The sequence below is a fragment of the Sorex fumeus genome, unplaced genomic scaffold (genome assembly GCF_029834395.1).
Source record: "Sorex fumeus unplaced genomic scaffold, SorFum_2.1 ptg000024l, whole genome shotgun sequence".
In the NCBI taxonomy this organism is placed as follows: domain Eukaryota; kingdom Metazoa; phylum Chordata; class Mammalia; order Eulipotyphla; family Soricidae; genus Sorex; species Sorex fumeus.
Window position 1 is genome coordinate 21,620,151 of NW_026606081.1, and position 137,223 is coordinate 21,757,373.

Genomic DNA, 137,223 nt, shown 5'->3' on the forward strand with positions numbered 1-137,223 from the left:
AATCGGAGCAACGCAGGGCTGGCGGCTTCCGGAGTCCCTGCACCTTCCTCTGTGTCGTCAGCCCTGGGTGCTGGCCCGACGCCAGGGTCACAGGGAGGCTGGCAGGGTGACGAATGTGCTGGTGTCTCCGAGGCTGCTGAAGGAGCCTGGTGCTGGAAGTGGGTTTGTCCAGCAGCGAGAAATGTTGCTTTGGGTTGTAACAAAAACGACAAGTCCCAAGGCTGGAGCCATAGCACAGCGGGTAGGGCATTTGCCTTGCACACGGCCAACCCAGGTTCGATTCCCAGCATCCCATATGGTCCCCGGAGCACTGAGTGCAGAGTGCAGAGCCAGGAGTAACCCCTAAGCATTGCCAGGTGTGACCCAAAAAGCAAAACAAAACAAACAAAAAAAAACGACAAGTCCCGTTTAAGAGCATCACATCACATCCCGCCAGCCACAGGTCAGCCTTGTCCAGGGGGCAGGCAGGGGCGAGGCTGGACAGCCCAGTGGGATGCGATTCTGCTTCTCAGGGCGCAGGGAGGCTGCAAGGTGCTCTTGGGGCTGATTCAGCAGGGGCTTCTGAGACTGGGCAGGTGCCACCCGCTTCCAGGCCTCTGCCTTCACCAGGGAAGTGACAGAACCCCAGTCGGGTTGGGAGGCCGCCCTTCTCGGGCCTGGGCCCCACACAGGGCCACCAGGAGTGAGCCTGAGCACAGAGCCCAGGTGTCAACCCTGAGCACAGAGCCGGTAGTCAGCCCTCAGCACAGAGCCAGGAGTCAGCCCTGAGTGCTACTGGGGTTGGCCCAAAATTTAAAAAACTCAAAAACTGAAAAAATAACAAAACCCAAGAAGATAGTTTCAGGACTGGCTGAACCCAGGCACCCACTACCAACTTCGCCTCCCTGGTCTCTCCTGTCCTCTGAGCTTTCTGGGGGCAGATGGGCAGGTGTGGCCAGGGACAGTCCCCACCTGTCAGCCAAACTTTAGACCTTGCACTGTCTTTCTTACAGAGGGGAGGTGGGTTGGGTTGGGTTTTGGGGGGTTAAGGGATACCACACCTCACGCTCAGGGTTTGCCCTGTCTCTGCTCCAGGCTCGGGACTCACCCCATCTGTATTCCCGGACTCACCCAGGCTCGCCCCGTCTGTGCTCCCGGGCTCACCCAGGCTTGCCCCGTCTGTGCTCCTGGGCTCGGGACTCACTCTCCAGGGGCCCTGAGGAGTCTCTAGTGGCCAAATCAAGCCTGAGTTGGCCGCGGGCAAGGCCAGCGCCCTCCCTGTCCATCTGTGAGTCAGGGGCATGGGCCGGCTCATCCATGTGGCCAGGCCTGGGGAGGCAGTGAGGGGGTCTGCGGGGGCCAGTGTGCCTTGGGGCCTCCGCACAGCACTGCAGGGGGCTGAACGCAGGCCCCATGGGGTCCCCATCCCTATGACTCCAGCCCCGCACAGACACATGTGGCTCCAGAAGAACCCGGGGCAGAGGGCGCGGGGTGAGCACTGTCCAGCCGAGCACTGAGAGGTACTCTGGCCTGCTCTGCTCAGGGGAGGGGGAGGGGCGCCCCCCCTTTGTCCCACCAGGCCTCTACCAGACCCCAGGCGGGTCTCGGCTCCCACACTTTCTCTGGCCAGAGGACAAAGCTGATGCTTCCATGGAGTGTCCGGTCCCCTCCAGGGCCACTCCACATTCCACAGGGTGCTGAGGGCCTGACCCAGAGCCCAGCAGGTGACCCGCTGGGGGCGGCAGGAAAGCTTGGCAGGGAAGGGCCCCCCCAAGTCCAGAGTGTGGCCCCCGAAGGAAATACTTTGCAAAGCGACAATAGTCAAGGGAGTGGGGTGGGGGGTTAGGACAGAGGGCGGTGACAGCAGGAGCTGGAAGGGGTCACCCTGGACCGGAACCGAGCGCTTCCAGCATCTGCATCGCCAACCAAACCTGCCCACAGGGAGGAGAGGGTCTGCCTGCCTGAGGCAGACGGGACTCGGTGCGGGTATAAACTGGAGGGGAGGGGGGTGCTGGACATCGTATGAAGTCCAACCATGAGCAGCTTTGTAAATAAGTCATTTAAAATAAAAAATAAAATGGGGGAAAAAAGTGACAATATTTATAGGTGCTAACCAAACGTTCCGCCAAACTGCATGGCTGGGGGGAGGGGGTGGGGGCGGGGCGGGGCAGGAAACCTAAGAAAGTCAGAGCAGATTCTGAAGCTTTGAAACGGGAGAGGGGGAGGCCATTCCCAGCACCCGGAAAATCCCGGTTTCCACGCTGCTCAGAGTCCCCGTTCTGTGCCGCCTCCTTCACCACCAGCTGCTTCTTCTTAACCAGAAGACAAATGGTCAGGTTTTCCCACATAACAGTAATAGAAGGGGGGAAAACGCATTTGGAGAACCGCATGTCGGCGTCTGTTTCGTTTATTGAATCTTTACAGAACACGTACAGGATGCTTGATGCGCCCAAAATAAATATTTTCAAAATCCACACTCTTTTCACACAAAAAGGTTTTCTCCTGAAGCATTTTTCTGAGGGTCACCTGCTGTGCTTGGGGGCCCTCCTGCAAAGCCAGGCCTCGCACATGCTTTCAGTGCATGAAACAGCGATCCCCCCACCCCAAGGAGGGCTGGGCTGCTGGTGCTGGTTGGGGGATGGGGGTCGGCAGTGCTCAGGGTGACTCCTGGCTCTGTGCTCACAGATCTGTCTGGGTGGAGCTGGGAGCAGGCTTTGGGTGGTTCATTTTGGGCCCACGCCCGGCGATGCTCAGGGTGACTCCTGGCAGTACTCGGGGGCCATGTGGGATGCCGGATGCCGAGTGCAAATCCAATGCTCTCCCCACAGTGCTCCTACTCTTCTCTGACCACAGACTTTGCAACCAGGAGGCTCAGGTTTGATCCCTGGTACCGTCCTGAGCACTGCATGACGAATAGCCCTGGGAGGGGAGGGCGGGGAATGAACAAAACTGGACAGAACGACCCCTGAGCAGGTGGAAGGGCGCCTTCAGGGCTGTGGGTTCTGGGGGGCAGTGCTGGCCTCACCCCGGCTCCATCGGACACAGAAAGGCAGGTGGGCGTCTGGGCAGGCTGGCAGTGTTCCCGGCATCCCGCCAGGCCGGCCTGGGCCCTCCTGCCTCAGTCTTTCCGGGGAAATGGTCCTCGGCGGAGCAGCTGCCAGAGCCTCTGCGCCCAGGACGAGCCCTGGGCCCATGCCTGCTGCCAGGAGCCGCGGATTCGCTGCAGGCGGCCACCCTGAGCCTCGGGCTCAGCCCACAGCCCCACGCCGGCACGCACGGCGGCCAGCTCGGCACGAAGCAGACGCCGGTGTACACTCCAGTAGGCCGCGTCCTCATGGCTCAGCCCGTCCACCGGTACCGCCTTGCCCAGCCCGCACCGCAGGACCTCTTCGTTCAGGTTCACACTGAAGAACCTTCCCTGCAAGCAGATGCCCGTGAGGAGCGGGCAGAGGCCCCGGGACCCCCAAGGCAGGCCCCAAGCCCTCCCCCAAGCATCGGAGTAAGCAAACGGAGCCTCCTCCTTTTCCTCAAGTTCCCTGTCCTAGCTTCGGTGCAGGGAAGGCTTCGCCCAACTCTTAACCGTCCTACCTCTGCTGTCTTGGGTCAGAGCTGGCGGTGCTCGGGGCCCCTGTGGCAGCCCGGGATGCAGTTCCCAACCATCAATCCCACCTCCTCCTCCTCCTTACTTGCACCTACCCGCCGCCCCAGTGCAGGGTGGAGCCGGCGTGGCTGTCAGGGTCCAGGGCCAACCCCAACCCTGCTTCCAGGAGCACCGCAGAGGGACCCCGCCCTGCCCCCCAAGGACAAACGCGGGGGCAGGGCTGGCACCCACCTTTCTCACCAGCAGGAAGCATAGGAGTGCCGGCCCCTGCGTGCCCAGCGGCTGGAACCACAGCGCCTGTGCTGGCAGCAGCTCCTGCTGCAGCCACTCGTGCCCGGCCGCCGTGAGCTCCACCCCGGCCAGCCGCACCTGCAGGGTCCCAGCCGGCTCCCCTGGACCGTGAGACAGTGCTCGTGATGCCTGCGGGCTCTGTGGGTGAGGATGCCCAGGCAGGGAACCCCCCTGCTGCCACACCCAGGTGTTCTCACACACAGTGCTCATGCCCGGCACACTTCGGCCGCACACAAGCCTATGGCCCCCACAGAGCTCGGCTGGGCGCTGCGGGCCGGGGACGCGGCTCGGGGCCTCAGGAGTGAGGCAGTCACGGAGCAGCTGAGCCACACCTGCCCGGGGACAGGCTTCGAGCAGTGGCGTCTGTGTGACCCTGGGGCCCAGCACCTGCCCAGCTAGCGGCCCTGGGGAGCCCTGACATGTCAAGGTCCTCCCCACCGGCACCCCTCGACCGCCAGAGCAAAGCGGGTCTCTCCCGGCCCGGCACCACCCACTCCCCCGTGGAAACGGCGTTTCACCAGCACGAGGTCAGGGCTCTCCCGAGGGCCAGCGGGGCTGCTGTGGCGGGGGTCTCAGGGTTGCCCCAAGGTAGCACCCCTGGCCGGGTGCGGGTGGGCAGCCGGCTCACCTCTCCTCCAGCGAGCCAGGAGCGGCAGGATCACGGGAATGTGCTCAATCTCCAGTCCGTCGGCCGTCACGCGCCTCACGCGCCCGCGGAGCTTCACCTGCTTCCTGAGGAACTCCACAGGGATGTCCGAGGCGCGGGTGAACCTGGACGTCTGCGGGAGACACCGCGGGGATGGCACGGGCCTGGCACGCCGCCCATTGGTCTCTGGGCTACACAGGGTCCCCGAGCCCCAGCAGGAGTGACCCTGAGCACGGAGCTGGGAGTCAGCCCTGAGCACAGAGCTGGGAGTGAGCCCAAGCACTGAGCCAGGAGTGACCTTGAGCACAGAGCCAGGAGTCAGCCCTGAAGACAAAGCTAGGAGTGATCCCTGAGCATAGAGCCAGGAGTGACCCTGAGCACAGAGCCGGGAGTCAGCACTGAGCAATGAGCCAGGAGTGACCCTGAGCACAGAGCCGGGAGTAACCCTGAGCCCTGAGCCCTCCAAGACAAACCAAAGGTGACGCTCACAACCTCCCGCAATCAGGACTCTGAGAACTGCGGTCAGCGCTGACCCGGGAACCCGGGGAGGGGGGGGACACACACATGACACCTGTGGCCCGGCCCTGCACGGGCCGGGGCTGCCCCTGTCCCAGCCCCCTGGGCCTCAGCTCAGTGCCTGAACCCGGCTGTCCCAGCTCCTCCCAGGGTCGGCCCAGGGTCCAGGCCCACCTGCGGCCCTCCCTCGGGGCAGCAACTGCCGGACACGGGCCAGAGCCGAGACCCCGCCCCCCACTGTGCCCCGCCCCCGCCGTCTCCCAGTGTCCACCCTGTCCCCCGTGTCCCCCCGTGACCACGTGCCCCCTCTGGCTCCCCCGCGTCCCCCGTGCCCCCCGCCGTCTCCCCGTGTCCACCCTGTCCCCCGTGTCCCCCCGTGACCACGTGCCCCCTCTGGCCCCCCCGCGTCCCCGGTGCCCCCCCGCCGTCTCTCCGTGTCCACCTGTCCCCCGTGTCCCCCCTCTGCCCCCCCCGCCCCTGCGTGTCCCCGCCCCCGCGCCCCCGGCCCGCGCGCACTCACCAGCCGCAGGCTCCGGCCCAGCAGCAGCAGCCCGGCCAGGCCCAGGACGGCGCCGGCGGCCTGCGGGAGGGTCGGTCAGTGCCGGGCCCCGCGCGCCCCCGCCCGCCGCCCCCCGCCCCGCGCACCCGCACGAGGCGCAGGTGGTCGTCTGCCCATTGCGACAGCCGCGCCACCGCGTTGGGCTCGTCCCGCCCGCGCCGCGCCGCCATTTCCGGCCGCGCCGCCGCCAGGGGCCGCCAGGGGGCGCCGCCGCTGCTCCCGTCGCCGCAGCGCCTCCCCCAGCCGCCGCCGCGCCTCCCGCCCTTCCCGCCGCCGCCGCCGGGGGCCGCCGATCCCGCCGAGCCGCGGCCGCGCGCGCACGGGGACGGCCCGGAGCCAACGCTCCTGAGCAGCGGCCGCGCGGACCCTGCACTGACCCTCCTGCCCCAGGCGGGCTCGGGGGACGCGGCCCAGGCCCGGAGTCCGGCGTCCCCCCGCGGACCCTCGAGCAGGAACGGGATTGGCCGTGGGCGCGGGCGGACGCCGGCCCCAGCCCGGACTGGCCCGTGGTCAGCACCTGCCCCGCGCTCGGTCGCTGGCACCGGCCCCCCAGCACCACCTGGGTGACTGACGAGGAGACTTGGTCCGACGCCCCCCACCCCCGGGCTTCTGGGGAGGGTGGCTGCGGGCAGCACCGGTCAGCGCGCGCCCGGGCCCCGGCCCTGGGGGCCACCCGGCCTCGCTGTGCTCAGGAGGCATGGGGTGCAGGGAAGGCCGCTGGGAGGCCCCGGGCTGCTCCGTGCAGGACCCCGAGCGCAGGGGCTGTGCTGCTCCTGGCATACGACACACAGGGCGGCACCCTGGGCTTGCCACAAGCGACCCAGTCAGGATAAATGTCTGCAGGGCTAGGGCATCTGCGCACATTCTGCTGGGCAGGCTTCAACTGTTCCTTGGTTTGGAGCCACACCTGGTGGTGCTCGGTAACCCCAATTAAAAAAAATCCTGGCTCTGCACTCGGCAATTACTCCTGGAGGTGCTCCGGGAACCTATGAAATGCCAGGGATCAAACCCGGGTTGGCTGTGTGCAAGGCAAACGCCCTCCCCGCTATAATACCACTCTGGCCCCAATCCGAGTTTCTTCATTCAAAAATTAAAAAAAAAAATAAATCCCTTGTACAGCGGGTAGGGCGTTTGCCTTACACGCGGCCAACCCGGGTTCGATCCCCAGCATCCCATATGGCCTCCTGAGCACTGCCAGGAGTAATTCCTGTGCATCACCAGGTGTGACCCAAAAAGCACAAAAAAATAATAAGATAAAAATCCAGTTCACACAAGCACAAAGTGAGTTTTCTCTTTATTCAAGTCAACATCCTGACTCCCATGACAGCGGCCACTCTTGCTGGGGTCCTGCGGCTACAGGGCAGCGCCCCCTTTCCTCCAACCTAGGTCAGAGTAGCAGCGTCCCCCAGGGAGATGCTCTGAGGCACAACTCGTGTCGTCCAGTCGGCCTTAGGGAAGACAATCTCTTCCCCAATTCTGGAGGGTTTACAGCAACGTTGGAGGCGGCGGGCACACAGAATTCGCAGTCCCGTCAGCAGGTTTGCGGATGTGCTGAGGTGCCCTGCACGGCGCTCCCCAGAGGGCAGCTGGTCCACAGCTGTCCTGGGAGAGGGAACTTGGCACAGAGGAGCAGCAAGGCCTTTCTCACCCGTAAAGTGCTACACCAGGAAACACCCACCACACCCGGCACCCCCTAAAGGCACGGCCTTCTCTGTAAAAGCGCTGGTTTTCAAATCAAAGTAGTTTGCACTTGAATCGCTGCACCTGAGACTGGGAAGCGCTGAGGTGGTTTCATCTCAGGAATATAAAAAGAAACAGTACATGAAGAAAACAAGTCTTTATTTCCCCCGGCCTGGTCATGAGGGTGTGCCTGGCACACCTGGAATACAAGTGGGCCGCGGGGAAGCACATTACCAAGGACTCACAAGGACTCACGACAACCTCGGAGACGCAGGGGGCAGGGCCTCAATATTTAACTTAAAATCATAGCTTCATTTTATAAAAAATAGTTTAAATTATCTTCTTATAAATCTTCAATGCTTAAAAAAAGCAGGAATACATTGAAAATAGTATTTTAACACAGATTCAAAAGGGCAATGTGGCCATGTCAGAAAAATAACACCCAGAATGGCATCCCAGTGGTTTCCAGCCTCTTCCCCACAAATTCCATATGGACTAGAGCCACTTTGCAACTTGAAAGAACAAACCACAGGCCAGGCGGACCACGCCGCTGCTCCGTGGACATCCAGCTCTGACCAGCGGACGCAGGCAGCTGCAGCAACCTCCCTGGTCTCAGAGCCCACTAAAACCCACCACGCAGCACCGCCCTGCATCTCAGGACATGCTGTTGTCTGGAGATGCGAGTCCCCGAGAGATGGAAGGCCAGGCCAGCTGCTGGGAGGTGCAAGACCACACTGGAATGCCAGGCCAGGAAGCAGCTGTCCGGCCCTCGTGAGCTCAGAGTACAGGGACCAGGATGTGGTGGCGGGGATGCAGAGGGTCTATTGCAACCACTGGGCATTTCGTAGAAATCATTTCCTTGCTTGAGTGTTTTATGCGCCTATGTGCTGATTATCGTAGCTCTCTGAATTAAAATGAAACTACAGTTACCTTTCTAGAATGTCCAGTAGTGAGAGAATTAATTGCTCCTTCTGCACTTCCATGAAGATGGTCCCTCATCCTGTAACCTTTTAAATTTGGGCCCCAAAAAGAACCACCAAGCAAATCCAATCAAAACACAAATAATGGACTCCACATAGTAGCCATCCAGGGCCGTCACACAAGTACCACCAAGCTTCTTGCAAAACTGTAAAACACAGAAGCATAAAAAAGAGTCAGCAAGTTCAGAATGGAAGCGCTCAACAGTTAACATCTCCCCACCCCTGAGACTGAAGGAAACACCCACCATTTTACACGAGGCCAGGACGAAGCTTCGCTCCCTCCTGCGCCACAGGACGCCTGCACGCCCCAACCCTCCCGCTACGTCAGCGTTAGAGCAGCCCGAGGCGCGGACTGCAGCAGCACAGGAGCCCAAGCGAGTCACTCATGAACTGCTTCCTCGAGAATCCCAGGGTGACTTGCAGGATCACACCACAGATGGGAACATCCCTGCACTAAAGCCAGGGGTCACACTTCAGGCCACCAGAAGCTGAAGGTGGCCAGGGCACCCGACACTCCTGCTCACCTCTGCCGCCTCTGGCGTCCGGCAGTTCTGGGTGGAGGCGCCCGCACACTCCTTCACCGTGAGGGGGTCCACCAGCCACAGAGCGACCGTGGATGGCCAGTTCCCTCCCAGGTTGGATACGGTGTTGAGGAGAGTCATGTACGTGCCTCCGATGAGCGGGTCACTGACTTTGGCGTTGAACGCCATGATGGACACGTACATGCTGTAGAGCGTGACCTGCGGGAGGGACAGACCCTCTTCACTGGCCGCCACCAGGTGCTCAGACATGGCCCCACTGTGCTGGGAAGATGGGAGTGACAGAGGAGGAGGAGGGGCCAGGGAAAGGACAGCAGCCAGCCCGGGTTCAATCCCTGGCATCCCACGTGGCTCCCAGAGCAACACCAGGAGAATCCCCTGGGCATCACTGGGTGTGACCCCCCCCCCCCCGCCCAATATAACACACACAAAGTGAATTACTCTGTGGCCCATACCTGGCAGTACTCAGAGTTTATCCGTGGCTCTGTGCTCTGGGATCCCTCTTGGCAGGACTTGGGACCAGATGAGGTGCCCAAGATTGACCCTGGGTCAGCAGCATGCAAGGCAGCACCGTACCCACTGCACCAGCTCTCTAGTCCCAACTAAAGCAGAAAATCCCTTTCTTGGGCTTGGGGACTGTCTGTGGTGGTAGTGTGCTCAGGAGACCACAGTGCCGGGCAGATGGACTTAGTCTGCAACTCTGGCCCAGCGGGCCTGGGCTCATCCAGAAACGTCTCCATTTCACACCCAAAAGCTGATGCCCTGGGACACAGCCACTCACCTGGTGCAAGGCGTAGCTCAGCACCACGACGACATAGTAATAGACAGGGAAGCCCCCTTGATGTGCTACTTTTGGGGTCCACCATACCAGCAGAGCGTACTCCAATCCAAGCAGCAACCTGCAGGAGAAAGGGCAGGGGCGGGTCAGGCCAAAGAGGGGTGCGGGCAGCCGGGGGTCCAGAGGTGGTGTGAGAGTGGGACCATACCTGTAGGGCATGGCTTTGTAGAAGATGTTCAGGGGCTGGGGGCCGGCCGTGTACTTGCTGATGATCAGGGGCAGGATGATCTGCAGAGGGACCATGGGGACGGCCAGCAGGGCCAAGTGCTCTTTGGGGACGCCCTCCTCCACGAGCTTCAGGCCTGTCACTGCGTCTGCAGCGGAGAAGCCAATCTGCAACACCCCCCCAGGAAACCAGATGCTCAGACGCTGGCCTGGTATGAGGCGGACCCCAGGCTAGATCCCTGGCACCACTTCTGGTCCCAAGCCCTGCACCAGGAGTGACCCTGAGCACGCCGGTGTGGCCGAACCACTTCAGCCCTCAATAAAAGACTTCCAGCAAGGAGGGTGGCCGAGGAAACATGCCTGGACTGTGAGGCCCGGGTTCCATTCCCAGCACACAATAACCGAATAAGAAGGGGCCAGAGTGCGAGCACAGGCTCCTGGCTTCCATGCGAACAACCTGGGTTCCATCCCAGCCATCCTAGACTGTCCCCAAGCCCTGCCAAGAGTGATCCCTGAGCACAGAGCCACGAGTAAACCCCAAGATGTGGCTCACGCACAAGAGTGACGTGTGCCATAAATCTCTTACCTTCGCAGTCAGAATCAGAAGACAAAACGTCAGAACTGCTGGCATTTTTATGATTGCAAAGAGCAGCTTGTAAGTGTCTGTGATGCCCTGTGTCTCTTCTTTTCCTACTAATACTTCTTTGTTCTCTTTCTTCAGAAGGGCAACTAGTGTTGTTGTTATTAAAAACACAGTTCCCCAGAAGAAAAGGAAATCTGAAAACAAAAAGGTTTTAAATCTGTGATTAAGTTTTGAAATGACATACCTTCACTGGTGCTACTTCTGTCAACAACTTTTCCTCGAGCTGAAAGTGTTTTACTTTACTCCCTCTTAGGCACCGTTTACAATGCTGAGTGGGAGGGTTTCCCCGTCAGGTCCGACCCATCCAGCGCCAGTCTTCCAAGGAGCCCCACTCCCTCACACCACTGACCTGAGGGAAGCTTCCTACTGGAAAGCAAATCTCCTTTCCTCTTGCTCCTGGACATTTCTTCTTCCCCTTTTTAAAAAATTTTTGCTTTCTGGGTCATACCCAGTGATGCTCCTGCCTCTGCACCCAAGAATTACTCCTGGTGCTGCTTGGGGGACCATACAGGATGATGGGCATTGAACCTGGTTCGGCCAAGTGCAAAACAGACAGAAACCCTAACTACTATCCTATCGCTCCAGCCCTGGGAATACAAATGTTTTTTCTACATTTTTTTTTCTTTTTGGGTCACACCCGGTGATACACAGGGGCTACTCTTGGCTCTGCACTCAGAAATTACTCCCGGCGGTGCTCGGGGGACCATACAGGGATGCTGGAGCTTAAACCTGGGTCAGCTGCGTGCAAGGCAAACGCCCTAGCTGCTGTGCTATCGTTCCAGCCCCAAGATTTTTTTTTAAGAAAAAAGGCTGAGTGACACTCAATGATGCTCAGCGACATGGGATGATGGGGATTGAACCCAGGTTGGCCATGTGTAAGGCCCTACCCGCTGTACTATTGCTCCAGCCTCTGAATAATTTTTTTTGGCTCTTGGGGTAGATGTCAAGAAATGGAATTATTGCTGGGCTATTCCTGGTTTTTTTTTTTCCCCCTGAGGAATGTCCATATTGTTTTCCAAAAAATCTGAACCAGTGGACATTCTCCCAGCGGTGGATGACGGTCCTTTCTCCCCACATCTGTTGCTAGGCAGTGCCGCGTTTGTTCGGACACGTTTGGCCATCTGTCTGTCTTTGAGGACGTGGCTGCTCGTCTCTCCTTGCATCCTTGGAGACAAAGCCTCAGCTTATGGAGAGCTGAAAACCACACAGCCCTGTCCAGGTCTAGATGCCCAGAGCCTGGTCACACCATAGCCGTGTCCACCCGTGGAAGGGCACCGAGGGAGGGGTGGGGAGAGGCAGAGTCCCTGGCAGCCCCCAAACACTCCCTTTCTAGACTAAGTTCTGCCGACTTGGACCATTTCCCACAGTGGAGGCAGCACCTGGGGGAAACCAGCACGGAGCGGGCCACTTTGTGTCCACTCGGAGAAGGCAATCCCAGGGGGACACGGGTCAGGGAAATCTGGGAGCCTCTGAGTTAGACATGCCAGCCCCCAAAGCTTCCTCATGCTTGGGTTCGGGGCCACCCCGGGCATGCTCAGGGCTGCTCCTCCCTCTGCACTCAGGGACCACTGCACCATCAAGCTGCCAAACCCAGGTTGGCCGCACGCAGGGCAAGCACCCTCCTGCTGTCCTCTCCAGCCCTGAAGCTTCCTCCTACTTTTAGAGGTTACTGCCTTTGCCTTCAAGTGAGGACACAAGAGAACTGAGCACGTTGGGATGAACGGCAGCCCAGGCCCAGAAGGAAGAGTGCTCAGAGGTTCCTGTGTCACAGATGCGGGTTGTGTCTCACGCACCCAGTGCTCCAGTCAAGTAGCCGTCAGGTTACTCCGTGTCCCTGGCCAAGTGGGGCCCAGACATGCACTTGGACACTCAAGCTCGAGCCCCAGAAGCACATCAAGCTGCAGGGGACAGGGCCTGGCGCACTGGGAAGGACACTGGGCCAGGTCCCCAGGCCCCCACAGCCAGGTCAAGAGCGCACAGGACACACCGCACAGGCTTCTAGACAGAACCACCTGGCCCAGCCTCCTGGGAAGCGTCACGCAAAACCCAGTGTCTACCAAGTCTTCACAAGCTCAGCCCCAAACAAAGCTGCTATTCAAATCTTGTCGATTCAGTAAATGGAACACTTCATACGGATATGGCCATGTGTATTCTGGAAGAATTCTCTTCTCCACCATGGGAACTTTGTGATTTGTAAATTGAGACATCAGCAAAAACATCCTGATTCTGTTTGTGGAGCACCCCCAGTGGTGCTCTGGCTTACTCCTGGCACTGCATCAGGGATCACTCCTGATGGGGTCTGGGGGGACCACATGTGGTGCCGGGGTTGAACCTGAGTCAGCCTTTGTGTAAGGCAAATGCCTGACCTGCTTTGCTATTGCTCCAACTCCACCAATCAGTCTTTTTTATTTGTTGTGTTTTGGGTCACACCCGGCAAAGCTCAGGAGCTACTCGTGGCTCTGCACTCAGAGATTACCCCTGGCAGTGCTTGGGGGACCCATATGGGATGCTGGGGATTGAACACAGGGCCATCATGTACAAGGCAAATGCCTTCCCTGCTGGACTATCACTCAGACCCAGCAATCGAAAGATGAAAGTTTAAGTGCTGTAATAGTTTCTTAAAAGCGTCTTGGCTAAGCCTCATCACAATAACGTGATTTCTGTTCAGGTTTATTCTTCTTTGAGGGGTGGAATGGGCCCACAGCCCACAACATCGGGGACCCGAGCTGAACCCAGGCCTCGCACGGACAAAGATGTGCTCAGCTCACAGCGCTCTCTCTCACCCCTTCACACATCATTTCGATTTTCTCTTTGTCGTTGGTTTCTGGGCCACGGCCGGCAGGGCTCAGGACCACGTGTGGTGCTGGGGATGGAAGCCGGGCGGCCCACACCAAAGCAAGCGCCTTCCCACCGGACTACGGCTCTGGTTCCCCGACCTCTGCACTCAAATTCCATCTGCGAACAAGTGGCCGAAAATCACCTCACAGGCAATCTGTTCATCTCATGGAGAACGATTGTGTTGACTTGCTTAAAAACAAGCAGTTTTCAAATGAAGAGTGGTGGCTGGGGCACCGTCACTGAAATCTCAAGTAATGGCCTTTATGTTCAGTGAAAATTACAAATTTTTCAATGATGCACAGAACATGTAAACATTTGTGCTCCAGTTTGGCTGTATTTAACTGGGCCCCATCTCCCCCTCCCCCCGCCCCGCCCCCTGCTCAGGTCGGCCACATGCCAGGCAAGTACTTTAACCCTTCTACTGTGTCCCCAGAGTTCCAGTTTCGAAGCAAAAACAGGAGAATGCGTAGCAGGGGCTGGGTGTTTGCTTCATAGACCCTCCCAACCTCAAACCCTCCTGCAGAATGAAAGCCCCTTGCTTCCAGGAACAGGAGTGAGAGAGAACTGCAAGCACCGCGGGTTTCTTTGCTCCCAGAGCTGTGTCCTTGACTGCATAAATGGCACAGCAAGGATGAGGGGAGAGGGGTGATGCACCGCAGAGACTGGTTCACAGGATAAGAAGCCCCAGTGACTCTGACCACTGCAAGCTGCAAGACTGTTGGGAGTAAGACGTGACTGGCAGCCACTATCCGGGGGCCATCGGTTCCAGGGAGCTTCCAGTCAGACCAAACAAGATGGCCCCTGAAGTCCCCCAGAAATAAAATTGGTGAGAAATTGCAAAATGTGAACAGCAGTGAGGGCACCTGGCTTGCATGTGTCCGAAATGGGCTTAACTCCTGGCACTCCAAAGGGTCCCCCAGGCCCCACCAGGAGTGATCCCAGTCAGCCCTGAGCATCACAGGGAGTGGCCCCAAAACACAAGAAACAAAAACGTAAAAGCTGCAACTGTTGGAGTAAGAAGCGTCCATCTCAAACAGATGGAACACAAGCCCAGAACAGTCTGGGTTGCTTGAAACTTGTTCTGAGGTCTTAGTTGGCAATCACTGGAAATCCGTAAGGTATGTGCTTAAAAACAAAGGGAGAAAGAATTCTTTAGATGACTGGACAAAGAAAGCCAGCTGGTGGATGGGTGCCAGAGGCTCCGTCCCTGGCAGCTATATAGCCCCCAGCCCGACAGGAGTGATCCCTCAGCAGAGGCAAGGTTATCACCAGAGTTCAAAAACATTCAGTGGGCCATTTCCTTAAAAACATTTTTGTGGGCATATCCACACTGAAATCATTGTGTATGAGTGCAGCCAGGAATGCCCTCTCCCCAGGAAAAGGAAGAGGTCAAATTAGAGTGAACTTAAAATTCCTCATTTTGGGGCCCAGAGATGGAACTCTGGTAAAATTCAAGCCTCACCTGGAGGAGACGGCACCACAGGGGGAAAGCCAATTTTTCTCCTGAGTAAGAGATTCCCTTAGATTAGATAGGTGTGTCTGATTTCTCAAATCCTGTGTGTTCTCAGGAACACTTACTCCTCCACTGACCGATTCACATATAAAGTTCAGTAAAACCTTCAAATTCAGATAAAGATGAATGCCAAGTAGAATGATTTTAGCTTACAGTCTCTTATCAACTTTTCAGACACATACAATGCTTTTTTTTTCTTTTTGGGGTCACACTCGGCGATGCCCAGGGGTTACTTCTGGCTCTGCACTCTGGAGTTACTCTTAGTGATGCTCAGGGGACCATATGGGATGCTGGGAATCGAACCTGGGTCAGCCGGAGCAAGGCAAACGCCCTGCCTGCTGTGCTATCTCTCCAGCCCCACACAGATTTTTGCCGAAAGAAAATAATACATCTCCTTTGCTTTGCTGTCAAAAAAAAAAAAAGTGAAAGCCTTCAAGGCCCTCCCATCAGACCTGGGTTCCAGTTTAATATCTAATTCCTTCTGCTGGCGGCCACATCCTGGAGTGATCCCAGCTGGCAGGGTCACGTGGAGCTGATTCTGCTGCAGTCTCTGACTGCCAGGCAGATGCGAACTACAGGCTGATGGCACTGGAGACAACTCAACTCGGGCCCAACAGTGATTATACAGGGGGACTGAATGGAATCCGTGCAGGATGTGGGCAGGTGGCAAGTGAGAGACGAAGGCTAGATCAACGGTTTGCTGGGGAAGATTGCTGTAAGCAGAAACAAAGCTATTGATTTCGATTCCATCCCTCCTGCCGGTCAGTAATTTGTCCAGATTCCATAGCTGACAACTATGGTCCAAACCTGGCCACCAGTGAATGCCAATCGTCTTTCTCACCGGGAAGTGTCTGTCAGTCCAGGTGGTTTGGGAGCTGTGCCAGCAGGACTCCAATGCTGGAGCTGGGGTCAGCTCTGACCACAGGCCCTGAAGGTCACGTACCAGCCCCCCACCTCCCCCATCCAATGGCCCACCTACTGCCTCCACCTTTTGTCTGCGGCTTCTTCTTTTTTTTTTTTTGCTTTTTGGGTCACACCCGGCAATGCAGAGGGGTCAGGAATGACCCCTGGCGGTGCTCAGGGGACCATATGGGATGCTAGGAATCAAACCCGGGTCAGCCACGTGCAAGGCAAACGCCTTACCCGCTGTGCTATCCCTCCAGCCCTGGTCTGCAGCTTCTTTATAGTCTAGTCCCTGGGAGCAAGACAGCAAAGATGAAGAGAAAGGACAGGGGATGACATGCTTGCCCTGCACGGTGCCAAACCCAGCTCAATCCCTGGCACTGCAAAGGGTCGCCTGAGCCACCCCGAGGTGATCCTGGAGCACAGCCACGAGTAAGCCTTGGCACCACTAGGTATGCCCACCCCCACCCCAAGAGGAAATTCCTCAGAAACAGATGGGGGGGGGGTCACTCATCCAACAGGGGCGGCAAGTCCGGCTGGCCGGCATCGGAGTGCTCACTGCCAAGTCACCAAGGCTACAGGGCCACTGAGAAACAAACAGGGTCAGAGACATGGATCGGGGGGAGTACCGGCCTTGCATGTTGCTGACATGCCCCCCTCCTCGCTTCATCCCACACCGCACCATAGGGTCCCCCAAGCACCACCAGGAGGGACCCCCAAGCAGAGAGCTGGGATTAACCCGAGTACTGCCGGCTATGACCAAAACCCAAAGCGAATAGTTGGTGTGCACGGAGGGCTGGAGCGGGCCCCTTTTGGGGGATTATTTTTTCTCTTGCGGGGGGGGGGGGGGCACATCCAGTGCTGCTCAGTAACCTACAACGCTGGAGAGTGGAAGCAGATCTGTGGGATACAAGGCAAGCGCCTGACCTCCTTTTCGCTCTGGTCCGTGTGTGCTCCCCAGCACCACACAGCTCCCCCAGCCACTCAAAACCGAAACTTGGGGCCAAAGAGATTGTCAAGTGGGTAGGGGCTTGCCTGCATGGGGCCAACCCGGGCAGGATCACGACCACCCCACATGGTCCCCCAAGGCCTACCGGGAGTGATCCCTGAGCACAGAGCCAGGAGTAAGCCCTGAACACCACCCAGTATGGCCCCAAACCGTTTAAAAGTCTATGCATATGGGGGTCGGAGAGACAGAGCGGGGATAAGGCATTTGTCCCGCCCATGGCTGACCCCAGTTCAATTCCCCAGCACCATATTTGGTCTCTGCATTTGGCTCTCCCTTGAGCATAGAGCCAGGAGTAAGACCTGAGTAGTTTCGGGTGTGGACCGAACCCCTGCCCAATGATCACACATGACATGTGCTGTCATGGAAAGAGAAACAGATTTCCAACACTTATTAAATGTTTGATGTATGAGAAAAACCAGCAGTCCTCTACAGACACAAAGGTTAAATTAAAAAGTAAGCTATTTTTACAACTCCCCAAAGAACAAAGTCCACAGAACTATCATCCATAACAGACTGTGAAAGTGAATATCCAAAGGCACCAGCTCTGACTTTCCCACTCGATTCTGGCACCAGGAGGACTGGCTGCCAGTGCTCGGGGCATTCTCTGGCAGGGTGTGTTAAAGAGGCAGATCCAGCGGCCGGAGCGACGGCACTGCAGGGAGGGCATTTGCCTTGCATGCAGCCAACCCAGGTTCGGTCCCCGGCATCCCTTCTGGTCCCCTGATCACCAGGAGTAATTCCTGAGCGCTGAGCGAGGAGTAACCCTTAGCATCGATGGGTGTGATCCAAAGAGCCAAGAAAGAGAAAGATCCAGCTTACACGGCAGGAACCGGTTCCACTGCCACTTCACTGTGTTCGCACTGAAGCTTCCTTCCCGGGGGGGAAGCCAGACCTGATCTCTCCTTGGCGCTTCTAGTTTGACAGCCAGAAAAACCCAACCTCAGACAAGGTGTGTGATGTCAGCAAAGCGGCGCCTGGAGCAACACCTCAGGATCCTCGAGACAAAATGCCCTTGTGTCGCATCCCGGCTGCCATTTGTAGCCTGGCCTGTTGGCTGGGGGCACCTGGACCTCAGGAGCCAAGAGTGCCTGCAGTGGAGGACAGGGGTCCCCACGGGGCACAGGGTGGGCATGAGGGGCAGGTGATTCTACCCCCAGTACTTCAGAGACCAGAGAAGCAGCATGGCGGGGATTTTAGGAGAATCCTGTCGCCATTCTGGGGAAAAAAAAAATAGTCGTGCAACAAAGTGCCCCTGCACCTGATCTTCTACTGCCCCTTGACTGCTGGGGCTCCCCAGGGAGGGACATGACTTCCCCTTCTTTCTGGGAAACGGTGGCTGGTTGGGTTCATCCTCCAGACTCCTCGCCGGGACCATGGAGGAAGTGGGAAAGGCAGCGAGGAGCAGCAGCTTGGGGACCCAGGAGGGGCTGCGTGCCCCGTGAGAAAACTGGCCCATTCGGCAGAGGCCTGGGGTGTCAGCAGGTTCCGATCTGTTCTGACCTGTCCTGGCTGCAGGACAGGCTCAGCCCCCCCCCCCCCCCCGCCGTGTGGGTCTGAGCCCTCCTGTACCCCGTGGCCTGGGTGCGCGCGCTTTGAACCTGATGTTCTTGCATTCGGGAACTGCACCCACCTTCTCCCGATCTCATCCAACAAGGTCAACTGATCCTGCCTCCCCAACTCTCTGAAACGCTGGCCGATCCTCCCGACTCCTCGGAGGGAGAGGCTGCCCCCACCCAGAAGCAGGGAGCACGAAGGGCACCTTGGGGACACTCTGCTTGCGGGGTGAGGCTCCGGGCTCCTCCCGGCTTAAAGGGGCCAGAGGGCTGGGAAGGGGGTGAGCCTGCAAGCTTCCGGCTCTGTCCACTCGCCCACCTTCGCCTGGAGCAACACCTCGGGATCCTCGAGGCAAAACGCCCTTGTGTGGCATCCCGGCTGCCATCTGTAACCTGGCCTGCTGGCCGGGGTCACCTGGACCTCGGGAGCCAAGAGCAGCTGCCTGTCCCCTCCGACCGCCCCTGCCCCCCTGGCGCCGCGGGCGGCCCCGGGCGGGCGGGCTACCTGCGAGGGTGACGAGGCCCCGGGGCTGCGGCTGGAAGCGCAGGTACTTGTTGCAGAAGTCGGGCGACTCGAGCGCCAGGAAGAGCACGTTGCCCAGGAAGTAGCCGGCCGTCTGGCCCACCGAGTTGCAGGTGGACGCGTAGCCCACGTTCTCGCGCGACAGCATGGTCAGGGCCCAGCCGTCCACGGCGATGTCCTGCGTGGCGGCCAGGAACTCGAAGAGGAAGAAGGTGACGGTGAGCGCCGTCACGTCGGGCGCGCCGCCGCCCGCGCCCAGCAGCCGGTCCACCTGCGTGGACAGGTAGAGCATGAAGAGCCCCAGCACGTACTGCGTGGGCACGAGCCACGACTTGCGGCGGCCGAAGCCGCGCACGTACACGGCGTCCACGAGCGGCGCCCAGAGCAGCTTGAGGCTGAAGGGCCAGAAGACCAGGCTGAAGAAGGCCTGGTCGGTGTAGCTGACGCCGCGGCCCTGCAGGATGAGCGGCACGCTGCCCGCCAGCCCCAGCGGGATGCCCTGCAGCACGTACAGCGCCAGCAGCAGCAGCACGCTGCCCAGCTCGGCGCGGCAGCCGCCCGCGCGCGCCGCTTCGCCCGGCGCCCAGGCGGGCGGCTCGGGCCCGGGACCGGCCGGGCCGGGCCGCCGCTGCCGGCTGCGCTCGGGGCCGGGCGCGGCGGGGGGCATGCCGGACGCGAGGCACAGCCCGGCCGGCGCGGCTCCGGGGCTCAGCGTCTTGGAGCGGCCGGACCCCAGCTCCGGGGCGGCGGGAGGCCGGCGGGGGCCCCGCGGGCGGCCGCGCCGGGCTCGGGGCCGGGCGGACGGGCCGTGGCGGCGGCGAACGAGGCGCGGCTGGCGGCGCCGCGAGAGCCCGGCGCGCTTCCGCACGGCCGCCGGAAGCGGTCCGCGCGCCTAACGCGTCCGGCCCGCGCCGCGCCCGCGCCTGGCCGCGCGGTCCCGCCCGCGGGCGCCCCCGGGCCGCGGCGCCGCCCGGAACCCGCGGGCCGCGGGAGCGGGGCGCGGCCGGAGCCCCGAGGCGAGCGCGCGCGCGCGGGGCCGGGGCTCTGCGAGCGCCGGCGGCCGGTGTCGAGGCGTGGGCCGCGCTGATTGGCCGGCGCCGTCACTGCCCCGCGGGGGGCCGGCCGGCTGCGCGGCGTGGGCCGCGCTGATTGGCCGGCACCGTCACGTGCCCCGCGGGGGCTGGCGGGCGAGAGGCGGGGCCGCGCTGATTGGCCGGCGCTGTCGCGTGCCCCGCGCGAGGTACAGAGCCCGGGCAGCGCCGGGCCGCCAGCTTCGGCGGGAGCCGGCGTCTTCCGCAGCGCTTTCCGCGTTTGATCGGGAAGTGGGAAAGCCAGTCTGGGAAACCTGGCTGTGACGTGCCCCCGGGACTCGGGTGCTGCCCGCGCTGCAGGCGCCCTCGCAGCGGCGGGAAGTCACCCCGGTGACGGGCAGCCTAGGGCCCCCGCAGCTGGGCCGATGTCCCCGGGCTCAGTGACTGGGGGCGCCCCCTGCAGCCCCGGGCGCCGCAGGGGTGTCCCCAACCCGGGCAAAAGGAGGTTTTTTTTTTTCCTTAAATTTTTATTAGTGAAACACCATGAGGTACCGTTGTAGACTTACAAATTTTTGTGCTTGGGTTTCAGTTATACAATGATGGAATACCCATCCCTCCACCAGTGCCCATTCTCCACCACCACCAGTCCCAGTATCCCTTCCACCTCCCTTTCCCCCATCCCACCCTACCTCTGTGGCAGAGCATTCCCCTGAATGGAGAGAATGAGAATGTGCTCCAGCCCCTGTATAATCTCTTTAACAACTGAAAATCAGTTTTGACCAATAGTTGTGTAACCACTACAATCAAAATATGGAAATTGCTCCCAAACGTTGCAGTGTTTTTTTTTTGTTGTTGTTGTTGTTGTTGATTTTGCTTTTTGGATCACACCCAGCAACGCTCAGGGGTTACTCCTGGCTCTGCACTCAGGAATTACTCCTGGCGGTGCTTGGGGGACCATATGGGATGCTGGGAATCGAACCCAGGTCGGACACGTGCAAGACAAACGCCCTACCCGCTATGCTATTGCTCCAGCCCTTTCAGTGTGGTTTTGTCTTTGGGGGAGCAGAAGGACACCTGGCAGTGACCAGGGCTAGCCCAGGTCTTGGCTTGAGACACTAGGCAATTTCAAGTTCAAACTCAGGCCTCCCGCACACACAGTTACGCTTCAGCCCAGTGTACCCTGTCTCCTCATGCACTTGCACTGGTTGCTTGTTTTATTTTTGTCTTGTTTGGGGGCTACACTTGGCTGTGCTCAGGGCTCACTCCTGGCTCTGTGCTTAAGGATCACTGCCTGTGATGCTCAGGGAACCATATCTAGCGCTGGGGATTGAAACAGGGCCATCAGTATGCAGGGCAAATGCCTTCGGCCCTGTGACTCCCACCTATGCTTTGGAAGCCACCTTCTGCCCCTAGTCCCACTCCCTGTGTCCCCTGCCTATGGCTGGGGTGGACCCAAGTCATGCTCAGAAGGTCCAGGGTCCCTTCAAGCGATTCTCAACCAGGTCAGTGGGTGAATAGTAAGGGTCCGAGGATGCAGCGCTGCTCAGGCGCTGTGGGGCTGGGGATCCCTGGGCACCCCAGCAGCGTTTGGGGGTCCCCAGGACTGCACCCAGTGATACTCATGGTATGGAACTTGGGTCAGAGACAAGATAGGCATGAGCTCTAACTGGACGATTTCCTGGCCCCGCTCAAAAGAGTTCAGGCAGCACATCCTCTTAATGTCACCTAATTTCCCAGTGGGGTGTTGGAGTGTCTGCTTTCTCAGAAGGTCCAGGGATGTGGCTCAGTGGAAGAGTGTTTGCCCTGCCTGTGTGAGATCCAGACTGAAGTCCCAGCACTGCCAACAGAATAAAACAAAGCCAGAAGATGGGACGTCTATGGAACTGAGGAAATGGCTCCAAGGGCACATGCCTCAGCAGGGAGCCCGGGGCTGTTTGCTGAATGAATCACAGCGACTGCCAGCTCCCATCAATTAGAAACGCTCTCTCCCTCAACTGGTCACTAATGGGAGCTACTGAGCGTAAGCAAAACCTGTCCGTGACTCAGCTCTAACATTCATCTCCGTATTTGCTCGTTTCTTGCCTGAACTCACCGTGACATGGCTGCCAGTGCAGGGTTTTCTAATTCACGGGTTCTGTCCTATCAGATGCTGTTCTGCTAGGACTGTTTTTCCTGCCACATAATCATTCATGTGTCTTCATAGACGGGTGGATTCCTAATTGCTTTGCCATCGTTGTTTTCAATAGACTGTCCTTGGATTTACCCAGTTAAAAAGTCCTTTCAGTCTGCTTTCTGGGGTCCGGGGCAGTGCATTTGCTTTGCATGCAGCCAATCTTTTGAAAAGAGGCACTGCATAGGGTTCCTCAAGTACAGCTGAGGCTCACCCCAGCACAGTTAGGATTAGCCCCTACGTGACACTGGGTGTGGCCCCAAAATCTAAAAAGAAAACCAATCTGACTCATGTGTCCTCTGACTGGCTCCCATGGAGCTCTGTGTAATTCCTTCTTTTGGGGGTTGGAGGGGTTGGCCCACACCTGGCAGTACTCAAGGGTTACTCCTGGCAGTGTCCCCAAGAGACCGTATCAGTACTGGGGATCAGCTTGGGGTTGGCCACTGCTAGGCCAGCACAGTCAGCTGTGCTCTCCTCCAGCCTGTCCCTTATATCTGGGTCCAAACATTGTTCCTACCTGTGAGTTCAAGTATATGATGTCTTCAGTGGCAGGGAACCTCCCTGGCCTCCCCAACGGACAGACGAAGAGATAGGGACCACAAAACTCTGGTCACAACGGCCCATTTAATCCCAGAGCTGAACAGCCTATACAAGTCTGAATTACAGGGGTTCTGAATTACAGGACTGCACATAGGTGTGACTGGTCATGTACAAAGGTAAAGTACTTGGACGGAGATTGTTCTCTTGGGATTAATTCGCGGAGACGCTCTGTCTCAGGGGCTATACTGAGAAATTCGCCCAGGGGAACCTATATTGCTTTTCTCTTCCTTGCTAATAGTACATATTAAACAATTAAAAGTTTACTTCTTATTAATATTTGCAGTTATTTGGATAAACATAGTAAGAGATACAGATTCCAGAACTTAGTTTTCTGGGCTCTGTGAGTAAAAAAGCTGGCTGGGCTTTTATCCTAAATCCCAGACTAAGTCCTCAGGGCTGATTTAGCTTTTCCTACCCCCAAGGGGTCCTGGCTTTAAGGTCATTACTGCTTGTATCAAGACAGTGCTTTATGCTTTAGAGAGTGTCCTACTGAAATCAGGGTAGCCTTGCTGCTCGCCCTGGGTTCATCCAAGTCCCTTGGTGGACCCAGCTTTTTGGGGTGTTAGGAACTATGGCAACTGAACCCTGAGTCAAGTGATGATCATGGATACCCAGAAGTAAATATATTTCAGGTTGAATTAACCCCCAATTAGGAGCATAGCATTAATGGAATTTCTGTGTCTAAGCAAAGAATGTTGCTCCATAGTAAAATATGAAAAGGTTATAGGAGAAAGAGAAAAGCAAGTAATTCACTACAAATGCAAAAGAAAGTTTGACTTTATATGTAACCAAGCCTGACTTGGGGAATTTAGTACTATCAGGAGCGGTGAAGCACAAAGGAAGGTTTCAGATACACTCTGGAGATTAGGAGTGCTCCTAAGAGCATTGCAACTTCTCTGGGGGAGGAAAAGGGGCAATTCCGTGATGAAGCCTCAAACACTGAGGTTAATATCCAACACTACCCACCATGGTTCTCCTTCAGTCCTGAAACCAGTCATGTCTCAGGAAGTCTTGGCTCCTTTTTTTTCCTTAAACGTTTTTGTTCTCTTTCGGAGTCATACCCAGAAGTGGTCAAGATTGCTTCTGATGGTGCTCAGGGATTGCAGCCAGTCCTATCAAGGAAACATGCCAAGTTAGCCCATTGGGCGAGCTCTCCACCTCCCTGCCACTTTTTGCTCTGGGGCCACTCCTGGCGGTGCCAGACTGATCCTGAGGCTCCCACAAGTAGACCGTGCTCCAGTCCCAGAGCTTTGCAGGCTCCACAGCGACTGTTTCCTCCTGCTGAAGGTCGTCACTTAGAACCAGTATCTGGTTTGCGCATCACTACTGTCTGCCCTTGCTTCCAGGCATGCCAAGAACACAGCAGAGTGGACAGGTAAATGCCACCAGAGGCATGTGAGTTCCAAAAAGGGGAAAGACATACAGGAGCACAAGAGGAAGAGCCTGGAGAACTAAGGAGCTAAGGAGCGTGCGCCGAATGCCCTGTGTCTACCGAGGGTGCCATGTATGTCGTGGATTACGAGGACGCCATGTGTGCTGAGTATGCCCTGGCTGCTTCCAGCCCTGGCACCATAAAGCTCCTGCTATCTTCATGCGAGTGGTCCCGAGCACTGCTCCAGGGCCCAGGAAGGCACCTGTTTTCAGGCTCATCAGCCAAAAGTGCCCGAGCCGCCTCCCGACAGGAAGGAGGAGGCATCCAAACGGAGACCAGAGCTGTGGGCTGAGCTTCTGAAGCTGTCAGTGTGCAGAGAGAACGCACGCGTGCCGTTCCAGGGGCCTCGGGTTACAGGTCAGCCTGGGGCGCGGCGGGATCTACACGGACGGAGGCTGCTGCTAGGTAAACCCATCACTTGTCCACGGACCCGAACAAGCCGTGGTCGGGGTTCACCCCGAGAGCAACGGCAGCCACTACAGAACTCTAGGCATTCCCTGCAGGTTTTTGAGCTCTCGCTGCTGGGGAGAGCGAGCACAGGCGCTAATCGCTCGCCGGGCACGGGCGGGCTGGCCTGATCCCGGGCGCCACGGTCGTCACCGGGCACTGCCAGGCTGAGCCCTGTGCAAGTCCGGGGCGAGGCCGGACCGAGCCGACCACCCACTCACAGCCCGCGAGAAAAAGGCACAGGGCGGCGAGCCCGGGAGACCCCGCCACGGCCCCAGTGGGGCTGGGGGCTGGCGCGCTCCGCACCGCGGGGTCCCGCACCGCAGGCGCGATCCAGAGTGCGCGCCCGAAGCTCGGGGGCACGGCCCGGCCCGCACACGCGCCAACCCCGGCACCCCCACCCCGGCTCCTCCCCGGGCCCCGGCCCCGCTCGCTCCTCTCCCCCCGCGCCCGGCCCCCGCTTCCGGCCGCGCGCTCAGCCGCCCGCATTCGCGGCACGCGCGCCGCAGGGACCCGGTCGCCATGGCTTCCGAGAGTCCGAGCGTCCACTTCCCGCTCCCGGGGAAGGTAACGCGGGCCCCGGGGGTGCGCCCCGGGGTCCCCACGTGGGCGAGGCGGCGGGCCCAGGCGGCCAGCCGGAGGCGGCGCCGGCCTCCGCGCGGGGCGAGCCCAGCGGTTGGGCACCGCGCCCGGCCAGGCCACGCCCCCGCTGCCAAAGGGCCGCGCCTCCTGCGGGGGCGGGGCGAGGCGCGCCAGGCCACGCCCCCTACCGCTGGGGGCCGCGCCTCCTTCGGGGACGGGGCGAGGTGTGCCAGGACACGCCCCCCGTCGGCGAGGGGCCGGTTTACCTCACGAGGGCGGGGCGAGGCGCCACTGGCCCCGCCCCACGGAGGCGGCTAGACACCGAAGGCGGGTTTCTTTTCTAAGGGGCGGGACCAGACGGTGCACGCCCCGCCCCACGGCGGCGGGCAGGCGCAGAAGGCAGGTTCCGCCTCCTGGGGGCGGGGCATCCTGCGTCACGCCCCGCCCCCGAGGCGGCGGACCAATGGGCGGGCTCCCCTCCGGGGGCGGGGCGGATCGGGGCGGGGCCGCGGCGGCGCAGTGCGGGGCTGGAGGCGCGGCGGCCCGTCCCGCCGGCGCTGGCCCCGCCCCGCGGCGGCCGGGGCGGAAGCGGGAGGCGGGGCCGCGGCGCGCGCCGAGTCTTCCTCCCGCGCGGCTGCTCTCGGCGTCGCGGCGGCCCGCGGCTCCCGTCTGCCCATGGCGCTGTGCAACGGAGACTCCAAGGTCAGTGTGCGCCGCCGCGGGCCGACGGAGGCCGCGGGCCGGGCCCGGCCCTCGGACGAGAGCGCGCGCGACCGGCCGGGTGGGCCGCGGAGACCCGACCCCGCGCCGCCCGCACGTGGCCGCGGCTGCGAGGCCGTTTGTGGGGGCCCGACCGGCCCCGGCCTCACGTGTGTGTGTGTGTGTGTGTGTGTGTGTGTGTGCGCGTCCGCGCGCGCGCGCGGGACGGGGCGCACCTGTGTGTATGTGTGTGTATGTGTGTGTATGTGTGTGTATGTGTGTGTGTATGTGTGTGCTGGGCCGGGGTGCACCAGTGTGTGTATGTGCGTGTTTGTGAGCGTGTGTGTGTGTGCGGGGACCGGGGAGCACCTGTGTGTGTGTGTGTATGAGTGGGGCAGGGGATGCACCTGTATGTGTGTTTGCGCGGGGCTGGGGGCGCACCTCTGTGTATGTGTACTGGGCCGGGGTGCATCTGTGTGTGTGTGTGTATGTGCGCGGGGCTCCGGGCGCACCTCTGTGTGTGTGTGTGTGCGCGGGGCCGGGGGCGCACCTGTGTATGTGTGTGTTTGCGTGTGTGTTTGCGCGCGGGGCTGGGGGTGCACGTGTGTGTGTGTGTGCTGGGCTGGGGTGCACCTGTGTGTGTGCGCGTGGGGCTGGGGGCGCACCTGTACGTGTGTGTGCGCGGGACTGTGGGCGCACCTGTGTGTGTGTGTGTGTGCGTGCACACGGGCCAGGATGCACCTGTGTGTGTGGGAGCAGGAAGGTGCACGTGTGCGTGGGGGGCGTGGGCGTGGCCCGGGCAGGAAACCGCTGGATCGAGGTGCCTAGACTTAAGGCCGGCCGGAGTCCGGAGGGGATGGTTCCGACCCAGTCTTGCCGGGGTCTGAGCCGGAGGTTCCAGGTTCACTCAGCCAGCGACTGTGGGCTAGAGACACTTTGCTCGCTGGCACTTAGGTTTGGGTTTGGTTTTGTTCCATTTAAACGTTGGAGCTCCTTCCTCCATTTGAAGGACTCACCTGCTTGTCCTTTTTGTTGGTTTTTGGGCCCACTGGGCAGCGCTCAGGGTACCAGTAATGGAACCGGGTCGGCTTCATGTGAGGCAAGTGCATTTCCCACTGTTATTTCTCTGGCCGTAATCAGGCTATCACAGTCCTTTATGTTTTAGAAGAGTTAAGCTTGACTTGGGGGTGTTTTTTGACTTAACAATTGGATGAGAACTGACTCGAAGCATTCTCCACCGGAGCCCCTGGGTAGGGGGAGCAGCTTTGCCCCCTCTCTGCTCCACGCCTGCGCTCTCCCACGGAAGAGGTGGGGGTGTCTCTCCATGATAAGGAGCCCTCCAAAAGGGCCGGGGTGATAGTGCAGCGGGAGGGTGCTGGTCTCTCACTTAGCCGAAGTGGGTGTGATCCCCACATCCTGTATGGCCCTGAGCACTGCTGGGTGTGGCCCCAAACAAGAAAAAGTGGGGGCCTCCAGTTGGGCCGGAGCAGTAGCCCAGCGGGTGGGGGGGCGCTCACCTTGCACGTGGCTGATTATGTTTGATCCATCACTGGCACCTCGGGTGGTCCCCCTAGTTCTCCAGGGTGACCCCGGAGCACAGACAAGAGTGAGCCCTGAGTGCCTGATGTGACCCCAAAACAAGAAGAAAGTTTGTAAGGACTGTGCAGTTGTGCGGCCAGCCAGGCCTGACCCCAGGTCACCCTCGCTGCATCCCCTGTAAGCGTCAGACAGAAGTGCAACACTTTGAGGGGAGGGTTGTTTGTGCGGGGCCATTTCCAGTGAGGAAACGAGGGGTGTCTGGGGGTCCTCGGGACTGACCCGGGGCTGTGCCCAGCGAGGTTGGTGCCAGGATGTGTGGGGTCTGGTTTCAAGTGCTGGCTCCAGGTGGTTCTTTGGGACCACGTGGTGCTGGGGGTTGCTTGGGTGCTCTGGGGTCACAGTGGCTCAGCCGTGTCATGGGAAGCGTGTTCTTTAACCAGTGCCGACTCCGTGCTGAAGGGTTCCTGCAGCACCTTACCTCGACTCTCTCTCACCCTGTTTGCTCATTTCCTTTTGTGTGTTTGTGTATGTTGCAGTCCTGGCACGAAACCCAGGACTTCACACATGGAAGGTTTGTTTTCTGTTGCTGAGCTGCACCCTGGTCCTATGGAGTTAAATAAAATATTGAATTTATTTTGGGGGGGCTTTTTGGGTCACACCTGGTGATGCTCAGGGATTACTCCTGTCTCTGCACTCAGGACTTGCACCTGGCGGTATCGGGGATTCATGTGGGATGCTGGGGATCGAACCTAGGTCAGCTGTATGCAAGGCCAACACCCTTCCCACTGTTCTATCACTCTGGCCCAGACAGCTGTATCAGCTTTATTTTCATAGTTCAATATTCAAGACAGATTCTTTGCTAAGGAGGCAATACCATGTGATTTGGTTAAGCGCTTCCCTAATTTTTTCTTTTCGGTTGCACCCGGTGATGCTCAGGGGTTACTCCTGCCTCTACACTCAGGAACTCCTGGAGGTGTTCAGGGAACCATATGGGACACTAGGGATCGAACCCGGGTTGGCCATATGCAAGGCAAATGACGTCTTTCCCACTGTCCTATAACTCTTGCCTCTGTAATCTGTTCTTATGCTTGTTCACCCACACCTGGTAATGCTCAGGGGTTTCTCCTGACTCTGCACTCAGGAACTACTCTGGGCGGTGCTCAGGGGACCATAACTTAGTGCCAGGGATCAAACCGGGTGTGCCCTGTGCAAGGCAAGTGCCCTCCCCGCTGTGCTCCCACCAAGCCCCGTCCCAGGGAATCTGCCGGCTGGTGCGTTGCCTTTCTAAACCTGCATTTGGAGCAGTGTGGCCGGGGCTAGCGCACACTGCCCCGCAGACAGCCTTCCAGAGGGGCTCCCAGCGTGTCCGGAGACCGCTGTTCCACCTCCACCGTTTGGCCCAAATGGATCGTTTTGGTGCCTGGTATTTTGGGGCTTGGGGGACCAGAGCTGGCCGTGCTCAGCATCATAAGGATGGTTCCTGGTGGGCTCTGGATGGGGGACGGAGGACCCCGCATGGTGCTGGGATTGACCCAGCAGCGCCTGTTTCCAGGGGTCAGTGGGGGGGTCGCTCCCTGCTCTGGCTTCAGGTCTTGTCCATCTGTTCAGACCTTCCCTGGCGTGGACGCGCCTTCCCAGGAGGATGGTTTTCATTATTTCTGCTCTTCTTGGAGGTTTCGAAATCCCTCCCGCAACCTCACATGACCTGGCTCGCCTTTAGTGGGTCAGCTCTGCATCTGCCGCCAAGGAAGAGGCCTCTGGAATACTGTCACTGTTGTTGTTTGGGCCACACCCAGCGGTGCTCAGGGACCCACCCGGGGCGCAGGGGCTGGGTCCCCGGGCGCTGCCTGTCCACTTCGAGGCAGGCGCCGTGACTGCTGTCCTGGCCCTCTACTCCCTCTCAGGGTTCCGAGCCTTGGGTGGTGAGTGGGGCGCCTGCCAGGCCTGGGTCCAGGACCCCAGAGGAGCCGCACATCTCCCCCGCTTGCCCCCCAGAACCAGCAGTGTCTGTGGGGGGATAGTGCCCGCCGGACCCGGGCAGCAGGCCCTGAGCCTCTGGTCAGCGGCCCCTGGGCTGCAGCTAGGGGCCGGATGGTGCTGGGTTCTGCCTCCCCCTGCACAAGGGTGACGGTGGTGCCTGTCCTGCTGGTGCCAGGACTGGGGACCCGCTTGGGGGTCTGTTTGGAGCGGTGATGAGAACCCGCTCATTTCCCAGGGTTCAGGTCCGGCGGTGGGATGGTGTTAAACCATGAAGTAGCCGCTTGCGTCTGCCTTAGGGCTCAGGGTGTTCATTAGGGGTCTGGCCTGCCTGGGCGAGTCGCTGACTGTGTGGGGCCTGGGGCCTGCCTGTGGCTGGAGCAGGCTTTGCCCCAGGCCTGCCCGTGCCCCCCCTCCCCCGGAGCAGCGGTCACTGCGCACTGCTTGGGGCCCCAAACCTGACCACACACAGAACCTTTTATCTGGGCGGATGCTTTGCCTCCACAGTTGGTCTTGTTTTGTGGCCTCACTCAACAGTGCTCAGGGCTGACTCCTGGCTCAGTGCTCAGGGCTGACCTGTTGGGGCTTGGGGAACCAGATGGGATGCCAGCTTGGCTGCGTGCAAGGCAAGTGCCCTACCCACTGTACTTCCTCTCTGGCCCAGAGCTCAGTACTTTAAAAAAAGAAACAAAAAAGAAAGAAACCCTTTCAGCTTTTGAGCCAGAGGGGGGGACCATTGGGTGACACCTAGCACAGAGCCCAGCGTGGCTCAGTCCCTGGCCCCACAAAGTCCCCTGAACAGCAGGAGTGACCCCTGACCACCGCCTGGGGGGCCTGAGAGAGCTGAGAGCCAGGCACTTGCCTTACACACGCCCTGCCGTGGCTTGGTCCTCAGCACCAGAGGGTCCCCTGAGCCTGCCAGCGATGAGCCCTGAGCACAGAGCTAGGAGTAAGCTCCAGTCACTGCTGTGCATGGCCAGGTCCTCACACACTCTCCCCACCCCCAGATGACCCCTGACTTAGAATGGACCCAAGAGCTGGCAGGCTCGGCACAGCGTCACCGGCAGCCCACCAGGGTCCCCAGAGCTCCCGGATCAGAACACAGCAGGGATGTGTGGCCCCGGGGGTTGCCGGTGTCCAGACCTGAGTCTCTCTCTCGGGATGGTCATCTTCCCACAGGCCCTTCCTGCGGCTGCTGGCTCAGACCCCCCGTGCTGGGCTGCGTGTGGTGTGGGCCTACCTGTGTATGAGCGCGTCTACCTGCGTGCCTCTTGTCTGTTCCGTGTGTGTGTGTGTGCGTGTGTGCGCATGTGTGTGTGAGCCCCCCTCGCACCCTGCAGGCCTGGGGCGCCCCCTGCTCTGACAGAACTGAGTGGTGGCGGGCGAGTGGTAGCCCCTTCCCGATGTGTGTGGGACCGCGTGTCACCTTCTGTCCCTGCAGCTGGAGAACGCGGGCGGGGACCTCAAGGATGGCCGGCCACACTACGAGGGCGCCGTGGTCATCCTGGACGCTGGCGCACAGTACGGCAAAGTCATTGACCGCCGGGTGCGGGAGCTGCTGGTGCGGTCAGAGATCTTCCCCCTGGAGACTCCCGCCTTCGCCATCAAGGAGCAGGGCTTCCGGTAGGCCACCGGTTGGGGGGTCACACTTGGGCGGTCTTTTCCTCTAGTGCTGGGGACGGGCCAGCGCTGCACGCCCGGCACGGGCCCCATCAGCTCTGACCCCTCGTCTTGGGTCTGCAGGGGACGAGGGTCTCCCCGGGCAGCTCTGCCTCTGCCGGGTCCCCAGCACTGGCCCTCCTGGTGCTGCTGCTCAGGCCTGCCCGGGCTTCCTCGCTACTCAGCACAGCCACGTGTCTCCTGGCCTGTCGCTCGGTTGGAGCCGCTCTGGGCCTCTGGGTGGCAGTGGGCAGTGGGCAGTGGCTGGCCTCTGACTCTAGGTGGGGCTTCCTGTGCTGGGGGGCTCAGGAGCGGGAGGTGCCACGTGGCTTCTGGCTCTGCCCGGCGCTCACAGAGGCTCCAGAATCAGGCGGCCGGTGGTGCCATGGTCCCACCTCAACCCCCGCCTCACCCTGAGCTGAGGCTGTTCTGGAGGGCTGAGCTGCCTGGTCTCTGCCTGGCACAGCGCCATGGGCCACCTGCCGGCCTGGCCTGTCTCGGTCCGCAGCATGGGGGCCCGGGACCTCTCTTGGGGGTGACTCATTCTTTCCCTCGCGGCCTCAGCCTGGGCATCGGGCACAGGGCTCCATGGAAGGCTGGACGCTGCTCAGCCCTGGGACCTGTTCTGGGAGGCACCAGAGGTGTCCCTGACAGGGCACCAGCTCGGGGGTGTGTGCGTATGTGTGTGTGTGTGTGTGTGCGCGCGTGCGCGCATGTGTGTATGCACGTGTGCTGCGGTGAGTGTGCAGTGTTGTATGTTTGTGTACGCTGGTCTGAGTATGTGTAAGCAGATTTGTGTGTGAATGCTGTGGTGTGTATACGTGTGCACGCACTGCAGTGAATATGTGTGTATTTGTTGAGTGTGTGTATGTGTGTACTGGGCTGAGTGTGTGTGTGTGTGCGCACGCGCGCTGAGCTGTGTATGAGTGTGTGCTAGTCTGTGTGTGAGTGTGCGCTGGGCTGAGTTTGTGAGTGTGCGTTGGGCTGGCTGTGAGTGTGTGCTGGGGGGTGTGTGTGTGTGTATGTGCTGGGCTGACTGTGTGTGCGTGCTGGGGTGAGTGTGTGTATGTGCTGGACTGAGTGTGTGTGTGTGTGCACTGGGCTGAGTGTATGTGTGTGCTGGTTGTGTGAGTGTGCGCTGGGCTGAGTCTGTGTGTGTGCTGGGCTGACTGTGAGTGTGTGCTGAGCTGAGTGTGAGTGTGTGCTGGGCTGAGTATCTGTTTGTGTATGTGCTGGGCTGACTGTGTGAGTGTGTGCACCCTCAGTGTTGCGCACAGCACATGTGGTTTTTCTTTTTCTTTTTGGGGCCGCACCCAGCAGTGCTCAGGGCTTACTCCTGGCTCTCTGCTCAGGAATCACTCCCGGGTGCCCGGGCTGGACCTGGGTCCACCTTGTGGGAGGACGTGTCCAGCTGCTGTGTTGCAGCTGCTCTGGGCCTGATCACTTTCTCCCCGGTGTTACCCAGCCGTATCCAGCTGTGTGTATGTTCCATGGGGCATCTTGGTTTTAGTTGGATTTCAGGGTGGTGAGTGGGAGTGAGAGCACAGCTCCCCAGGGCGGCTGGGGCCAGTGCCCAGCGGGGGTCAGCTCCCCAGTGCTGTGGGCGCTCAGGGCAGAGGTGGCCCCGGGGCGATCAGGGTTCTGGGACAGTGAGGAAACCCTCCCCTCCACCCCCCATGCTGACTCCCCCAGCATCCACCCGTGACCCAGCCCCTCCCCACAGTGCCATCATCATCTCGGGGGGCCCCAACTCCGTGTACGCCGAGGACGCGCCCTGGTTCGACCCAGCCATCTTCACCATCGGGAAGCCTGTGCTGGGCATTTGCTATGGCATGCAGGTACGTGGGCGCCCCAGACCCCCGCATGTCCTCGGTGGGCTCCGTCTAGCCTCGCCCTGTCCGAGCGTGAAGGACGGCGCCTCACAGGCCTGGTCACCGGGCTCTGGGGCTGGGCCGCCCTTCCCGAGCCCTGCCTTGCCCGGGTGTCTGTCCTCTCTGTCACCAGTTGTTTTGGAGCTGGGTGCAGTGCTGAGTCTCGGCTTCCCTGCCGGGTCCCCCCCCCCCCCCCCCGGTCTCAGGGCCTGGATGTTCGTGTCCTGTCCCCATGTGACTTTCCTGCGAGTTTGGGGTCCCGTGTGTCACAGCTGGTGGCTCCGTGGCAGCTGCGGACACAGAGGCTGGCGCTGCAAATGTGTCCTGAGCCGTGTCACTGCACCTCAGCCTCGGCCACCCGTGCTGGGGTCCCGGAGCCATTTCCTACTCGCTGTCGTATTCACAGCTGGCGGCTCTGTCGGTGGCCCTCGGTGCCCCTGCCTGGCCCCCACGTGAACCCTGGGCCTCTGACGCTGAGTCTCTTCTCCCCGAGAGCTGGAGTGGGGTGACCCAGGGCACTGGACCTGGACGGGAGCCGGGACCTCCAGCTTCGGGCCCAGGCCGCTGGCCGGTCACCCTGGAGACAACCGCTGTCCCACTTACTCTGGGGTCCGGGCTCCAGCCTGCACAGGTGCCTCCTGCTGTGTTCCCTCGGGCCCTGGTTCGGGTGTCGTACAAGTCACTACGGGGTCTCGAGGGCTCTGCGTGTCTCAGCGGCTGAGGCTCCCAGACCCGGCTGACGGCGCCCTCACAGAGCTGCAGGCTGCCATGGGCATGGGGGCTCGGCCTGGGGCTGCTGGGGCGCCACTATTATTGCAAATCGGACACCATGAGGTTGGCCAGTCTCCAGGGCTTGAACTGGAGGGGTTGGAAGCGCCCGGTGTGTGCCTCGGCGCCGTGTCCAGGGTGTGGCCTCCGCAAGCTTCCGACCCTTCCCCGGCCAGCTGGGCAGCACCGCCTGCCTCTGACCACAGCCCTGTGTCCCTGTCTCTCGGCTTCCATTGGGGCCTTGCTCTTGACGAGAGTGACGGGTGGGAGTTCGCCCTGAGCGCAGGACAGCCCTGGCCACCCTGGTGGTCAGCGGGGAACCCGCCTCGCTGTGTCACCTGCTTGCTCCCGGCGGACCTGGGGTGGCGCTGCCCTAGGGAGCTCACGGCCTCTCTCTGGACAGATGATGAACAAGGTGTTCGGGGGCACAGTGGACAGGAAGAGCGTGCGAGAGGATGGTGTCTTCAGCATCTCCGTGGACAGCACCTGCTCCCTCTTCAGGTACTGGCCATTCTCTGAAATAGCTGCCTCCAGGCCGGGGCGGCAGACGGATAGGCACCGCCTTGCGTGCAGCCGATCCAGTTCTATGCCTGGCACCCTGGATGGCCCAGTGACCCCTGAGCACAGAGCCAGGGGCCAGCCCTCTGGTGTGGCCCAAACACCAAAAGCACAAGGAAAGGAAACAGCCTGTTGGAGTCACGTGTTTGAGAAACTTGAAGGGGCCACACCCGGGGGTGCTGGGGCCACAGGCCAGCCCCAGGAGTGGGAGCAGAGCCCCAAGGGCTCCCCCGGGGCTGTGTCCCGGGCACGTGCCCTCTGGGTGTCCTTGGCACTCCCAGTTGTTGCTGCTTTGGGGCTCTCCCTGGCGGTGCTAAGGAGTGCTCCCGGTCTGTGCTTGGGCTTGTCCCCAGCAGAGCTAAAGGGACCAGCTGGGTGGGCCTAGGGCTGGCTCCGAGGGTCTTCCATGCTCCTGGGAATTCAACGGTTTTGGTGGGGGCGGGGGGGGCACACCTGGCGGTGCTCAGGGAACCTGGGTCAGCCTTGTGCAGGGAGGCGCCTTCCCCCGCTGTGCTGTGTGTATGTGTGTGTGTGTGCGTGCAAGTGCAAGTGCGTGCTCTCTCCCTTATCCTGCCAACCTTGTTTCAGCACTTAGGGGTTTCCCTTTGAGGTTGATTCATCTAGGCTCCATCACGGCTAGAACCGCGTTGTACTATGTTGTGAGTTTGGTTTCTTGTCTCCACTGCAGCCGGTAGTGTTTCTGCCTCTAGGGGCATTGGTTCTGAGCACCCCAGTCCATCCGTGACAGTGCGAGAGAGCAGAACCCAAGCAGTGCCCAGGGCCCAGTGCATGGGCATGCACCTGCACGCGTGAGACATATGCCTCTATCTGTGCGCGCGTGCGAGCGCGCGCACACACACACACACAGCTGTCTCCTGCTTGGGCCAGCCCAGGCAGCCCCTTTTCCGTGTCCGGGCCTGTGATTGACGTGCGGCTGTCTCTGCCACGCAGGGGCCTGCAGAAGGAGGAGATCGTCCTGCTCACCCATGGGGACAGTGTGGACAAGGTCGCTGACGGGTTCAAGGTCGTCGCCCGGTCTGGGAGCATCGTGGCAGGTGGAGACTCCGCACTGGCGGATTTTATTCATAAGCCCTAAGCTGCCTGGGGAGGGTGCTGCTGTGCTGAGGCTCCCCCGACTTCTGACGGTTTCTCGGGATCAGGAGCCCCCAGCCCCTGCGAAGGAGACCGAGGGGCAGAGCCAGGCCGAGAGGCTCCTCCTGGGAAAGTGTCAACCTGCTCTGACTGTTTCCTTCTCTGCTGTGCGTGGGGGCTGGTTCTCAGGAGCCTCGAGGGCTGGAGGCGAGTGCAGGCACAGGCTCGCGTCTCTGCTGGGGGGGAGGGAAACAGGTGCACATGGGTCACTCCGGAATTGAGTGGCTGACTGGCCAGTAGGGTAGGTGTGGACACGTGTAGGTGCATGTCTCAGATATGTATGCAGAGGCTGTACGTATAGACCTGTGTCGTGCATACAGGTGGTGTGTGTCCTGTGTGTATGTGGAGGCTTGGCTTATGCATGCAGACACGTGTTGTCTATACATTGGAGACATGTGTCTCGTGTGTACAGGTAGAGGCGTGTCTCATGTACAAACGGAGACATGTCTCGTGTGTACAGATGGAGGCGTGTGTTGTGTCTACAGATGGAGGCATGTGTTGTGTGTGCAGATGGAGGCGTGTGTCTCGTGTATAGATGGAGTTGTGTTTCATGTGTACAGGTGCAGATGTGTCTTGTGTGTGCAGATGGAGGCATGTGTCTCGTGTGTGCAGGGGCAGGTGAAACTACATGTCTCCCGTGGCAGCATGTCTCGGCTCCCCGGAACCCCATGTCCAGCGCTGGGCACACGTGTCTGAGCCGGGCTGGCCTGCCATGTTGCTGTGCACAGCGCACGCTGGTGAGCGGGGAAGCGAGTGAGCCTGTGCGGCTCTGAGCCAGAAGTGCCCACGGGTGCCTTGTCACCCCCAGGCATTGCCAGCGAGTCCAAGAAGCTGTTCGGAGTGCAGTTCCACCCCGAGGTGGGCCTCACGGAGAACGGGAAGGCGATCCTCAAGAACTTCCTCTACGACATCGCCGGCTGCAGCGGCACCTTCACCGTGCAGCGCCGCGAGCTCGAGTGCATCCGCGAGATCCAGGAGCAGGCGGGCACCTCCAAAGTGCTGGTGAGCCGAGGGCAGGCACCGCCAGGGTGGGGGAGCCTCGGATGAGCACCGGCAGGGTGCGGGTGAGCCTTGGACAGGCACCGCCAGGGTGCTGGTGGGCCGCGGGGTGGGTTGTGCCCTGTGGAGAGTGGGCTCAGGCTGCCTCTGGCGCAGGTGCTGCTGAGCGGCGGCGTGGACTCGACCGTGTGCACGGCGCTGCTCCACCGCGCCCTGAGCCGTGAGCAGGTGCTGGCCGTGCACATCGACAACGGCTTCATGCGGAAGCGCGAGAGCCAGTCCGTGGAAGAGGCCCTAAGGAAGCTGGGCATCCAGGTCAAAGGTAGCCCGGCTCCCGCCTACCCCACCCCTGCACTCGGGTCCCTCCTCTCTTCCACCCCTGCACTCGGGTCCCTCCCCTCCCACCCCTGCACTCGCCAGGAGTGCAGGGCGGGGGATCCCGCCATCTGAGGGCAGTCCCGACCGAGGTATGGCTCTCGGGGACTCCGAATTCCAAGGGTCTCCGCGTGGCGGGAGGACAGGTCTGGGGCCTGCGGACTCCCGGGGTGGGGGCACGAGGCCCCCCGTCATCTGGCCACTGTGTGACCGCGCCCGACTGCCGTTCCAGTCATCAATGCGGCTCACTCTTTCTACAACGGCACAACCACCTTGCCGATCTCTGACGAGGACAGGACGCCACGGAAGAGGATCAGCAAGACCTTGAACATGACCACGAGCCCCGAGGAGAAACGAAAGATCATCGGGGACACGTTTGTTAAGGTGCCAGGCACCTCCGGTACTGTCTGGGTCCAAGTTTCCTCTCAGTACCCTGGGGTTACCTATTAGGTGTCTCTATACCTCCCATGGATTCCCGTAAGGCCTCCCCACACCTTCCGTGGGCGGATGTAAAGCGCCTCTACCTTCCGTGGCCGCGTAGACCTCCCCCACAGCTTCCGTGGGCGACCCTTGGTCGGTGGCAGGTTGGCGGGTGTTGCTTCTGTTCGTGAGTGACCCTGCCGTGAGCAGGCGCGTTTGCTCTCCTGTACACGTGTGCCCTCTGCCCCTTCTAGATCGCCAACGAGGTCATTGGGGAGATGAACTTAAAGCCCGAGGAGGTATTCCTGGCACAGGGCACCCTGCGGCCAGACCTCATCGAGAGCGCATCCCTCATAGCCAGCGGAAAGGCCGAGCTCATCAAGACACACCACAACGACACAGAGCTGATCCGAAAGCTGCGGGAGGAGGTGAGCACCGACCCCCTGGGCCGGACCCCCAGGTCGGCTCTGCCGCGTGGTGCTGCAGGAGACCCTCTCGCTGTTGGGGTTCTGACGGCAGTGGGGCTGTGGGAACTCGTGTCTGGTTTGGGGGGTCTCGCCATTGCCCGGTCACTATCCCCTGACCGTGCGGGGACACCAGCAACCCCACGCCTGTTCTGCCGAGGTCGGCATCTGGGTTCTTGGGAGCAGGGGCTGCTGGGGGGGTGGGGGGCGTGGCCCCTGACGTGTCCGCTCAGCCCGGGCATGGCGTCTCGAGCTCAGCCTCGTTGGCCTCTTCGCAGCATGCTGGGCTCTTTGCCGGAGCCTGCTGGCCGCTGGCGGACCTTTGGGGAAACAGGTATGGCCATGTACGGTCCGCAGGCCTGAGTTGCGTGTCTGCTCTTGGGGGTTGGTTGTTCAGAGGCCACACCCAGCGATGCTCAGGGCTAACTCCGCCTGTACACCCAGGGATCACTCCTGGTGGGGTCAGAGACCAGATGGGGTGCCAGAAATCGAACCCGGGTCGGCTGCGTTTAAGGCAAGCGCCCTCCCCGTGGTGGTGTTGCTCCAGGCCCCCAAGAACTGCAGTTTCGAGCACCAGCTTTATCTTGATCTTGCCTTTCTCTGTTCTTGTGAGAGCCACGTCCGACAGAGGGCAGGAACGCCCAACGTAGCGCTCATGGCGTGTTTGCTCCAGAGTGAGGGGTCCACGCTCACGGGGGAAGGCCAGTGGCAGTCGGTTTCAAAGCTGGTTGCTAAGTCCGCGGCGAAGCTGTGTGTGTTGCACTTCCAGCTGCTGTATCATCTGAGGTACTAACCTGCGTTTATCGGCCTCTTCCCTCCTCTAGGGGAAAGTGATAGAACCTTTGAAAGATTTCCACAAAGATGAAGTCAGAATTTTAGGCCGAGAGCTCGGCCTCCCAGAGGAGCTGGTTTCCAGACATCCCTTTCCAGGTACGGGTGGGCAGGGGCAGCCCCGGGCTGGGCGCCTCCCAGGACCCCAGAGCTGACTCCTGCGTTGGGAGTAACTGCTGAGTATGGCAGAGTCTGCCGACATGATCAAGGGGTTCTCGGGTCAGCATGCCCCTCTCTTCTGCCCTGGTTGACATGCTCCTGCTTCCCCGGGGCTGGCAGCTTCCCTGGGTGCCCTGGTCCTGGCCAGGACCTTCACTTCATTGGCTGAGGTCAGCCCACAGGCAGCAGACCCTGAGACTCACTGCTGGAGGGAATCCCATCGGGCCCAAGTCCCCTCCAGGGAGCTGGAACAGAAGCACCGTGGGGAGGGCCCTGCCTTGCACACAGCCGACCGGGTTCCCAGTACCCCGTGTGGCCCCCAGCCTGCCAAGAGCGATCTCTGAGCACAGAATCAGCAGTGAGAATGAGCTCCACTGGGTGCGGCCCCCAGACCAAAAAAGTTGACCCCCACCAAAGCCTGCTGCAGACGCCTCGACCTTTCTGGGGGCATCTGGGGAGGTCGAGTCACTCCCGGCAGTGCTCAGGGGCAGGTGCTGGCGGAGTGGGGTCGGGTCAGTGCTGTGGATGACGCAGGGACACGTGCTGCTGCCCGGTCCACGGGGCCTGGCCACTGTGAGGACCGGGAGTGCCCAACACAGCTGACAGGCCGGGAGTCGGTGCCGTGTTTGAGATGAACGGGCTGGGGTCAGCGTCCTGTGGCCAGCGGAGCCCAGGGCGCACGCAGAATCGTGAAGGCCACGGTCCGTCCCATCTCAGCGGGAGAAAACCGCGAGGCAGATAGACCCTGGTTGGGAAGGACTGTGTCCCGGGAGTGGGTTGCCTGCTCTGAGCGGAGTGTGCTCAGGCGCGTGCTCTTTTCTCCTAGGTCCTGGGCTGGCCATCAGAGTGATATGTGCAGAAGAGCCTTATATTTGTAAGGATTTTCCTGAAACCAACAATATTCTGAAAATAGTAGCTGATTTTTCTGCAAGTGTTAAAAAGGTACTGATTTCAGTGAAGTGTATCCACAAAAGGAGTTTCATTTAAAATATTTGGGTGTGGGGCATGCCCGGCAGTACTTTGGGTTCACTCCTGGCTCTGTGCTCAGGGAACCTTAGGGGGGTGCCGGGGATGGGACCCGGTCGTCCTTGTGCAAGACACACACCCTCCTTCCGCCTGTCACTCCAGCTGCTGGCCCGCTCGCGCGGCGCCAGCGTATGACTGTCCCATGCCCTGGTCCGCTCACACGGTGCCAGCGGTATAGCCGTGCCCTGCCCGCTCGCACGCCGCTGGCCTGCGGCCCTGCCGGGCTGACCGCACTCTGCCCACAGCCCCACACGCTGCTGCAGCGGGTGAAGGCCTGCACCAGCGAGGAGGACCAGGAGAAGCTGATGCACATCACCAGCCTGCACACGCTCAGCGCCTTCCTGCTGCCCATCAAGACTGTGGGCGTGCAGGGCGACTGCCGCTCCTACAGCTATGTGTGCGGCATCTCCAGCAGGGACGAACCCGACTGGGAGTCGCTGCTCTTCCTGGCCAGGCTCATCCCACGCATGTGCCACAACATCAACAGGTGTGTGTGTGTGAGAGAGAGAGAGCACAGGGAGTGTGTGGAGTGTGTGTGTATGTGTGTGTAGAGTGAGTCTGAAGTGTGTGAGTGTGTGTGTCCATGTCCATCCCCAGACATCTCCCCAGATCGCCCTCAATTGTGCACTTGCTGCCTGCAGATAGGGGACATGAGGGATGCCCCCCCCACACACCCGTTGGGCCACAGGGGCCCCCGCCATGTCCTTTCAGGAGCGGGAGCAATCTGGTTTTTTTCTTCTCTTTTTCTGGTTTTTGGGTCACACCCTGGGGGTTGGTGCTCAGGACTCACCCCGCGGGGGAGGGGGCGTTGGGGTGCCGGGGACAAACCCGGGTCAGCTGTGTGCAAGGCCAGTGCCCTGCGGCTGTGCTGTCTGCACAGATGGGGGGTCTGACCCTGATCCCCACAACATTTGAGAGCCAGGACAGGCAGGGGTAGGGGCTCACGGGCTGTACACACACCTGCCTGGGGGGTCCTGGCTTGACCCCCCCCCCAGCCCTGCAATGACCCAGAGTTCAGACTCAGAGCAGCCGCTGTCCTTCCCCTGGTGGGTGGGAGGCGAGGGCACCCGTGGGTCCCTCATATGCGCCTCCTCCAGGGTGGTCTACGTCTTCGGGCCCCTGGTGAAGGAGCCCCCGAGCGACGTCACGCCCACCTTCCTGACCACGGGCGTGCTCAGCACCCTGCGCCAGGCCGACTTCGAGGCCCACACCATCCTCCGGGAGTCTGGTACGTCGCTGCTGCCCGTCTCCGCCGGAGACTCCGTCTGCCTCTGAGAGCCTTTCCTGCGGTTTCCTGGGCGGTGTTGACCCCCTGAGCACTGTCCCTCGCAGCACAGCCCCCCCCCCCCCCCCCCGGTGGCGCTGAGGCACTGCAGCCAGTGTGGGCGGGCTGTGGGGCGGGTGGGGGCCACGTGTGGCGGCCGTGGGCCACCCAGCGCCTCCTGTCCCCTCCAGGCTATGCCGGGAAGGTCAGCCAGATGCCGGTGATCCTGACCCCGCTGCACTTTGACCGGGACCCCCTGCAGAAGCAGCCGTCCTGCCAGAGGTCCGTGGTCATCCGGACTTTCATCACCAGCGACTTCATGACCGGCGTCCCTGCCACCCCCGGCAGCGAGATCCCCGTGGAGGCAAGAGACCAGCGTCTGCCCGGGGGGCCGTGGGGGGTCCCCACACCCGGCACTGTTGGGAGGGGGAGCGGGCCCTGTGCCTCATCTTGGCTTGGGCTTGGGCCCAGTGAGGACCACGGGGCCACGCACAGCCCAGAGGCGGCCGGGCTCCAGGTGCCGGGCTCCTCCCTCCTGTGCTCATGCCCGGACGAGGTCGGGCTGGTGCCGGTGATCTGCGTGTCCATTCCTGGGCCTGGTCCGTCGGGTCGGCCTTGCCCTGCTGACGGTCCGTGTCCCACAGGTGGTGCTGAAGATGGTGGCCGAGATCAAGAAGATCCCTGGTATCTCCCGGATCATGTACGACCTCACCTCCAAGCCCCCCGGGACCACCGAGTGGGAGTAATAAAGCCCTGTCTGCCCACGCCTGTGCCTCCATGCCGCCGTCCACGCCGCAGACAGCGCTCGTGTGGGGGACAGACAGATGGACGGACAGTGGACCTGCCCGTCCCCTGCCCCCTGCCCCTCATCCTGGCCATGTCTGAAGGGCCCTCTAGGTCCCGAGCAGAGTGTCCGGACGCGCCTTCTGCCCAGCTGCGCTGCACAGTGCTCGGCCACAGGCCACCAGGCTCAGCCTTAGTCAAGGGCGGGCTGAGTAACCGCTTGTTTCCAGGTCTGGCGTTTGACACCGTCGTGCTTTTACTTGTTCTGCTTTGGGTCCTGTGCTTGGCGGTGAAATTGGTGGTTTGATAAGCACGGCTGCGACCTGCTGGGCTGGGGGCCGCGTAGCCACATCTAGTGGTCAGGGCATGGCTGGGCGGTGGCCGCATGCGCAGTGGTCAGGCACGAGCATCATGCAGTGATCCGGGCTTGGCTCCTGGCTTTCCTGGGCCCAGAGGCCCCCAGCAGCCCCACTTTCTCGGACCTGCAGAACTGAGAAGGTCAAACCCGGCCACCCAGTAGCTGGGTCCCGGCTCCCTGCGCTGTCCACCGGGCTCTGGCCAGGGCAGGCAGCTCCATGTCCATCTGGCGCATGTCCGTACCCGAGTGCTGTGTCCAGGGTGTAAACCTTGACGAAGTGCCTGTGTGTCTGGCTCCCTGTGAAATGGGGCCGTGGTGTGGCCCTCCTGGCTGCCCACCGTGAGGGTCTGTAAAGGACGTTTCCCAGCCAATTGACCGAGCAGCAGAAGAGGTTGCAGGGAGTGACCGGCCTGGACCCGGCAGTGGGTGGGGGGGCAGAGCTCCGGCCCTATGCTGGTTCCCCGCGGGTGGCCTTGGGACGCAGCCACTGAGCATGAGATGAGGCGGGGATGGATTCGGCATTTGGGAAAACAAATCGGAAAGGTCACAAGGTTGTCAGTTCCTGATTTCAGACTGTTGAGCCGCAGTGAGGGCCAGGCCAGTGGGCACCAGTGTCTACCCCTGCCTCCCCAGCAGAGGCTGCCCTTAATGTATGCCACTCACACACCCGAGCCAGAAGTAGGAGCCAGTCTTCACATCAGCCAAAGCAGAGGTTTGGGTTGGCTGGTTTAGGGTGATGCCTGGCCGTGCTCAGGAACTGCACGGGGAGCCGTGGGTTGGAGGTGGGCCGCAGGGTGTCCTGCACTGCAGTGAGGGGTGATGCTTCCTGGCTCAGAGGGTCCTGCTCCACCCCCTCCCCTGCAGCTAGTGCCGGCAGGCTGCCCTCCAGGGCCCTGGAGCCAAGCAGGCCTGGGCAGGAGCCGCTGGGACAGATGGACACACATGGAGGGTGCAGCTCGCCTGCCCATGGGATGGGCCGGTGGCCACTGAGGGCCCTTGGGCGAGGCCAGAGTGGAGACCGGTTCCGCTTGGGAAGTACAGGATCATGCTCAGAGTGGAGCGGCCGGGGGCACCCGCCCTGAGATGGCCACACAGCCCCACGCCTCTGCGGAAGGAAACCCACCTGTGTATTCAAGCCCAGGTCGCCTGCCTCCAGCTGCCCCCCGGAGTGCTCAGGCTGCATGGGAGGGTTCGCTTGAGGGGTTCTTGATCACTTATCAGTCACCTCCCCCAGCCGGCGCAACCTTGGGAGCCAGAGGGAGGATCCTGTTTCACTTGGAACTCGGGAATGGCACCCAGCCCCCCAGAGCGGGGCCTCACCTTCCCCCGCAGGCCATCCAGGACTGGGAAACATCGATATCTAAAGCGGTGGTGGAGATGGGGGCCAGGTGGTACCCTTCTGCCCACCTGTGGCCACACCTGGTGATGCTCATGGCTCACAGCAGACTCGGGGGACCGTATGGCAGGGACTCGAACCCCCAGCCTGGTGCAGGGCCAGCACCTGCCACGCTGTGCTGTCGCGCCCGTGGTGTTCTGGAGTCTGTCCCAGTGGGACGCTCTGCATTACGTCTCCAAGAGCTGCAAGAGCTGAGGTCGTGATTCGAGTTTCACCACCAGTTTCCTGTGTTTACTAGTTGTTTGGAAATTGGGCTTTAATTGCATAAGTGGTGACGCATTCTTGGTGGAGGAAAGGTGCTGTGCCCGGGTCCCTTCTCGAGGCTGCTTGGGCCAGCTCCGGGCCCTCCACCGCTCTCTGCAGCCAGCCTGGCCTGTCAGCACCCTCCCGGTCCAAAGCCCTGCCTGTGGGGCAGGAGAGGCTCCAGGCTGTGCCTGCCCAGGGCCGGGTTCTCCTGCGATCCAGGCTGCTGTCCCCTGGGACTGGCCAGGTGGGCCTGACTCCTCGCCTGGCTCTTCCGTTTTTTGTTTCAGGCTTTTAATTTTTTTTTTTTCATTTTGGCTTTTGGGGTCACACCCAGAGATGCCCAGGGTTCTTCCCGGCTCTGCAGTCAGGGATCACTCCTGACGGTGCTCGAGGGACCCTACAGGATGATGCCGGGGATCGGACCCATGTGCAAGCCAACCCCCCTGTGCTATCGCTCTTTCAACTTGGGAAACTCGGCTGCGCCTCAGGGAACCTCTGGTATGCTCAACATTCCGGCGTTCCAGGCCAGATTCTCCCCTGGCCCGTAAGGTCTCTGCTGCCCCGGGCTCAGGCTGCCGTGATGGCAGTGGGCCCCACACGTGACTTATGTGAAGCGGGGAGGAGAGAGACGGTCACTTTCTCCCCATCCGCCTCGGCCACCCGAGCCCAGGGTTACTGGGGTCTTGTCTCGCCTCGCAGAAAGGAATTTCAGAAGTAGAAAAGCAGTGGAGATTTTATTTGGAGGGTTGTTGAAGGGAAAGAGGAAGAAAAAGTGGGAGTACGTGCAGTACGTGCTCAAGAGAGAACGTGGGCTTCTCCACACATCCCAGCATTAGACGGAAAAGCATGAAAGTCCCCATCTCAAGAGGGGAGATGCGGGCGACACCCGTGCTCGGCCACGTGGGTGCAAGCAGCACTTGGGCTCAGGCGTCTGACGTGCGCCCTTCCTTTGTTCAAGGTGGCCTTTATAGGGTTTCTCCAACCTGCCCCCATGTAGGGCTTCTTCCTAGGGAGAAGTCCGTTGCTAGGGAGGTTACCAGGGAGGTTGGGAGTGGTCTTTGAGCTGAATCACTAAAGTTAATCAGATTAAGGGAGAAGCCTGAGGGTGTTGGAGGAATTTCCTTCCTGGGGAGGGGTCCAGTCTCCTCAGGGTCCGCTGCTCATACCCTTATCCACAGGGTGGGGCAGCCTTAGAATTTTCCTCCCAGAACTTCCCTTGACTTTCATTGCCGAGGGCCTTTCCCTGTCTACCTGCCTGCATCAGGCCCAGCCTCCCCCAGGGCCTGGGAACAGGCTTTGCGGAGCCCAGAGGCTGAGTTCTGCAGGGTTGGGACCCAGACGCCCCTCACAGCCCCCTGCTCACCCAGACCCCGGAGGCCCCCACCCTCGGCGTCGGGGGGGGGGGGGGGGCGGGGGGGCGGCTGGGCAGGGCCAGTGGGGGTGAGCTCTGGCTTCCTGGGCAGCAGCACACAGCTGGGCCCAGAACCTGCCCGCAGGCATGGCGGCCCTCAGCAGTTGTGGACAAACAGACCCTCCCTGTCCTCCGCCTGCTCCCAGGAAAGGGGGTGCTGGTGGGAAAAGGGGGCATTGGGTTCCCAAAGTGGTTCCACAGGGAGGGGGAAGTGCTCAGAACCACGGGGCCAAGCCCAACAGGACCCCCACCTTGGTTCTTGCCCCTCGGCTGGCCTCTGGCCTCCACCCTGCACAGCCCAGCCCCCTCCACAAGCAGTCACTGGGCAAAGACCGTTTCCGGCCCCTCAGGTCAGAACGTTCAGACCGAGTATCTCCAGGTCCTGGAGAATGAAAAGTCGCCTTTTAACCCCTACTTGTGTTTCTTCTCGCTTGTTTTTGGGTCCCACCAGCAGTGTCCAGGCCCGAGCCCGCCCCTTTGACCCAGCAGCTCTGGTTCTGAGTCAGGGAGATTCGGATCGGATGAAGCTCTGGGGAGGCGCAGGCCCGCGCGTCAGGTTTCCTGCTCCTGAACCTTCCAGGCGCTGCCGGGCTATCAAGTAACTCGGCTTAAGTTCCCCCAGGACTGTGGACAGCGGGCACGGTCACTTATGAACCCCCCAGATGGGGCCTGGGGCCTGGGTCTGTGCCACCCTCAGGCTTTAGGGCGATGAGGTTTATGTCTGCCTCGATGTGACATTTTCTCCTGCAAACACTTGGACGGGAAACATGAGCAGAAAGTCCAAACCCCACAGAGTGATGGTGCCTCACCGGGAATAAATATTAATGTCCCCAGAGGCCGGCATCGCGGAGCCCTGGTGGGTCATGCTCAGCCGCGTCTGGTGACTGTTCTGCTGAGTCGGGAACCTCGAGCCCAGGTGGCCACGAGGGAAGCCTCCCGCTGTGCTGCGGGCCCGGGGCCGACCACCAGCACCTGCGGGCCCGACTGGCCTTCCTGCAGGAGTTGTCTCCCAGGAACAGCCCTGCCCCAGGGTCTCAGCTCAGCCGTGGAAGTGACCCAGTTCCCCCACCCCCAAACACAGATCTGACAGTTGAGGTGGCCAGAGGCCCCCTGGGCCAGGGGACAGCAACACTGCAGTGAAGGCTGGAGGACTTAGGGCTGTGTAAGGGGGAATGGCTGTGTGCAAGCGGGTGTGAGTTGGTGTATGACAGGGGGTTGTATGAGTGTATGTGTGGTGTGGGTATGGGTATGGGTGTGTGGGATATATATATGCATGTCATATGTGTGCATGTGTGAGGAAATGTGTGTATGTGTGACTGTGATATGAATGTGAGCCCTGTATGTGTATGTCTGAGTGTGTATAGTTTGTGTGTATGAGTGTGTATATGTGTGTATGAGTGTATGTGTGTGCTTGAGTGTATGTGTGTATGTGTATGCATGTGTATATTGTGAATGTGTGTATATGTGTAACTGTGTGTGTGTGTGTGTGTGTGTAACTGTGTGTGTGTGTCCAGGCAAGGGCAGGCCAGTGGTTGCAGGACACTGGCCCAATGTCTGGCCCAGGAGAGCCCCTCTGGAGCGGCCCCTGGGGGGTGGAGCCCCCATTCCGGGCCAGGTGTGCAGACTCCAGCAGAACCCCCGACGACAGCTGAGGACAACACAGCCAGGGACGCGCAGTTCTGGGTCCCTCATCCTGGGGTGCAGGTGGTCCTGACCGTGGCCCTTAGGAGGTGCAGCGGGTCACGAGTCCCTGCCGTGCCAGCCAGGCTGCCCACACGGCACCCTGGTGCTGCTCCCGGCCAGCTCAGTCCCCAAAGGCCAGGCAAGTCCTCCCATGTCCATCTGGGCGTCCCTGCATGGAGCCCTCTGAGCCGTGGGCGGGGGTGGAGCGTCCGCGATCCCGGCTTTCGCTGGGTGTTCGCCCCTTTCACCAGGGCTCAGTGTCACCTGGCCCAAGGGGCGTGGCGGGAGCTGAGCCTCCCTCCCGCCTCCCGCACAGACGGGAGACACAGATCCTGGACAGGGCGCTGGAGCCTCCCGGCCCTCCAGGATGCTGGCTGCCCGCACCGGGGCAGCGGGGAGCCAGATCCCTGAGGAGAACCCCAAGCTCCGGAAGCAGTCGGGGCTGTCGCTGGGCAGCAAGGACAAGGCCCCCCGAAAAGCTCCAGAAAGCGGGAAGGATGGCGGCGACCGTGGCCCGTCCAGCCAGGCCCAGCTGCGGGCACGGCAGCTGGCCCTGGTGCGGGAGGCCGAGATGAGCTGGTACCTGCGGCTGCACGAGCTGTCAAGTGAGCAGAGCACGGCCCACACCACCGGCATGCCGCACAGGTGAGCCGCCAGGGGGAAGGCGTGGTGGGCGGCGCTCGGGGCAACTCCCCGAGGCACCCCCGACGGGCAGACTCAGGACAGACGCACAGAATCTCAGAAAATCAAGAGGGTTTTGCCAGGGAGGTTCCCACAAAAACCAAGTCCTGAATAACAATTTCCGGGAGGTGCTAAGGACACCCCTGGGCCCTGGGGAGAGGCTGAGGGAGGTTGGGGCTGTTCCCTGAGACGGGCGGGTGTAGAGCCTGGTGGGTGATGGCTGAAGGCTCGCGCAGCGGCTCAGTGCCAAGCAAGGGACTGATCGGGTGCACCCAGGGGCCCTTCCCACAGTGTTTCCATGCGCCCTCTATCTCCACCCCATCCTACTGTCAGGGCCCCTGTGTCACACTCAATGCCGAGTCTCACCTGTGGCCCCCTCGGTCCCAGCTGAAACTTGGGACGACCAACTTGCAAATACCAGAGCGTGCTCTCTCCCTCCCCTCAGGCAGGGCACAGTACAGAGATCCACTGAGCACGGACAGACGCACGCCCAGCGTGTTCCAGGGCGGCTGCTGCGTCCCGTGTCTGGGCCCCAAGGAGGGTGCTGTCTTCTGTGACTGCATTTTAGAATGGGTGCTGCCTTCCATGGCAGCATTCTAGGATGGGTGCTGCCTTCCGTGGCCAAGCTTCAGTGAGGGTGCTGTCTTCCGTGGCCGTGTTTTAGGGTGGATGCTGCCTTCCGTGGCCAAACTCCAGAGAAGATGCTGCCTTCTGCAGCTGAGTTTTAGGATGTGTGCTGCCTTCCATGGCTGTGTTTTAAGATGTCCACTGCCTTCCGTGGCTGCGTTTTAGGATGGGTGCTGCCTTCCATGGCAGCATTCTACGATGGGTGCTGCCTTCCATGGCTGCATTTTAGGATAGGTGCTATCTTCCATAGCAGCATTCTAGGATGGGTGCTGCCTTCCATGGCAGCATTCTACGATGGGTGCTGCCTTCCATGGCTGCATTTTAGGATAGGTGCTATCTTCCATAGCAGCATTCTAGGATGGGTGCTGCCTTCCGTGGCTGCTTTAGAATGGGTGCTACCTTCCGTGGCTGCGTTTTAGGATGGGTGCTGCCTTCCGTGGCCAAACTCCAGAGAGGATGCTGCCTTCTGCAGCTGTGTTTTAGGATGTGTGCTGCCTTCCGTGGCTGTGTTTTAAGATGTGCACTGCCTTCTGTGGCCGCGTTTTAGGATGGGTGCTGCCTTCCATGGCAGCATTCTACGATGGGTGCTGCCTTCCATGACCGAACTCCAGAGAGGATGCTGCCTTCCGTGGCCGAGCTGTAGGATGTGTGCTGTCTTCTGTGGCTGCATTCTAGGACAGGTGCTGCTTTCCGCACCAGTGGAGATGGAGGAAGGACTCAGGAGGACAGTGCCGTATGTGGGGAGGAGCCCCAGCTGGGACTCAACATTTCCACTGTCCCGAGAGCTGCGGGAACCGAGTTCAGCCACCCAGAGCATGATTCTCACGGAGAGTCTCATCCTCTCTGTGCAGGGGTGGGATGACCTCGCCCCTGTGCTCTGGCCTACACGCATGTCTGTGTGGAGGGTCAAGGTGGTCGAGGGGAGACGAGCTGGACTCTGCCTGGCTTGCCCCCCTGCCTGCTGTCCTGCCCTCCACATGGGTGGCCCAGAAGGCGTGTTCACGGTGCTGTGTTTGGCGAGGGCCCCAGGACCCTGTGGTGGTTCCACAGCCAAGAATGAGCTTGTGGGAAGCACACAGGCAGGTTGATGGGGGGAGCTCAGGACCCCAAAGCAGCCACCTCAACTGCATGGCCACGGGAAATGGGGTTCCGAGGGAAGGTGGGGAGAATGGCTGGCCAGTCAGGTCACTCGGCCCATCCCAGAGACGATGTGGCTGCAAATAAAGGACTGTTGGGGGGGTGCTTAGGGCATACTCCTAGTCTGTGCTCAGGGGCCACTCCTGGCGCACCGGAGGACCCAGGGGGTGTGAGGGACAGAGGTGGGCCTTCCTGCTGTGCTCTCTGGCCTGCGATTGAAGATTTGAATGGGGTGCATCTATCCCTTAGGTAAAGGGCTCCTGACAGGGTTCTGAACTCAGGCGGCTGTAGCAGCAGGACACCCCAATATCTGGGAGGCGTGGCCCTCGTCTGGAGGAGGCTGCGAGCACAGCCCCAGGTACAGGTGGCCCAGGTGCCTACAGCTGCAGTGGGGGGGGGGGGGTTCCCGAGGGTGCAGATGAGCTCCCCAGCTTGTGCCTGGCCAGGATCCCTTAGAGATCGTTAGCAGGCGCAGGTGAGGCACCCAGATGGGTGCCCTCAGGTGCTGTTCGAAAGGCCATAGGGGGCTTGGGCGGGAACCGTGGGTCGCTGTGCCTCAGGAATCTGCAGGAGCTGCCAGCGACTCTGTGCATCTGAGGACAAGAGACCACCGTGGGCCCAGACCACCATTGGTAACGGGAACAGAACGCTGGCCGAGGGGCTGCTGCAGGAAGGGTCTGGGCATCTCTCCTGTGTGAGGCCCCCAACTGCACAGTGTGATGTCTCCTCCCTTCAGAGACCACTAGGAACACATGCCTCCCAGAAGCCAGTGTGACGTCACTTCCTCCTAGGGGTGATTGGGATGTCACTTCCTTCTGGGGCCAGTCTGACTTCCTTTCCTTCTGGGGACTGTGTGACTTTATCTTCTTCTGGGGGTGAGTGTGACGTCATTTCCTCCTAGGTTGATGGGCTGGGGCCTGTAGCCCTGAGGCTCATGTTTCGTGGGGTCCCTGTCTATGTCTGGAGCCCAGGGCAGTGGCTGGCATATGCCCCAGGTGCTGTGTAACTGTGAACTTGATTAAAAACTGTTCACGAACTGGACCTAAATAGTAGAGGAAACATCAGAACCTGGCACATGGGACAGTGTGCAACGTCCTCGCTCCAGGAGGCTGTGACTGGTTGAGGTGTGGGCCGTGTCCTGAGTCGGAGTCTGGCATCCACTCTGCCTGGATTTAGCCTTTCCTGTGTAATATTCTATACCATTTCAGGCTCTTAAAACCCACTTCCAGTTCTTCCAGGGGCCACACGGCAGGACTGAGTCCTTTAATCTATGAGCGTTTGTGTCGGATTGTTGAGTGTGCTCCTAGCCAGCACAGGGATGGGCGCTGGGGCTGTGGGCCCGTGGGGCCTCTCGTGCAGGGGCTTGGGAAGTGGAGCAGATGGGCGGAAAACGGAGCTCATTATTCCAACCAGGCTCCAAGATTTACTGTGGTAAATTTGCTGGTGGAAGAGCTTACATAGTGGTGCCAGAGTTGGTTCGTGGGAATGATTTCCAGGGACTCCGGGAGTACAGAGAAGTGAAGGGAGGTAGCCCCTTCCAACTCCAAGAAAGCCTGAAGATTTCAGTCACTAAACCCACATACCTGAATTTTCAGCAGGTTAATTTCTTGGTGAGGTCTGTCCTGAGACAGTGGGGTTCAGCCAGGGATATGTGTCGATGTTGGATTGTGGGGGCAAGCGACTGCTGGGGGTTCTGGGTAGGCACTGGGCTAACCCACCCCCCTGGGATGTTGCCCTAGATTTTTCAGCCATGCATGGGTCTGAGATTTACTGCATCTTTTTCATTTCTTTTGAGATTTAATTATGAGTCTCTGGAGCAAGCCTGATGAATGAGCTTGTATAGTGGAACTGGAGGTCATTTGTGGGTCTGGCTCCCCTGATTTGGCATTTGAACAACTGGGCGGTGACACCCAATGAAGGTGGCTTCAAGTGGAAGTTTATTTTGGAATTATCTTCAGTGAGTTCAGCATAGTGAACCAGAACCCAACTGTTAGAGTTGAAAGCTGGTTCTCCGGGTTGCTGAATGCCCTCAGAGAAAGTGCTGATGCTGGGAGCCACCACCAGAGGGTGCTGTTCAGTTATTCACCTGCAGCTGACATGGAGGCCAGCAGAGGGCGCTGTTCTTGCAGGTCACCTGCAGCTGACATGGGAGCCAGTAGAGAGAGCTGTTCTCTGTGATTCGTCTGCAGATTGCACAAGGAGCCAGCAGAGGACGCTGTTCTGTTAGTCGCTGGCAACTGGTGCTGGGAGATTGCTGTTCTGTCATTCACCTGCAGCTGGCACAGGGAGCCAGCAGAGGGCGCTGTTCTGTTAGTCGCTTGCTACTGGTGCAGGGAGGGCCCTGTTCTGTTATTCACCTGCAGCTGCTACAGGGAGCCAGAAGAGGGCGCTGCTGTGTTTTCACCTGCAGGTGATGCAGGAAGGGTGCCGCCTGGACTCACCTACAGCCGGAGGGCCTTGGCTGATGAGGCGTCATTTATAATTAGAGAGATGAGCTCTCAGGGCAGAGATAGCTCAGCCAGTAAGACATGTGTCTTGCACATGAACAACCCAGGAGTGATCCCTGAGCACAGAGCTGGGAGTCAGCCCTGAACACCCTCAGGTGCAGCCCCCTACCCTCAATAAAGTACAAACAAAAGAAGAAAGATGTACCCCCTTTTGAGGCGGGGTGTCTAAGTGTGCTCAGAGGTCCTGGTGCCCCCAGCAGTGACTGTTGGCCAAGGAGGCCAGTGGGTCAGCGCAGGGTCCCAAAGCTGTGACCCCGCTCAGGCCCTGGGATGCAGAGTCCCCTGGGCCCCCAGCAGTTTAGCACCCAGAGATGCTTGGGGGACCTGTGGGCCCGATGGCACTCACCACTGTCCACTCTCAGCCCTGCCCAGTCAACCCAGAGGCAGACGGTCATCTGGGGATTCGAAGCCTAAACTGAGGCAGGGGCCAGGGCCTGGTCTGCCCGCGCCTTCCCGAGACTGGCCTGGCCACTTACTTCTCTGGGGCTTTTAGGCCTCGTCCTTAAGCCTGGCGGGGGCCGCCCTCTGTCTCTCCTGGGTGTGCCTGGGGGGCTGCGGGTGAAGACCCTCCCACCCTGCTCCTGCCTTTTCTCCTGCGTTTCACCGGAACCGGGTACGGCCCTGGGTGCCCTGAGTCCTGTGCCGGGAGGTGGTTTGGCGTTTCCCCTCTCTGCAGGCCTGCTGTGGCCCCGGGCCAGTGCTCTGGGGAGTCAGCACCAACACCCAAACCTGTGAGAAACGTGCTGTGGCTGCTTCCCAGCCCCGGGTGCTCAGTGTGTGGGGTGGGGGGTGTGTGTCTGTGAGGACACACTGATCACCTCTCGGGGATCTCCGTGCTCCCATGCTCTGCCACAGGGCCGGCTCTGTGCTCCCGGCCTCTGGCCCACTTCCCACCCAAATATTTCCTTTTCCCGAAATAGCAGGGCGTGGGAAAGTGCCCTCGTCGCCTTCCCAGGCTGGTGCCCACGGCTCAGGGCACAGTCGCACACGGAGAAGAGACGGCCACCCGGGAGGACGCGGCCGGCACGGTGACAAGCATGCATCTGTACAAGCCAGCCTGCGCCGAGATCCCCAGCCCCAAGCGGGGGCCACCCAGGTCGGGCGAGGCGGCTCTCAAGGGCAGGCGCCCCACCGCGGGCCCCCGGCCCCTGGCCCAGGCAGCCTGTGGACCTGGCACGGCAGCTGACCATAGGTCCCTGGAGAAGTTTCTGCGCAGCCATGGTGTCTCGTGGGGGGACACCACCCGGGCCAGGACGGGCATGGTCTACAGGTACGGCAGCCTTGGACCAGCTGGGACGGGAGGGGCCAGCCAGCAATTTCCTCCGGTTTCCTTCCCTTTGTTGTGGGGTCCCCGCTGGTGGCGCTCAGGGCTTCCTTCGCCCCAGTGACACCGGGAGCCTGTGTGTTGCTGGTGTCAAGGCCAGCATGTTCTCTGCCGGGTCCTGCCTTGCCAACGGTCTCCGTGCGGAGGATGGGGGGGCTTGTGAGAAGCGGGGGTGTTCTGTGGGGATGTTGGGAGGGACAGGCTGGGCAGGGGACCGTGGCAAGGCTGAGGACCTATGACCCCGCTGCCCACGCCTCCGGTCTCTGCTTTACTGGGGGAGGAGCCCCTTGGGTGTCCGGGGGGTCGTGGTCCCAGTCATCGTCCACCCCCAACCTGGTTGCTTGCGTCACTCTTGGGGCACAAGCCTGGAGGGCAGGGCGGCCTCCTGAGGGCGACAATGAAGAGTGTGAACGGCAGGGGACAAGCTGTGCCCTGAGGAAGGGCATCAGGCTGTGGTGAAGGGCCACTCGACCCTGCAGGCACGGCCAGCGTCCCGAGCCCAGTGTTCGTCCCTGAGCCCAGCCCAGTTTCCCGAGCCCATGTCCGTCCCCGAGCCCCAGCCCGTGTTGGAAGTACTTGGTGTCCACTGCATGAGGCCGAGTGTCATGGAGTGGTCCCGTGCCTTCGTGCTGGACACGGTTACAGTCTCCAGAACGGGCAGGGGATGGCCTAGGCACGGGGATGGCGCCTTTCCACCCCCTTCCTGCGTGCCCCCTGCTGGGGACTACTTGGCCTCGGCCACTTCCAGTCCCGCTGTTGCAGTGCTGCCCTGAGTCTTAGCCACCAGGGGGCGCCAGGCCACAAGGACGCCAGAGCCCGGCCAACCGGGGACCTTGGTCCCTGGTCATGGCCCTTACGGTCTCCCTGGACTCTGGCCTCGGTCACTTTCTCTCAAGACACAATAGGAAGTCACGGCCGGGGATCTGGAGAGACACAAGCTGTCCTTCATGCCTGGGACTGTGCGAAATTCGTCAGGCCAGGAAGTGGGTGCTGGAGGCCCTTTGCAGATGAGCTGCCTAGTTTCTATTTTGTGAGTTTGGTTTTGGGTCACACCCCGCGAGGCTCAGGTTCCTCCTGGCTCTGCACCCAGGAATTACTCCCGGGGGTGTTCGAGGGAAGCTGGGGATCGAACGCGGCTGGCCACGGGCAAGGCAGCGCCCTCCCGCGGCGCTGTCTCCAGTTTGGTTTGAATCCAGGTCCTGGGGGAGGAACTGCCCGTGGGGACCAGCCTCCTTGCCAGGGAAGCGGCTCCTGCTCGCGAGCGGGTCCATGATGTCAGCATCCGCAGCTCACCTTTGCTCGTGTTCCCTGCCTGCCCAGGACGGTCCCATGGGTGGGCGGGGGGCAGACTTGCCACCAGTGCCCTGGAGAATGTGGCCCCTCCCACGCCAGTGAGACCTCCTGGCACCTGCACCTCCACCCCGTTCTGGCCCCCCAACCAGGGCCCTGCTTGGTTCGGTTTGGGTTCCGCTTAGGGCCACACCAGGAGGTGTTCACGGCTCGCTACTGGCTCTGTGCCAGGGTCCACTCCTGGCGGGACTTGGGGACGAGGCGGGGGCCAGGATTGAACCTGGGTCGGCTGTATGCAGGCAAGTGCCTTCCCTGTCCATCTCTCCAGGGACTTCGGGGCACTTCCTCTACAGGACTCTCCCCTGCAGGACCCTCCCACATTTGGGACCCTCACCAAGGACTCCCCCTTGCAGGACTTTCCCCTGCAGGACTCCCCCCTGCAGGACTCTCCCGCCTGCAGGTCCCTCCCCGTAGGACTCCCTGCTTCAGGACTCCCCCAGGACTCTCCTCTGAGTGGAGGTGCTGCGTGCTGGCGTCCTCCACCCCTTCTGCTCAGGGTGTTTTGAGCTGAGCTGGGAGCAGCCCCTGTGCAGCTGCCCCACGCCCACCCGTGGGGTCTTGCACTTCTGGTTCCTGGCCTTCAACCCTTGGTCCCAGCACCCACGGGCCTGGTGGGGGAGCAGGAGGAAAGTTTCTCTCCAAATTCAGATTTTCTTCCTCTTAGCAAAAGTAAATGAAACTTTTCAAAATAGCAGCTTTTGTTGCATAACTAATTAAGGGTAATGGTATGATAAGTAGAATCACAGGAACTGTGAAGGAGAGCAGGAACGCCCCCCAGGTTCTACCTCCCAGGAAAGGGCTGTAGGTGTTGGGGGGAGCGAGCTCTATGGCTGCATGCGCGCGCACACACACACATGTCACACTCAGGCTCACGTGTACCCTCTCACACTCACATGCTCGCACATACACTCAGACACACACTCATATACACTCATACACACCCATACACACAACACACACACTCATAACACTCATATACACCCACACACACAACGCTCTCACACACTCATACACATTCTCATAGCACTCATATACACACACAACACTCACACACTCATACACACGTTCTAACACTCATGTACACAACACTCTCACACACTCATACACTTTTTCATAATACTCACATACACACACAAAACTCTCACACACTCATACATACTCATAACACTCATACACCCACACACTCATACACACAACTTTCATTACACTCATACACACCCCCACACAACATTCTTCCACAGTCTCACACACACACACACACACACACACTCTCTCTCTCTCTCTCTCTCTCTCTCTCTCTCTCTCTTATATCCTGTCCTGTGGCAGGAGATGCCCTTTTAGGCAGGGAGGAAGCAAGCTTTCCCTCAGACAACGGCAGGGGCAGGGTTTCCGTCAGAATAGAGGCCTTGGTGGGATCACCTCCAACATTCTGAGCCCCAGTAAAGACAGCAAGGGGGTCCCGCGTTCCGGAGGCAGGTGGGCTGCGGGTCGGAGGCGGAGGGGAGTGGCCTGTGGCCGCTGGATGGGACGTGAGGAGCCCGGAGTTTAGGGAGAAAACTCGGGGAAGTCGGGACCAACGGGGCCAGGGCAGAGTTCCAGAGAGTTCCTCTGATGGCCACGCACACACTCTCACACTCACACCCAACACAGTCTTTCACACTCATGCACTCCCTTACACTCTGACACACTCTCACACTCACACTCTAACACAGACGCTCACTCACACACGCTCTGATGATCTTTTACACTCAGACACTCGGACACACTCCTGTTCACTCACACACCCATCCAGTCGCTCACACTCCTACTCTCACTCTGACACACTCATCTGCTCTCCCCCTCGCGTGCTTTGGTGCCGGCTCTCAAACCCCACACCCACCAGCGCCCCAGAGCTCGTCCCTGCTCTTTCGTTCGGGGAAGCCTGCCCTGAGGTGCAGCCCTGAGGCCTTCCACGCAGACAAGCCGCTGGGCCGAGCCTCCCATCTGGGCCCGGACCTCGCCACGCCCATTCTCAGGTGTCTGTGCAGATCATGTGACTGCAGAGCTTGGGGGTGCGCCTGCCGCCTGCGAGCCCTCCCGGGACCCCGTCCCTGTCGTCGTGTCCTGTTCTCTCGGGTGATGTGGGGGTTACCTGCGGAAAGACACGGGCCTAAGCCACCTGAGCCGTCCCATGGGCGAGGGGCAGCTGCCAGGGTGGTGTGGCCAGGGCCCCTCTGACGCCCTCCCACCCGAGTCTGGGAGGGAGTGGGAGGCCACAGGAGCCTGGGCTGGCTTGGCATCGCTGCACTTCCAAACCTCCGGAAGTTTCTGGGCCCCTGGCCACCACGACGCGGAGTGGACAGCTAGGCTGCGGCCTCTTCTGCTCCGTCCACTGCTCAGGAGGTCTCCGGGGCGGCCCACTCAGAGTCTGGGGAGCTGCTGAGGGTGAACGCAGGCTCTGGGTGGGACCCTGGTGTCCTGGGGTGGTAAGGAAATGCTGCTGCCTTCCTGAGGTCCCGGGCATGCAGAACGATGTCTGGCCCCGTGGGTGCTGTCATCCTCATCCTAGGATGCCCCGCACCCATCTGAGCTCCCATCGGCTCCCGGGGACCCTTTGAATTCCTGCCGCTTGTCTTCACCAGGCAGAGGAACGGCGAAAGTTTCCAGACCAGCCTCGCTCTCCCCTCCTCCAGGCTTTGACGCTGAACCGCGCTTCATTTTCAGGAGTCCAACCTCACTTTCTATCATCATGCAGCTTTGGCTACGTCTTTGCCAAACCCAAATTTCTTCCATATGTTTCAGGTTGCATGTCTTTTTTTTTTTTTTTTTTTTTGCTTTTTGGGTCACACCTGGAGATGCACAGGGGTTACTCCTGGCTCCGCACTCAGGAGTTACTCCTGGCAGTGCTCAGGGTACCATATGGGATGCTGGGAATCGAACTCAGGTTGGCCGCTTGCAAGGCAAACGCCCTACCCGCTGTGCTATCTCTCCAGCCCCTCAGGTTGCATGTCTTAAATTGTATTTAAGATTCATTAGATTTGGGGGAGATGAATAATTGTTTATATATATATAATATATATATATATTTTTAAAAGTTTGTCTGTGGATGCCCCGTTGTACCAATCTGAAACAGCATGCTTTTCCCAGTAGAATTGTTTTGGTATCATTGAAATTCAATTGACATAATGTGAGGTTTTATTCCTGAACTCTCTGTTCCCTTCCATTAATCTCTATGCCTGTACTTTGCCAGTCCCACATTCTTCATTACTGAAGCCGGGTAGTAAATTCTGAAATCAGAACATATAATTCCTCCAGTTCTGTTGTTTTTCAAAACTGTGGGTTTTTCTGTTTTTGGTTTTTGTTTTTGTTTTGTTTTTTTTTTGGTGGGGGGCCTCACACCCGGTGATGCTCGGGGTTACTCCTGGCTCTGCTCTTCTGCACTCAGGAATTACTCCTGGCGGTGGTTGGGGGACTATACGGGATGCCGAGGATCTAACCCAGGTCAGCCACACGTAGGGAAGATGCCCTCCCCGCTGTGCTATCACTCTGGCCCCTCAAAACTGTTTCTGTATTTCTATAATCTTAGAAGCAATTTGGCAGTTATCACAAAACTCAACTGAGAATTTTTGTTTTGCTGTTGGGCTGCACCTGGCAGTGCTTGGGGCTGACTCCCGGCTCTGTGCTCGGGGATCACTCCTGCTGGTCTCAGGGGACTGCCTGGGGTGCCGGGGATTGAGCCCAGCTCAGCTGTTGTGAGATTGTGGTGGGACCGTGCTGGGTCAGGTTGGTGGTGGGCACAGAGCACTGGGCACAGAGGCCCAGCCCTGAGTCTGGAACGTCTGCTGGGTATGCTTCGTCTCCATGACTGGAGCAGTTTTCAGCACAGGGGTGCATCTCTGTGTGAGCTTTGTCTCTAGATATTTACTCTTATTTTTTTTTGGTCACACCCAGCGATGCACAGGGGTTACTCCTGGCTCTTCACTCAGGAATTACTCCTGGTGGTGCTTGGGGGACCATATGGGTTGCTGGGAATTGAACCCCGATCGGCTGCGTGCAAGGCAAATGCCCTACCTGCTGTGCTATCGCTCCAGCCCCTAGATATTGACTCTTGATGTCTCAATAAATTCTGTTTCTCAATTTGGGAAGATTCGTGTATAGAAGTACAGACGGCAGCTGTGTTGCTCTCATATTCCAGGACTTTCTTGGTCCATCTAATAGTTCTAGGTGGTTTGGGGGCAAAGGTTTGGATGGCACCAGCTGTGCTCAGGGCTCCCCCCCGGGGGCTCAGTGGGCCAGATGCAGTGGTGGGCACTGAACCCGCTGGAAAGTGCCGTGATCCCCCGGACTGTCTATATCTCTGGTCCCTCCCATAACGAAAAAACATTTGTCGTTTTGTTTGTTTGTTTTCGGGCCACAGCCGGCAGTGCTCACAGTTTGCTCCTGGCTCTGACTCGGGTCACTCCTGGCAGACTCGGGGGTCCTCTGCAGCCAGGGAAAGCAAGCACCTTCTCCACTGTCCTGTCCCTCTGCACCCCCCTCCATTTTAATATGTTTTGCTTTCATTTCAGTTCAATGAAAATAGTTTTGAGTCTCCCTCCCCCATTATTTCTCTTCAAGAGAGTTATTATGTGAGGGAATGCCGTCGAATTTCAAACAAATTGGGGATTTTTCTTCATGGGTTTGATTTCTGATTTAATTCCACTGCACCGGAAAACCCTTTTCATGTGATTTCAATTCTTTTAAATACGGCTATGTGGGTCTGGGAGACATTAGAGGTGGCGGGAGAGGGGGGTGGGCTCAGGTCCCTCAGACGTCTGCCGAGTCTGGCTAGGCTCGCCTGTGTCTTTGGCTGGTTGGGGTTGGTGCCATTTGTCCTGTCCGTGATGGAGGCAGCACCTGATGGCCGCTCGGTGTGGGATGGTGACTTTCCCCCCCAGAGCCGGGCCCTGTGGTTCTGGGGGTCTGAGTGCGGTGCTGCTTAGACTTTCCTGTGTTCAGTACTGACTCGCCAACGTGCCACTTTATTTTTATGAAATCGGCCTCTTTTGGGGCCCGGAGCGATAGCACAGCGGGGAGGCGCTTGCCTTGCTCCAGCCGACCCGGGTCCGATCCTGGCGTCCCATAGGGTCCCCCGAGTCTGGCCAGGGGGATTCCTGAATGCAGAGCCAGGAGTAATTTCTGAGCACAGTCGAGTGACCCAAAAACCTGAAGGAAAAAGAGAAAGAAAAAGGCGTGATGTCCCGGACGGTCGCCCGAGCCTGCCGAGCGTCCTCTGAGGGTGGCCAGTGCGGTCATCACACACTTCGGGTGAGGGCGCCCTCGGCATGCCGCCTCCACTCACCTCTCCCGAGCCCCGTGTGTCTCCACAGATGCCATCAGGTCAGCTCTTGCTGTCCTAGCTCCAATCTGGTAACCTTTGCCCTTGTGTCAGGCATCTGGAACATTCCTGGACAGAGTATCAATTGGCATGTTTGCTTCAGTTTACCACGTCGCATTTTCCCCTGCCTTTCGTTCCTTGTTCTTCTTCGATTGCTTTCTGTTAAGTATTTTCACTTGTTCATTAGGAAAATACTGTCACTGTCCTCCCATTGTTCATCGATTTGCTCGGGTGGGCACCAGTAATGTCTCCATTGTTACTGTTTTTGGCATATCGAATACGCCATGGGGAGCTTGCCAGGCTCTGCCGTGTGGGCGGGATACTCTCAGTAGCTTGCTGGGCTCTCCGATAGGGATGGAGGAATCGAACCCGGTCGTCTGCGTGCAAGGCAATGCCCTACCTGCTGTGCCATCGCCCTCTTCTTTCATTCTTGGGCCACTCCTGGCTCTGTGCTCGGGTCACTCCTGGCTCTGTGCTCAGGGCTGACTCCCGGCTCTGTGCTCAGGGTCACTCCTGGCTCTGTGCTCAGGGCTGACTCCTGGCTCTGTGCTCAAGTCATTCCTCCGGGGGCTCAGGACCCTTTGGGGGGCTATGGGCCCGTACCCCAGGAGACCAGCACTGACAGCGCCCTGCCCTGCGTGCACAAAGGCTTCCTGGGCTCATTCTCCTCAGGTCGCCTGGCTGGGGGCTGCTATGGAAGCCCGTCTGCGACCCGAGCCTGCTCTCAGCTCTGCCGGGGCAGGTGGACGCTTGTGTCCCTCCCGTGCCCACAGCAGTAGCCCTCCTGCCCATTTCCATGCTGCCCTCCCGGGGGTGACAGGGCGTGTTGGCGTGTCTGTGCACGTGGGTCTCAGGAGTCGGGGCTGAGGGTGCTGCTGCAGTGTTGGGTAAAGCTGCCTGTTGGCTGCGCAGAGGCGTGGGGGGCATCTGTATGGAACGGTGGCCGGGGGCTCCCTAGGATGCTCCCTGGGGACAGGGGCCGACGCCTGGGGAGCTGAGCCCACGCTTGCGTCTCACGCAGTCTCTGGGCTTCGGGCGCAGCAGTGGCTCCAGGCGGCTTCCAGGCGGCTGCCCATGGTCGGGATCTCGGACGCTCTGCCGGCCCAGGTGTCCGAACTGCTGACAAGCAGCACGTGCGCACCCTGCTGCTTCAGCCTTAATCACAAGGAACTAGCACCCGGAGGGAGGCGCCTCCGCACCCCTGTGTGAGGCTCCGGGATTCCTTTGTTCCAAGTGTCTGGTCGGTATCCGGGCAGCAGCCGTGCATGCGGGTGACGTGAGCCCAGCTGGACTCAGCCACAGCGTCTGGCGGGAACGGGGGGGGGGGGGGGGCTCGGAGGGGCGCAGCGGGAGGACACCGGCCTTGCACCCGCCAACGGGGTTACACCCCAGCACCCCAGTGGTCCTGAGCCCTGTGCTGTGGGTGTGGTTCGGGATAAACAAAGAGCCCAGCTGAAACTCAACACCCGAGGAAGGCAGGGACGGTGGAGAACCGCCCCTCACCCCCTGCCCGTCTCTCCTCACTCCTGAGGAGGCCTCAGCCCCTGCAGGGCCCCGGGATGGCAGGAGCCTGTTGGGACACGGTTCAACTGGGACATGATGACATGCAGAGACGCAGGTGGGGCTTGGCTCTGAGCTCCCAGGGCTGCGGTGGTCAGCGCTTCCCCTCCCCCCTCCCCCCTTCCTCCCCCAGAAGGCCTGGTACCTCTGCTCCCAGCCTGGACAGAGCAGTAGACCAAGCCAGGCTCCCAGCAGCTCCGAGCACTCGGGGTCCTGCCCCTTCGGGGGGACCTCAGGGACCACCACAGTGACTGCGAGGTGCCTGCTCCCCTCTGCGTCCCTGGACCCTCCGTGGGCTTCAGGCAGTGGACCGTGGGGTCCGTGACAGCCTGTGATGTGGCCTCTGTGCCCACCAGCAAGGGCCTGGGGCTGCGTCCACCGCCCAGGTAAAACCCCGGGACCTGCAGCCACTGTTCCTGGGCTTGGGGGAAAGGGCTGGTGTCGCTGGAGCACCTGGACCTTTCCTTGGGCGGAGAACACAGGCCCCTGCGTCTGGTCACGCCCACCTGAATGTCACCCCCCGCATTGCCACGCTCTCCCAGGGGTGAGACTTCAGAGGCTAGTGGATGGTGTTCCCGCTGGGTCAGCCCGTGTCCCCTCCGGGAGCGTCCCTGTGGGGCCTGTGGCCATGTCTCGGCTGTCACCGTTTGTCACAGAGCAGCCCCTCTGTGTGGACTCTCGGCCCCTCAGTCTCGCCCGGAGCGGCTGCGGCTCAGGATCCCACAGGGCCTGCAACATGGTCAGCCCCGTGCCACTGTCGGCACCTGTGTCACCTGCTCATCTTCCAATCTTCCACTGTGCTTCTGCACCTGCATCATCTGCATCTCCTCCTGCCGCCCCCACCCTCCCCTGCCCCTGTGTAACTGGATCTCGTGGGTATCTCTGCACCTACATCTCCACCTCCACCGCATGTGTGCTCAGGAGTCTCCCGACCCTGGAAAGCAGCCAGGGACTCTCCAGATCCACTCTCTGTGCTCCACGCCCAAAGCCCCGGCACGAGTGTCCGGACTCAGCTGCTCGGGCATCCCACAGGATTCCTGGGGAAGCTGGAGGTGCATCCTGTGGCAGGGGGTCTTCCCTGGGGCCTCATGGCTGCATCTCGGCTCTCCCCGGCGGCGCTGGCTGTGGGCAAGTGGCAGGGTCTCTTCCTTTGAAGGAATCGAGTTTATCCAAGAATTTGGCATCCTCCCCCTCCTCCCTCTCCCTCCTGCCTCCCTACTCCCCCACCCCTTCCCCTCCCCCCTCCTCCTCCCCCTTCCTCTCCTCCCCCTCCCCCACCTCTGAGCATCGGGTACCCCACAAGGCTGGGGTACGGGGTACAGGGCTCAGGCCTGCCAGCCCACCCAGCCAGGTCCCTGCAGCTCCCTGCTGGCCCGCAGCCGCAGCAGCCACCCTTCCTCGCAAGTCCCCTGCTGGGGAGCCGCTTCTCCTAGTCCTCCCACTTCTTCCTCTCCTCACGTTGCCTGTTTTCCTGATGCACTGACCATCCCGATGAGCCAGCTTCCCCCCCGCCCCCACCAGGAAACAGCTCTGGTGACTTGCTTCCTGCCGGCCACTGTTCTCACAGCTGTGGGGCTGTCCCGGCTCCCAAGAGGGGCGCTGGGCTGGAAGGAGGTGCCGCTTCCCTCGCCTACCTTGCGCACCCCAGGGGCCCGGATGTGCTAACGGGTGGACGCTAGGCTCATGGACAGACCATAGTCCCACAGTCCCACAGAGGCCACTCACCCCCATGCCCACGGCATGGCTTACCCACACCTGGTCAGCCCCACACCAGGACATATCCACGATGGGTCAGCCCACCCTGGCCAGCCCCGCGGACACAGCGCTGCCTGGAACTGTGGGTGGTTGGGGGGACTTGGAGGGCTGCAGCTGCCCCTACAGCTCTGGGGACTCAGCTAGAACACCCTCTGTCCCCTGACAGCCCGTCATGGGCAGATATCCAGCCCCCTGCCTAATGGTCACCGCAAACCTCTGGCAATTGCTGGGTGGACAGGGCTTCAGAGGGACCAGCCCCTGGGGGCTCTCCAGGTCCCAGACAGAGTCTGCAGACCCCCAGCTTTTGCCCTGAGGCACACCCCGTGGATCCCAGAAGCTGCCCTTCCCGGTGAAGGCCACCCTGCGCCTCGCCCTTGTGGCCCTGGACACCCACAAGTCTAGTCGCTTTGGGCTTTGCAGTGGGAGCCCCAGGAATGAACGGGACTTGGCAGACACGCGCGCTCCTGCGCCTTCCCGGTGGCCTCCCCCAGAGGCTCCAGCCAGAGTTTCTGCTTTTCGGGGGCCACACCTGGCGGGCTCGGGGCCCCTCCGCGGCGGGGGTGGAGCGTCGGCTCTGCGGCGACCGGTGGGCAGCGCTGCCTCGGGCCCAGCCGCTGGCTGGCGGGCGGGGCGCGCAACCCATTCCGGTCCCCGTCCTAGTCCCCGTCCGCGCCCCCGGCCCGGTCGGTCCCCGAGCCCGTCCCCATCCCCGTCCCCGCGCCCGTCCCCGTCCCCGCCCCGGCCCCGCCCCGGCCCCGCGCCGTCCCCGCCCCGAACCCGCGCCCGTCCCCGCGCGTCCGCGCGCCCGTCCCCGCGCCGCGCCCGTCCCCGCGCGCCCGCGCGCCCGCGGCTCAGAGCGGCTGCAGGCGGCTCGGCAGGGGCCCGGGACGATGCAAGTCTCCATCGCCTGCACCGAGCACAACCTCAAGAGCCGCAATGGCGAGGAGCGGCTGCTGAACAAGCAGGGCTCGGCCCCCGTCAGCGCCGCCCGCGCCAAGTTCCGCACCGTGGCCATCATCGCGCGCAGCCTGGGCACCTTCACCCCGCAGCACCACATTTCTCTCAAGGAGTCCACGGCCAAGCAGACTGGCATGAAATATCGGTGCGCGCGCGCGGGGCGCGGGGCGGGTGGGCGCTGTCGGGCTGGGCGCCGTGCGGGTGGGCACCGGCAGGATGAGCACTGTCCGGCCGGGCGCTGTGCGGGTGGACACTGTCCGGCCGGGCGCTGTGCGGGAGGACACTGTCCTGCTGGGCGCTGTGCGGCTGGGCACTGTGCAGCTGGGCAGTGTCGGGCTGGGCAGCGTGTGGGCTGAGCTGTGGCGGGCACTGTGCTCGCAGCGTGCGCAGGGCACGTGGTGCAGGAGTGTCTGGCTGGACAGCGTGTGGTGGTGCAGGAGTATGCAGGATGGGCGGGCTGGGCGTGGGGGGGATTGCATGGTGCAGGGATGGGTGGGAGGGCGGGGTCGGCCAGGGCAGTGAGCGGGAGGGAGCCCCTCGGGCTGGGAGCGGCTGCAGGGAGCTGGCCAGCCCGGCTCTGCACCGCGCAGGGCACTCGCCTGGTTCTGGTCCAAGCTCAGCTCCTGCGGCTCCCCGCAGCAGCGGCTCCTGCAGTTCCCTGCCCGGCAGCTGGGAAGTTTGTGGGGCAGCGAGAGAGGCTTGTGGGAGGCCTTCCCGGGTCCAGCACACCTCCTGCCCCCATCCCTCTGGGCTCTGCTGACCTCAGGGATTGCCGTGCAGGCTGAAAAGTGGACAGTACCCTCCGTGGCTGGACTCGGGGAGGGGTGGACGGTGCTCTCCAGTGTTGGGAAGTTACTTTCGATAACCCCCTGCTCTTTGCCGGGGCCAGGGTGAGGCTGGAGGGTCTTGGCTGGGGAAGGGGCTTGCCCAGAGTGTTTCTTAGGAGCCAGAAGCCCTGAGAGTCCTTGAGAGAAGTTTCTCTGCCGAGCAGTGGGTCGCTGCAGACAGGCCATGCTGGGGGTTGGGGGCTTGGACGTGCTTCCCAGCCATTGCGAGGGGCGCTGAGTGAGCGGGGAGGGACCCCCCCAGGACTCCAGGAGGGTCTTTGCTCCAGGGGTCGAAGAGAACTGGGCCCCTGCTCTCTGCTTCCCAAGACCCCCGCTAGGGCCCAGTGACAGCCGCCGTCGTCTTCTGCTGCAACGGCGCCAGCCCCTGACGCAGGGGCCAGGCCACTGCGGGTCAGGGCTGTGGGCTCAGGGGCTTTGGACCTGCCTGAGCTGGGCGGTTCAGCTGGGGAGACTCTGACCTGGGTACACTTGACCCTGGAAGCTGGAGTTGGATGACAGACAGGAGGGAAACCAGGATGAGAAGAGACTCGCTGTCACACACGGACATACGTGTTGGTGGCAGCGTCCTCCCCTTCGACTTGGACGTCACCGAGATTTGTGCCCAGGCCCTGCCCTGCTCCCGCAGTGGCTGCAGGACATAGCCTGTGATGGTCCTTGAGCCAAGAGTTCAGTCAGGGGTAAAGCGTCACCCCGTGGCCGTGGTTCCAGTCCTGGCAGGCTGCTAGGGTTTGGTTCCTGCCCCGGGTTGTGTGTCTGGAGCCAGAGGGACAGGCGCTGTTTGGGTTTGTGCCGGGTCTGACCCCTAAGCTCGGCCGTGGTGCCATTAGCTGTATCTTCTGTGGGGGGCTCACGTGTGGCACTTCACAGAAGTGAAGGCAGCCTGGTCCCGCAGATGCCGCTTGGGACGTCCAGGCTCTTTCGCTCCCAAGGCTGCCGCTTTAGCTCGAGGTTGGAGTGAATATTGGGACACGCTCTCCAGGCAGGCCTAGGTCATTGTCCTGGCAGCAGGCATCTGGGGACGTCTCCTCTGTGACCCACAGGCACACGGCAGGAGCATCCTTAGACAGGCGGGGATTGAGCAGCTGCATGCCAGAGACCCCCCAAATTCAGGTGCCTGTGCGGTCTGATCTCGTGGTGCCCGACCCTGCCTCATGTGGGAACCGTCAGCCACAGGGACCTTCCTGGAGTGTGTCCTTCCGCTGCTCTCCTTGGCCTGGCCTCTCTCTGGCCCACGTCAGTGCGAGGGGCAGCTGGTGGGGTCTGGGGAATGAGTGGCTCCTGGCGTCCAGGGCACAAAGGTCTCTGAGGAGCTGGACCTGCTGTCCCTTGCCCCTCAGGCTGGGCTGTGGTCTCCGGTCCCTCAGCACCTGCAGCTGCCCCAGAAGGCTCATCCAGCTCTGTTCCCCCTGCCCCGCTCACGCTGTCCTCGGTGCTGGCTCGGCTCTGCCCAGGCTGTCCCTTCCTGCCTGGGTGGGCTGTCGGGCCAGTGGCCCTGCACCCAACACCTATGCCAGTGTGCCCCTCTCATTAATGCATTGGTTCCCAAGGCAACTGGCTGGACCTCAGTGATGGAGATGATTGATAGGTGGATTGGCGTCTACCTTCTGGAGTGATCAATCACGTGATTGATATCTGTGTTCCGAGGTGATCGATCATGTGGATTGGCGTGTCTGTTCTGGAGTGACCATCACATGGCTTGGCGTCTGTGTTCCGGAGTGACCGATGGCACAGTGTCACTGTCAGCAAGCAGGGGGGACTGTGTCCAGGAGTGGGGGTGGTGGGCCAGAGAACAGCCTGTGGGGCTCCGGGAGAGCCTGGCACTTGGCGGGTGTCTGGGCAGACCCTGGAGAGTCCTGAGGTGGGGCTGGGCGGGGGAGCGTGCTGAGGCTCCTGCCGTCCCTGGCAGCCCCTCCTGGAAGCTCCGTTTCCTGCCCACGTGCCTCCTACGAGGGTGCTGAATGAAAGATCAGCCGGGAGCGGCTTACGTAAAAGGCCGCCCGTGCGGGAGTGGGAGGCACCTGTGGCCGGGGAGGGGCGAGTCGGAGGCGCTTCTAAATAGGAGCCTGGTTTCCGTCCAGGAGCGCTGCGCTATTTAGGGCCGGCTTTCCGGGCAGAGAACATCACTGTGGTTCTCACTCCCCCTGGGCTGCGGACTTTCCTCTATTCCTCAAAGCGGGGGATCCTCCCGGAGAACTGGCGGCTGATTCAGCCCCAGGAGTTGATTCCACCTCTGCACACCCCAGCCCGAAACCCACAGCGCGGGGCACCAGGAAGCGGTGGGAGGGGCGGGGAGGAGGGCAGACGACAGGTGGATAGTTCCAGCTCCTTGGCTTTGAACGTGCGGGCACACCCAAGTGTGCACATGTGCGGTCTTTGTGTTCACCCGTGTTTGTGCATGATGGGGTGTGAGCTTAGAATGACCTCTGTGTGCGTGTCTTTGCGTGCGTGTGATCTGTGTCTGTGACATATGTCATCTGCGTGTGTATTCCGAGTGTGTATATGTGTGTATGCCTGATCTGTGTTTACACGATCCGTGCGTCTCGATGTGTGTTTACATGATCTGTATTGCAGGACGGAGTGTGTGATCTGAGTACACGTGAAACCTGTATGTATGTCTGACTGTGGGTGGTCTCTGTGCACACATGTATGTAGGCAGATGAAACCCCTTGTCCACTGCCGTAGGTGGGACTTTGACCCAAGTGTGTGTGACTCGAGCAGCGCATCATTTGTAAAGGTTTTAAGCTTTTTCAGTCACAGTATTTCAAGGTGTCAGTGGAGAATGTCCTCTTGTTGTTGTCGGGGACACACACCCGGCAGTGCCCTGGGCTTCCCCCTGGCTCAGGGTCCCTCCTGGCAAGCAAATGTCTGCCCCACTATGCCTCCCTCCAGCCCCCAGAGAATGCTCGAGATGGGAGACCAATAGTCCAATTACACTCAGAAGAACCACGGTTGTCAATTTGATTTTCGGAACGGTTTTGTTCATCTTATCATCTGTTGGTGCTGTGAGAGCAGAGAGTGCAGTGCTCATGGGGTGCTGGGCAGCTGCCCTGAGACCTGACCAGACGTGCGGCCTCGTGTGTTCCTCAGGACACCCTTTCCGAGAAACCCCAGCTCCCGAGTGCTGGTCCCCGTCACCTCAAAGCCACTGGACAGATCGCCGTGACCTGTGACACAGCTGGGAGCCAGGACACATTCCTGCCCAGTGTTTTAGGATTGGGAGTCAGGGCTGAGACTCATGTCCGGACCTCCTGGCGGGGAGGGTCCTGTGCCGCCGTCAGCGAGGTTCCAGGACGGGGTCAGCCCTCGGTCTGTGGGGCAGCGCCGTCCTGCCGGTCAGTGGCCAAGGTCTGCTTTCACAACAGTGGCCCCTGCCATAGGCCATGGAGCACTGCAGACCGCAGCTGGGAAAGGACCAAGAAGTTCTGCTCTGTGGTCACTCACTGTCCAGGCCTCCGGAGGCTCTCAGAAGCTGTGCTCCCCTCCCCCTGAGCCAGGCCATGCTCTGCGGGGCCCTTTGCTCTGCCCAGGTGCCCAGTCGGCAGTTACTCAGCAGTTACTTCTTGTCTCCACTCTGTTCCCTGCTGAGTTCGGGCCGCAGGGTGGCCCAGCTGTGCGCTGCCTCACTGGCCGTGTTTTCTTTTCTTTTTTCAAGTTTAATTTTATTTTTGTAAAATTGTTCCAGTGATTTATTGCATTTCTTATTCCAACCAATCCCACCCCCGTTACGCCTCCCCACCACCATTATTTCCTATTTTCCCAGCCACCAACCAAGGCTGCCCGACAGCAGTCCCGAAACGATTTATTTTGTGTTGCTGGTTATGATTCATTCTCTAAAAGTGATCAAAAGAGATTTCCTTAGAACAAGGTGTGTGGAGGTTGTTGCGACTCACCCTGGGGCCATCAGGCCCTTGTGTAAGAGGCTGCTGCCTTGTTCGTACAGGGTGAGCCTTGTGTGTGTATGTTCTTTTTATTTCATTTTTATTTATTTATTTATTTATTTTGCTTTTTGGGTCACACTCGGCAATGCATAAGGGTTCCTCCTGGCTCTGCACTCAGGAATTACTCCTGGCTGTTCTCAGGGGACCATTTGGGATGCCGGGGATCGAATCCGGGTCAGCCACTTGCAAGGCAAACGCCCTACCCACTGTGTTATAGCTCCAGCCCTATAAAATTATTTTTATTAAATTATTATTTTTTTATTAGTGAAACACCATGAGGTACAGTTGTAGACTTACAAATTTTTGTGCTTGCGTTTCAGTTATACAATGATCGAGTACCCATCCCTCCACCAGTGCCCATTCTCCACCACCACGGATCCCAGTATCCCTCCCCTCCCCTCCCATCCCACCCTGCCTCTGTGGCAGGGCATTCCCTTTTGTTTTCTCTCTCCTTTTGGGTGCTGTGGTTTGCAAAAGAGGATTTGCATTCATCTGGGGAACATAAAGTAACAAAATAGGAGACCCAAGAATAGCCGAGATAAGTACCAGGAGGTTCGCTCCACGGCTTGGAGGCCAGCCGCACGTGCTAGGGGAAAAAGCAGCTCAGATAGAGAAGGGAGCACCAAATAAAGGGTGTTGGGAGGATCCTCCCAGGATGGGAGATGCGTGCTGAGAGTAGACTCTAGACCGAACATGGTTGCCATTCAGTTCCTCGTATGTGTGTGTGTGTCTGTGTGTGTGTGTGTGTGTGTGTTCTTAATCGAGATTGGCTGTTTCTGCTTTGCATCCCTTGCAGCGTGGTGAGCTGCTCCAGGCATGTCAGTGACGCAGTTTGTCACCGTGTGCTCCAGGAATCCTAAAAGGTTGATGGGGCGATATAGCTGGGGTTAACTGCTTAACTGGTCGGTGACCCTAGAGACTGGAGGCCTCTGCAGCTCACTGTCTCTCTCGAGATTTATCTATGAGTCTCTGGAGGAGTGGAGGAGCAGCTCGTGGTGGGCGTGGCTGCCAGGCTGGGGGTTGACGGGGTGGGGTGTGTTCGCCCTTTCCCGACTCCACTCGAGCCTGGAGATTCTGGTCGCAAAACCGGCATACCTGAGTTTCTCAACAGGTTCACTTAGGGACTAGGCTCACCTGAGCACGGCGGCCCTGGGTTCTGGGGGGTCTTTGGCTGCGGGTGGAGGGGCTCGCCTGGGTTTGAAATTCAGCTGGTGTGAATTTATATATTTTTATTTTGGCTGGAGCGATAGCACAGCGGGTAGGGCGTCTGCCTTGCACGCAGCCAACGTGGCCGACCCGAGTTCAATTCCTCCGCCCCCCTCGGAGAGCCCGGCAAGCTACCGAGAGTATCTCGCCCGCACGGCAGAGCCTGGCAAGCCACCTGTGATGTATTCGATATGCCAAACACAGTAACAACAAAATCTCCAATGGAGACGTTACTGGGCCCGCTCGAGCAAATCGATGATCAACGGGAGGGCTTTTACTTTTACTTTTATTTATTTATTTTATTTATTTATATATTTGATATTCACCAGTCTGGGGGCTTCTCTAATGGCTGTACCTTCTGCTGTGGGACCCAGTCTCCCTCCCCCAGGCCCCGGGAGGGCTGGCTGACGGCAGAATGGTCTCACAGCCCCGATGAAGCCCTTGCCCCCTCCCCCCGACGTGCTGTGTCCCTGTGGTTCCCATCAGAACCTTCTGGAAGCCCCGCCATGCTTTCCTGCTCAGAACGGACCGCTCGGCCCATCTGGTCCACCCTGGGGAGAAATCTGTCTCGCATTCCCGACTTGTCAAGTCGTCCTGGAGAAACGCTCGTCTCCTGGGCGCTTTCTAAGAATCGGGATCACTTGTTGGCTGGGCGCTAGAGGAGGCCAGGCAGAGGGTGAGGGGGGCCGCACGCAGGAACCCCCAACCGTTCTGGACGTGCCCGCAGCCCCAGATAAGGTCCTTTCTCTTGCCTGGACCCAGCACCAAGGGAGAAGAGGCAACAGGGGACAGCCCTGCCCCTGCCCCTTGCCCCTTGCCCTCCACCTCCTGCCCTCTGCCCTCTGCCCTCTGCCCTCCGCCGGGCTGCTCAGGTGAGCTTGGCTGCTTCTCCCTGCAAACGCTCGGCTTTCCCTGGGACAAATCTCTGAAACGCGCCGAGATTCGTTTTAGTTTCCTGCCTCCCTGGCCTGTTGCTCCATCGACCCCTTTGGGCCTTTGCTCCCTGACCACCACTGTGCTACCCGTCTCGTGGCCTTTTGCATGGACCCTGCCGGCTCGGGGCCCGAGGTCCCAGCTGCACAGCTCAGCAGAGCCACCGGGAAATGCGTTTCACGGTCGTACTCAGTGTCCTGGACAAGCCATCGCGGCTGCCTCTGCAGCCCTGCCCCGACGTTTGACACGTTCATGAGGGCGTGTGACTCCTGGCAGGGCTGGAGGGGACACGACTCTTCCTGAGGAGTTGGACCACACCTGGGGCTCAGGGCTGACTCCCAGCTCTGTGCTCAGGGTCACTCCTGGGCCTGTGCTCAGGGCTGACTCCTGGCTCTGTGCTCGGGGTCACTCCTGGCTCTGTGCTCAGGGTCACTCCTGGGTCTGTGCTCAGGGCTGACACCTAGCTCTGTGCTCGGGGTCACTCCTGGCTCTGTGCTCAGGGTCACTCCTGGCTCTGTGCTCAGGGCTGACTCCCAGCTCTGTGCTCAGGGTCACTCCTGGCTCTGTGCTCAGGGTCACTCCTGGCTCTGTGTTCGGGGTCACTCCTGGCTCTGTGCTCAGGGTCACTCCTGGGTCTGTGCTCAGGGTCACTCCTGGCTCTGTGCTCGGGGTCACTCCTGGCTGTGTGCTCAGGGTCACTCCTGGGTCTGTGCTCAGGGCTGACTCCTGGCTCTGTGCTCGGGGTCACTCCTGGCTGTGTGCTCAGGGTCACTCCTGGGTATGTGCTCAGGGCTGACTCCTGGCTCTGTGCTCGGGGTCACTCCTGGATGTGTGCTCAGGGTCACTCCTGGGTATGTGCTCAGGGCTGACTCCTGGCTCTGTGCTCGGGGTCACTCCTGGCTCTGTGCTCGGGGTCACTCCTGGCTCTGTGCTCGGGGTCACTCCTGGCTCTGTGCTCGGGGTCACTCCTGGCTCTGTGCTCGGGGTCACTCCTTGCTCTGTGCTCAGGGTCACTCCTGGTGGTGCTGGCGGACAACCTGGAATGCCAGGGATGGAGCCCAAGATGCCTTCTTTGGGGAGTCCCCTCCCCGCGGTGAGGGCTACATGTACAGTTGGGCTTCTGCATGTGTGCCCTGGGGAACATTTGGGACCCATGAAGAAGACCCAGAAAGTGGGGTCCTGCAGCACCCCCTCTGCCCTCGGGGCTCAGGGGCTGCTCTGTGCTGCTGCCAGCCTGTTCAGCTGCGGTCTTGGAGGCCCTGGCTCCTGTGTGCCTGACTGCTAGCGCCCCCAGATTGGGTGTTCCTGGTGCTGGTGGGAGGGGAGCCACACTGCCCACTGAGCCGCCTTTCCTGGGACCCTCCCTGTGTTGGCGGGGGGAGGGGCTGAGTGTTGGGGCATGCTCAGTCTGACTGCACAGCGTGTGGCAGGGCAGCCGAGGGACAGCAGGGGGAGCGAGGCACCTGAGGGTGTGACCGGGTTGCCTCACACACTGAGGGGATGCATCACCCAGGGACACCAGCAGGACCGATGCTGGTATGGTGCCGTAGTGCTTGTCTCTTCAAGTGGCCTTGGGGGCCCGGGACTGGGGGGGCTCCTTGCATCCAGAGCTGCCTCCACACATGCCGCCTGCCCTCACTTGTGTGTGTCCACAGCGTGACCAGACATCCCTTCCCAAAGAGACAGCCCTGCGCCCGCACCTGGGTTGTGTATATTGTTGGTTTCATGGTTCTTTGCTGGTTTTGTGGTTCTTTGCTGGTTTTGTGGTTATTTGTTGGTTTTGTGGTTCTCTGCTGGTTTTGTGGTTCATTGTTGGTTTCGTGGTTCTTTGTTGGTTTTGTGGTTCTTTGTTGGTTTTGTGGTTCCTTGCTGGTTTTGTGGTTCTTTGCTGGTTTCGTGGTTCTTTGTTGGTTTCATGGTTCATTGTTGGTTTTGTGGTTCATTGTTGGTTTCATGGTTCTTTGCTGGTTTCATGGTTCTTTGTTGGTTTCGTGGTTCATTGTTGGTTTCGTGGTTCTTTGCTGGTTTTGTGGTTCACTGTTGGTTTCGTGTTTCAATGTTGATTTTGTGATTCTTTGCTGGTTTTGTGGTTCTTTGCTGGTTTCGTGGTTCTTTGTTGGTTTCATGGTTCATTGTTGGTTTTGTGGTTCATTGTTGGTTTCATGGTTCTTTGCTGGTTTCGTGGTTCATTGTTGGTTTCATGGTTCTTTGCTGGTTTCGTGGTTCTTTGTTGGTTTTGTGGTTCTTTGCTGATTTTGTGCTAATTTTCCTATTGTTGGTTTCACGCTGATTTTTGGTTTTGTGCTTTCTGTCGCTTTCGCGCTCCTGTTTGTGCTGGCTGTGCTGAGAGTCCTTTTCCTGGTGAACTGACCCGGTGGGGGGCAGGCGGGCTCGTCCTTGGGTCAGGGAGCTCAGCCCTCAGTGCCCAGCGCCTGTGTAGCCCAGTGCAGCTCTGGCCCAGCAGATGTGGGCCAGGCCACCTAAGGCCATGCCCCCTGCACGCTGTGACCGGGCTCAGCATTGTGTCCCCAGCTGCCCCGTGGCCTCCCAGGAGGGTCCCCTGTGCTCTGGCCTGGCCCACCTGCGTTGGCACACTGTCCTGGCCACTCTGCTGTGGGTGCCGCCTCCCAGGAGGAAAGGTGCCTGGCTATTCTGGGCTCTGAGCACCTTGCCACCACTCATGGCGCGGCCTTGGCGCAGAAGGCACTGAGTTCCAGACACCAGCTTGCAAGTCAACTCGGGGGCCTCGTGCTATTTATAAGCTGATGTCGTTGGAATTTCATTTTAGCTTTCAGCTAGTGAGGCAGGAGCTCAACGGCTCCAGCAGCGCATCCTGGCGTCTTCTCCAGCAGAGATGGGGCAGGGAAGGCACACACCTCGCGGGTGGCCAGCGCAGCCCTGTAGGACCTGGGTCACACATGCAGATGGACGGACAGATGGCTGAGACGCAGCCCCGGTGCCCCCTGGGCTGCCTGGGCCCCCTCTCCCAGGGGCCTCCAGATATCTCTGAACAGCTCGTCCGGGACCCACTTCCTCTGGCATGGCTGACCACTGGCCACCAGCTCCACACTCCTGAACACCAGGGGGCAGGAGGGACCGGCCACGGGGAGGAAACCTCCCAGCGCTGTGTCCAGGCGTCTGGGGGGGCAGGAGCTCAGGTTAAGGACGGGCTGTGTGGCCTCCTGCTGTGACCCATGCAGGTTGGGGGTGTGTGTGCAGGAGGGTGGGGCTGTGCCCACAGCTCTCCCCCTCAGTGTCAGTCACGCGGGCTGATCCAGCAGGACGGTGTCTGGGGCCAGGCAGTGTCACGGGTATTAGGGCTATGCAGACGGAGTCGCTGCCACGGGATCTGCGATCGCGCAGAGTGGACCCTGCGTGCACGGTTGTTTGTGTGATCGGGAGTGCGTGGCTTTGCACGTCGTACATCCCATCTGTGCCGGTGCCTATGGCCCCAAGTTTGTGCACCCCGAGGGGAATCCCCCCTGCCCCCTCATGAGTCAGCTGCCCCTCCCCCCGTCCCCTCCCAGTCAGCAGGAGTCTGCGGGGTCACGGGGAGGTGTGCGGGTAGCGGGACTGAAGGAGTCTGGTCAGAGCAAGGCCTTCGCTCCTCAGCACCTGGCAGAGATCCAGTGAAGCCTGAGGCTCGCTGTTCGTTTCTCGCACCCGTGCCCGCAGGGCCAGGACCCCACCAGGTGCATCCTGTGGCCCTGTGAGTCTGAGCTGCCGAGATGCTGTCCGCTCTGCGCATACCCCAGACCACACCCTGCAGGTCTGCCTGGCAATGGGCAAGTGGCCGCTGGGCACACACAGGGTCTCAGGCTTGTCCCTGGCCGCCCTGATGAGGAGACGGGCTCCAGGGTCACCCTGCTCTGGGCTTCCTGGGCACCACAGAACCACCCGGGGCAGAGCCCGGGAACCAGCCGGGTTGGGGTACGGGGCCGGGAAGGAGTCAGGATGGGGCCTGGACGGGGCCGGGCCCTTCGTGTGGTGCAGCTGTCAGAGCTGCCACGTGTCCCCAGCCCTGTGACGTCCGCTCGGCTGGCAGGAGGCCCACGTGCGCTGAGACGTAGTGTTTGATCTGAGATGCCATGGCCGGGCCTGAGAGATGAATGAGTGAATGCTCAGCTCAGGGAGGCCACCTCCCCCTCCCTCCCCCCCTCCCCCCCTTCTCTCTCTCACTCACCCCTGCTTCCTCCTGTCAACCAGCTCTCCCCTCTCCCTCCCCCCCCTTCACCCCTGCTCTCTCTGTGCTCCTGTCTCCACCCCTCTCTCCGGGCTTGCCCTCCCTCCTCTTCTCTCCTTCCCACTATGCTGATTGGCAGCCAGATGCTGACCGCTGCCTTCCCTGATTCCAGCCTCGGGGTGGAGCCTTTCAGTGTGCCGCCATGACGCAGCCTTTCCCAGGGGTCTTTGCGGGGCCCTTTACCAGAAGAGGGACCGACTCCACCTCTCCTTCAGGTGGCTGAGTTGTGGGTCCTTCAATCATGTTTGGATGCCAGAGATGTGCCCCTTTCAGGTACAAGGACCTTGGCTGGATTCCCGGCAGCACCAAAAAAAAAAAAAACACAAAAAAACAAACCTAAGTCATGTTGGTACTTGTTAGTGAAACGAGAGCAGCACATGTGCTGCGGCTCATGCACTTCCGGCCCTGAACAGCGTTCAAATGCCCGTGAAGTATTTTATTGGACCCAGAGCTGATGGCGCTTTGGCAACACAGAGTCCTGAGGACACAGGCTGGGGCAGCCTCCGGACCCTGATGGGTCAACGTGACATCTTGAACACAGTGAGACTTAAGAGCAGCTGTTGTCTGTCGCATGGGGTGAGGGCTGGTGGGGGGTGGGCCGGAGGGGACAGTCCTGGCCTGACGATCGTGCGCTCATGCGGCTGCGAGCACCCCGTCCCCGAGTCAGGCCCCTTTCTCCAGACCTGGGAAGGACAGTCCGGCGTCCGCGGTCACTACGGAGGCTGCGTCTCAGCTGGGCCTACTGCCTTCAAGGCACACGTTACGAATGTGCTCGCCCTGAGATGGCGTGCTCCGAGCCCCTCCCTCCCAAGCCTGAGTCCCCCAGGGCTGCAGTGGATGCCTTCCTCGCTCTGTGTCCAAGGCAGTCGGAGGCGATTCTGATGGAGAAGCTGTGTCCTCCCTGTGCGAGGCTGAGAACATGAGCCCCCAAGCTGGATAGTTCAGTCCTTCTACCCTGGGGTGCCTGCTGCGGGCAGAGCCGTGGCTGGGCAGCAGCACCTGGGCGGGACCCTTAGCCAGAGGAACACGGCTCAGCCCGCCCCGGGGCAGGCTGCGGGGGGTGGGGTGGGGCCCTAACCCCAGCCCCTCACTGCCGCCTGTCACCCCCAGCCCCGAGCAGGTGAGGACCAGTGGGGGGGAGGGGGCTGGGACAAAGGCAAGGAAAGGAGAGGGCATTTGGGGCCAGGTCCTGCTGGGGGCCTGGGCCTGCTGCCCCTGAGCCCGGCCCGAGCGAGAGCCGCCAGCAGGCTGGTCCCGGGCACTGCCAAGCAGGCTTCTGCGTTTGTGTATTTCTCATTTCCGTTGCATCCTGCCCCCCAGGCCAGGAAGGGCTACGGTGGGGGTCCTCCCCTCGGGGTTCCGCATGTCGGAAGGGAGTGTGGATGACCTGCCAGCTCTCCGTGCTGTCGGGAGCTGCCCACCAACTCAGAATGTTCTAGAATCACCGAGTCCGCCCACAGATGAGCTCCTGTACAGCTCCCTCCCGCCAGCCCCTGCCGCCCAAGAGGGTGTTGGAGATAGTGGGGCACCCGCTTGCCGGCCTGACTCTCACTGGGCAGGACAGACGCCCCGTCCCCTGGCTGCTTCCTGCCTCGCTGCCTGAAACCTGGTGCTGGGTCTGGGAGTGGCCATCGGCCTGAGTGGACTCCGTTGTCGTTGCTCCCCTCCAGGCTGTGGGCAGCTCCCTCCCCAGTGCGGGGTTTCCCAGGGGGTTCCCAGGGGTGCAGGTCTGGGGTCCTGGGTGCATGGGCTGCAGGGGTCCTGGGGAGCACAGCTTCCCCCTCCCCCCACGCAGAGCCCCCACACTTGCTGCTTTTAGAGGGTCAGCAAAGCTGCTTGAAGCTGGGAAGGCCACGGCCCGGCCGCCATGTCTGAGCTCGCAAGCTGAGCTCTGCTCCTCAGCTGCTCCCGACTCCAGTTAGGGGTGTGCCGGGCAGTGCCGGGGCGTGCAGGGGGAGACAGGCCGCGGGGCTGGGGGGTCTCTGACCACTGCCCTCCACAGTCCAGGTGGTCAGCCTCAGCCGCACCCCAGGGCCCTGCTGCCCTCTGTCCCTGCCTGAGGGTGTTGCGTGCTGCTCTGGCCTGTAAGGGCCGGTCACAGCAGTGTCCCCTGCCTGCCGCCCAGACTCCTCCCTCCCTCCCGGGTGCCCTGTCCTGGAGACTCTGCAACCCTGGCCCTGCCCTCGGCAGCACAGCCAGTCCCTGGATCCCCTGTAAGGCCACTGCCCCTGGAGGCCCCTCAGCCCAAGCCAGGGCACCTCTGCTGGGGACAGCGACTCGGGGGTCTCTGGAGCCCGGGCCCTCGTAAGCAGGACACTGCCCCCTGCCCCAGCTTGCCCTTTGGGGCCTGCCCAGCTGGAAGCTGACGCCTTCTCGGGGCCCAGCGCCTGTTTGGGACATTCGCAGGTGGGGACTGGCTGCAGGGCATCTGTGGCAGTGGAAGGTTCCAGATACCAGGAAACCGAAGGCTCTGGGAGCTCGGGAAGCCCCTGAGTGCTGAGAGCAGATGCGAGGTGAGCCCAGCTGACCTGGGCAGAGGCGGAGCTACCCTAGAGGCTTCCTGCGAAGACCCTGGCCCAGGGCCGCGCTGCCTTCCCCTCACTCCCCTCCGCCCCTCGGAGGGCCCGGGGCCTGTGTCCACCCTCCTTGTTACAGGCCAAGAGGCAGCCGGCAACTCCCCCCGACACGCTGTGGCCCCATGTCCCCCCACGCTGACACACACTGGCTGGCTGTGGCCCCAACTAATGGCTCCCACTTGGCCACCTGGGCCGCCTCCCTGCACGGGTCCAGTCTGGCGGCCAGGCCCTGCCCACTTCACTTTCTTCTAGGAGCTTTGCGGGATCCCTTCCCCCCAGTTTGAGAAAGACACCAGGAAACTACAAAATGTGTGACAGATGGGCCCTGAGGCGCCTCCCAAACAGCCTTCAGGCTCCATCTGCAGGGGGACCCTCGGGGCTGCAGGGGGACCCCAGCTGCCCAGCCCAGCGCATGCCCGGAGCTATGCCCAAGCTGCTCCGCTGCCCGGTGCCAGCTAGCCAGCCCAGGCAGCAGCGTGGACCCTGGCTTCCCATCCAAGCACTGTGGTGTGAGGTTGTCAGGGCTCTGGGCGGTGGTCACCCGACAGGGCGGTGCCCGGTCCACGTACCCCTGCAGGCCAGGAGCCGCACCTCTGTCCCCACCCCGCCGATCTGCTTCCTCTGATGTGAGACTGAGTGGGAGCCTCCAGCTCCACTGCTCTGAGCTTGCACACAGTGAAAGAGAACCAGCGAGTGCCTTCGTGGCTGAGGACGTGGCCCAGGGACATTACCGGGGACATGGCTGGGGCCGAGCGTCTGCTGCATGCCATTAGCCCAGGCTTGATCCCTGGCAACCCCAGATGCTGCCCAAGAACCTCCAGGAGTGATTCCTGAGTACAGAGCCAGGCGTTAGCCCTGCACATTGCCATGTGTGCCCCCCCCCCCAAAGATACGTGGCTGGGACGTGGCTCAGAGATGTGACTCAGGGTCATCGCTGGACGTGGTTTAAGGACATCACCGGGGAGGTGTCTCAGGAACGTGGCTGGGATGTGGCTGGAACACGGCCCAGTGTGGTGGCCGTGACATGGCTGGGGACGTGACTCTGGGGAGGTCCTAGGTTCTGGCCTTAAGTGGCAGACGTGTATATCAGATGGAGACGAGAGAGGCCCTGCTCCCTCCTGCCATCTCCTTCTCTTCCTGCTTCTCAAGACTTCTCTAGTGCTGCAGATACATGGTGTTTTTTCAAAGAAATGGATAAAACCCCGTTGGACCGGGGCATCAGATGCCTGATCGATGCTTTCCCTCAAGAGAGGCCCACGGACCTCGCTGGAATCAGCATCTGACAGATGACTTAGGGGGAAAAACATTTTATTTTGTTGCTGCTCCAAGAAAGGTAGAAGGAAACGATGTCTTTGTGCTACCTGCCAGCCGCTGCCATGGAGATGCTGAGCTCTATCAGGAGGCGCCTCCACCCCGGGAACCCGCGCCCACTCGGCAGCACCCAGGAGGGAAAAATACAAGGCCCCGACACCTGGAACCCCAGCCCCGGCCACGGAACGTGACCCGTGCTGGGTTAGAGAGGATAAACGAACATGTCTTTAAAGACAAAGCTGCAAGGGCAGCTTCCAGAGTCGGGGGCCCTGCCTGGTGCCGTGGGGCCTTCGGGAGGCTGGGGACAGCGGGAAAACCAGGCCAGGCCCGACGTGTGTCCCCCACACCCCAGCCCACAGGCTCTCTGTTGCAGGCACACCCCCTGGCTGGCTGGCCCTCTCTGCCCAACCCTTGACAGCTCGGAATGTCGCCTCCGTGCATTCAGAAGTCATTTAAAGTCACACTTTTGGGCTGCCGATCTGCTCTTAGCACCTCTGATTTGTCAACCATCAGCCTCCTTGGCCTGCTGGAGTGAGGCTGGGTTTCGGCTCTCACACCCCATTATCGCCTGCCAAGCTGGCGTTCCCACCATTGCTCAGAGAACGGTTGCAGGCTGCGGGTCGCTTGCAGCGGAACTTGTCACGGTGCTGATGGCGCTGGGCAGGCAGCCGGCCTCGCTCCCCTCTGAGGCCTGGAGGGCCACAATGTGTGCGCCAGAGCTTGGCCCACCCCGGGCTGATGTCACTCATTTCTAATATTAGCGGCTGACGAGTGCGGGCCCGTCCGCAGCAGAGAGCTTTTATCCTGAGGTGAACAGAGGCAGAGGCTGAGCAGGAGCCTGGGGCCGACTTCCTCCTGGTACTTCTGATGCAGCTCAGGAAAAGAAAGACGGTCCTGAAGCACATGGGAAAGTGCTGGGTCTCTGGGAAACGCGGGGTACCTGCCGACTCTCAGGGTGCCCCTTCGTGTGCGTGCGAGGAGAGCGGGAATCGGGTGAGGTTCCGGACTTGTTGGGTCACAGTGTCGCCCGGGTCACAAGGGGGCTAGAGAAGATTCTGGAGCATGCTTGGCCTGGCGGGCTGCTGACCCCGCCGATCGGGATGAGGGGCCCACCAGGAAGTGCGCTTCTGGTTCTGTGTTGGGGCTCTCGAGGGCAAAACTGCTGGTGCAGGCATCTCCGTCCGGGGTGTAACTGGGTCACCCTCTGCACTCAGCCACATGCTGGGCAGGGTCATGGGGGCCCCACTCCTGACGCGGGGGACGAGCCTCCTGCCTTCCCACCTACAGGGGCTCCCGGCAGGACGCAGGGATGGGCTGTGAGAAGTCTCCCCCTGAGCAGCGCCCCAGGGGAAAGCATGCTGAGAGAGAGTTCAGGGACTCCGTCACCCGCACACTGCCACCCCGGGCGCTGTTCTCCTCCCAACGGGTTTGGCCTCGGGTTCCGGAGCAGCTGGTGCTCCGGGTTGAGCTGCAGTGGGACGGAAACGCCACATTTAGCACTTGCAGCCTTGCGTTTTTTTGTGTTTTATTTTGCTGACTGTCCTCAACTTTCTCAAGCTTGCTCTTCCAAACCAGTGTGGTGGCAGAGGGAGCAGTTTGCCCAGATGCTGTCACGAGGCGGCAGGCGCTGTCCCCCTGCCCCCCTCCGTCCCTGCTGCCCTGTCACCTGGCCTTGCCCTCTCTGACTCGTTGCAAAACCTCCCCTGCTGCTCCCCTGGGTCCCCCCCACCTGCCATTCTGAGTCGCGGGGGAGACGCGCCGATGACAGGAAGCCACACCCTAACCCTCTGCACCCACACTGTTACGAAACCAACCCCCACCCACGGGTGCTCCCCGAGATGGCCAGGACTCGCCCTGCTGGGCTGGGGGCTCCTCCTGCCTCCGGGGTCAGAGCAGGTGGTGCGCGGGGCACACGAGAACACTGACCTCCCAGCCCTCTCCAGCCGTCTTTCCTGATCTGGGGTCAAGACCCCAAGCCTCCATATCCGAGTCTCCCGAGGCTGAGAAGCTGCCGTGAGCAGGGCCCCGTGCAGGAGAGGCCCTGGGGGTCCCATGGCACCTGCAGGGGCGGGGGCTTCCCGGGCTGCTCACCACGCAGCCCCATGGGGAAGAGAGTGACTGGGAGCCCTGCTCCGGGGTTCCTTGCGGTGCCCGTTGGCGCAGGAGCGATGAGCAGAGGGAAAGACAGGCAGCAATGCCAGCCCCGGTCTGAGGACCAGGGAGGTGCCCACTGGTTGCCACTATTGGGGGGGCGTGTCACACCAGCTCCAGTGACCCAGCACCCATGTCCCTCTGCTGTGGGCAGCTCTGGGGTGGGACTGTGATGACCCCCCCCCACAAGGGACTCTGGCGCCTGGTCTCCTGTCCTGGAAGTGCAGGGGGTGTCAAGGGGTGGAAATGGGAAGGAAGAACCAAGCCCAGGACTCTGCTCAGCCTCTCACAAGGTGGCTCTTACTGGCCTCGGCACGTCTGCTTGGGGACAATGGTCTCTCAGTCAGGTTGTTGTTACTCAGCCAACAATTAACACATGGTCTGTCTTCATGTGTCAGCCCTGAGAATACCGTGTCACCATATGCCAGCTCTGTGAGAATGTGTCCCTCTGTCACCTGCGTGTCAGCAACATGAGACCATGTCCCCGTGTGTCAGTCTCGGTGAGACTGTTTCCCCATGTGTCAGCGCTGTGAGACAGTGTTCATCTGTGTCAGCCTCTCTGAGACCGTGTCCCCATGTGTCAGCTCCATGAGACCATGTCCCCAGGTGTCAGTCTCTGTGAGACTTTGTCCCAGGAGTCAGTCTGAGAGAATGTGTCCCACGTGTCAGTCTCTGTGAGACAGTGTTCATGTGAGTCTGTGTTCTAGTGTGTCAGCTCTGTGAGACTATGTCCCAGTGTGTTAGTCTCTGTAAGACTGTGTCCCCCTCTGTTAGCTTTGTGAGACTGTGTCCTGCGTGTCAGCTTTGTGAGACTGTGTTATAATCAGCTCTGTGAGATGGTGTCTGGGTGCATCAGTCTCTGTGAGACTGTGTTCCCCCTCTGTTAGCTTTGTGAGACTGTGTTCATGTGTGTCAGCTTTGTAAGACTGTGTTCATGTGTGCCAGCTCTGTGAGACTGTACCTGCATGTGTCAGCTCTGTGAGACTACGTCCCTGTGTGTTAGTCTCTGTGAGACTATATCTTTGTTTGTTAGCTCTGTTAGACTGTGTCCTGTGTATCAACTCTGTGAGACTGTGTCTAGGTGTGTCAGTCTCTCTGAGACTGTGTCTCCCTCTTAGGTCTGTGAGACTGTGTCCTCCCCTGTCAGCTCTGTGAGACTGTGTCTGGGTGCGTCAGTCTCTGAGGCTATGTCCCCCTCTTAGCTCTGTGAGACTGTGTTCATGTGTATCAGCTCTGTGAGTCTGTGTCTCGGTGTGTCAGTCTCTGTGAGACCGTGTCCCCCTGTCAGCTCTGAGCACGTGTCCACATGTGTCAGACTCTGAGCATGTGTCCCTGTATGTCAGGCTGTGGTGGAAGATGTGTCTCGGGGGTGGATGAGTTGCTTCCTTGCCCCTGAGCTAGAGATCACATTCCGGGAGAGGGAGGAAGCAGCACTTCTGTGGATGAGTCAGTCAAGATGACAGTTTGGGGTGAAACACCTCCTGGGGGTGCTGTGTGCTGATCCTGTGGAGTCTGTGCCTTTTGGGGTGACAAGGGCGGCCAGGCAGGGTTGGGGCACCGCAAACCCAGGCACAGTCCCTCCAAACACTGACACATGTCGCTTTTTCTGTTCCAGGAATCTCGGCAAATCGGGACTCAGAGTTTCTTGCTTGGGTCTTGGTGAGTACTTGGGGATGGGGGTGGGGCACAGCTGGGAGAGGGCGGGAGCTGGTCTGACTGCCACCACCATGCTGCCCTCCTGGCTCGGGCTCATGTCCTCAGCCCTGTGGAGCCCTGAGGGTGGGAATGGACCTGCAGCCGGCTGCTGCAGTCCCCCTGGGCCTCGCTCCTGCCTGAGTGCCTTCATTTCCCTCTGCTGGACCTTCTCTCTGTGCTGTGAGATGTTTCGTCACTGACTAGGCACTGTGGGGCGCGGTGACGGGAGAGGCAGAGGGGCTCTTCCCCCAGGATGTAAGTCCATTTGGACGTCCACTTACTGGCTTGGGGTCACACCCGAAAACCTGGCATGCTGGCCGGGCCCCCTACGCCACGGAGTGTCTCTGGCCCAAACACAGCTGCCAGACAGAGGGGCTGACAGAGGGGCTGTGGGCAGGGTCTATCCCCAGCACCCCGGAAGGCTGTGGCGGCCAAGTCCCACCACTGGGCTGTTGGCCGGAAGCAGGTGCCAAGTCCCGAGGAGCAGGGCGAGGGAGCCTCAGACTCCGTGGGGACTCTTGGGAATGAGGGGAGCTGAGACGGGGGTGGCAGGGCACAGTGGGGTGCAGGGTGCAGTGGGGCGTGGCGGGGTCCCATGGGGTGCAGGGTTAACAGAGGGATGAGAAGGGATGACATGCCCTGGGGGAAGCGCCTGCAGGGAGCATCTGTGTCTGAGTGGGGTCCATGGGGGGCCGCACTCCAGGGGCACCTTCACTTTGTTCCCGAAAGGGAAGGGGACTCAGCCTTCCCTGGCAGTGGTGGCTGCCACTGGCCCCTGGATCCACTGCCTCTGGGTACTGCTGTCCACTCACAAGCCGAGGCGCAGCCTGACTCAGAAGTGGCTCTGCTGGCCCCGGGTCAGGACGTGTGGGCTCTGGGAAGCGTCCCCCCATGGCTCAGCGGAGCCAGGTTCGGGATGAGGCCAGCGTGGAGTAACAGTCAGAGGGCTTGGAAGCTGGCAGCCACGGCCTCGGTGACACCGGGACCAGCCCCAGGCTGAGCCGACCTGCCTCAGCTTCTCCCAGAGCCTGAGACTGGACAGGAAGACTGGAGGACAGAGGGCCAAGAGCTGGACTTCATGTGGTTGCTAGAATGTCCCAGAGCTGTCCCCACAAGCAGAGAAGTAACGCAGCAGAAGAGTAAAGCCATGAAGTAATGCAGCAGAGGAATAATGCGGCAAAAGAGCAACACAGTGAAATAACATAGCAGAGGAGTAATGCAGCAGAGTGATGCGGCAGAGGAGTAACAGCAGAGCAACAGCAGAGTAATACAGCAGAGTAACACGGCAGAATAACACTGCTGAGTAATGCAGTAGAGGAGGAATGCGGCAGAATAACACAGCAGAATTACACAGTCAGAGTTACAGCAGAGTAACGCAGCAGAGGAGCAACAGCAAAATAATGCAGCAGAGTAATGCAGCAGAGTAACAGCAGAGTAATGCAGCAGAGGAGTAACACAGCAGAGTAACACAGCTCAGGCATGTAGCAGAGGAGTAATGCAGCAGAGGAGTAACAGAAAAATAGTGCAGCAGAGTAATGCAGCAGAGTAACAGCAGAGTAACACAGCTGAGGCATGCAGCAGAGGAGTAATGCAGCAGAGGAGCAACACAGCAGAGTAACACAACTGAGGCATGCAGCAGAGGAGTAATGCAGCAGAGGAGCAACAGCAAAATAATGCAGCAGAGTAATGCAGCAGAGTAATAGCAGAGTAACGCAGCAGAGGAGTAACAGCAGAGTAACACAGCTGAGCAATGCAGCAGAGGAGCAACACAGCAGAGTAACACCGCCGAGGAGTAACACAGCAGAGGAGTAACAGAGCAGAGTAACACAGCTAAGTGATGCAGCAGAAGAGTAGTGCAGCAGTGCTGAGTCTTGCATCACTCTGCTATGCCCCATGGTGCTGGACAGGGTCCCAGTTAGACTGGGCTGTCACTCCTGGCAGCCCACGCTCACATCAGCCAGACCTCTCAGAGCGTGCGGAACGTGGCACGTGGGTCTCTGCTGGCACTGGCTAATGCTGAATCTCCGTAATGAGCTGATCCCCCTGTGTGGCCAGGCCCCCTGCCCCCCATGAGCCCCCACGTGTGGCCCCAGGCCTCATCCTGGAAAGGGGAGTCAGGACATGCATGTCTCCCTCTTGTGCAGCCGTTCTCTCTGCAGTGTTTGCAGCCCCAGGAAGCTGCTGCAGCCCCTGATGCTTCCATGTCTGGCCGTGCTCAGGCCCGGGGGGGCTTCAGGGCCTTGGCCTGAGTTCAGGTCCCCGAGATCTTACTCATGCTCCGGGAACCCAGGCCTCTCCCTGTTCAGCTGAGGGACTTTGTGGGGCTTTGCAGAAGGACCGTGACCCTCTCAGCACTGGGCTCTGCTGCTGCCAACACATTTCCAGGTCTGGCTGCCGCGGGGGTGGGGGGCGGGGGGTAGGGCCCACTGCTGGACATGGCTGTGCAAGACAGGCAGGATGGAGGCTGGACCCCTGTGCGGCCAGAGGAGGGGTCGGGCTCCGAGGAGGGGCAGGCACAGACCATCCACGCTGGCGTGAGACACCGACCTTCCTAAAGGCAGCTACTCCGACAGAGGCCATTTCCGGCGAAGACCCTCCTTCTGGGCCTTCTCCCAGCTTTTCTCCACTGGACATGCAGGTGGACTCCAAAGAAAGGGATCACACATCCCAAACCGGGATTGGGCAATTCCGAAATGCTATGCCTAAGAAGTTTCGGAGGGGCGGGTGGTGACGGGGAGGGGTGCACTCCTGGTCCTGTGTGCTTGCATCGCGCCTGGGCTCTCCCAGACCCAGTACGGCCTCCAGGGCACCGTGCCGTCTGCCTGGCTCGGGGGCGTGAGGGAGCATGTGAGCCTGGAGCAAGAGTCTGGGTGACACCCCAGTGTCTTCCTCAGCACAGCCGGGCCCAGAACAGCCCTGGCTCAGGGTGCATTTTCGTCAAGGTGCATTGGCCTGCACCCATCGGTGCTCAGGCCTTGCTCCCGGCCCTGTGGGATCACTTCTGGGGGCTCAGAGGCCATATGTGTTGTGGGGATTAAACTCAGATTGGCCGCGTGCAGAGGAAGTGTCCCCACCCCTGTCCTGCTGAACTGTTGCCCCCGCCCAGTGAGATGAGAATGTCTTGAAAACTCTTCTGCCCTACTTTAGAAGCACTTGGGGGCACTTGGTGAACACCTCCAGTGTTTTGGGGGCCACACTGTACTCAGGACTTACTCCTGGCCTGTGTGGTACCTGGGATCAAACCATGGTTGGTCACATGCAAGGCCAGCGCCACACCCCAGTCCTGTCTTTTGAGCAGGACGTTATTTCTATTTTATGTCTTTTTTTTTTTTTTTTGGTTTTTGGGTCACACCTGGCGATGCACAGGGGTTACTCCTGACTCATGCACTCAGGAGTTACTCCTGGCGGTGCTCAGGGGACCATACGGGGTGCTGGGAATTGAACCCGGGTCGGCCGCGTGCAAGGCAAACGCCCTACCCGCTGTGCTATCGCTCCAGCCCCAATTTTATGTCTGTTTTTGAGCTTGAAGTCATTGCCCCTGTAACATCAGGCTGAGGCTGGCTGTGACTGTCAGACTCAGAGAAGCCAGAGCTGCGGCTGGCTGGTCCTTGGGGGTCGGAAGTCCTGTTAATCGAAGGATTATGCTAAATCATCTTTTATATCCCCTCCTTTCTGTTTCCCTACATTCCTAAAGCTTCTTAGTCAGGCAGCTGGCGAATCATTTTCTATTTCTCCTTTGAGTTTCCAGAGGTATTTAATGCGGCAAGTGCCACAGAGGGTTTCCACGCGCTGATGTAAAGTAGTTTCCCTTCTTTCTGCCGCATGCCTTGGATTTATCTCCTTGGCATTAAAGAAAGCCTCTTGCCCCCCAGGAAGTTCCCTTTTCCCTCCTCACTTCTGGCTGCTGGGGGAGCAGACGCAGAGTGATTCCGGATCAGGACTGCTGGGGGCCGTTCTCCGGGCCCACCACACACGTGTCAGAGCACAGAGCTAATAATGGCTGCGGACTGTCTAGAAGGGTGCCTGGAACACACCCAGACTGCGGACGGCTGCTCCCCTGTCCTGTCCCAGGGCTCACGTGGCCGAGGGTAATCCAGAAGAAGAGGGGGCACACATGCCAGCATGCCTGGCTGTGGTTCGGGGGCAAAGGACTTTCCTCCTACAATTCTTTTAGTCTGGCCGACCCAGGTTCGATTCCCAGCATCCCATATGGTCCCCTGAGCATCGCCAGGAGTAATTCCTGAGTGCAGAACCAGGAGTCACCCCTGTGCGTTGCCGGATGTGACCCAAAAAGCAAAAAAAAAAATTCTTTTAGTCTGTGGGGCAGGGGGAGTGGGGAGTGTGGGCCACACTGCGTCCCTGGGCCTGCCTGTAGAGAGACCGTTGTCTATGTCCCTCTCCCTTTGGCATGGCGTCCCCTCGTCCCGTCCAGGCCATGCCGGTGGCATGACTGTGCCTCCCCGGGCCCCGTGGGATTCCCGCCAGGCCCACTTCCTGCTGCACTCACCCCCAGCAGGCACCTGCATCCACGCCCGCACTCTTGAACCCACAGTGCGATGAACAGGCGTGTGTAGCCCTTCAGAATGGTTTTGCTGCTGGTTGCATTTGGAGCAGGATATCTGTTTCAACTGTGTGGCGAAAAGAGTTCAAACACGCCAGAAAGATTGGTTCACCTGAGCATTTGGGGGCTTCAAGCAAATTCCAAACAGGAGCTGAGGCGCCCTGTGACCCCAGGGAGATGGGGATCCATGGCCACACAGCAGCGGGCCGCGCACGGGGCCTGGGTCATCGCTGGGGGGGAGAGAGTGACGGCCTGGGGTCTCCTGCACCCTGCTCTCCCTTCCCAGAGAGGGTGCGGCCCCAGCTTCTGCTGCCCCACACAGAGCTGCTCCCCACCCCCCCACACACTTGTCTGAGTGTTACTGATGCGGTTCGTGTCCCACAGCACCCCCAGCACCCCCAGCTCTCGGCCTGGGAGCGGTCCTTTAAGGGCAGCGCAGCAAGCAGCGGCCCTGGACGCCCAAGCCCATCCGGCCTAGGACCCGAGAAGGCAGAGGTGGCACTGTCTGTGGGTCATGAGGGAAGTTCCGCAGCGGACCCTGGTGTCACCCCCTTGGATGGCCCCAGCCCTGGCCTGCCCGGTATCACCCAGCCACCCAGGGACCTCATGACGCCTCTGGGGGTCTGAGGCCTCAAACGGTTGGCTGCCTGAGGCCCCTTTGTCTGGTCTCCTGGTGGTTTCTGTCCTCCACGAGTTGCAGGCATGATGGCCACCCTCTACCCCGAACACGCTCTAGTCTTGTCATGGAGGTCACCAAGGGTGGTCACTCTGGGCAGACAGGGCTGCAGGCCATGTTGTTTGAGAGCCCCAGTCACTGCCTGTGCATGTGAACCACCAGCCATGCCGGAACCACCAGCCACTCCGGAATCACCAGCCATGCCAGAACCACTGACATGCTGGAACCCCCAGCCACACTGGAACCACCAGCCACACCAGAACCACCACCATGCTGGAACCCCCAGCCACACCGGAACCACCAGCCACACCAGAACCACCACCATGCTAGAACCCCCAGCCATGCCGGAACCACCAGCCACACCAGAACCACTACCATGCTGGAACCCCCAGCCACACCGGAACCACCAGCCACACCAGAACCACTACCATGCTGGAACCCCCAGCCACACCGGAACCACCAGCCACACCAGAACCACCACCATGCTGGAACCCCCAGCCATGCCGGAACCACCAGCCACACCAAAACCACCACCATGCTGGAACCACCAGCCAAGCTGGAATCATCAACCACACCAGAACCCCAGCCACGCCAGAACCACTGACATGCTGGAACCCCCAGCCACACCGGAACCACCAGCCACACCAGAACTACCACCATGCTGGAACCCCCAGCCACGCCGGAACCACCACCATGCTGGAACCTCCAGCCACGCCGGAACCACCAGCCACACCAGAACCACCACCATGCTGGAACCCCCAGCCACGCCGGAACCACCAGCCATGTTGGAATCATCAGCCACACCAGAACCCCAGCCACGCCAGAACCACCAACATGCTGGAACCACCACCATGTAGGAACCACTGCCATGCTGGAACCACCAGCCACACCAGAACCACCACCATGCTGGAACCCCCAGCCATGCCGGAACCACCAGCCACACCAGAACCACCACCATGCTGGAACCTCCAGCCACACCGGAACCACCAGCCATGCTGGAATCATCAACCACACCAGAACCCCAGCCACGCCAGAACCACTGACATGCTAGAACCACCACCATGTAGGAACCACTGCCACACCGGAACCACCAGCCACACCAGAACCACCACCATGCTGGAACCCCCAGCCACGCCAGAACCACCACCATGCTGGAACCCCCAGCCACGCCAGAACCACCACCATGCTGGAACTCCCAGCCACGCCAGAACCACCACCATGCTGGAACCCCCAGCCACGCCAGAACCACCACCATGCTGGAACCCCCAGCCACGCCAGAACCACCACCATGCTGGAACCCCCAGCCACGCCAGAACCACCACCATGCTGGAACCCCCAGCCACGCCAGAACCACCACCATGCTGGAACCCCCAGCCACGCCAGAACCACCACCATGCTGAAACCCCCAGCCACGCCAGAACCACCACCATGCTGGAACCCCCAGCCACGCCAGAACCACCACCATGCTGGAACCCCCAGCCACGCCAGAACCACCACCATGCTGGAACCCTCCAGCCATGCCGGAACCACCATCCACACCAGAACCATCACCATGCTGGAACCCCCAGCCATGCTGGAACCATCAACCACACAGAACCCCAGCCACTCCAGAAACACCGCCACGCCGAACCACGCAGCTGCCTCAGAGCCACGCAGCCACGCCGGCTCCTCCTTAGGTCGGTGTGGGCAGCGCCCAGAGCAGGGCGGCAGAGCAGATCTGAGCTTGGTTTCCATTTCTGGAAAGCGGCTGCAATGTAGGACATTGGCTTCTATTTCTAGTCTCTATTCACCAGTCACTCCTTAACAAATGAACTTCCCGAAGGCTGTTTGGCGAGAGCAGAGGAGGCCCCTGGGAACGTGCCGGGAGGGCAGGAGTCGGGGCACAGGGCTGGCTTCGGGCTGTGTTGCTCCCACGCTGAGTGCTCCCAACAGGCACGGGCGGCTTTGCAGACTCCGAGTAGGAAACCAGCCCTTCGGTGTATTGGCCGGGGGGACGCTGGGCTGGCCCCCGAGGTCAGGATGAGCTGGACAATAGATGTTCAAGAGGATGGTGTCCCAGGGGCAGAGCTCAAGCCAGCAGCCCCGGTCTGCACGGTGCCAGCAGGGAAGCGCCTGCCCCATCCTGTGGCCACTGGGGCCACGGTTCCCAGAACTGGGGGAGGTGTCACTGCAGGTCAGCCTGGGCAGTGGGATGTCCCTCATCACGAGGCCTGTTGCTGGGCTAGAGCGGGTGGGCTGGGCTGGGGTGGGGGATGGGGGGCTGCCCTCTGCCCTGCCGCCTCGGGCCGCTGCCGTCCCCCTCACTGGTCTGGGGTCACTGCCATCTGGAGAGCTCCTGCCGGAGGTCAGAGGGGTGCGCCTGGGCTGGGGGGCCGGAAGGACGGGAGTACCGAGCTGTGCGCGGGAGGGGCTGTGAGCCTCAGCCCCTCTGCCAGGAGTGGTGGGGGCCAGTGGTACCGGGACACCACTTCCCGAGAGGGTGTAGCCGGGGCCCCATGTGCCTGCCGGCCCTCCCGGGGGGCTACACTGCTGGGGGCGAGGAGGGGCAGTGACACGCCCCTTTCTTCTCCCACAGGAACATGGGTGACGTTCGGAGGCCAGATCTCAGATGAGGTGAGTGCGGGCAGTGGGTCTGAGCAGGCTGTGGAGGGCAGGATGTGTTTTCCGGGGTGCTGGTCCTTCCCGGGGCTGTTTCCCACCCCTGCCTTTCACTGCTGACAACATAGCAGGTTCTGCAGGATGGGGTCAGTTTTGGGGGGCCGGGCATCCAGTGCTGGTCGCTGCCTCTGAGACCCCAATCTGTCCCGCTGCCCATCTGTCCGTCTGCGCCCAGCTCTGACAGTCTCTGATCCAACACTGCTGCCCCGTGTCCGATCTGAGGTCCAGGAAGTGCCACCAAGGCCTGCGGCCTCCCGTGCTGCCCCCAGAGCCAGGGGACAGTGTCGAGGTTGTGTGGGCCACATGCTGGGACCTGCCCCTACTGTCCCAGGTCCCCAGTGTGGCTGCTGCGGAGACGGGGATCCCACCAGGGTGGGGAGGCTGGGCTGGGTTCACCTAGCTGCACCCAGCTCTGGGGCAGGACCCGGGTGACACAGGCAGGACAGACAGCCCTGGGCAGTCAGGCTCAGGGCGCAGAGCTGGGGCCAGGGTCCCACTGCCCAGGCTGACCTGCAGTGATGCCTCGTCCTTTCGTCCCTGTCACACGGCTGAGGAAGCCAGCAGCGTGTGGTGTTGGAGGAGGCGCTGCTCTGGGTGTGCTCACGGCGGCACTCGGGTCCCCCCTGCAGTCACTCGCTGGCACTGTGCCCACCCCAGCATGTCCCGGTGGGGCGGAGGCAGCCCCAGGGACCCCTCCTGCAGCCTCTCCGACCCTGGGGCTGTGTGGCGGTGGTGGCAGTGACGGGCCCCCTTGTAGGTGGCCGAGCGGCTGATGACGATCGCCTACGAGAGTGGAGTCAACCTCTTCGACACGGCTGAGGTGTACGCAGCGGGGAAGTGAGTGTCCAGGGCCCCGGGCACTGGGCTGCTGTGGGGGGGTCGCTGCAGCTGTCCCCTCCCCTCCGTCCACAGCAGGGAAGGGACAGCGGCCAGCAATGGCCCAGGCAGTGCACAGGGAGGGGCCTGGGGGGACGTCGAAGATCCTGGCCTGGAACCTTTCAGACATGGGCACTGCTCCTCACCCCCAGGGAACTGGGTCCCCCTCGGGGAGCAGAGATTTTGGGGGAAAAGCTGCTGTCTTTCCTCAGTGATGTTTGTCACCAGGCTGTCGGTGCCTCTGGGTGTGACCTTCTGTCCTCATGACCCTCTGGGCTGGCCCCGCAGGCCCCTCTCATGTGACCTGAGCACCGGCCACCTGCCCTCTCACCACCCTTGGGCCCCCCTCTACATTGGGATGTGCCTCAGTTTCTCCCCAGACAGCCAGACCGGGGCTGAGGGGGAGGGGGCCCGGCCTCTAGCTTGTGGTCTCCTATTGTGGGGGGCAGCTGTCCTCACAGGGCGGGCAGAGGCCCCGACAGGTCAGGAGTGAGGGCCGCGTGCACGGGTATCTGTCTGGGGCTGCCTGGACGTGCTGTAGATCCACAAAGACAGACCCTCCCGTGGCGGGGCCAGTGTCCATCCCCTGGACTCACCATTCCCCAGTCCAGAGCCCCCACGCCTTACGTGCTGGGGGGAGGCAGAGAGGTATCCCCTAGGTCCAGGGCCCGGCTGTAGGCGTGTCCAGGGCTGTAGGCACGTCCAGGGGCTGGAGGCGCATTCAGGACTGTGGGTGTATCCAGGGATGTGGGCATGTCCAGGGCTGTAGGCGGGTCCAGAGCTGTGGGCACTTCTAGGGCTGTGGGCGCGTCCAGGGGCTGTAGGCGCGTTCAGGGGCTGGAGGCGCATCCAGGACTGTGGGTGTATCCAGGGATGTGGGCGTGTCCAGGGCTGTAGGCGGGTCCAGGGCTGTGGGCACTTCTAGGGCTGTGGGCGCGTCCAGGGGCTGTAGGTGCGTCCAGGGGCTGTAGGCGTGTATGGGGGGGACAGAGAGGTGTCCCCTCGGACCAGGGCCCGGCTGTAGGTGTGGGGGCCCGTTGGAACCGGAGGGGTTGCAGCGGGCAGGGCCTCTCTGCATGCTCTGGGGTGGGGGCCCTGGGACTTTGGGGGCTGCGTCTTTCCGGCACCACCTCCAGTCACAAGCCCCTCTTCCCCCAGGGCTGAAGTGATCCTGGGAAGCATCATCAAGAAGAAAGGCTGGAGGTAATGTCCATCTTCCCAGGGCAGGGTGTCTCATGGAGCCCAGTGTATGACAGGAGACAGAGAGAGAGAGGGAGAGGGAGGGAGTATGTGAGAGAGAGAGAGAGGAGAGACAGAGTGAGCGAGAGAGAACGTGTGAGGGAGCGTCCTGCGTGTAGCTGAGCTCAGGCTGGTCACTCAGGCAGCAGGTCTCTGCCATGCAGTCCTTGGTCAGAGCTGATGAGGCCGGGTGGTTCTTTGGACGCTCACAGAGGTCAGTGTCATGAGGCTGGAGACAGCCCCGGGTAAGGCACTCGCCTTGCCCACAGCCCCTGCACTGCCAAGGGCCCCCGGGACCTGCCCGGAGAAATTGAGCACAGAGCCAAGAGTCAGACTGAGTGTTGGTGGGCGTGGCTCAAGAATCCAAGCCACCCAGACAGACAGATGGACAGACAGAGCCCAGCCAGGCATGGGGCGTGGTTCTGCCCTGCGGTCCCACGCAAGGCTGAGAAGGCGACACAGGTGGCCTAGACCCCTGTGGCCTGACTCCCTGCTGTGGCCATGCCAGCTCCGAATCTCACTCTGAAGGCAGCCACTGCCCTGACCCTGAGAAGGCCTGAGTGCAGTGACCACCGGGCAGCTCTGTTGCCTCATCCCGTGGTTTTTCCAGGAGGCTGTTGGAGGCCGGCTGGGGGGGCGTACCTGTGATCTGTCCCAGCCTATGTCCCCCAGCCAGGTGCCATGGACCCCCCAGAGACCAGCAACCTCCTGGCTCGTGTCCACGGCTGTCCTGCGGGTTTTTGTGGCTGCTGTGCGCTCCTTGCTGCCTGCCCCTAAGAGATCCCCGGGCAGCACATGCTGCCCTGGGACGCAGTTTCCCACAGGAGACACTGCCCGGAGGCCCGCTCTGCCAGCTCACACAGGCCTCGTCGGGGGGACCTGCCACGTAGAGCCACGGAGCCCCCCAGCCTGGCCCCGATGCCCCCCCCACACAGGCCTCTTCCCGCTTGAGCCCCTCCTCGTCCCCACCGCCCGTCGCTCGGGGGCCTGTCTCTCCAGCCTCCTCCCTCTGACTGCGGGCCCCACCACAGCTTCCTGTCGCTTGTCCCTGCTCAGCATTTGAGATGTGAGGCCCAGGCCCAGAGGCAGTGCGGGTTGGTCCCCGGCACCACACAGGGTCCCCCAGCCCTGCAAGAGGGCAGACCCCAAACGAAGCAAGTGTCAGGACTGATGGGGGGTGACTCGTCATTAATCTGCCTCTCTCCTGTTTCACACGCAGGAGGTCCAGCCTGGTCATAACCACCAAACTGTACTGGGGCGGCAAGTAAGTCGCGGGGCCCTGCTCTGCCGGGTGCGACCGGCTCAGAGAGGTCGTTCCTTTCTTTCCCCATTCCAGAGAAGGCGAGCTGCCTGGGAGCTGGTCCTAGTGAGCATGACCCCAGGGGGAGACTGGATGCAGAGCCCGTGGTCACTTGTACTGAGTGAGTCACGAGCACACACAGCCCCAGATGCCAGCCTCAGACTCAGAGCCGCTTCCAAAATAGAGTCCAAATTTGGGGAAGGAAAATAAGCACACAGCATCGCAAAGAAAAGCTGCTCAAATCTGCCAAAAGGCAGAGAGATTTGCACGGAACGCAAAGATAAAAATACCCTACCCGGCCTCACGTGGAGGGCTCAGCGGGCGCTGCCGAGCTCAGAGCACCGACCTGCGGGGCCGGGAGACCCGGGCTGCAGACACCCGTCCTCAGACAGACAGACGCCCATCCTAAGACAGACAGACACTTTTCCTTGGGACAGACAGACATGCTTCCTCAGACAGACAGACAGACAGACACGCTTCCTCAGACAGACAGACGCCCGTCCTAAGACAGACAGACATGCTTCCTCAGACAGACAAACAGACAGACAGACACGCTTCCTCAGACAGACAGACACCCATCCTAAGACAGACAGACATGCTTCCTCAGACAGACAAACAGACAGACACGCTTCCTCAGACAGACAGACGCCCGTCCTAAGACAGACACTTTTCCTTGGGACAGACGGACATGCTTCCTCAGACAGACACCCTTCCTCAGAACTGACAGACATTCTTCTTCAGGACTGACAGACGCCCTTCCTTGGAACAAACAGTCGCCCTTCCTCGAACAGACAGACACGCTTCCTTGGGACAGACAGACACTCTTCCTCAGGACTGACAAACGCTCTTCCTCAGGACAGACAGACAGTCTTCCTCAGGGAGGGCAGGACACCCCTTGCAGCCCCAGGAGAGCGGCCGTCTGTCCAGTTCCTCATGTGACAGTCTCTGAGCTTCTGGGGTCTTCTCCAAAGGCACAAACTAAAGCAGGTGGGGCACAGGGACGGGGTCGGGGTGAAGAGCTAGACTTGTCTCCTGAGGGACAGTCCCCGGAGGGAGACTCGCGTCGGCCCAGTGAAGGAGGGTTCTTTCCTTCCGCAAGGCCCTCTCAAGGCTGAGAGACGTGGACAAAGCCCCGTGGGCAGCTGTTTTGGTCGGTACTGGGGCAGCCGAGCCACGTGTGCGCGCATCACTGGGTTCTGTGGAGAGCCAGTGCCCGCCCGCCCTGTCGCCCCTGCCCCCCGGGTGGAGTCTGCCAGGAACACGCTAAAATTAGCATCCGTTCAGTTCTGAGAGACTCCGCTGTGCTTTAAAGAGCAGCCATGGGAGGCTCACTCCCCCTCAGCATGCGTCTCTCTCTGCAGGGCGGAGACCGAGCGGGGCCTGTCGAGGAAGCACATCATTGAAGGTGAGTTCCTCAGGCTGGGCAGAGCAGGGGCAGCGGGGGAAGGGACGGCGCATGTAAGTGGTAGAATCTTCTGGAACTCTTCCCACAGCTCTGATGAACCTGATTAGGGACTCCCAGATGACTTTTTTTTTTTTGCTTTTCGGGTCACACCTGGCAATGCTCAGGGGTTACTCCTGGCATTGCACTCAGGAATCACTCCTGGCAGTGCTCAGGGGACCATATGGGATGCTGGGAATCGAATCCGGGTTGGCTGCGTGCAAGGCAAACGCCCTACCCGCAGTGCTATCGCTCCAGCCCCTCCCAGATGACTTTTTATTTATTCTTATTTTTGAGGGTCACACCTGGAGATGCAAAGAGGTTACTTCTGGCTCTACACTCAGGAATTCCTCTTGGCGGTCTACTCAGGGGATCATACTGGACACTGGGGATTGAACCCAGGTCGGCCATGTGCAAAGCAAGCACCCTCCACACTGTACTATCTCTCCAGCCCCTCAGATGGCTTTTTTAAAAATAATTTCTAAGTTCTGATTCATGTGTTGGCAGGGGTCTGGGCCTTGCCCTGCAGTGGTCTCAGGGCCCTGTGTGGCACCATGGCCCGGGTCACCTGTGCTGCCTCTTGGGCCGTGAGAGCGTGTGGGGCGGGAGTGATCGCATACCACAAAGTGGCACCCAGTGCTGCTTCCGAGGATAAGTCCCGAGGTAGGAGATCGCCGCTACCATTCTGAGACCTTCTCAGCTCTGGAGAGAGAAGCCCAGGCCATAGCTCAGCACCACTCCCGGCTCCGTCTCCGACAGCTCACAGCAGCCTAGTATGTGGAGACACCTGCTGAGGGCGCCCTCCCTCCAGACCGGGCCCTGCGCAGCCTCAGCCCCCCTGTCCGACTCCTGTCGCCCCTCTGTGTCCAGCCATCCAGGGACAAGCGTCTGGCTCCTTCCCTGGTGACTGTTAGAATGTGGCGATGAGCTTGCGGGCCCAAACTTCCATGAGACCCAAATACCCTCCAAACTGCATGGGGAAGCCCCCTGGGAAAATGACCGTCATTGTGCTGGTGCTCCCCAGGGAGCACAAGACCTGGAACTGAGAGACAGTGGCTCAGGGTCCGACTGCCAAACCCGCTGAGGGGTTACGGCCCTCAGGGGTTCTGATTCCCGGACATCTCACGCCTTCTGCAAGGAAGGGCACAGGTGCCCTCTGAATTCTGGTGCTAGATTCTCCCTCAGGAATGATGTCTGGAAAGTTCCAGTCTTTAGAGTCACGACATCACCTGGACAGAAGACTTTCTCCTCGCCAAAGATATTTGCACCTGGGAACTAACAGCTGCCCAAAGTGGAGAACCAACTCAGCACATCGCTTTATAAACGGATGTGGGTGATGAGATCCCCTGTGCTCTGGAGACCTGGCGCATCCTTCCAGCTGGCCCCTGCGTCACTCCGACACCCGTCTGTCTGTGCACATGAAGCATGAGGTGACACGCTGAGCCAGGAGCCCGCAGCCCACAGTGGCCGCATTTGGCTGTTCCCTTTGAGGCCTTTTGCCATGCATTCCCAGACATGCCGGGCCTCACCTGTGATTTCCAGGCTTGAGTTTTATAAACAAGTGTACAGTGATTGTCCCTAGGCAAATGGCCTTGTAAAGTCCAGGAATAAAGTGTAGTTGAATGTGAAGGTATTTCTGTAAAAATAACCCAGCAATCTGGTGGGGATTTGCTTGCTGACGCATCTGCTAGTGGTTCATCTTTTCAGTCTTCTGCTGCTTTCTGGGGTCCAGACTTCCACCCTGGGAGACTCTTTCTGGGGTGTTTCTCTTGCTCATGTTAACTGCAGGCTCGTGATAGCTGTGGTGCTCCCTGTCTCTGTCACATGCCCCTTGTCTCACCCGGAATGTCTCTGAGACGTCGTGCCAAAGGTCTCGATATTCACCTCGTTTGGGAGTTGAGGTCTTGCACACCTAGGGAGACGGCAGCTTTGAAATCATTTTGCGGCCCACTGGGAAGTAGTTCCTGAATTCAGGCATCGGCTGCCAGATAGACTGTTTTGTTTGTTTCTTTGCTTGTATTTTTGGTAGATTCACACCAGGCGATGCCCAGGGCTTACTCCTGGCTCTGCCCTCAGGAATCACTCCTGATGGTGCTTGGGGGGCCTTGAGCCCAGATGAGCTGCTGGGACCAGAAAGGGACTGGAGCACAGGCTTCGCATATGCACAACCTGGGTTCAAGCCCCGGCCCCACATGGTCCCCTGAGCACTGAGCTGGGAGCCTGATGTGCTACCAAAGCAGACACAAACACACCGACCAGGCCGATGCTTTCCCAGCTCTCCAGGGAATAGTGAGAATGAGTTTGGGGATCTAAAGGTCTGGGCGTGAGCAGGACCCAGGTGAACGTCTTAAAAGTCAGTGTCTGGGCTGGAGACCAGGACGGGTCAATCTCCAGCCCTTCCGGAGTGACCTGTGAGCCCCACTGGGGACAGCAGGGAACAGCAGGGAATGGCAGGATGCAGCAGGGGGTGTCCTGAGTTCAGGTCAGCGAACACCAAGACTGGCCATCACTCATCCCAGCTGTGCCTCTGGGGTGCTTCTCCTCCCTCACACCCCACCGTGCTGAGAGCCCCTGACACGTCTATGGCAGGAGGTGACTGCTCTTGCATTTTGCAGGGAGCCAGAAGCCAGATTCTTGGGCTCTTTTCTTTCCACCCGGTGCCACCACTTGCCTCTGACTCTGGTTCGAATCCCAGGTGCCACACATGTTCTCTGAGCACCGCCAAGGCCACTCTGGGACACAGAGCCAGGAGTAGCCCCTGGACGCTGCCAGTGTACCCCCTTTTAGAGAAGAAAGGTTTACGGTCGGAGGATGGCTGGAGAGATGAGGCAGCCAGTCTCTGCTCCTCTCAAGGGCCGCGTCCTGCTTCCTGTAGGGCTTGTCCCTGGAGGCTGTGTGACTCAGGCCCGGGCCTCGTTGGAAACGGTGCTGACTGTCTCAGTGCCTGGACCCTGGGCTGGCAGGTGCCCTGTGGGGTTGTGGTCAGGGAGGGGGCATCAGAGTGGCCCGTGCCACACGCTGCTCACGACTCTGTCCACCCACAGGGTTGAAGGGCTCCCTGCACCGGCTGCAGCTCGAGTACGTGGATGTGGTGTTTGCAAACCGGCCCGACAGCAACACGCCCATGGAAGGTGAGTGCGGCCTGGCCCGACCTGGCCGCTTCTGCCCACACGCTAGAGCTAACTTTGCCAAGGCCTGGGGCCTCGGATTCCACCCCCTGCATCGACGGTGCTGACATGAAGGGGGGATTCCAACCTGAGCCTCCCTCAGGGGTGGGGAGCGTCCTTTTCAGTTATGAGTCCATGTCTTGCGAGTTTGCCATGTGGGGACAGGGCTCACGGGTGCCCCCACTTCCCATTCAGACTGTGGTGCCCCCTGTGATCTGCGACCCATCAGGAGTGACCCCTGAGCACCACCGTGTGCGGCCCAGAAACAAAGGGACAGAACGTGATAGACCCTGCCCGGGCGCAGAGCAGCTGCTGTTGGGTCAAAGGAGACGCACTTCCTGAGTCCCAGTGAACCCCCATTTCCCGAGTCCCGTAGAACCTACATCTCCTGAGCTCTGCAGAACCCACGTCTCCTGAGCCTCGTGGAACCCACAGGGCCGTTCTCTTGAGTCCCACGGAATCCACAGTGCTGTTCTTCCCAAGTTTTTATGGAGACTTTAGGGTTTTCAATGTATAGTATCATCTTTTCTGCAAATAGTAATAGTTTAACTTGTTCTTCCATGATTTGGATCTCTTTGCTGTCTCTTTTCTTGTCTGATTGCTGTGGCAAGGACTTCCAAAACGATGCTGAATAATGGTGGCCAAGGTGAACATTCTGCCTCTGACCTGATCCCAGGGGAAGGAAGGGCTTCCGGTTCCACCAGTGAGTGGGTTTGCTGTATTTGGCTATTAGTAGTTGAGGTGTATGACATTTATCCCTATTTTTGGAGGGTTCTGATGATGAGTTGATGTTGGATCTTGTCAGATGCCTTTTCTGCATCAATTGACATAATCCTATGGCCTTTATCTTTCCTTTTGTCGGTGGGGTGTATTTCATGAGCTGAGTTTTGTATCCTGAACCAGCATTGCATCCCTGGGATGAACCCCACTTGATCATGGTGTATAACCCTTTAGATATGTTTCTGGATTGATTCCATCTGCTAGAATTTTGCTGAGGAGTTTTACATCAATAGTAATCTGGGATATTGGTCTGTGGTTTCCTTTTTCAGTCGCGTCTCTTTTCTTGGCCTTAGGGCCTAGAGGTTTCACAGATGCTATTAAGAAGGATTCCTGTCTCCTCGATACTTTGGAAGAGATTGAAGAATATGGGCACTTCTTGAAGTTTTGTTGGAACTCACTACTGACCCACCTGGACCTGGGCCTTTTTCCTTGGGGAGATTTTTTAAATGACTATTTTAGTGTCCCAGTGATTGGTCTGTTTCGGTTTCCTATTTCCTCTTGGTTCGATTTTGAGAGTTTGCACGGTTCTAGAATCCACCCATTTCTTTCAGGTTCTTGGCTCAGTGGCATGCATTTGTTTGTAGCAACCTCCTCTGAACTCTTGTGTTTCTGAGGTGTCTGCTGTAATTCCCCCCCCGGCATCTTTGATCATGTTCATTTGGGTTTTCTCTCTTTTTCTCCATTTATCTAGCTAAAGGCTGATCAGTCTTGTTTATTCTTTTTTTTTTAAAATTTTTATTAGTGAAACACCATGAGGTACAGTTGTAGACGTACAAATTTTTGTGCTTGGGTTTCAGTTATACAATGATTGAGTACCCCTCCCTCCACCAGTGCCCATTCTCCACCCCCACTAGTCCCAGTATCCCTCCCACCCCCCATCTTGTTTATTCTTTCAAGAGCCACACCCTGGTTTTACTGACCCTTTGTATTGTTTTCTTATATTCTGCATCATTGATTCCAGTTGTAATTTTTATTATTTCCTGCCTTCTACTTTGAGATTCATTTGTTGTTCTATTCCTAGTATTCTTTTAGATGAGAGTTTAGGTTGTGATTTAATCTTTTTCTTTATCCAGGTTTGACCTTGAAGAACTATGAATTTTCCCCTTAGTCCTATGAACTTTCCCCTTAGTACTTTAAGCCTTCTTAGTAATTTGAACTTTCCCCTTCATCCTATGAACTTTTTTTTTTCTTTTTGGGTCACACCCAGCGATGCACAGGAGTTACTCCTGGTTCATGCACTCAGGAATTACTCCTGGCGGTGCTCGGGGGACCCTATGGGTTGCTGGGAATCGAACCTAGGTCGGCTGTGTGCAAGGCAGACGCCCTACCCGCTGTGTTATTGCTCCAGCCCAGTGCTATGAACTTTGACCCTTAGCACTTTCCCCATAGGTTGTAGCAGTATGTTTCTTCATTTTTGTTTGATTTGAGGAATTTCTTGGTTTCTTCTTTGACCCCATTGTTGTTTATCAGTATGTTGTTTAGTTACCAGGTAGTTCATCCTTTTTAATGATTTCTCTTTATGATTGGTTTCTATATTTGTGACTTTGTTTTTTGGGCTGGAGCGATAGCACAGTGGTAGGGCATGTGGCCAACCTGGCCAACTTGAGTTTGATTCCTCCACCCCTCTCAGAGAGCCCGGCAAGCTACGGAGAGTATCTCGCCCGCTTGGCAAAGCCTGGCAAGCTACCCGTGACTAGCGTATTCAGTATGCCAATCACAGTAACAACAAGTCTCACAATGGAGACGTTACTGGGCCTGCTTGAGCAAATCGATGAACAACAGGAGGATAGTCTTAGTGCTAGTTTTCTGAGCAGACACTTGGTATAATTTCATTTTGTGGTTCTGTGGGATGTTTGAGTTGTATCCAGCATGTGACTTGTCCTGAAAAATGTCCCCTATGCAGTACAGAAGAACGTGTATTGGGTTTTTGGTGGTTGAAGGGTCCTGAATATGTCTGCGACGGCCTGTTTGCCCAGCCCCCGTTACTGACATTACATCTCGCTTATCTGCCGGGAGACAAGAGTGAGGAGCTGAGTGTGACCGTCTGCGCAGATACTCAGGTTGCTGCTATAGCTGCTGGGTGGGCTTCGCTGCCCTTCATGTGTGTGTGTGGCTGCTCATGGGGGCTACACCTTTCTGATCCTGATGGCTCCTTTAGCCAGCGTGTGGCGTTCCTGCCTGTCTCCGGTTGTCTTCATTGTCCGTACGCTGCCTGTCACCAGCGTGAGTGTCCCCGCGTCTGTCTATAGCCAGTGTGACTGTCCCCATGTCTGTCTGTAGCCAGTGTGACTGTCCCCGCATCTGGCTGTATCCAGTGTGGCTGTCCCCGCGTTCGTCTGCCTGTCACCAATGTGGCTGTCCCCATGTCTATCTGCAGCCAGGATGGCTGTCCCACGTCTGTCTGCCTGTAGCCAGTGTGGCTGTCCCTGCATCTGTCACTGTGGCCATTGCCGCCTCTGTAGCCAGTATGGCTGTTGTTCTGTCCCCGAGGACTGTGCAGCTCCTTCCAGACCTCGCCCAGCCTGTGTGTTTCACGCGAGTCTGAGTGTGTCTCCTGGAAGCCGCAGAAGCCCTTTCTTGGTCCACCCGGTTGTTCTGCACTGCTTTATGGGAACGTTCAGAGGAATCCCTGACATGGGGCATTTGTCACCGTGTCCACCTGGGCGGCTCCCTTTGTGAGTGTGACTAAGCACCTGATTCAAACCCCCAGGATCTGCTCTCTAACACACGCCCAACAGTTCTGACTTAAATGGATTAAGATGCCAGCCCCGTGGGTCTGATTTGCGCCCTGAAGGGCTCTTAGCTGGGAACTTAAAGTAAGACAGGGAGCGTCGCTCCCAGCCGAGCCAGAAAAAGCCTTGGTCCCCTCTTCCCAGCAGTAGGCCTCTGGATCCAATTAGCGGTCCCGCCTGTCCGCTGCTCCCGGTGCTGCTGGAGCAGCAGGCGGCCGCGTCTGCTTTTGCTGCTGAGGGAGCGTCCAGCCCGAGGGTGCTGGCAGTGTTCCCGCGTGTCCCTCTCCCTGGGCTCACCTACCATGGGCCTCTCCTCCCTCGGAGCACCTGCCAGGCCATCTGGCCCTGCCACTGCCCTGGCTCCAGAGAACACCCGTGCTGATGCCTGTCTCTTCTCCCGGGAAGCTGTTTTCCTCCCTAAAGTGGCTGACGGTCCCTCCTGCCAGCCTCCACCCCCCTCCCCGGAACCCCGACTCGTGCTCCCTGGAGCCCGTCTGACGTGAGAAGGTTGGTTCCCGCGTGAGTCAGGCGGCTGGTCGTGGGCCCGAGCCTGGCACTCCGAACTGCGTGGGTCTGGGGAGCCGCCAGCTCTAGGTGCCAGGCTGGTTCCTGAGTCTGCGGCTCCCACCCACGGCTCTGGGGAGGTGGGGCTGGCTCAGGACCCCCACGCGGAGAGGACAGGAGGGGGAGAGCAGTCCTCGGAGCCCCCACAGCTTTTATAATTCGGGGGAAGAAAGACCACTGTCTGTTGATCTGAAACGTTTCAAGTCAATTTTCAGGACACTTGGTTTGAAAGACGCTTGCAACAGAACTCCCTCTCTGCCTGTGTGCAGTGTTTTGCCACAGCCAGTAAATCTCAAAGAATCCCTGAGTCATTAAATATTTATTCCCAACTTAATTGGCGCTTAAGTGAATTATGTCCCCCTGCTAGATGGTCAGTGCTGACATCAAACAAATCAGATGTTTTCATGCCAAGTAAGAGGCCTTGATCAAAGTGAATCTTGCTTTACCCAGAGCATCGTCACGGCACGCAACTTGTTCATCTAGTTCTTTGACGCCTTTGTCTTGGTCACTGGATTTGAGCGGGCACATGGGAATGTTTAAGGATCCCGAAGAAAGGCAATATTGCAGCAGCCCAAATTTTCTTGTTTCCAGAGCACTGGGCACATTGAAGATGCTCAATGAGTATTTATTGGATAGATGAGTTGGTGGTGAGATAACGGATGGATGAAAAGTGGGTGGATGGATGGACGGGTGGATGGACGGATGGAGGGTGGGTGGATGGATGGAGGGTGGATGGACGGATGGAGGGTGGGTGGATGAATGGAGGATGGATGGACGGATGGAGGGTGGGTGGATGAATGGAGGATGGATGGATGGATGGATGGAGGGTGGGTGGATGGATGGGCAGGCAGATGGACGGATGGCAGGTGGGCATGTGGATGGTCGATGACCGTGTGGGTGGATGATGGAAACTGGACAGAGGGGTCAGCGCATCGAGGAGTGAACAAGTATGTGTGACTGAATGAAGGGAACCATAGCGTTAAAAGTTCATTGTAAAGTTCATTTTTCCCCCATGGACTTGGAAGCAAAATTTCTTTTCCTTACATCCGCTGACACTTGGCCTCTCTTTGGCTCAACATATCTCAGCACGGAACTAGGAGCAGGCCACAGGCAAGCAGGCGGCCTGAGGCACCACCCCTAGTACCTTCTGTGCCCTGAGTGTTCCTCCTGAGGATAGGGACTGTCTGAAGCTTCTGTCTGAGTCTGGCTGGGACCCCCCCCCCCCCCCGCCCCAGCTCTCATCCGTTAGATTCCTTGACCCTCACTTGAAGGCCCGGCACAGCTGAGTTTCAACCCATTCATCTGGAAAAAAGTATTTTTCCATCTCTGACGATGAACCAATTGTTACCCTATCTGGGGGGTGGGGTGATGGCACCCAACCTGACAGCCTGAATTTTATTTTATTTTTTTTGCTTTTTGGGTCACACCCGGCGATGCACAGGGGTTACTCCTGGCTCTGCACTTGGGAGTCACTCCTGGTGGTGCTCAGGGGACCATATGGGATGCTGGGAACTGAACCTGGGTCAGCTGCATGCAAGGCAAACGCCCTACCGGCTGTGCTATCACTCCAGTCCCAGCCTGAATTTTATTGAAACTGTGAACTTGCAGATGTTCCCTGCTCCTCGAAGCCTCCGAAATCAACAGGCTGCTGGCTCTGAACAGACGAGGCTGGGCTGGGCTGCAGCTGACCAGGGGCTGGGCAGGGCCCGAGTGCCCCGAGCCCACTCTGCCCGCGGTGCCCTCGGGGACTTGAGCAGCACTCCCTCAGGGTGACTTGGAGCTATCTCTGTTGCTCGGCTCGCAGTGCTCCGTGCCCCTGGTGCCTAGGCTGCTTGGAGAGGGGCACCCTGGAGGGAACAGTGCTGAGAGCCCCCGGGGTTCAGGCGGAACGGGACATGCCCCAGCCACCCTGGCCCACCCAGCCCTCTGCAGGGGACAGGACATGCTTCCGTTGTGAGTGTGGGCGGCTGGCTCATACCCTGGAACAGCATCTGGGTCTGGGCAAGAGCTGGGGGCACCTGTGTCCCGCGGCTACTCTGATTCCTGCTGCAGTGAATGGGGCCCCCCTCCCCCGCACCCGCGCCAGCACTGGCTGTTCTTGTTCTCCCGGAAGTGTGCCAGCCTCTGTGGTGTGAGAGGACACCTCATTGTTGTTCGGATTTGCATCTCCCTGACGTGAGTGAGTGGGTAGAGCACTTTCTCACAAGCTTCTGGCCATAGTAGTTTTCCTTTGAGGAGTTTCTTTTCATGCCCCCTCCCCATTTTTTGATGGGGTTGGGTGTTGGTCTTTTCTGGTAAAGCCCCCCGCCCTCCCCCTCCACCCCCCACCCTACCCACCCCCACTCCCCCTTCCTGCCACACCCACAGGCTCCCTCAGCAGCTTGTATAGCAGTACTGCCCTCTGGTGTCCTGGCCAGGTAGTGCCCACCTGTGCCCTAGTTAGACCCGGCCAGTTCCTGAGATGTCAAATCTTCAAACGTCCCCTGCCCTGAGACAGGGGTCAAGCCTTTGACCGGATGCATCAGCCACATTGCCGGCATGTGGAGGGGCCATGCCAGCATCCCTGGAAAAACGTCCATGGGCCTGGACAGCTGAAAACCGGGGGCTGGGGTGTCTCAGCTTGCAGCGTCCACACACGAGGCTGTCCAGGCCCGAGTCACCCCCATGCCTGGGAGGAAGCAGTCCCCACCCTCTGCCCCAGGGTCACTTCCGCTTAGGAGCCGAGTGGACCACAGACCACTCACCCTTCTGTTCGGCTCTCGGGGGTGGCCACGCCGTGTCCCACCCCAGACCAGCTGAGTGGCAGGCTCAGGCTGTCCTGGGTCGCTGCGTCCTTGGACAAGGCTCTGTGTAAGGTTCTGGGGTGCTGTTGTGGCCAAAGAAAAGGAATCCAGGGAGGGAGAGCCGGGGGGGGGGTCCGAGCACCAGAGGTCACTGAGTTTGGTGACTGCCCACTAGAGCTGGACGCAGCTCATCCTAGCTACCTGGTGCTTCTGGTTGGACCCGGCTGGCCTCCAGGCTTGGCAGCTCAGGGGACAGCAGCTGGATGGTCGGTCAGTGGGCGAGGGGCTCAGCACACGCCCTTTGTTCCGCAGAGATCGTCCGGGCCATGACGCATGTCATCAACCAGGGCATGGCCATGTACTGGGGTACCTCCCGCTGGAGCGGCATGGAGATCATGGTAAGGCGAGCGGCCGTCACACGTGTCCCTGCAGGCACCCCAGACTTTCCCTCCTCACCCCGCCCGGCAGCCAGCACAGGGAGGCCCGGGAACCCCCACCTGGCCGAGAACGGGGTTGGAGCACCTGCCTGTCACCGGGGGCGGCCCCCAGATGGGCCAAACCGAAGCACAATGATGGTGTCCCCTGTCGCAGGGTTGGCTGCACACTCCCACCTCAGAGGCACTGCTGGGCTGCCCCCCGCGGCCACCCCTGAACCCCAATCCCAGGGCTGAGTAGGTGCTAGCCACGGGTCACCTGGCTGTGTTCCCCCCCTGCATGGGACCCTTAGGTACATAAGAGGCTGGGACTCGCCCTGGGGCTTCACCCAGGCCCACCAGAGGCTCCCGGCCTCCCTGCCAGTAACACGTGTCTGTCCCGGCTCCTCACGCTGTCCCGCTGACCTTCCCTGCAGGAGGCGTACTCGGTGGCGAGGCAGTTCAACCTGATCCCGCCGGTATGCGAGCAGGCGGAGTACCACCTGTTCCAGAGGGAGAAGGTGGAAGTGCAGCTGCCGGAGCTCTACCACAAGATAGGTGGGGGCCGCCCCGGGGGTGGGGGCACAGGGAGCTCGCCTCGGCCGCGGGGCCCAGCGGCAGGAGACCGAGACTCGGGTCCCAGCCAGCGCCAACCAGTCACCCGACACGCCCCACACAGCAGCAAGGGCCCCGGGGAACCAAGGGGAACGGAGGGGAAACGAGAAGAAAATATTAGTAAGGATGCATTTTCCTCGGGGACTGCACCCGGCAGCGCTCAGGGCTGAACCCCGGCTATGCTCAGGGATCACTCCTAGTAGGGCTTGGGGGCCTATGCGGTGCCAAGGACAGAGCCCGGTCACTGCATGCAGGGAAGTGCCCACACTGCTGCACTGCCCCAAACCGTAAGGAAGACATGCCCATCCTGGGCCTGGGATGAGGAAATTAGGAACAAGCAGGTCCCTGTGCAGGGACGGCCAGGGGACCGGTCACTGTGCGCAGGACGGCCACGAGTACAGGTCACTGTGCGTGGGGACACCCAGGGGGACACTGGCTGCAGACGCAGGTGTGGTCACCAACAGTTTCTGGAGAGATGTCTGGGGCCCTGGTGAGTGGCAGGAACTGTGGTGATGGCTGGCCTGGCATGGAGGCGGCAGGCGGAGTCTGGGGTGCGGCATGGAATCCAGCCACAGTCCTCCGTGTGCTGGCTTGTCACGCTGCCACCAGGCCGTGTTCCCCGCCTGTGGCGCCCCCTGCTGGCCGCAGGAGCACCTGACTCCTGTGCTCTCTCCGCAGGTGTAGGAGCCATGACCTGGTCCCCATTGGCCTGCGGCATCATCTCAGGGAAATACGGCAACGGGGTGCCGGAAAGCTCCAGGGCGTCCCTCAAGGTACCTCCTCCCGCTTGGGCAGTGATGTGGGGACCCCCAGTGCCCCTCTACAACCTCTGCTCCTTCTGTGGGGGGGGGGCAGCCTGGAACCAACCTTGCTGACACCCTGAGTCCGAGCTCTGTGCCAGGCTGTGTGCTCTGGGGTGTGCAGGGACCCAGCAAGCACGGCAGTGACAGAGGCAAGGGAGGGACAGGCTGGTCTGTAACACTTGGCACCAGGCATTGCTGTCCTGAGCAGCCTGCTAAGGTGCCGCCTGAGTCCACAGGGAACCCCACAGTCAGTGGCCAGTTTCTGGGTCATGACCCCGTGTCTGACTCGTTCCCTGTAGCTTCCCTCCCTGCACACTCAGTGAAGCAGCTGAGATGCAGCATCTTCCCACAACGGCACGTTGGCCTCGGGGATCGGAGAAACAGGCCGGCTCCCGGGCCAGCTGTGGGTGGGACGCGCCCACGGGAGGGTCTGGGGCACAGAGTCAGCCTCTCACTGGGTGGTCACCATGCACACATGCACGTGTGACCCACACGTTCCCAGTGCTAAGGGCAGATGCGCCTGGTGGGAAATGTGACTCCATAGACCAGCCACGCGCAGTGGCGGGTGCAGACCAAGTTTGAGCACCAGCAGACGGTCCTCCCAGCACTGTGCAGGTGGCCCTGGTGCTCCCCAAGGACCCCTGAGCCTTTCAAGGGGGTCAGCTCTCCAAGCACCACTGGGGGTCCCCTAACGACCCCCAAATCCATGCACAGAAGCGGCGGCTTTCCCCGTGAAGGACCCTGGGTCCCACCAACGTGCCGGCTGAGCAGGCAGCTTGCTAGCCAACCTACCGGCCGCCCGTGGCCTTGTCCCTCAGCTAAGCACTGCAGAGCCACACCTGGGGGCTCACACATGCACACTGATGCACACACATAGACACATACACGCACACACAGACACTCTGTGCACGGAGCGGCAGGCACACGGGTGATGGTCTCCCAGAGCTCAGGTACGGGTCCCAGCTGGGAGGAGAGAGGCACCCAGAGGGGTTGAGTCTCGGTTCCAGCTGGGGTGTGTGGGAGAGGTGACCGCAGAGCACCAGGTGGCTGGCCCACGCGGTGGGGGACACGGGCCGCGTCCCAGGCGTGCTCTCTCCGCAGTGCTACCAGTGGCTGAAGGAGCGCATCGTGAGCGAGGAGGGCAGGAAGCAGCAGAGCAAGCTCCAGGAGCTCGCCCCCATCGCTGAGCGGCTGGGCTGCACCCTGCCCCAGCTGGCCGTGGGTGAGTGCCTCCCAGCACCAGGAGCCCCTGGGCACCGGCCAGCTGCCTGGTCCTCAGAGTGGCCATGGACTACAAGCAGACAACGTGCAGACGCTGAACTATGGTGGGGGGGCTGGGTTGGGGGCTCCATGGGGGTGTGGGGCCCACCGAGAGCCCCCACATCTCAGCCTTGGGCGGCGGGCTGCTAAGCGGGAGGGCAGGCCCTGAGCCCCCCGGGCGCTGCTAGTGAGGGGCGCAGGGAGCTGTGGGGCAGACCCCTGCCAGGCCTGACACCTCCCACCCCCCCAGCCTGGTGCCTGCGGAACGAAGGTGTGAGCTCCGTGCTCCTGGGCGCGTCCAGCCCGGAACAGCTGGTGGAGAACCTGGGCGCCATCCAGGCGAGTACCACCCTGTCCCCAGCCCCATCCGCGTTCCTGCTGGGCTCAGAGAGGGAAAGGGAGGCCCCCCAGTCCCCGCCCGGCCCGCCCAGACGGTCCCTGCCGCCCGCCCGCTGCAGGTGCTGCCCAAGATGAGCTCGCAGGTGGTGGCCGAGATGGACGGCGTCCTGCGGAACAAGCCCTACGGCAGGAAGGACTACCGCTCCTAGCTCGAGCCATGCGCACCCTTCCTGCTTTGCTGTCCCCGGCCGGGCACCCCAGCCCCAGGCACCTTCTAAGCAGCCGGATGGCCGGAGCTGCCAGGGTTACCCAGCGGGCCGGAGGCTGCAATAGGGACTTCCCGCTTCGTCTACTCTCCCCCGCCCCCGGGGGCTCGACCCTGCAGGTGACGTTTGTAGGCGACCAGGAGGCCGCAGGGCGTTTGCTTCTTTCTGGCCATGCAGCTCTGCCCAGGCCAGCACTACGGTTTCCCCGCGGGCCAAGGACTCAGCCCCATCCCTCCCGAGTGCCGTGGGCAGTTCTGTGCACGCACTGGAGCTTCTAGGCCACAGCCCCTGCGGCTCTGTAGAGCCCACCTGCATGTGAGCCCATCTCGGCCTCCACACAGTGGGCGGCCTCTCCAGTCCACCCGGGACTGGGAGGCTGAAGGGAAGAAACTCCTGGGCTGTGTGCAGAAGGGGTAGACTGGAGCCCGAGGAAACCCTGATTCTAGACTCATGAAGCCGGGCTCTCCAGAGGGCCAGCCAGCGCCTACCCACACACCATCACACCCCGCTTCCTGCCATCGTGCCCGACGTGCGTCTTGCAGCTTACTTTCCTCCGAGACCGCCTTGGTTGACCTGAGTGGGCCGATGCTCACTCTCCAGTGCTTTCTTATGCTCCCCTGCTCCGCCAACTGGCCTGACCGGGCAGAGGGAACTGTATGTGGCTTAACCTGCTTCAATAAAAGCGTTTTGTGCATTTCCTCTGAGACCCGTCTTCCTCGTCTCTGTGGGGAGGTGGCATGCGCGACCAGGCTCACCGCTGCACAACCGCCCTTCTCTTCCTCACCAGCCCTGGACACGTGCCCAGGGCAAAGGTGCAGCCCTGGGGCTGAGACCAGCAGGGCCTCGTGCTGTCCCCATGGCTGACCTGGGCTCTAACCCTGGGCCCCAGCCATCCCCAGAACCTCCCCTAGCCAGAGCCCTGAGCATTGCGGTACAGTCCCCGGACAGGGCAGAATCTCCCATGAGTCCAGACCAGGCACACCACCAGCTGTGCTCTGCGAGCCCATGGCCAAGGCAAATGTCCGTCAGCCTTTCCTGTCGGGAGAACGTTTCCACGCGCCCTCCCAGGGGGAGGCAGGAATGGCGTCGACTCAACAGCATCCAGGCCGGAGGGGCACGGCCCTGTGGCCCAGAGCTGCAGTTCCAGGCCCTGGGCAGGGGGTGGGAGTGATCGGAGGTGGCAGGACCCTGTGCCCGGGCTCCAGGTCTCAGCTTGGGGGGTCCGGGATAAGGCCAGGATGCAGTGGGACCACCAACGGGTCCCTGCACTCCCCCTAAAAATCTGAGTGCCCCCCCCCCCCAGATCCTCCAGCTCCGGGGCCAGCCCTAAGGAAAGCCATAGGGCAGCTCTCCCAGCGGGGCCCGTGGGGGGGGGCCAGACGCATCCCCCCCCCCCCCAGATGGCACCAGCTCTCCGGAGCCTCGGAGCCCACCCTCAGCCCCGCTTCCTTGTCGGCGCAGATGACAGATGCTGCTGTCCCAGGGCCTCAGCTCAGCTCAGGGCCAGGAGGGGCCTGTGGTGGCAGCTGTGCCCACCCTGAAACCAAGGGTTGCCCAGACGCCAGAAGGCCCACAGCAGCAAAGGCACAGGCCAAGCCTGCTTCTAGGCACTGCCCGGCCAGCTCCAGCAGGCGCTTGCATGGACGACCCTCTCCCGGCAGCCTCCATGACGCAGCTGGCTTCAACCTGCAGACAGCAGGCCCAGCTGGGCAGCCAGGCCGCAGGTTGGGGGTGCGGGTGGGGGGCAGACTGCTGGACGCCCCCACAGACAACTCCCACAGCCGGGCACCATTTCCAGGACCCCATGACGTTCCCAGTTGCCCAGACCAGGAACCCAACCATGTCCCTGCCCCGTGCGTGCTGGCTACTGTCCAGGTGCCCACGGGGGAGGATGCGCTGTGACCGGGCAGGACGTGGCTCCATGCTAGGCCCAACCCTTCCCACCGGCTCCGCGGACAAAGAGGGCCACATGTTTGGGGGTTCCAACACCTTCTATTATCTCCCAACCAGAAAGATGGGCGTCCCTGCCCCCTCGGCCCCCCGAGCTGCATGGCTACTTGGAGCCCGTGGACAGGAGGGCGATGAGGCCCGAGGCCGTGCTGATGGACAGGATGTAGTTGCTACAGGAACTCGGGTCAAGGAAAAGGCGGCCAGGCCTGCGACTCACCCCACACAGAAGGGCGCATGGGCTGCTACCCCCCCCCCCTCAGCGAGCACGAGGACCACCGGGCAGGGGGCAGAATATGCCCCCCACCGCCTCTCTTCCCGGTGTGCTCCCAGCAGCGGGGCCAGATGAGCACTGGCCAGGAGGGCCCACTGGGCAAAGACTCTCCCGAGGCCCTGGGGCACCCCTGGACGCAGGGTCGATCACCCGAGACTCAGGTCAGTGCGCCTGGCCTACCGGGCACGAAGATGAGCAGGAACTGCACCTCTGTGCCCGGGGAAGATGCAGAACAGAGCTGCGAAGGATACACGGTGGGGTTGAAGTTCTTCAGGACGAAGAAGGAAGCCACGAGCAGCAGCACCAGGAAGAGGGTGTTGTTGTAGAAGATGGAGAAGGTGGTGGCCTCGTAGTCTGCCACCTCGTTCTTCTTCCACAGGATCCTGCGGACACAGGCCCACATGTGACCCCAGCCCAGGGGACGTGGCGTCTCTGCCACCAGTGCAGCCCGCCCAAGAACATTCCAGCAGGTTCCACACCCTGCCACTCTCACCCCCATCCAAGTCGGGTTCCAGGCTCCCTTCAGCGACCTCAGCCTGGCAGCCTCGGGGCCCCCGCCCCGCCCAGGAGCCCCCTCGCCCCTCGGCGACGCACGCAGCACCAGCACAGACCCAGGGGTGGGTCTGTGGCAGGTCTAGACCCTGGCCAAGGACCAAGAACCAGGGGATCTCACGAGAGCTGTGCCCCCTCGCCCACCAGAGACGCTGCCCCCGCTGACCAGAGCTTCACCCTGGCTCCCCCGAGGCCGGTGTGTGGCGGACACAGGCCTGCACTCATTGTCTTGGGGGTCCTGGAGGGCTCGGTACCGAGGCCGTGTCCTCAGTCTCGGTGCCTCTGGCTGCCATCCCGCAAGCCCAGGGCAGCCCAGACACCCAGCACCCAGCAGGCCTGGCCCCTCACCCACAGCAGCCTGGTCCGGGCAGGCCCAGCTCAGGCAAGGCAGGGCAGGGCAGGCCAAAAGGGGGCAGAGCGGAGCGGGCCTCACCTCTCGTCCTTCTCCTTCCGAGACATCTTCCTGTTATCGGCTTCCGAGAGCTTGCGTGTCACTTCTCGGGAAACCGCATCCTCGCGCTTCTGCGCCACTCTGGGGACAAGCGGGACGGTCAGCGTGGGCGCTGACTCCCCGAGCCAGCACAGCCCCCCGATACGCCGCCCCGCGTTTCGGGGAGACAAGCGGGTCAGGAGTCCTGCGGCTGTGGGGGAGAGTTGTGAGGGCAGCTGTAACCACAGCAGGATCTTTGTGTTCTGTCTGGGAGCCACACCCGGCAGTGCTCAGAGGCTACTCCTGGCTCTGTGCTCAGGAGCAAGCCCTCAGCAACGCCCTGGGAGCCCATGTGCTGCCAGAATCTGAACCCGGGTCGGTGGGATCTGGGCAAGGACATCAGCCCTGGACTCGGTCTCCAGGGGAAACTGTGTAAACTGGAAGCACCAGCCACTGCCTAAAACGAGGAAGAGTTGACAGCTGCGCCTGCCAGTCTGAGAAAGAATCGAATCGACGCTGATGGAACACAGAAGCCCCCAGAGATGATATCCCTTAACACAGGGAAATTGACCAGCCGTCGGCAGACCAGGGGTCCCAACACACAAGTTCACTCTGACGGGCCTACGGGAACCGCTCGCCCCCCGCAGCACACAGCCCAGTCCCGCAGGCTGTCCAGCCTGAGCCCAGTCTCCTGCTCACCCCGTGGGAAGGCTGCGTCTCGGAGAACGAGCACTCCTCCCACACCCTCGAGCCGACTACCCCCACTGTCCCAGTTCCCACAGCCCTGGCCCCCGGGTCCCCCCTCAGGACCCGGAGCACTCACCTGCCGAGGTCACTCACATGCACTGACAGGGCGGATGGGGCCCAAGAGGCTTCTCATGCAGAAGCGCGGAAGTCTGGGTCCCATCCCCACCACCCCGTAGTCCCCTGAGCATCCCGGGGGGGAGTGACCCCCCCCCCCCCCGATCCAGGCATGCGTCAAAAACCCATGCACCAAAGACTCAAGGCAGAAGCATCTACTGACTTGACAACAGCAAGGGCCTTCAGCACCTGCACACGCTCTTGGGAACGAGTAAGAACCACGAAAGCGCTGCTTAGTGTGAAAGCAGGGGGCCGGAGTGACAGCAGAGGGGGTAGGGCGTTTGCCTTGCATGCGGCCGACCCGGGTTCGATTCCTCCACCCCTCTCGGAGAGCCCGGCAAGCTACCCAGAGTATCCCACCCACACGGCAAAGCCTGGCAAGCTCCACGTGGTGTATTCGAGATGCCAAAAACCGTAACAAGTCTCACAACGTAGATGTTACTGGTGCCTGCTCGAGCAAACCGATCAACAACGGGAGAACAGCAGGACAGTGCTACTGTGGAAGCAGCAGCGTCACATCCCACAAGGGTCTGAGGGTTAGGACTCTGAGTTGCACGGCAGAGCCCTGCCAGCTGTGACCCCGGAAACCCGCCAAACATGGTCCAGGGGTTCGAACATGGGCTCGGCACAGATGTGCTGGAGCATGGGAAGCATGAGATGCGCAGGACCCCCTGGCGGGACACCTGCCTGGCATACCCAGGACCCCAGGTCACAGCCCACCTGGGACCCGTCTCTTGAGAGGCCTTGTGGAGGGCACCACGAGGAGCGGAATGGGAGACAGAACGACAGAGAGGTGCGTCCTGTTCGGAGCCACTGCTGGAAGCAAGGCCAGGACCACCTGCATGCCTGGGGTCACAGGGGCGGCGGGAGAGCCAGGGGGCCGGGCACAGGGCGGGCTGGGGGCCCCCCCCAGGCTGGAGGGCGCGTGTCTGGGACTCACTTGTGCTTGAGCACGAACTTGACGTTCTTGTAGGCGAAGGCCACCAGGTAGGTGCTGACGAGGGTCATGACGCTGTAGAGGATGGCCGACTGCAGGAGGTCCATGTGCCAGATGCGCCAGTACAGCCCTGCGGGGGCGCGGTCAGGCTCACGGGTGGGACAGGGACCCTCGCCCCGACCCCGCCCGGAACCCTGACCCCGACCCTGGACCCCGATCCTGACCCCCGGCCCCGACCCCGATCGCGACCCGGGCCCCCGACCCCGCCCCGGAACCCCGCCCCCGCCCCCGCCCCTGGACCCAGATCCCGACCCCCGGCCCCGACCCCGATCGCGACCCGGAACCCCGACCCGGGCCCCCGACCCGGAACCCCGACCCTGGACCCCGATCCCGACCGCCGCCCCGACCCCGACCCGGAACCCCGATCCCGACCCCCGGCCCCGACCCCGATCGCGACCCGGAACCCCGACCCGGAACCCCGACCCCGGACCCCGACCCCGGCCCCCGGCCCCGACCCCGATCGCGAGCCGGGCCCCCGACCCCGGTTCCGACCCCCGGCCCCTGCCCGCCACCGCCCGCGCCCGCCCCGCGCTCACAGATGGGGATGGCCGACACGATGAAGGCGTTCCCGAAGAAGAGCGCCGAGGACTTGGCCGACAGGTTGCGGCTGAAGTCCTGGAGGAGCAGGTCCTCCTCCGACTGCTGCCGGGGGCTTCGGGGCGCCATGGCTGCCTCGAGCTCGGGGCCGCGGCCGACGGCGTCACGGCCGCGCGCGCCCGCGCCCCGGATTGGCCGGCCCGCGGCGGCTGCGCGCGGCTCCGCGCGGGATTGGCCGGCGCCCCGCACTTCCGGGCCCCGACCCGCCCCCGACACGTCGGCTTCCGGCAGGGACGGGGGCCGCGGGGCCCCGGGGCGGACGTGGCGGGCGTGGCGGGCGTGCCCGGGGGTCCCGCTCCTCCCCTCGCGTGGGGTCTCCGCGGGCACGGGCGGGTGGGACGCGTGTCCACGCACTGGCGCTGGCGGGCGCGACGGCGCCCCCTCGGCACTCGCTCTCCTGCCCGCAATTTAGCACTGGCCGCCTGGGTGCTTTTCGGGGGCGCCCGGAGGTGCTCGGGGGTCGCCCCCGGCTCCGCACCCGGGAGTTGCGCCTGGAGGCTCCAGGGCCGTGCGGGACGACGCCGCGGCGAGCCAGCCCAGCTCCAGCTTACCGCGCTTTTCCTTTCTCTCTATTTTTTCTTTACTTTTGGGGTCCCACCCGGAGATGCTCAGGGGCCCCTCCTGGCTCTGCACTCAGGCATTCCCCCGGTGTTGCTCGGGGACCCTGTGGGATGCCGGGGATCGAACCCGGGCCGGCCTCGTGCGGGGCTGGCGCCCTCCCCGCCCTGCCAATCGCCCGGCCCCGCCCCTGTTTTAACGGTCGCGACTAATGAATCTCAAGGCGCTCTTTGGGTCCTTGTTACCCGTCATGCGTGATGCCTGTGCGGGCCGAACCGGCCACCTCTGAAGTTCCGAAAACGGATCGCACCTCGGAACGCCGCCCGTTTCTTGCAGATCAACACATGAATTACTGCGGGCGCCCGAGGAACGGAGTTCCGCGGATAGGCTGCCTGTCCTGCTGCCTGCCCTGTGCGCCGCTGACCTGGGCTTGGTCCCCCAGCACCCAAAAGAGTGATCCGAGAGCAGTCAGGAGTAAGCCTTGAGCACTGCTGGGTGTGATCCCACGCCCAAATCATCTTGAGAGTAAATAATAATAATTCCAGCCCCCTCACTTAGCAAATGCTTCTTTCACCTACATTGAAAGTTTCATTTAAATGATTACAGATAATGGTTAGCTTAGAAGAGTGACTTTAGAGAAAACACCCTCGGCCTTCACCTGCTGCTCCAAAGGTCCCAGATCCTTCTCCTAGTTGAAATCAACGTTCCCAGCCAGCATTTGTGCATTATTATTATTTTTTTCTTTTTGGGTCACACCCAGCGATACTCAGGAGTTACTCCTGGCTCATGCACTCAGAAATTGCTCCTGGCGGTGCTCGGGGAACCATATGGGATGCTGGGAATCGAACCTTTGTCGGCCATGTTGGCTGCATGCAAGGCAAACGCCCTACCCGCTGTGCTATTGCTCCAGCCCCTGTGCATTATGTTTTTAACCAGTTTCCTTCAAGTTACCACCCTGGGAGTTTTCCTAAAGTAGAAACCCTCCCTCTGCCAACAAGTATTCCCAAATGCCAGCAGTTTTCGCCAATTCCTTACAAAACAGAAAAGGAGGCTATCTAGGGAATTTTCTAGAAAGTCAAGAGAAGTAATTTTTAAATGTCTTCACTTACTCCTCTGTAAGTGCTCTTTTGTTATGTGGGAGAAACAGGGTTCCTCCGTTTGCTTTTGTCTCGGGTTTCGCCTCCCTGCAGAAGTGTGCCCTTTCTCACCCCTTTACTTGGCTAAGACATTCGATTTTAACATTGATTTCTTTCTCCCCTCCCTTTCTATGACCAATTCATCCGAGATTTGGGATCTGTCTTTCCTCCTGCTTTTGCTGTATGCATCAGGGCGAGAAGAAGAGATGAAATCACAGCTGGGCCTGGACCTCAGTGAGCGAGTGCCCAGCCTCTCAGCCCCCGAGTTCCATCCTAGGTGCCAGTCTTGAATATCGCAGACCCCCCGAGTTTCAGAGTTTCAGCCAGTACAAAAACAAAATCAGAAAATTCTAAAAAGGGTCTAAAGCATCGGGTTTTTTTTTCCTTTAGAGTTTGGGGGCTAAGAAATCAGTAAACAATAATGATGAAAGAATCGTAGGTGAGAGAAGCATTTACCCAACTCAAATAGGAAAGACAAAAGATAATACATAGGTAAAACTATTACAATTGAAGAGATGAAGGAAGCGGCAGGCCGAGAGGACCATGCAGTGTTCGCCGGGCATCCCGTTGGCCAAGTTCCCTGCCCAGCACGACACAGGGTCCCCCCAGTCCCACCAGGCATGATCCTTGACTGCAGATCTGGGAGTGAGCTGAGCACCACCGGGTGTGGCCCCTAAAACCGAAATAAATAAAAAGGGATTAGCTTAAAAATTTGCTATAGGGGCTAGAGAGATAATATATCCCAGAAAAGTGCTTGCCTCACACCTGCTGCCACAGTTTGAGCCTCAGCCTCTGACATGGTCCCCTGGACGCCGCCAGAAGTGATTCCTGAGTGCAAAGCTAGAACTGACCCCTGAGCATCACCAGCTGTGGCTCCAGCACACACACACACACACACACACACACACACACACACACGGAATTTACAGTTTTCCAAGAATAAAAACTGAAGAAAATGAATATAAACAGGAGAGAATCTAAGGTCAGAGGAATTTTGAATGTTTCAGATATAAGATCTAGCACTAGCACTATCCTCCCGTTGTTCATCGATTTTCTCGAAGGGGCCCAGTAACGTCTCCATTGAGACTTGTTGGTTCTGTGTTTGGCATATTGAATACGTCACAGGTAGCTTGCCAGGCTTTGCCGTGCGGGCGAGATACTCTTGGTAGCTTGCCGGGCTCTCCGAGAGGGGCAGAGAAATCGAACCCGGGTCGGCCAGGTCAGCCGCATGCAAGGCCCTACCTGATGTGCTGTGTAAATTAAGGAAACACATTGTTTAGGCCAGAGACAGATTTTGTTTATTCGTGGGCCACAGCTGATGATATTCAGGGCTTACTCCTGGCTCAGTGCTCACGGTTCACTCCTTGCCAGGCTGAGGGACCGTATGCAGTGCCAGGGATTGGATCCAGGTTGGCCATGTGCAAGAGAAGCAACTTACCTCCTCTGCTGTCTCTGGCCCAGAGGTGGGGTTTGGGGCGGGAGCGGTGAAGATCACCTGGCAGCCATACACACCAGCTCCCTGGCAGAGCGGTCAGCCCTAAGGGCAGCACCAGGGGCAGACATGACCACGGCTCGAGGCGCTCAGGGCCAGCAGAAGGGCAGTGCCACCACCCAGAAACAGAGGGAGCCGTGGGGTCCACCCAGAGCCTCTGCGGTAGTTGGCCTATTTCCAAGAGCTGGGCTCTGGGGAGAGAGCCCAGGGGCTACTTCCATACTAGTGGGTCTCACGTGACGTGGATGTGAACACGCCCAGGACTCTTCATTCTAACCTGGGGGGCGGGAGGGGAAAGGGGCTCAGAGCCCTGTGTGGGACACACATATTTCTGTAGAGGAAACTGAAACTGAGAGCTAAAGGCCTGGGGCCCGAGCTCAGGCCCGGGCACCCCCCTGGCCCCGTGGCACTGTGAGCCCCGTAACTAAAGTGTGTGGCACTGCAATCGAGTGTGAGACCTCTGCCATCACTCTAGCAAAGTCCGCCATGGGAAGGGGAGGGAGTGCATTTAAAAAAAAAACAGTATACCTTGTTAGATTGGGGGGAGGAGGCAGGGAGGGCGAGTTGCCTAGCCAATAAGGAAACCCACAGCAAAGTTTCTTTAAAACAAAAATCAGGGCTGGTGATAACACAGTGGGGAGGGCGTTTGCCTTGCTTATGACCAACCCGGGTTCGATTCCCCGCATGCTGTATGGTTTCCCGAGTACCGCCAGAAGTAATTCCTGAGTAACCCCTGAGTCAGGAGTAACCCCTGTGCATTGCTGGGTGTGACCCGAAAAGAAAAAAATATCACCCAGTACACCCCAGAGAAAGGTGAGAGAGTTCTGTTAGAAAGCTCATTTGATAGGATGCAGGGAGAGAGGGGGGCACCCCTCATGGTGCTCAGGGCTTACTCCCGGTTCTGTGCTCAGCGATAGCCCCTGGTAGGACTCGGGGGTCCATGTGTGGTTCCAGGATCAAAGTGGGGTCCACTGCTTGCAAGGCAAATACCTTGACCCCTGTACTCTCTCTGGGCCCACCAAGCTCGTTTGAAATGTAAATCTCATGATGTAAATACCTTTTTAAATCAGCAATAAAATACACATTTGTCCCCGATGTCAGGTGTTTCAAGTTTCCCCCAAGGGCGCTGGAGAGAAAGCGTGTGTGTGTGTGTGTGTGTGTGTGTGTGTGTGTGTGTGTGTGTGTTGGGCGCTTGCCTTGCGGCTGACGGTAGTTTTAAGCTGCCTTGGAAAAATCTTCTGGAGAAGACGGGAGCACTGGGTCCCCCTCCCGCCCTGCCCCCTCCCCGCCTCCCCGAGCCTATCCCGGTGCTTCTGCTCCCCACCGCAGGGCCCCAGGACCCTCCTTTCCTGGAGCCACTCACAGAACTCAAAATCTTATTCTTTTTCAATTTTATTCTATTTTGGGGTTTGGGGCCCACACCCAGCTCTGTGCTTGGGGTGGGGGAGGGACTCAGCCAGGAGGTTGGGGACAGGGCTCAGGGCCACCCCTGGCAGGATTGACCCTCGGGTTCCTGGCCCCACACCATCTCATTAGCATAACAAAGTCCTCCGCTTGTTCCTCGCAGAAAGGGAACAAAACTAAGGTCCCATTCTCTCGGTGATGGGAGGCGCCCTCGCCCTCCTCCACACCTCCTACCCCCACCCACCCCGCCGCCCCGAGAAGCGTGCCCCGCTTTAACTCAGCAGGCAGCCCCCTCACCCTCTGGCCCATAATTCCCGGGCACGGTGCCAGGGGAGGTTTCTCTCCCAAAGATAAGATCTGGAGAATTCTAAAGGAGCACTTTACTGCCAAATTGATTTTAAACCAAATGAGGCATTAAAACATTTGAGGGACAAGCATTTGTCTTTGAGCCGGTCTTACACTTTTCAAGATAAATCTTGCTTTCCTTTGTAGGAAAAAATCCTGATTATGACCCATATTAGTGGGAGGCTGCTTTGGAAGCAGGAAATGGTTTCTCTTGTGCCTGGGGGTACTCATGAATCCCTGCACTTCTTTAAGAAAACGATACGCATCTGCAGAAAATGTATTATTTTAATAACCGCTGAGAGAGGCTGTCATATTTTAACTCTCAAAACTCCCCCTGGAATCTTCTTGGGCCGAGACTTATCACACACGGATCTGCGTGAGGCCCTGCAGGGCGCGATACAAATCAAGACTTGCACCGGAAATCAATTTTCTTTATCCCACGGTTAACCTAAGTGCTATGGCAACAGAATAGAAGATTAAAGTAGGTCACTAGGAATTTTGACTGGAATAGCTCAGATGATACAAGAGCTTGGCTGTAATCGGTTGCTCATATTTAAGGAGACTTTATTTAAAAACCCCTTCGTGTCACATACCCCAACCAATATTATTGAACTGTCTCTAGATAAAAATCCTAAGACCAGTGCCAGAGCAGGGTGGACGGCTGCCTTGCACACAACTGACCCGGATTCGATCCCTGGCACCAGTCTGAACATCCCCAGGAGTGATTCCTGAGTGCGGGGCCAGGAGTAAGACGTGAGCATCACTGGATGTGGCCCCCAAACTAAACACAGAACAAAAACCACCCTCCCCCCCAGCAAATTGTGGAATGGTCTCTGGCCTGCCAGGGGCGCTCACTGCAGGGCGCTGCCAGCTAACCAACTGCGGTAACTCCGGGAGGGAGAGCCATTTGAGGTGGGTGAGAACATTTGGGGGGCGTAAGGGGATCAGGAAGGGAAAGGGCCTCTCCCTGGCCCCTGCCCTTGCCTTGGGAGCCCGGCAAGCCTGGCAGTCTCCATCTGGGAAACAGCAAGCTAACTAGGCACAGTCCTGGGCAGCACCTTCTGCCTCCATCTTCTTTGTCCCTGGGGCAGATGCATCCTGTCTTGCTAACTCTTAGCCCGTTTTTGGGGGGTTGGGGGGGTGGTGCTCAGGTGGATGCGCTACCTCTGGACCCTAAGCCACCCACTCTGCGCAGGGGACGCAGGGGACAGCAGGAGCGTCTCCCTCCAGCTGCCGCCTCTGGGCTGAACTCAGCTCTGGGCAGGAGAGGTGGAGCGCGACCTTCCCTTCCAGCGCAGGGGTGAGAGTGAGCAGGGCCAGCACCCTAGCCTGTCCTTTGTGAGCCTGACCGGGCAGAGTTCTGGCTCTTGGGGCAGAAAGTGTGAAGCAAGCACAGAAGAGAGAGAAGCTGACCCATGGTTCCAGGACGCAACTGCTGCTTCTTCTTCTTCTTCTTCTTCTTCTTCTTCTTCTTCTTCTTCTTCTTCTTCTTCTTCTTCTTCTTCTTCTTCTTCTTCTTCTTCTTCTTCTTCTTTTTAATCTTTAATTGTTTTTCAGGCTGGAGTGATAGCACAGTGGTAGGGCGTTTGCCTTGCGCGCAGCCAGCCCGGCTGAGCCGTGTTCGATTCCTCCACCCCTCTCGGAGAGCCCGGCAAGCTACTGAGATTATCTTGCCCGTACAGCGAAGCCTGGTAAGCTACCCATGAGGTATTCAATATGCCAGACACAGTAACAAGTCTCAAAAAATGGACACATTACTGGGCCCATCAATGAGGGAGGACAGTGACAGTGACAATTGTTTTTCATTTTTTCAGTCTTAGTACACATCGGACATTTGGAAAACAGCAATGGCAACAATTATATGACACTCTTAATGCCTGGAAACAAAACTTGAACAAAGTGAAAAACAGCCTTTTGAGTCTCTCTGCTACCTGAATTTTTATGTATACAATTTTGTTCTTTTAAAAGGTAAATATAGTAAAATGTTATAAATTAGAATTTGACTATAGTCTGGACATTTATTATTGCAGTTTTTTTAAAAAAATTTTTATTAGTGAAACACTTTGAGGTACAGTTGTAGACTTACAAATTTTTGTGCTTGGGTTTCGATTATACAATAATCAAGTACCCTTCCCTCCACCAGTGCCCACTTTCTACCTCCACTGATCCCTGCTTCTGCCCTGACTCTCGCTCCTTCCCACCCCTCTGGCCCCAGATGACTCCAGGAGATCCGGCTGCCTCCAGAGCTGCCCTGGGGGTGCAGGGCTCTCTGCATGCATTTATCTGAATAGCTCATTTTCTAATCACAGAATAATTGAATGTCCATTTATAACAGTAGAAAATGGAATCTATAAATCACCATGATCTCATTGCTCAGATGGAACCATGGTTAATATTCTGATGTCTCCTCCTGGTGTTTCTCTATGGCCAGCTATCACATACTTAAAGTAATTGAGGTCATAAATTACAGACATGTTCCCGTGTCATTAAAAATACTTTTCGAACAGTTGGGAGAGCTTGTGAAGTATGAAAGGCTGCAGGACCGCCCGGGCCCTGCTTGGGATGGGCAGGAAAGAACTGTCTTGTTCCTGATAGAGTCCTTCAGGAGCAGGGGCTAAGAGAGCCTGTGTCCCCCAACATGGTCTCCGGGTCAGGGCACGTGTGTGTGTGTGTGTGCGTGTGTGTGTGTGTGTGTGTGTGTGTGCTTCCCCCAGGACCTGGGGAGAACCCTTCAGACAGTCACCAGCAGCTGTAATCGGGTGCCCCATCCATCTCTGGGTCACAAGTTAAAACAACACTCAGATGAAAATGGATAGGGGCAAGAAAGGCCCGACTCCGTGTGGACTTCATGTGTATCTTTTGATTTTGCTATTTTAGTTGGAAGCCACACCCCACTGTTCTCAGCCTCGCTACCAGTTCTGTACTCAGGGGCCACTCCTGGAGGGCTCCGGGGGCCAAACTCAGGTCAGCTGCATGCAAGGGGCAGCCTTGGCCTCTGTCCTGACTCTCTGGGCCTCGGTTGACTTTTTTTGAGGGGTTTCGGGTAGTGACCTTGACAGCCATTTCCCTTCCTTTTAGGGCCTGATTTGGTTGCCCCCCCTGGTCTCTCTGTGCCTTAACCAAGAACTGGCTCGTGTGCTGGAGGACTCCGCGGGCATGAGCTGCCCAGGCCTCTAATCAGAGACAGCAGCACCCTTGGGGGGTCTTCCGGGCCCCACTGGCCCCCTCTGCGGGGGGCCAGTGGGCTTCATCCCTTCCTACTTCTGTTGGTTTAATCTTTCGTGGTGCTGGGGTTGCAACGGGGCCTTAGCCACACCCCCCAGCCTGTAGCTCATTTCAGAGAATTCTGCTCCTTGAACCGCTCAGACTCCAGCTGAGCAGGACAGCGCTTGCCCGTCTCTGCTCCCCATTGGGGGAGCCCCGTGGGCACCTCACCCCCAGGAGCTGGAGCAGACACAGACTTGTCCCACCAGGGAGCCACAAACACTGAGTCAGGGTGATTGGAGGGCTGGGACTGGAGGGGGGGGCAGAGGTCCAAGCACGTGCCTTGCACACCGATGACCAGGGTCAGATCCCCAGAACCACCAGGAGTGACCCCTGGGCACAGAGCCAGGAGTAAGTCCTGAGCAATGCTGGATGTTCCCCCAACACCCTCCCCCCACAAACAAAAACAAAAGCAAAAGCAATACCAGAAAATACCATTCTCCTAAAAGCAACTCTGGCGTCCTTTAGAGCCTAGTTGGCCATTCCCGGTGGAAGGGGCGTGGGCTGGGGGGTGCACAGTGGGCCAGGACAGCCCGAGGCTCTGCCCGGGGCTGGCGAGGAGCCCTGGCAGCCCCCGACAGGGACCGTGGGGGAGCATTTCCCTGCGTGCAGCACGGGCAGATCCCGGAGGAGACATCGAGAACCAGCGAACACAGGGAGAGGGACGCAGGGGGCTTGGCCATGGCCCCAGCTCCGATCAGCTCCGACCGGGGCTGCCCGCCAGGCGCCTCAGCGCTGGCCCAGACGCCCAGACCCTCCTTCCAAGAAAAGCCCTTCCCCACACAGGAGACAGAGGCCAGGCCGAAGAGGCGCAACCGGGTCAGTCTGGGAATGTGGCCTCTTCCTCTCGGGGAGGTCACCGTGCCCCGGCCACTGGGAACAGCCCGCTCTGCCCATCCGTCCTGCGGTCACCTGCCTGCGGATGGGGCCAAGCATGCGGGTCCCCGTGGACCCTCGGGCTCGGCCTCTTGCAGTGGGAGAGTGCGGCCCGGGCATGGTGCCAGCCGGCCGCTGCTGCCCTCCCAGGTGCTCCGGCCTGGAGCCAAGCCACGGCAGTGCCCGTGGGGACGCCACAGTCATTGTCCACAGGGGTGCTGGGCCGTGGAGGACATTTTGACCTCTTGGTGGGTGAGTGCCAGGCCAGCTCCGACTCCGGCCAAGGCCTGGGCTCCCAAGCTGAGTCGGTGGGAGGGGTGCCTGGCCGGCTTCCTTCCCCAGTGTCCCCTGCTTTCCCCTGCTTGTGTCTGGCCTGGGCCTGTCCCGGGGACAGCTCCGACAGGGTGCTAAGAAGGACTGTCTTTCTCTTGTATTTGGGTCACACCCAGTGATGCTCAGGACTGAGGACTCACTCCTGGTGGCTCAGGGACTCCATGGGGTGCTGGGGAGTCAGCCTGGGCCAGGCAAATGTCCTCCCTGCTGTATTTTGTCTTTTTTGGGGAGGGGGGCATGCTGACATGCTCAGGGCTGACTCCTGGCTCTGTGCTCGGGGCTCACTCCTGGAGGGCTCAGAGTCCCCTTGCAGTCCCGGGGGTCAAACCCGGGCCGCCTGCAAGGCCGGCACATTTGCCCCTGGACTGTCGCTGGGCGTGGATTTGATTCTTTCCCACAGACACCCCGCCCGGCTACCCCCGCCTCTGTGCTGTCCCCCAGCCCTGCTGGGCCGAAGGAAATGCTCATCAGTGGCGTGTCAGGGGGCAGGAGAAGTGTGAATGTAGCTAGTCCTGGCAACTGAGTGAGGCTCCGGGCCGAGATCAGGGCCGGGCTCGGGCAGGCTGGGCAACATGGGCAGGTCGTATCCCAGCACCGCCTGGTCACCCCAAAAGCTGCCGGGCGAGAGGCCTGAGTGTGGGGCACCGGGAGGCCTGTGGCCATGTGTGGGCTGGGAGGGGCAGGAAGGCGGGAGTGGGCCTTCACACCCTCACAAGGCAGCCTTACGAGGCATGAGGCCCCCAGTCCTAAAGGGGTTTGGTGGCAATTGGGTGGGTGCCAGGAGCCCCAGGGGCTGCCAGGGCTTTGCTGCCGCTGTTGCTGGGGGGCTTATGGAGTGTTGGATATCCCCAGCTCTGTGTTCGGGGCCCTGGAGGTGCTGGGGCTTGAATGCGAATCAGCCTCAGGTCAGCCAAGTACCTCCCTGCTCCTCTCACCTGCCCATACCCAGGTCTCTTTCTCTTGTTTCTTACAAAACGACCTGCTGTAAATAGCCACAGCAGGACCAGGGACACCAGGGGACAGGCCTTGCTTCTTAAGCCCCACACAGTTGTGTAGAGTGAGGGGTGGAGGGCTAGTGTGGAAGGGAAGGCCTTGCACACGGCCATCCTTGGTTCAGCCTCCAGCACCCCCTACATGCCCCTGAGCACTGCTGGGAGTCATTCCTGTGGATAGAGCAGGAGTGAGCCCTGAGCACCACTAGGTGTCAGCCCTGAGCACAGAATCAGGAGTGATCCTGAGCACAGAGCCAGGAGTCAGCCCTGAGCACAGAATCAGGAGTGATCCTGAGCACAGAGCCAGGAGTCAGCCCTGAGCACAGAGCCAGGAGTGACCCTGAGCACAGAGCTGGGAGTCAGCCCTGAGCACAGAGCCAGGAGTCAGCCCTGAGCACAGAGCCAGGAGTGACCCTGAGCACAGAGCTGGGAGTCAGCCCTGAGCACAGAGCCAGGAGTCAGCCCCAAGCACAGAGCCAGGAGTAACCCTGAGCACAGAGCCAGGAGTGACCCTGAGCACAGAGTTGGGAGTCAGCCCTGAGCACAGAGCCAGGAGTCAGCCCCGAACACAGAGCCAGGAGTGACCCTGAGCACAGAGCCAGGAGTGACCCTGGGCACGGAGCTGGGAGTCAGCCCTGAGCACTGCCAGGTGTGGCCCGAAAGCTAAGGGGGATGGAACACGGATGTATTTGCTGACCAGCTTATTGCTGAGTCGGCTTTCGGTGCCTGAGGGTGGTGCAGAGCTTGTGCTTGTGGCAGGGGTCTGTGGCTCTTCCTCTGGCTGCCCGCCCTGCCTCGTCCCCTTTCCTCAGACAGACGTGGCCACGCCTCAGTCCCAGGACTCATGTGGGCACAGGGGTCAGAGCCGCCCCGCCCGGCCCTGACTGGGATCCCGCAGGCCCACAGGCGGGGTGGGGCGGGGCCTTGGGCAGGGAGCATCTCTGGGCGACAGGGCCACGAGGTCTGAGCTCAGCGGGCAGAGAGCAGTGCTCAGGGCTGCTAGGCTACTGCATGGGTCTGCCCTGCCTGCAGGCTGTCCACCCGGACCCAGGGCAGGAAATGCTCTCGTTGACCACGTCACGTGTGGGGGGTGACCGATCACTGTGGCTGCCCAGATAGCCGCTGCCCTGCCGGCCGGTTCCTGTCTCCCCACGGAGCCTCCTGCGGTCACTGCTGGCCATGCCGACCTCAATAAGACACAGGACCATGGGGTCATCTCTGTGGAGACCGGCCGGGCAGGCCTTGCTGCACCAGCAAGCCGTCAGCGTCCAGGGGATTTTTCATATTCAAGTGGAAGTCGCGACTGAGAGAGCCAGCGCTGAGAGCACGTCGGGTGGTGCTGGGTCTCGCCTGTCCCCGTGGCCTCCTCCTTGCTCAGTCCATCCACCTCTCAGAGACAAACGGCATCCAGGGGCCTGTTCTTGGGCAAGGGATGAGGCTGCAGCGGTGGTCTGGTCTCATGGGGTGGGCCCAAGCCAGTGCTCACGGCTATTCCTGGGTCTGTGTTCAGGGCGACCCCCAGCAGCACTCGGGGATGCCGGAGATCACACTCAGGTCAGCCACCCAGGTCTGGAGTTGGGGTACCATGGACGAGCACCCCAAAGAGGGGTGGGAAGCACGCTAGCTAGAGCATGTGGCCCCCGCGGTCACTCGGCGCGGGTGTGGAATGTGCTGGCACCAGGTCAAGCACGCACGCCGTCCCTGCCACAGTGGCAACAAAGAAGGGCGCACTGGGCCCTGGTTAATCTGGCACCAAAACAAACAAACAAAACGGGCCCACAGGAACCAAGATAAATGCAAGAAAAGTCTGGCGAGCAGCCCTAGACGTGAGTGCAGGACACCCCAGGCTGCACTCACTTGGCCACGATTCTGGCCCTGGCTCCAATAAAATGTTATTGATGGAAAGAATAAACGAAATGGCCACCGGTCAGTAAGCCTCAGCTTGTCCGTTTGGTTTTTAAGACGTGCTTGAAAGCCCCATGTGTCTCCATGTGAGATATTTGCATCGGCTCAGGCCTGAGTCGGTCCTGTGGCCCTTGCCCAGCCCTGCGCCCGGAGCCTTAATCCCCTGCTCTGCCCAGGGCTCGGCCGCGGGAATGGGTGCTTCCTCCCTGTCTCTCGTGGTCTTGGCTTTTCCAGTGCCGGGAGCTCTGGACCCCTTTGTCCCGTGACGAGGTATCTCAGGGCAAGCTTAGGTGTGACCGGAGCAGGCTGTCTCGTGCTGACTGAGTCTCACAGGACGGCCTTCGGGAAGGGCCCAGAGAAGCGCCAGGCAGTGGGCTCTGCCCTCTCCCCAGCGGTGGGTCATCACCTCTGCCGGATGTTGTGGTCACTCGGCCAGCTGCCAAGACAGGGAGTCCGCCCTGCGCCTGACGGGATCCATCGGATGGAGCCAGGCCCGGGCTGCAGGGGTCGGGGCCTTCTGGTCTTGGGGCCACAGCCAGGGTGTGTCTCATCCACTGGGTCAGAGCCTGAGCCTGGGGACAGGACAGTTCTGCTGGCAGATGGACCCAAGGGGCTGCCACCTGGCTTGCCAGTCTCCAAAGGCACATGCAGGCATGTGCACACACACACACACATACACACACACAGTCGCACACACACACACACACACACACAGAGTCGCACACACCCACATACACACAGACTCTGAGACACATACATCCACACAGTCATGTCCAGACCCAGACACACAGGGAGACACAGAGACATACACACACCCATGCACACACAGATACAGACACACAGGGACACATACCCACCCATACATACACGGAGACACACACCCGCACACAGAGGGAGACCCCAGACAGACACACAAACACACAGACACCCCCTCCCCCGCCCCCATGCACGTGGGAAGACACACACCGCACGCAGAGCCCAGGGACGGGGCCGCAGGACGGGCTCCGGGAGCGGGTGCAGCGTGTCTTGCCCCGGAGGCAGCGCGGGGCTCAGTCTCATTCTCTCTCGCCCCCTGCTTCCCCGGGGGTCCACACTGGTCTCTGCTCCCACACTTCCCAGGCTCCGGGGCCCTTGCCACGGCCAGTGTCCCCCGGGAGCGGACGACCTGAGGTCAAGCTGGGCCTCTTGACGTCCAGGGGTAAAGCCCACAGGTCCCCGTGGGGATAGCCTGGGCGTGGGGACTTGCGTCCTCTCAAACTGTCCCCTCTGAGCACGGTCTGGGGGCAGCTTTGCTCCCGCCCTGGTGGCCGTGGTCTTTTCCCCCTGGAGGCGGGCACTGGGCCACACCTGGCAGTGCCGGGGGTTTAACTGAGTCAGTCCCAGGCAGGGCAGAGGCTGTAGGCATGGTGCTGTCTCTGTGGCCCCAAGGACTGGGGCTCCCACGAGGCGGCGACCAGGGTGCATTCAGGAACTGTCTGGGGGCTGGGGGGTTAGTCCACTAAGCAGCACACTTGCCTGCACGTGCTTTACCTGGTCCCCAAAACCACGCATGGCTCCCTGAGCCCCACCAGGGGTGGCCCCAAACCAAAGCATAACCACAGAGATTCTTCCCTTCCTTTTCTCCCTCTCTCAGGGTGACTCAGATTCCTGACGACGGGCTGAGATTTCTTCCCCGTTTCTCACCTAAACTCCCCAGGAACGCGCCATGTCATTTGCCCGGGAGCCAGGTCAGCAATCCCCGTGTCCGGGACCTGAAGTCCCCCGTCTCTCGGAGGGTGTTTTGGGATGTAGAGTTGGAACAGAGCTGAGGACGCGCTGGTATTCACCACTGTGCTCCGGCTGCCAAGTACATGCGGTGCAATGAGCCTGATAAACATCTCGGGCGCACACCCGCCCTGGACGGCCCGGCTGGCCACTGTGTTCTGGAAAGAACAAGGCGCCCCTCCACGTGCAGACACCGCTCCCGGCCCCGGCTTGGCTGGAGCGTTAAGCACCAGCTGTTCCCCAGGAGAGAACAAGCCCAGAGCTGCCAGGCGAACACCCCGTGCTGTCCTGCTGTGCTGGTCACCTTCGTTCCTCTCCTGAGCCCTTCCCTCCCCTGATGGCCCCCGAGTCTGGCTGTGCTGCTCCCCAGGCAGTGCTCGCACACGTCCCAGCCCTGGGGCTCACAGGCCATGGTTGCGGGGCTCGAGGCTGTGCGCAGCTGCCATCCTCGGGTGAAGGCTGCGTGCTGGGGTATCAGGCTTCCGATTGGCTCTTGTCCTGCCTGGAGAGTCTCTGCCCCAGGTCAGAGTCTCCTCGGGGGCCGCCCGACCCCCGGACTTGGCACACAGGCTGGCGGGCCATGTCCACCTTCACCCTGTTAGCTTGGGGCGCTGAGTACGTGTTGAGTAAACAAACAGAACGTTCTTCAACAGATGCTCTTGCCTTGCCCCCTTGCCCGCCGTCCGCGTGCCTGCGTGCCCTCCACCCGCCCCCCTGCAGTCTCCGCCAAGCCCCTCATGCAGCCCCTCTGTCCCCTCCAGCTGCTCACCCTGGCTGTAGCAGCCGCACCCTTGCACGCCTCATTCCGGGGCTTCCCATTTCTGAGCGCCCCTCAGAGCCGGCCGGGGCCCAGAGCTCACCCTGACCTGCCCAGGGCACAGGACAGCCCTGCCTCATCCCCCGACAGGCCAGTCTCACGCTCTCGGTAACCGAGGGTGTCCCTCTCAACCTGTACGGGCGCCCTCAGTCCCTGCCTGTCCCCCGCCCACCCCCAGGGCCACCCCTAGAGGCCCTCGTGGTGGTGCTCGGGCCCAGGCTGCTTGTACGTCTGTCTGTCCAGTGCAGGGCTGTGCTTGGCCCACACTCGTAGGATGGGGCCTCTTGGGGGAGTGGACGGGGATCCGGCATCTCCGATCTGTCCAGATCGAGATTCTTCCCCCTACCCCGCTCCCCATGCCCCGGAGCCCAGTGCCGGAAAACATTCTTCTGTGGCAACGCAGGTTTGTTTCCCTGAAGGGGAAGAAGTCCAGCGGCCGGCCGGTCTTTGCTGCCCCGGAGGCACGTTCACGCCACGGGTGCTCTGTGGGACACGAGGCGACCTTGTCCTGTGTAGAAAAGGCATCAGTCAAAGTCCACGCGGCACCCCCGGCCAGGACTCGCCTCTGCCCGTATCACGGCTTTGCCAGGGCAACCCCCACTCTGTCCTAAGGCAGGCTCTGATTAGAGTGACGCCTGCTCGTCCCAAGGCAGGACACCTGCTTCTCCTTCTGGGACCCCCCGACTTGCTCTGTGGCAGCCAGCAGGAGCTCACAGGCTGCATCTTCCTTGAGGCAGAGCCTGGCTGGGGCCTCACGTCCCCTCACAGGACGGATAGGGGTGGGTGGCGGTCACAGGGCGCAGGCCCCAGCGGGGAGCTTGAAGGCCAAGCATGCTTCCCTGTGCTGGAGGCCTGGCCAACCCCAGTCCTGATTAACTTTGAAGCAGGGCCATCCGGACCCAGGGAGCGAGATGCTGGTCTGGACACGGCGGAGCAGAACTCGTTGACCCATGTTAAAGGGGCAGTGCTCGGGCAGGAAGGCCCCGGCTGCGTTGGGGCCACAACTGGTGGGCTTGGGGCTCATTCCTGCCAGAGGCCCAGGTCTCCTGCACCCAAAGAACGTGCTCAGACCATCGAGCGCTCCTCATGTAGCGAGGGCGGTGTGACTTAAAGTAGAAACAGATGTCAGTGAAGGACCAAAGGAGCCCACGGCCCCCAGGTCCCTGATCCGTGAGCCAGCGGGTCAGCCCGAGCCTCCCCGACCCCTCATGGCCACGCCGAGGCATGGTGCGACTCTGGGTCCTGTGTTTGAGGCGTGGTGTGACTCTGTGTCCTAAGTTTCACATGTACCTTCTCCAGCTCCCTCCAGCGCAGGGTCCTGGGGGCTTGTCCCCCGCCCTGTCCACACCCATCCATGTGACTTCGGGCTGCAGGATCGGGGTCATCCCTGGAGCACTGGCTGGTCTCTTGGGAGAGGCTGGCCAGACAGCTCCAGAAGTCGGGTGGGTTTCTGCTTTCACCCGGGTTCTCACCACAAAGACACAGCTGTGCGCGTTCGAGGGTCTTCACTCCCAGGGCCTGTGCACGTTCGAGGGTCCTTACTCCCAGGGCCTGTTGCCAGACGGCAGGAATCTCTGTGCTGTCATTTAGTAACTGGTGTTTTTTCTTACCAGTTCTCAGTACTGTTTTGGTCTGAGCAATGTGCTGGGAGCCTTGTAAACATTTTCTGGGGCTGCAGAGATAGTACAGGGTGTTAAGCTCTTACCTGGCTCATGGCCAATCCTGGTTTGGTCCCCTGAACATTGGCAGGGATAACCTGAGCACAGAACTAAGAGTCAGCCCTGAGCATGCTGGGTGTGGTCTCCAAACCCCCACAATAAATGAAATGAAATAGAGTTAAAGTTTAAACATTTTCCTGTTGGCTGACTAATTCTTTTTATTTTTTTATTTTTTTGCTTTTTGGGTCGCACTTGGTGATGCACAGGGGTTACTCCTGGTTCTGCACTCAGGAATCACCCCTGGTAGTGCTCAGGGGACCACATGGAATGCTGGGAATCGAACCCGGGTTGGCCGCTTGCAAGGCAAACGCCCTACCCGCTGTGCTATTGCTCCAGCCCCTTGGCTGACTAATTCTATCTTATTTTTTTTGGGGGGGTACCTGAAATTGTTGGGTATGCCCCCCTGCCAGTTTATTGTGGAATATTTTATATTTACTAAAAATCACTTTAAAAAATTTAATTTTTATAAAGTGGTTCACAATATTTGATTACATTTAATATTCGAAGCCCAAACCCACCACTCTTACACCTTCTCACCACCATATTTCAGATGTTTCCATTCCTAACCCCAAACCCTGCCCCCAAAGCAGAACTGAAATAATTTATTTTATATTGTATGCTATGAATAATCTGCTAAAAATGAAAATCACCCTTTTTAGTGTCAAGTTCTATGGGTTTCCACAAACAAACACAGTGGCTAAGTAAAACCACAGTGAAAATGCAGTTTTTTTCTCCTCTCCCGGGCTGGAGCAATAGCATAGCGGGTAGGGTGCTTGCCTTGCACACAACCGACCCGGGTTTGATTCCTGGGCCCCTCTTGGAGAGCCGGGCAAGCAACCGAGAGTATCTCGCCCGCACGGCAAAGCCTCGCAAGCTCCCTGTGGCGTATTCGATATGCCAAACACAGTCACAACAAGTCTAACAATGAAGACATTACTGGGCCCGCTCGAGCAAATCGATGAACAATGGGAGGACAGTGCTACAGTGCTATCCTCTCCCAAACATACTCACTCCTCCTTGGAGGGGGCCCTCGCCGACCTCCAGCTCCTGGACGCCAAGTGTCGCCTTGTCCCAGGGTCAGAGCAGAGGAGACAGTGCCTGTGATTCCAGTGACCCAGACAGAAGGGTCCATGTGGCCCTAGGCAGAGGGGTTCACGTGGCCCTAGACAAAGCCGTACACATTGCACCCTCCCAGGGCACGGCTGGGCCCCGGGGAATCCTGGCTTTGTGCCTCCTGCAGGAGACAGGAGGCTGGTGTCCTGTCTCAGGGGCGAGCAGGGCTGTTGCTGCAAGCACATACCTGTGTGTGAGTCGACAGGGAGCTGGGCTGCCCCCCCCAGGGGGACCGAGAGGAGCTCGCCAGCCCTGTCTTCAGCAGCCTGTGGCATTGCCCACTGGCTTTTCTTTAGGACTTTTTCTTTATCCTGTGTAATAAATGTCATTCTGATTTTTAACTTGCATTGAAAAAAAAATGAAATCAATGTTCTAAAGAATGAAAAATGTCTGTGAATACAAACGTCTTGTCATTTTTATTTTTATTGTTCTGCTGTGTGGAAAACTCTCTTCCAGTGAGAAAGCAAAAGAAAACTCAACCTTATTTTTCTATTTTTAAAAAATCACTTTACTCTAGGGTCGTGAGTAATAGTCCAGCGACGAAGGCATTTGCCTTGCACTCGGCTGACCCAGCTTCGATCCCAGACACCGCGAACGGTCCTCCAAGCCTGCCTGAGTGGCTCCTGAGTGCAAAGTCAAGAGTAACCCCTGAGCACCACCGGCTATGGGGCCCCCACGTCTGGCCACAACATTTTTTTTTCTTTTTGGGCCACACCCGGCAATGCACAGGGGTTACTCCTGGCTCTGCACTCAGGAATTACTCCTGGCGGTGCTCAGGGGACCATATGGGATGTTGGGAATTGAACCGGGTCGGCCGTATGCAAGGCAATACAAAAAATTTTGCCACAAAAAATTTTGCTTTGATCTAAACCATCCACATTTAAAATCCATGAGACCACATATTTAGGTGGTCAGTTGTATTATGATGTTAAGTATCTTCAGTCACTTAGAATAAAGACAAAGTGGGATTGTGCTGTGACCTTTATTGATGTGTTCACCCCTTTCCTTGCGAAGGCTCCCTAGCAAGATAATCACCAGTTCCTCAGCAGGTCTATCTCCGTCTATCTTCCCAGCATCTATAGAACTCACCTTAAGTGCTTGCTGCGGGACTAGGACAGTCCTGGGTTCCGGGAATGCAGTGTGACTGAGGAGGAAGCCCCCCACCCCACCCCCCACCCCCGCCCTGAGCCGCGCAGTGAGCAGAAGGTCATAATCGAAGCAGCTGATCAATGCACAGTGTTTCCGTGACACAGGCTGAGCAGACAGGAAAACGCGGGTCAAGAGCCAGGGCAAGAGAAGGTTCCTGTTGGGGGTTGGGGGGTCAGTCTGACTACCCTCTCTGAGGGGGTGAGTGCAGGCCTGACAGAATCTGGGTTGGAGAGCAGGGGGACGTTCCCAGCAGAGCCCCCCACAGGGCAGCTGCGGGTAGGAAGGAGCTGCCTGCCCGGCAGAGAGGCCTTCCCGGGTGCAGCCGAGAGACGGAGATGGTGGGGGTACGTGGGGGCGCAGGAGAAGGTCACTAACCTCCCCTGGCCCTTGGAGAGCGTTTTCACTCTGCATGGCATGAGCGGCTCCTGGGCGTCCTTGTGCAGAAGCTGGTCTGCTCTGGCCGAGAGATTGACGTCTCTGAGAGAGCTCGTCTCTCTGCAGCATGTGACCGGGTCACGGCTGAACAGCCATGGAAGGAGGGTGGCGGGAGGGACACCCGCAGATCAGCTCCAGCTACTGGGTGAATAACAGCTCAACGTAGCACTGTAGCACTGTCCTCCCATTGTTCATTGATTTGCTTGAGCGGGCACCAATAACATCTCCCAACAAATTGTGAGACTTGTTGTTACTGTTTTTGGCATATTGAATACGTCACAGGGAGCTTGCCAGGCTCTGCCATGCAGGCGAGATACTCTTGGTGGCTTGCCGGGCTCAAAGAATCCATTGAAAGTAAAATGGGGCTGGGGTCTAGGAAGCAATCGTGCACCGGCAATGCCAAAGGCACTGACCAGGCTGCCCTGTCACTGCTGAGACCCATGTTCCTTTCTACTCCTGAACATTTTAATTCTCTCCTTTTCACAGCTGTTTGGGGCCAGCAGTGCTGGGAGAACCACAGCCAGGTTTGCGTGGAAAGATTGTTGGTTCCAGGGACAGAGCCTGGGCCTCACGCATGCTAGATGCATGGTCCAGGGGCCTGGACATCACATGAACTCGGTGCATGCACCAGGAGCTGGGCATGACGTGTGCTAGGTGCATGGTCCAGGGGCCTGGGCGTCACATGTGTTGGGTGCATGGTCCAGGAGCCTGGGCATCACACGAGCTGGGTGCGTGAACCAGGAGCTGGGCCTCACGTGTGCTGATACATGCTCCAGACCTTTGGGCCACCACCCAGGCCTCTTTTTAAAGGCTCTCTATAATTCTGGGCTCTCGTTCCTGGATTCTGCCCAGAGTATGTCCCTTCTCGTATCCAAGCCTGCTTGAACCCTCCAAGTTCTTGCAACTTCTGTATAGGGGAGCTGGACGAGCCCCTCTGTGCTCCTGAATCCTGGGCCAGTCTGGGCTCTGCTGGGCTCCGCTGAGGGGTGGCCGCTGAGCGCAGGCCCAGAGGGCGGCAGGCACCCATGCACACACACTCTGATTGTGACTCACACACTGGTTGTGTCTCTCACACACTGAGAGCAGCATCCGCACATCGGTTGTGCTGTGGTGTGGCCACACTGTGGAGTAGTGGTGCAGAGGATCAGCCTCAGTGCCAGGGGCTGTTCTCTGGGTGGGCCTCATGCTGGTGAGACAGGGTCCCCGCCCTGGAGCCTCGTCCTGGCCCAGAAGGGCCCTCGTCCAGCCCACAGTACTCTGTTCCACCCCAACTCCCAGCTGAAGGGATTCCCGCTGGCCCAGGGACAGGGTCACGAGACAGCAAGGGTCAGTGAGGGCAAGGGCTCGGGCCCGGGACCAGCAAAGACCACAGTTCAGGGCTCAATTGAGTGACTGGGCCAAGTCACCTTTGTGTGTTTGGAAAATCAATTACGCGATTTAAAGATATTCAGAGTGTGACCCCTGAGCACAGAGCCAGGGTAAGCCTTGAGCACTGGTAGGTGTGGCCCCCAAATAAAAGAAACAAAAAGAAGCATTCACATTAAAAACCTAAGACTTGGGGCTGGAGCAATAGCACAGCGGGTAGGGCGTTTGCCTTGCATGCGGCCAACCCGGGTTCGATTCCCAGCATCCCATATGGTCCCTTGAGCACCACCAGGAGTAACTCCTGAGTGCAGAGCCAGGAGGAACCCCTGTGCATCGCCAGGTGTGACCCAAAGAGCAAAAAAAAAAAAAAAAAAAACCAAAAGAAACCCCAAGACTTAGCCTGGGTGTGGGGGGGCGTGACTGCTATTGGGGTACTTGGGGTTCCCCACAGCTCTTGCTCAGAGATCAGGCCCAGCGAGTGTCAGGGGCACGGGTGGTGCTGAGGGTCAAACCCGGCCAGCTGTGCAGGGCAGTGCCCATCCCTGAGCATCTCAGCGCACGGCTTGGTGTTGCCCCTCCCGGTGTAGTTCAGGCAGGACGGTGAACTGTGGCGGCCTGTGCAGCAGCTGCTGGCGCCATTTCCCCCCCGGCCCCCAGGCTTCCCGTCACCTCAGTCTGGCTCTCCCCCGCCCCAGCCCTCTGCTTGGGAACTGCTCCCACAGTGAGTGGGCCTTCCGGGCCAGGATGAGGCTCCAGGGAGGGGACCCTCTCTCGCCAGCGTGAAGCCCACCCAGAGAACAGCCCCTGGCACTGAGGCTGATGCTCTGTGCCACTACTCCACAGCGTGGCCACACCACAGCACAACCGAAGTGCAGATGCCGCTCCCAGTGTGTGAGAGACACAACCAGTGTGTGAGTCACAATTAGAGTGTGTGAGAGAGCCACAACCAAGTGTGTGAGACATAACCAGAGTGTGTGTGTGAGCTACAACCAAGTGTGTGAATCACTACCAGAGTGCGTGTGAGTCACAACCAGACTGCGTATAAGAGCCACAACCAGACTGTGAGAGCCACAACCAGTGTGTGTGTGAGTCACAAACAGAATGTGTGTGAGAGCCACAACCACTGTGAGTCACAATCAAGTGTGTGTGAGAGCCACAACCAATGTGTGAGCATCACAACCAAGTGTGTGAGTCACAACCAGTGTGTGTATGAGAGACACAACCACTGTGAGTCACAGCCAAGTTTGTGAGAGCCACAACCAAGTGTACAACCCCTGGGCCTTGCCACAATATCCAAGGGGAGGGCAGGGGCTGAGCCAAGGCCAAGCTGAAGCGCAGCCTTCACGGCAGGCTTGTGGGAACTGAGTCGTTCTAGGATGTGTCACAGATGCAGACTCACCCTTTCTGGGATGAAGCTGCTCCTTCTGAGAACAAACCACACATACCAGGTGGGTCTGAGGGAGAGGCGGGTCCCTGGAGCTGAGGCTGGCGAGGGCTGGGCTGACTGCCGGCACTGTGTCTCACCTGATGTCACTGCCGCCCAGTGCAGCCAGTCCCTCATCTACTGTTCCAAAAGAGGCTGGCAGGAACAGAAC

General features: G+C 60.0%; 5 protein-coding genes across 5 annotated transcripts; 2 read left to right on the forward strand and 3 right to left on the reverse strand.

The window, feature by feature from the left end:
* Nucleotides 1-2,370: 2,370 nt before the first annotated feature.
* CUNH3orf33 (chromosome unknown C3orf33 homolog) lies at nt 2,371-5,785 on the reverse strand. The gene is made up of 5 exons (XM_056114394.1): nt 5,679-5,785; nt 5,554-5,613; nt 4,500-4,650; nt 3,812-3,972; nt 2,371-3,397 (listed from the first exon to the last, which is right to left on the reverse strand). The coding sequence occupies exons 1-5, from the start codon at nt 5,760-5,762 to the stop codon at nt 3,098-3,100; spliced, it is 756 nt and encodes a 251-aa protein (XP_055970369.1). The 5' UTR covers nt 5,763-5,785; the 3' UTR covers nt 2,371-3,097.
* A 1,629-nt stretch (nt 5,786-7,414) lies between these two features.
* On the reverse strand, nt 7,415-25,715 carry SLC33A1 (solute carrier family 33 member 1). Its single transcript, XM_056114315.1, has 8 exons — nt 25,500-25,715; nt 24,763-25,185; nt 18,759-19,635; nt 10,381-10,571; nt 9,778-9,962; nt 9,573-9,690; nt 8,777-8,992; nt 7,415-8,398 (listed from the first exon to the last, which is right to left on the reverse strand). Exons 1-8 carry the CDS (start codon nt 25,713-25,715, stop codon nt 8,231-8,233), a joined length of 2,394 nt encoding a protein of 797 aa, XP_055970290.1. The 3' UTR covers nt 7,415-8,230.
* On the forward strand, nt 25,550-41,565 carry GMPS (guanine monophosphate synthase). Its single transcript, XM_056114392.1, has 15 exons — nt 25,550-25,740; nt 30,695-30,876; nt 32,636-32,750; nt 33,955-34,052; nt 35,061-35,164; nt 36,070-36,263; nt 36,417-36,582; nt 36,868-37,019; nt 37,310-37,483; nt 38,344-38,449; nt 39,336-39,451; nt 39,781-40,022; nt 40,633-40,763; nt 40,991-41,163; nt 41,444-41,565. Exons 1-15 carry the CDS (start codon nt 25,714-25,716, stop codon nt 41,543-41,545), a joined length of 2,082 nt encoding a protein of 693 aa, XP_055970367.1. The 5' UTR covers nt 25,550-25,713; the 3' UTR covers nt 41,546-41,565.
* A 22,211-nt stretch (nt 41,566-63,776) lies between these two features.
* KCNAB1 (potassium voltage-gated channel subfamily A regulatory beta subunit 1) lies at nt 63,777-109,317 on the forward strand. The gene is made up of 14 exons (XM_056114393.1): nt 63,777-64,075; nt 82,752-82,795; nt 90,644-90,681; nt 91,484-91,563; nt 92,761-92,805; nt 94,061-94,105; nt 95,503-95,546; nt 98,627-98,713; nt 105,921-106,006; nt 106,459-106,579; nt 107,315-107,409; nt 108,541-108,661; nt 108,950-109,038; nt 109,158-109,317. The coding sequence occupies exons 1-14, from the start codon at nt 63,864-63,866 to the stop codon at nt 109,245-109,247; spliced, it is 1,197 nt and encodes a 398-aa protein (XP_055970368.1). The 5' UTR covers nt 63,777-63,863; the 3' UTR covers nt 109,248-109,317.
* A 1,959-nt stretch (nt 109,318-111,276) lies between these two features.
* On the reverse strand, nt 111,277-115,059 carry SSR3 (signal sequence receptor subunit 3). Its single transcript, XM_056114197.1, has 5 exons — nt 114,902-115,059; nt 114,309-114,435; nt 112,511-112,609; nt 111,777-111,908; nt 111,277-111,424 (listed from the first exon to the last, which is right to left on the reverse strand). The coding sequence occupies exons 1-5, from the start codon at nt 115,029-115,031 to the stop codon at nt 111,358-111,360; spliced, it is 555 nt and encodes a 184-aa protein (XP_055970172.1). The 5' UTR covers nt 115,032-115,059; the 3' UTR covers nt 111,277-111,357.
* Between the last annotated feature and the right edge of the window lie 22,164 nt (nt 115,060-137,223).

Coding starts and splice junctions, on each gene's coding strand:
- CUNH3orf33 (XM_056114394.1), bottom strand. CDS start 5,762: ATGGCGGCGCGGCGCGGGCGGGACGAGCCCAACGCGGTGGCGCGGCTG. Junction 5,614..5,678: donor ACCACCTGCGCCTCGTGCGG/GTGCGCGGGGCG, acceptor ACCCTCCCGCAG/GCCGCCGGCGCCGTCCTGGG. Junction 3,973..4,499: donor CCTGGCTCGCTGGAGGAGAG/GTGAGCCGGCTG, acceptor CTCACGGTCCAG/GGGAGCCGGCTGGGACCCTG.
- GMPS (XM_056114392.1), top strand. CDS start 25,714: ATGGCGCTGTGCAACGGAGACTCCAAG. Junction 30,877..32,635: donor ATCAAGGAGCAGGGCTTCCG/GTAGGCCACCGG, acceptor CCCTCCCCACAG/TGCCATCATCATCTCGGGGG. Junction 32,751..33,954: donor GCATTTGCTATGGCATGCAG/GTACGTGGGCGC, acceptor CTCTCTGGACAG/ATGATGAACAAGGTGTTCGG.
- SLC33A1 (XM_056114315.1), bottom strand. CDS start 25,715: ATGGGCAGACGGGAGCCGCGGGCCGCCGCGACGCCGAGAGCAGCCGCG. Junction 19,636..24,762: donor CTGCGGTGCGGGACCCCGCG/GTGCGGAGCGCG, acceptor GCCGTGCGGAAG/CGCGCCGGGCTCTCGCGGCG. Junction 9,691..9,777: donor TACAAAGCCATGCCCTACAG/GTATGGTCCCAC, acceptor TTTCTCCTGCAG/GTTGCTGCTTGGATTGGAGT.
- KCNAB1 (XM_056114393.1), top strand. CDS start 63,864: ATGCAAGTCTCCATCGCCTGCACCGAGCACAACCTCAAGAGCCGCAAT. Junction 82,796..90,643: donor AGTTTCTTGCTTGGGTCTTG/GTGAGTACTTGG, acceptor CTTCTCCCACAG/GAACATGGGTGACGTTCGGA. Junction 95,547..98,626: donor GAGGAAGCACATCATTGAAG/GTGAGTTCCTCA, acceptor GTCCACCCACAG/GGTTGAAGGGCTCCCTGCAC.
- SSR3 (XM_056114197.1), bottom strand. CDS start 115,031: ATGGCGCCCCGAAGCCCCCGGCAGCAGTCGGAGGAGGACCTGCTCCTC. Junction 114,436..114,901: donor CGTGTCGGCCATCCCCATCT/GTGAGCGCGGGG, acceptor GCGCCCCCGCAG/GGCTGTACTGGCGCATCTGG. Junction 111,909..112,510: donor CGGAAGGAGAAGGACGAGAG/GTGAGGCCCGCT, acceptor CTGTGTCCGCAG/GATCCTGTGGAAGAAGAACG.